Genomic DNA, 144,179 nt, shown 5'->3' with positions numbered 1-144,179 from the left:
TACTTAAACCTAACTAACCTAAGGACATCACACACACCCATGCCCGAGGCAGGATTCGAACCTGCGACCGTAGCAGTCCCGCGGTTCCGGACTGCAGCGCCAGAACCGCTAGACTGTGGCCTTTTATTCGCACGTGTCGACACCTTGCTGCTTGAAGCGTCATCGATGCCGAGAATTACTTCGCAGGGAGCCATGCTTCTGCATCACTACAGAGGAAGCTTGTGGTCAACTTTGAGCCAAATTTCAAACTCCCGCGTCGCAATAGATGACGGGTCTTTTGCATAGTGTATTTTAGGTGGTTGATGCTACTTTTCTCATTCGGAATATAACAGGATGCTTTCCTACAAGACGTCCAGAGAAATAGTAACCATGAGGCGCGGAATTGCCTCTAAATTGCAGGAGCTAGAATTAGAAAGCTGGAAAAGCCTGATAAAAATGCAACCCAAGTGTCATCTGTATCTGCAAATATGAAGCTCTGTTACGTTGGCTAAGCATAATACTGAGGAAAAAGGTACGTAATGTCGTTGCTGAGCCTCCACGAAAACGAGAGTTGTGTGCTGATTCCGCGGCACCATCCGGGAGGCCTCGCTGCCCGCTGGCCAGCTGGGATGTGGCGGCGGCACGTGTCCCTGTGTGGCGGCGCTCACTTGGGTGGCCGCCCGCTATCTGTGGCCAGCAGCCGCCTCGATCTGACGGGAACCGGTGCGGCGTGGCCCAGCCTGGTCCACTCATCCAGCCAGCGAACAAGCGGGACGCCACTCCTCCTACTAACCCCCCTCCCCCCCCCCCCCCCCCACCCACCAACCCATTCCTTCGCGTCGCATGATTTGTGCTGTTCATGCTGACTGACAACGGTCGAAGGCGTGCTCCAGGGTTCGTTCTCTACTCTAGAAGCACTAAAAATTATATAAGGAGATTTCTTGCTCTATTGTAACTTCAGATCTGTGTAGCCGTGATCACACGGGACGAGACAGCTAACATTGATGAGCACGCGAACGGGACACCCTACCTCAAGATCTGGTTAACGTGATTCTGCACTTCTAGCGCTCTCCAATGACAATTTTCGGCTTTTTTTTTTTGCGTCGCAAACCACACAGTTTGTTTTCAGAAACTGACGAGCGTAAAATTCCTACTTTATCTGTGCTAAATCGCACATTAATTCCCGTTTCCATGTTCTAGCCATGTTGTTCCGTCTCTAGTATATATCATACAAAGGAAAGCTTTAGTATCCACGAACATATAACATCAGCTTATAAAAGTTCATAAAATCGAACAGACTCATTCATGACAAAGAGTGCAAGAAATTTACATAACATCAAGGACTCCAGAAATTAATTCTGTTTATTTAAGTAGGAGGTCCCACAGCCTTTTACAAAACGGAAAAGAGAAACAAACGTAATTACAGTGGGTTGCAAACCCGCCAGTCTCTGTTTCATAATGTGGTGTCCCTACTAGCTACGCGACAACGAAGTTCTCCAGGAAACAATCTTATATTGTATGTTTGGTCTCCTACAGGCTGTAACCGACGAAATGTTGTTAACTAAGATTTAATTATAACATATCATACCAAGAATGCCATGTTTTTGATGAATCCTCAATGTGACATTGTCTTAAAAAAGCGTATTTTCACAGCATGGAAATAGCAACACACTAAAAAATGGTTCCAATGGCTCTGAGCACTATGGGACTTAACTTCTGAGGTCATCAGTCCCCTAGAACTTAGAACTACTTAAACCGAACTAACCTAAGCACATCACACACATCCATGCCCGAGGCAGGATTCGAACCTGCGACCGTAGCGGTCGCGCGGCTCCAGACTGAAGCGCCTAGAACCGCGCGGCCACTCCGGCCGGCCACACACTAAAGTTCTTTAAATACCGGTGCGTCGTTTCCTGTCATTTTATTACGGCAAACCGTACCAATAACGACGCATTCTTGAGAGATTCAATGTTCAGGTACTTATATATATCCATATGGTGTAAGTTACAACATAAAACCCACTAAATATTGGCATAAGCATGCCACGGGTACTACAATATGGCGTCGCGGAAGTTCTGCTTCTGACATTGAGAGCGTTGGTTAGAAACTTTCTATTGCCAATATCGCATAAATTCTTCTTTATTTACGACAACCGGTTTCGGGAGACTTTACTGTCAGGGACGCTAAGCAGGCGGCAGGTGTGAGCGATGGGGGGTGGGGGGCGAGGAGAGTGTAGGTCCAAATTACACTATCTACAGAATACTTACACACAATATAATTTTAGAAATAATAAAGCATTGAAGAAATGGGGTGAGCGGTGGGGGGTGGAGCGGGGGCTGGCGTAGGGATTAGCCTCATGTACCACGCAAACAGACAAACTGGAACCTGCAGTGCATAGATTCCATAGATGATATCAATCTACAAAGTATTTACACTGAAGCGCCAAAGAAACTGGTACAGGCATGCGTATTCAAATACCGACACATGTAAACAGGCAGAATACGACGCTGCGGTTGGCAACGCCTTTATAAATAAGATAACAAGTGTCTGGCGCAGTTGTCAGATCGATTACTGCTGCTACAATGGCAGTTTATCAATATTTAAGTGAGTTTGAACGTGGTGTTATAGTCGGCGCACCAGCATCTACGAGGTAGCAATGAAGTGGGGATTTTCCCGTACGACCGTTTCACAAGTGTACCGTGAATATCAGGAATCCGGTAAAACATCAAATCTCCGACATAGCTGCGGCAGGAAAAGGATCCTGCAGGAACGGGACAAACGACGACTGAAGAGAATCATTCAACGTGACGGAAGTGCAACCCTTCCGCAAATTGCTGCAGATTTCAATCCTGCTTCATCAACAAGTGTCAGCGTGCGAACCATTCAACGAAACATCATCGATATAGGCTTACGGAGCCGAAGGCCCACTCATGCACCCTTGATGCACGACACAAAGCTTTACGCCTTGCGTGGGCACGTCAACACCGATACTGGATTGTTGATGACTGGAAATATGTTGCCTGGGCGGACGATTCTCGTTTCGTACTGTGTCGAGCGGATGAAGGTGAACGGGTATGGAGATAACGTCATGAATCCATGGACTCTGCATGTCAGCAGGGGACTGTTCAACCTGGAGGAGGCTCTTTAAAGGTGTGGAGCGTGTGTAGTCGCAGTGATATGGGACCCCCAATACGTCTAGATACGACTCTGACAGATGACACGTACGTAAATATCCTGCCTGACCACATGCATCCACTCATGTCCATTATGCATTTTGACCGACTTGGCGAGTACCAGCAGGTCAATGCGACACCCTAGACGTCCAGAATTGCTACAGACTGGCTGCAGCAACACTGTTCTGAGTTTAAACACTTTCGCTGGCCACCAAACTGCCCATATATGAACATTACTGAGTATACCTGGGATGTTTTGCAACGTGATGTTCAGATGTTCAGAAGAGATCTTCACCCCCTCGTACTCTTACGAATTTATTGACAGCCCTGGTGTCAATTCCTTCCAGTACTACTTCAGACATTAGTCGAGTCCATGCCACGCCGTGTTGCGGCACTTCCAACCATTACAGAATATTACACCATTGAAGTGTAACTATTCACAACGGTAATGTATAATAACATAGAATGAATATATTATATCGTGACTCTGCTGAAACTGAAAGGCAGTGCTGTTCAACAGAAGAAGTATGCATTTACCCTTTCTTTGGATTGATTTTCTGGGCCTGTGCTTTACAGTTTCCAGTTGTCTGTGCCTCACAGACCAAACATCATCATCATCATCATCATCATCACGCTGTACACTTGTTATCTGCGCAACACTGCCATCCAGTTGTACCGTATACGACATCTGAGGTGGAGCTGTGAAGAATACATGTACACATACAGCCACATGCATAAGTTGCTTTTTTATTTACACGTTTTATTTCTGACGTTTTGTTTCTCACAAGCCTTTGCATAATGTGCCACATTTTATACACTAATATGACAACTTAACATGAGGTTCCCATACACAAATAACACGTTTTGTAACAAAAATTTCGGAAGATATGTAAATGTACATATACCTTTTCCATTTCTGGCAATGTCAAACAAAAAACTTTTTTCTCAAACATTATGTCATAAATCAAGGTAGAAGTGATTCCCATGTATAAGCACTATGTTACGAACCATAAGATGATGACAAAATCTGTCGAAACTAAAGAAGCATTAATGCGCTGTTGGTCACCAACACCAGGTGAAACAGATAGCTTCTTCTCATTTCTCAAGATGAGAAAATTCAATCGTAGAGAGGGTTCTTGCTTCTTATTGGTCCTACTATACATGGCACTTTACCGAAATATCACAGAATTTTATTTTGTTTCCCGTGACGAAATGACTCCTCGACGTAAAATAGTATGATGTGACGTCACAAAGCTGGTAGGTCGCTACGTCAGCGTTAGCTAACTCATCCCACGTGACAGTAGGTTTAGGGCGACAGAATCTACGAGGCTTCTGCGCTATTCGTAGCATTCGGAAATTCTTTTACAGCCTTCAAATGATTTACAAAGTACACCTAGCTCGGTCAGACCACATGCTAAGGACACTGGTATTTTGGCAACGTTTAAGATGTATCAAAATGGCAGAAACTTTTATGATAAAGCCAACGTAAACGATTAAGATACAGGTTCTCCCATCCCTCCACAATTGCATCTCAACTCTCACCTTTTCGTCTTGCACTGACGGTTTTAAGGTGGCACATAAACTTACGATTCCCATTTGGAAAATGTGGCGTTATCATCGTTGTATTACTGCAATGCAAGATGTGCTACGAAGGGACTTGAAAAAGTAAGTTATATAGTGTTGTGGAAGGCCAAGTAACTTTTATGGAATGCTATACTAGACCTCACAGTGGCATAGACACCTGATACTATTTTTCAGCATAGTCACCAAGCCTCTGTGAACAACTATCAGAACTATCTACCAATGGTTCCGTTCCTCGACGACAAAATTTCCTTCCTTGTGTGAACGTCCGTATCGATATAAAATTTGCGACTGCTACGAATCAGTCCCTCGATTGCCTGTATATGGTAGTGTGTGGTCGATGTCGGTGGCTCTCCTTCCTAATAAACATCACTCACGTCATATACCACCTTGACTCCATTTTACCGCGGTTGGACAAGACATTACATTTGGCCCATATGCGCAAGAATTTCATCGTGGATCTGCGTACAACATAGCGTTTTGCTCACAAGAATCTTACTGTCCCGCACACGTCAACTTCAGAGAACAATTCCAGATTCCGCGCCATTCCACTCTGTCTGCAGGAAACCCAGATATGATGATGTGGCACTCTCGTTGCACAGTTATGTTTGCATAGGACGACATTCGTAACTTACTTTTTGAAGTCCTCTCGTACCCCCAGTATCTTTCCTGTACCTACACCTAATGTAAATCGTCCTTCGTCTTCGTCTATCCATTACGGCCATACGACTATGGAACAAAACGTAGAATAGCCTATGTCTTATCCAAAACCAGTGCGCATTCAACGAGATATCTTCCCTGTCGCCACATAGCAGCTGCCTTCCTTCTATCCAATAACGAACCAGTACTTTTATCACAATATCAATGCTATGCACAATTTCGTCATACCTGTCTATTTCTGTTTTCTTTGTGCTATCTTATCGTACTGCTTCTTGCTCTTTCCGGAGCAGTCAACGACTTCGCCAAGTTTCGATACTGCCAATAAGCATTTCTCTCAGAGTGTCATTGCCCACATTTGACAGGAACGTAATGAAGAAATTACTCAACACAATGTTAATAAGTATGATACTTAACATCAGATTTTTCTAGATATGGTACCGCGTCATATAATAAATAACTATCGTTGGGAAACCAACATTTCGGCCATTGTTACAGTGGCCTTCTTGTGGGTCTACTGGTGTTTCTGTAGTCCCTGATCCCTTATATTTTTTCATGATTGTTCTACTGAGCATGACGTTACGTAACAACTCTAAAAAAAGTTGATATTGTTGGCCTTTTATGCCGGCAGGCAAGGGAAACTTCATTGTAATTGGTTTTCAGTGGCAGAAAGCAGGGTTTTGCTGTTGTCTACTGTCTACTGCCGCGTGAGTCATCATTGGTAGTCATCGGCGAATAGGGTGCGCCTCTTCTCTTCCTCATCCTGGACATAGGTCACGTGGCGGCAGTTACTCGCCGGTAACGCACCTGTCTCGAGTTTAGTGCGGCCTTTTAGGCTCTGGTATTTGGCAGCCAGCGTTGTACAAACATAAATTCATCCTTTTCATTCATATTGTTACGATATTTTAATTTTCAAGGACTTCTCTAATCTTACGTTTCACCATCCCTCGCTGTTTTTCTATGTTAAATGAAGCTGGCCACGGAAGCAAGTATCACATTACTAAAAATCATAAATGCATTGCCATATCTGATTATAATTATTGTTATAATTATATTACTAATAATCTTAACGCACCGAGGATATCTGTCAGTGAGAGCGTTCCTGAAGGCCCCAATTTTATCACGTGAAATACATGCACAAACATTCTTAAGACTGCATCACTTTCAGATAAGGAACTTTGTCTAGGAGAGGCAAAGAAAGAAATACATAAATTAATGATCTGATGAATATGAAAATATGCACACAATAATAGAAAATAACAACGAAAGGTGAAATCTCGCTTATATCCGAATTTCAGACATCGCTGTGTTGTGAACTCTATAAAAATGGTTCAAATGGCTCTGAGCACTATGGGACTTAACATCTAAGGTCATCAGTCCCCTAGAACTTAGAACTACTTAAACCTAAGGACATCACACACATCCATGCCCGAGGCAGGATTCGAACCTGCGACCGTAGCGGTCACGCGGCTCCAGACTGAAGCGCCTAGAACCGCACGGCCACATCTGAACTCTAAAAAAAACACGCTTATTTTCAGTACAGTCATAATCAACATTATCACGTGCATAGACAATGATTTCCTCAGTAGCTGTGTATTATTGTGAAAATCATATCTGTTTTTATGGATAGCTCTGCAGTTTAACAACATGCACCGTCAACCGTCAAGCCTGAATATATACCAAGTGGGCTTTTAGGGATGACTGCTTATTTTAAAGCGGCCCTTTCTGCCTCAAGGTGATTTCAGGTGTCGATTTCGAAAAGTACTATCAGACCTGTTTGAGCAGAAATACAGTACTCCTCAATGAAGCGTACGAAGTTTATCACGCACCTCCCGACGGAATGAACACCATAACGTCAACAAGAGAGTACAATGCTCTTTATTCATGAACGTCTTCACTATATATATTCCCTTGGAAACTTTTGCTGTTAATTACCTGTAAACAGAAAAGACACCTGCTTCTCATCTAAATGCTTCATACTGAGACATAAATATTGAGGAAAAAATTCGATTCGTTGCTTCGTTTAAGAGCTATTTAGCACTGAAGTTAGCCAATCAGATTGTCGCGCTCGCAAGTTCAAGTTTCGGCTAACGAAACACAGCAGTCGTTGGGCAACACCGCCGCCGGCAGGCCGCTTGAGTGTGTGCGCGCCACGACCCGATTGGCTAATCTCAATGCTAGGGAACGCGGAAAAGGCGCAATGTATCGAATTTTTTTCTTAACATTTACTTCTCAATACAACCCGCCCTGCAACATCCCTACAAGCGTTTCAGACATTTTCTGAGCATACTGTAAAACTAGCAAAGAAAACCGACGTTGCCCATGTATTTATTTACAGCTTTGAGTCCATGTGCGTACCACACGGCATCTGATCTTGTGCTTAATGTTTATGACGTCATTACCCCTGAACTATGTGTCATTCAATGAGGTTATTTTGTAGGTATATTCACCGGTATATGTGAATACTGTCTACAATATGTGTTGCGAATGGCATTAGTAGAAACGAAGTAATGAATTTAAAGGCCGTGCACGATGTGGCAGTTTTTCAAGCGTCTCACTGTTTATGACGTCATACCACCTGAACTATATGTTATACTCAAGGAAAAGTATCGTGGAACGGAAACTGATCTTGGTCGGCACATGTTACCGTATCAGTCAGGAGTTAACTCACCGTGAATAGAAATGATGCAGTCTCTACATCTGAATAAACTTGTTGTGTGTGTATTCACAGTAATAACAAGTTTTTTAAGGACATCATCTTTACACCAGTGACTGTTATAAGTTTTTATTACACTACTGTAATTTCGGCCTTAGGCCATTATCAAGTGCTGATATTATGGCTTCATGTTTGAATACGTGTGCTCACACTGTGTAACAATGTCACGAGTGTATTTAACACTATTGACAACGACACACAAACCGAAACCACCTCTGACTCCTCAAACTCCTCTATGGCCGGACATGGTGGTTGCAGCCCTCTGCCATCCTCCACACCTACAAATCCTTAATCCGACCCATCCTCTATTATGCCAGTCCCGGCTGAACATCCGCCCCCCCCCCTCCCCAAAAAAATTCTATAAGTCTGTCCAGATGCACTCCGCCTCGCTTTCCGTATTCCGTATACGCATCCCGTCAACCACATGGATCCTCTACGACCTCACTCCTTTTCCCCATCTGCTCCTATTCCTCGAACATATCCTTATACTCTACACCTCCTGCCACGTTGATTCCCCTCACCCCCTGGTTGCTCCTCTCCTATCCCCGCCCTCTGCCACAAATTCACTGTTGTGTCCCCCCTACCCTCCATCTCTACACCCTTCATCTCCTTTCCCAAGGTGGCTTCAGTCAACTCCCCCTCCCAGATGATGCCCTCTCTCCCTCCATTTACCCCTCCTATCAACTCTGATCCTCACCCCCCCTCCTTTCCGCTGTCCTTTCCCTGGGCTCCCTCTTCCCCCCCCCCCTTCCATCCTGTTTTTCTCCCCGTCTAACCACTCCCTGCCTCTCTTCCCCCCCCCCCCTGAATCCTTTTGTATTCCTCTCCTCTGCCTTTCCCCTGTCGCGTCTGCCCAGCACCCGCCCTCCCCTCCTCTTATGGGTCCTCGTCCTCCATCGGCTCCTTCCCCCCCCCCTCCTTCGTTTTTTTTCTTCCCCTTCCCTCTTTTCTTTCCTGTCATCTGTCCAGGTTCCCCCCATCTGCCCTCAGTTGTTGTATGCCATAATTGTGCCAACTTTTTAGTGCAGTGTTCAAGTGAATGATCAGTGTTGTTCGTCTTTCCAAAGTGTTGCGAACACAAATCATGTTGTCGCTGGTTGTGAATTTTATATCTCTTGCGAACAGAAACCAGACTGTCGCCGTGTGTTTTAATTGCCTGTCTATTATTTTACCTGTGTGCTTCATATGTATTTTATTAGCATCATCAACCCTTTGTTCTGTGTTTTAAGCTCCACGATTTTCCGCCATGTTACTATTTAAGTCTCCGATTTTATCAACTAATTTTATTAATTATTATCTTCATCTTTTTAAAACAAATTCTGTAGGCTGAAGAGCGGCATACAAGCTGCTGCCAGCCCACCCCCTTCGGGAGGAATCGAAACTGAATAAAGAAGAAAAAAAAGACATACAAATATGTCAGCTTACATTACGTTGACATAGCTTAAAGCCATAATATCAGCACCATAATATCAGCATAATATCAGCACAGCCTAAGGTCGAAATTGCAATAGTGTAATAAAAACTTATAACAGTCACTGGCGTAAAGATGATGTCCTTAAAAAAAAAAAAAAAAGTCTCTACATCTGTTTGAGATGCTCTCCACGAGCCTGTTCAGAGTATACAGATCTAATGTGTAGGTTCGTCTTCTTTGACATTAAAAAAAAAACTTCAGTCTTGCAGGGGATCCATGCTTACAAATTCCCGATTCTGAGCTGAAATTTGGGCTATTTTTCGCAAATATTTTTTTTCTGTCTCTTGACAGATGCTGGAGGAAGTTAATTGGTATTTCTGTCTTATTTTTCAGCGCACTGGACTCGTAATAAATAATAGAACCCAGGACCCAGTAAAGACATGTTACTGCACTTTCATCGTAAAAAAAAAAAAAAAAAACAAAAAAAAACGATGGTGAAAATTTCCATCACTGTGGCAGGGGCAATGGCCGTCTTCTCTGGGATGTCGATTCGAAACAGCTCCATTGCCGTTGGAAATGTAGTTTCAAGAGATATCTTTTCACCTGCTCTTGCTCTTGCTGATGGCGACTATGAAGGAGGCACTCCTGCGCAAACAATACTAGATACTAGTCTTATAGCTTTGAGAAGGCCAGCGAGAATACGTGGAGTGGTGACATTCACCAATAACTTCACCAAGAGGGCTTCCAGGGACGACTGCTTATTTGAATGGGTCCTTTCTGTCACACGGTTATTTCAGGTATCCTGTTCGGAAAGTACTATCAGACGGGTTTGAGCAGAAACAGTGTTCCCCAGTGAAGCATACGGAGTGTATCACACACTTCCCGACGTCATTAACACCATTACGTCAACAGTTAGAGAGCAAGTACAGTGCTATTTATTCGTGAACGGTTTCACTACATTTTGCTCCTCTAGAACCTAGCGAAATATCAGTTGCAACTGGCGCTAAAGCAATTTGAAAAGAAGTGGTTTTTTTGTTGTCAGTCAGAAGACTGAGTTGATATTGCCCGCCACAAATTCCTCTCCTGTGCCAACCTCTTCATCTCAGAGTGGCAAGAGTGGAACTTGCAACCTGCATCCTCAACTTTCTTTGCCTGTATTCCAATCCCTGTCTTCCTCTGTAGTTTTTACCCTCTACAGCTTCCAGTTATTCCATGATGTCTTAACACAGGTCCTACGAAGCTATCCCTTCTACATCTCAGCGTTTTACACACATGTCTTTCCTTGCCGATTCTCCGGAGAACCATTTCATTTCTTACTTTATCAGTCCACCTAATTTTCAACATTCGTCTGTAGCACCACATCTCAAATGCTTCGATTTTCTTCTGTTCTGGTTTTCCCACAGTCCATGATGAGTACCATACAATGTCCGCCTCTGGTAGCTGAGTGGTCAGCGCGATGGAATGTCATACCTAACAGCCCGGGTACGATTCCCTGCTGGGTCGGAGATTTTCTCCGCTCAGGAACTGGGCGTTGTGTTGTCTTTATCATCATCCTTTCATCCCCATCGACACGCAAGTCGCCGAAGTGGCGTCAACTCGAAAAACTTACACCAGGCGACCGGTCTACCCGACGGGAGGCCCTAGCTACCTGGCATTTCCATTCATCATACAATACTGTGCCCCAAACGTACGTTCTCAGAAATTTCTTCCTCAAATTAATAATTAATAATAGCTCATTAATTCCATATATTACTAGCGGACTGGTTCGCGATCCTTGCATGGAGAATTGGCTGGCTGGTGGTATCAGAAAAGATCGAGACAGGGCGCGAGTAGTACGTCGGCAAAGAGTGCGGCCGCGCTGCGGAAAGGACAGCCAGTTAGGATCTTGGAGTGGATGCTGCGGGCAGCGTATGCGGAGCCGAGGAGAGGGACCGAGCCCTGATCGGTATGGTTGCCACCTTCGTGGTGGCGTGTGTGGTGTTTGGACGCCGGTATCACCGTTGGGAGGAGCGACGACCTTCGGGTTTTGATTTCTACCCGGGACTGTTCGGCAAACCATATGGCCAATTCCTGTTTCTGAATCTGGTGTCACATTTCTTCAGATAAGTGCTGGTTTACAAGTAAAGGACAGTGTCCAGCCCTGCTTTGAAATTCTAGTGGAGCTCGTGAAAATAATTCTACCATTTATTGAGACATAATAAGCACCACTTACGGCAGCCAATGTTCTGAACCGTATAATACGCGATACTCAAAATGTTTTATAGTTGTGATTTTTAGTGAGATCACTGCGCCCTATAAGCCTAATAACCTACCTTGAGTTTGGTGGCCGTTACTGATGTTCCGGAAACAATGTTACATGCCTGACTTGTGGCTGAGTTCCCAGTTTCTAATAGCTTAAACTCAAAGCCGTTGCTAATGTGTGTAGACACTGTTTGTCATCCTTGTGTTTAACAATTTGTTGATTTAGAAATTTAGTCTGTTATAATTCAGTCCATCCGTGGGCCTGTGTCACGTCCCCAGTTAACGGGTGTCCACAAGTCTGGCGCGGTTGGCGTAGTGACTGAGAGACCAACCAACGTGCATTGTTTGAAAGCGCCGAGCCACCTCATATAAGTCTGTTGACGGTTCGAGGCTGGAGCTGTGAAACAGTGATAACTTATTGTATGTATCTTACGTTCTTTAAGACATCTGGCTTTATTCTGATGGCTGTTAACAAAGTTCGGAGCTTGCTTGGCGCTGACCTGTTGAAATGTAATTGTTGAGCTCCGTGGCGCGTTTTGATCTTAAATATCTTGTAACCTGAATTGCTACCAGTTAAAAACTCACTGAGAAAGGTGGCACAAGTTTCTTAATTACAACTGTTAACTGGGAGGCTATTAACAGAGATTGGTAAGTGCAGGCAATCATTTTTCTGAAATTGCAAATATTATTCAAATTGTTTTAAGTAAGCGCCAGGTGCACATTTTTCCTAAATCGTCTGACATTTCACGTTACTGCTCGTAGAACGTTATCCTTTCATTGCTTATTCAGTCTCTTTTCATGGTCGTATCCTCCTTGGCAGTCCTATCCCGCGGATCTGAGTGGGGACTACTCTGGATTCTTCTGCCAATGGAGAGATCATCATGACACTTTTTCAGTTACGGGCCAGATGTCCTGTGATTACGCATTGTGTGTCTTTAATTCATTGGTTTCCATTGCCTTCTGCATCCTCATTCCGTTGAACATTTCTGATTCTACCGTCTTTAGGGGCAGTTTTGCAGCCCAAGGGCACGAGAGAGCCCTAAATCTCTATCCGCTACTCCGCCCTCTTTGACGAGGCCGATGGCAGAATTAAAGTGGTGGCGGGGTTCGAACTCGGGACCGAGGACGTTTTGATTACTGATCAAAGACGCTACTCATAGGCAACAGATGGTACACACACGAAATTGTGAGACAGTGTTGTGTGCAGACTTCAATAATTAACACTCTCTCTCTCTCTCTCTGTGTGTGTGTGTGTGTGTGTGTGTGTGTGTGTGTGTGTGTGTGTGTGTGTTTCATCTCCGTTGTAATGACGGACACCTGACCAGGAGAGACCCGACGAAGTTTCTGACCCTCGATTTTGACAATAATACACTACTGGCCATTAAAATTGCTACACCACGAAGATGACGTGCTAAATTTAACTGACAGGAAGAAGATGCTGTGATATGCAAATGATTAGCTTTTCAGAGCATTCACACAAGGTTGGCACCGGTGGCGACACCTACAACGTGCTGACATGAAGTTTCCAACCGATTTCTCGTACACAAACAGCAGTTGACCGGCGTTGCCTGGTGAAACGTTGCTGTGATGCCTAGTGTAAGAAGGAGAAATGCTTACCATCACGTTTCCGACTTTCATGAAGGTCGGATTGTAGCCTATCGCGATTGCGCTTTAACATATCGCGACGCTGCTGCTCGCGTTGGTCGAGTGTTAAATGGTTCAAATGGCTCTGAGCACTATCGGACTTAACTTCTAAGGTCATCAGTCCCCTAGAACTTAGAACTACTTAAACCTAACTAACCTAAGGACATCACACACATCCATCCCCGAGGCAGGATTCGAACCTGCGACCGTAGCGGTCGCGCGGTTCCAGACTGTAGCGCCTAGAACCGCTCGGCCACCCTGGCCGGCGTCGAGTGTTAGCAGAATATGGAATCGGTGGGTTCAGGAGGGTAATGCCATGCTGGATCCCAATGGCCTCGTATCACTAGCAGTCGAGATGACAGGCATCTTATCCGCAAGGCTGTAACGGATCGTGCAGCCACGTCTCGATCCCTGAGTCAACAGATGGGGACGTTTGCAAGACAACAACCATCTGCACGAACAGTTCGATGACGTTTGCAGCAGCATGGACTATCAGCTCAGAGACCATGGGTGCGGTTAGCCTTGACGCTGCATCACAGACAGGAGTGCCTGCGATGGTGTACTCAACGACGGACGTGGGTGCACGAATGGCAAAACGTCATTTTTTCGGATGAATCCAGGTTCCGATTACAGCATCATGATGGTCGCATCTGTGTTTGGCGACATCGTGGTGAATGAACATTGGAAGCGTGTATTCGTCATCGCCATACTGGCGTATGACCCGGTGTGATGGTATTGGGTGCCATTGGTTACACATCTCGGTCACCTCTTGTTCGCATTGACGGCACTTTGAACTGTGGACCTTACATTTCAGATGTGTTTCTGACCCCTGGCTCTATCCTTCATTCGATCCCTGCGAAACCCTACATTTCAGCAGGATAATCCACGACCGCATGTTGCAGGTCCTGTACTGGCCTTTCTGAATACAGAAAATGTTCGACAGCTGCCCTGGCCAGCACATTCTTCAGATCTCTCACCAACTGAAAACGTCTGGTCAATGGTGGCCGAGCAACTGGCTCCTCACAATACGCCAGTCACTACTCTTGATGAACTGTGGTATCGTATTGAAGCTGCATGGGCAGCTGTACCTGTACACACCATCCAAGCTCTGTCTGAGTCAACGCCCAGGCGTATCAAGGCCGTTATTACGACCAGAGGTGGTTGTTCTGGGTACTGATTTCTCAGTATCTATGCACCCAAATTGCGTAAAAATGTAATGACGTGGCAGTTCTGGTATAATATATTTGTCCAATGAATACCCGTTTTATCATCTGCTTTTCTTCTTGGTGTAGCATTTTTAATGGCCAGTAGTGTTTTTTCTACCACTACGAAGATACAGAAACGAAGCAAAATCGGACACAAAAGATAACGGTTGGCGGATGTAGCTCGTTCCTTTAGTCTCTGTAGGAGTTATCTGTCCTTGGAGAGAAGTTGGCAGGGCCAGCTGGTCGCACACGAGGGCGCCGGTCAGCAGCTCAGCACGAGGTGGCAGTGGCCGCACCGTCCTTGGTCTTCGACGGGAGGTCGAGGACGCAGTCCGCTGCCGCCAGACGGCTGGGCGGCGTGGCGCTATGCGGCCTCCACGTCTGACCTCACACCGCGAGGCTAGTGGCTGGCCCTACCATCCCGAGACCTGCAGGTGCTCCCTTCTGAGGACTGTGACGGTCTTTTTCCCTTAAATAAACAAGTGGAGACTATGACCCCACTTGCAATGGTGCCCAGCTCACTGCTGCCTCTGCGAATCGGTCGCTTTCTGCCGAGAATTCACTACAGCGACAGTTCATTCATAATTTGAAGGGCATGTTGGTGGTTGGGTGGATACAATGAGGTGACGAAAGCCATAGGATGGCCAAATGTGCATCTCTACTTGCTCATCACCAATTGCCTCGTGAACAACACCGACCATTCCTGTCCTCTAGTGTTGTCGGCGACGAAAAATGGTGTCTTTGTGCTAACATAAGTAATAGAAAGGCTTTCATGAGCTCAAACAAAGCAGCAGCTCCCCGTAAAGAGACGTGCGTGCATCCACAAAAGAAAACGTTATGCACGGGTCGGAACAGCGACGGTGTGGTGTACTACGAATTGCTTCCCCGAGATGTAGCTACCATTGCTGACAGTTATCGTCAACAACTGAGACGTCCTGCAGACGCAGTCCAAGAGTAACGGCCAGGAAGACTTCATCAAGTGATGCTACTCCACGATAACGCCCGCCCGCATTCTGCTAGACTGACGAGAATCGCTGTAGGCCTGCAGCAGTTGGGTTGGGAAGTCATTCTGCACAAACCTTTTTCATCAGATTTTGCGCGCTCAGATTTTCGCCTTATGCGCTGTCAATCGAACAGCCTTCAATGAACTTTCTTTCCGGATGAAAATTTGCCCCGAACATGGCTCGACGAGTTCTGTGCCTCAGAGCCACGTGATTTCTACTGTCGCGAAATCGAAAAGTTCCTCCAGCATTGGCAGACTGCTGCAAACAGTGAAGGATAATATATACGCAAAATAATTTTTTTGCATCACCTAGATTCCAAGAGTTCCGGAAACTGTACAGAAAATTGGAACAGAGATCAACATAAACATCATTTCCGCCATTTTTATTGCTCATGAAAACCACCCATTGCACGTTGCACCACCCTACAGCGTGACCTGCAGAGGTGGTGGTCCAGATTGCTGTAGACACCGGTGCCTCTAATACCTAGTAGCACATACTCTTGCACTGACGCATGCCTGTATTCGTCATGGCATAGTATCCACAAGTTCATCAAAGCACAGTTGGTCCAGATTGTCCCACTCCTCAATGACGATTCGGCGTAGATCAAAATGGTTCAAATGGCTCTGAGCACTATGGGACTTAACATCTGAGGTCATCAAGCCCCTAGAACTTAGAACTACTTAAACCTAACTAACCTAAGGACATCACACACATCCATGCACGAGGCAGGATTCGAACCTGCGACCGTTGCGGTCGCGCGGTTCCAGACTGAAGCGCCTAGAACCGCTCAGCTACACCGGCCGGCCAGCCAGCCATAGGATAGTAAATGTACATACACAGATGGCGGTAGTATCTCGTGCACAAGGTAAAAAGGGCAGTGCATTGACGAAGCTGTCATTTGTACTCAGGTGATTCATGTGAAAAAGTTTCCGACGTGATTACGGCCGCACTACAGGGATAAGGTACTATTTACGTAGAATGTCAGTTGGAGCTAGACGTTTGGGACAATCCATTTCGGAAATTGTTAGGGAGTTCAATATTCCGAAATCCACAGAGTCAAGAGTGTACCGATAATACCACATTTCAGGCATTACCTCTCGCCATGGGCAACACAGCGGCCGACATACTTCCCTTAGAGAGCAGTGGCGTTTGCCTACCGTTGTCAGTGTTAACAAACAAGCAACGGTGCTTGAAATAACCGCAGAAATCAATGACGGACGGACGACGAACGTATCCGTCAGGACAGTGCGTCGAAATTTGGCGATAATGCGCTATGGCAGCAGACGACCGAAGTGAGAGCATTTCCTAATGGCATGGCATCATCTGCGCCCCACTTCTGGGCTTGTGGCCATATCGTTTGGCCCGCATACGAGTGGAAAACCGTGGTCTGGTCAGATGAGTCGCCATTTCATTTGGCAAGAGCTGATGGTAGGTTTCGAGTGTGGCATAGACCCCACGAAACCAAGTTGTCAAAAAAGGCACTGTGCAAGCTGGTGGTGGCTCCATAATACTGTGGACTGTGATCGGAGGCTTTCCCGGAGTATGTGTTGTTTTCAGGGCTCTCGGGTGTCCAGCAGGATTCGATCGTTGAAGTCCTACGATATTTCGGCGAATAACCTTTCCGCCATCATCAGGTGGTTCTGATGGAATAGTCTGTCTGCTCATTGTCAGTGTTATTTATGTCCGTCAGTCGGGCTTCGATTCCCGGTGCTGACGGCGATTGCGGCCGCAGAGGACACTCCACGAGATTTTGCATCTTCCAGCAGCCGGCGCGACTCCGGGGTGGGCGCAGACCTGGGTCGGCGGCCGCAATCGAAGCGTCGGCGCTCGCAAACGGAATGTCGGCGGCCGCAACCGGACCGTCGGCGCAGGTAATCGAAGCCCGACTGAACGGACATAAATAACACTGACAATGAGGAGACAGACTGTTCCATCAGAACCACCCGATCATGGCGAAAAGGTTATTCGCTGAAATATCTTGGGACTTCAACGATCGCATCCGGCTGGACAAATGGCTCTAAGCACTATGGGACTTAACATCTGAGGTCATCAGTCCCCTAGACTTAGAACAACTTAAACCTATCTAACCTAAGGACATCACACACATCCATGCCCGAGGCAGGATTCGAACCTGCGACCGTAGCAGCAGCGCGGTTCCGAACTGAAGCGCATAGAACCGCTCGGCCACCATGGCCGGCTCCGGCTGGACACCCGCGAGCCTTGGAAACTGTGGGCTGTGTTTACTTGGAATGGATGTATTCATCTGGTTGGAGATCATTTGCAGCCGTTCATGCACTTCATGATCCCAAAGAACGACGGAATTTTTATGGATGACAATGCGCCCTGTCATAGGACTACAATTGTTCGCGATTGGTTTGAAGAACATTCTGCACAGTTACAGCGATTGATTTGGGCGCCCAGATCGCCCGACATTAATACCTTCATTTATGAGACATAAACGAGGGGTTAGTTCGTGCAGAAAATCCTGCACCAGAAACACTTTCGCTATTTTGGAGGTCTATGGAGGCACCGTGGCTCAATATTTCTGCCGGGGACTTCCGACTTGTTGACTCCATGCCACGCCGAACTGCTGCACTATGCCGGGCGAAAGAAGATCCGACACGATAGTAGGTGTCGCCTCAGTGGATAAGGGGGGATCAAAAATTTCTGTTTGAGGGCGTTGCAACGTAGAGCGACTCCGGTACTGGTGTGTAACTAGCGACATGTAGGCAATGGATTACCGTGGCTTTCGTGTCTTTCCGACGTATGTACAGTAAATGTGCAAAAGTAAACTATGTCGACGTTATTACCAAAAGTGTCCAAACAGGACGAACGTGCTTTTATTCTACTCTTGGCTGCCGAAGGACAAACACCGATAGGCACCCACTGGAGAACGAAGAATGTAGATGTGGGATCGTTGTGGAATGGTACGCCAAGTTCGATGTTGGTCGCGGTTCGACACAGGACGTCAGTGCATCTTGGAGAGATCACAAGTTATGCCAACTCAAGCCCTCCCGGTTAGCCGTGCGCTCTAACGCACTGCATTTCGGGCGGGAACGCGAGCCGGTCCCCGGCACGAATCCGCCCGGCGGATTAGTGTCGAGGTCCGGAGTGCCGGCCAGTCTGTAGATGGCTTTTAAGGCTGTTTTCCATCTGCCTCGGCGAATGAGGGCTAGTTCCCCTTATTCCGCCTCAGTTACACTATGTCGGCGATTGCTGCGCAAACACTTTCTCCACGCACGCGTACACCATAATTACTCTACCACGTAAACAATGGAGTTACACTCGTCTGGTGTGATACGTTCCCGGTGGGATCCACTGAAATCTGACACACACAATGAAGTTAGGTTCGGTGTGGGACGGCGGTGGGATGAGTGGGCTGCTATAGCCTGTTGTGGGGCTGTGAACCACTTAGGGCTACGACGGGAACGAAGCCTCTCCGTCGTTTCTGGGTCCCCAGTTCTATACAACACAATACGCCAACTCAAGTGGGACACACTTTTGCACCTGCCAAATAGTCCTAATCTCTCCCCATGCGATTATCACGCCTTCAGTGGCTTATAAACGGCCCTGAAGAGTTGGCTACTCCTGGCGGACGAGGATGTACTGCAGGCAATTACAGACTTTTTCACGCAGCAGGACACGGCGTCTTACCAAACGGGTATCGTGAACCTAGTCAGTCGTTCGGATTATTACCTCAATGCTCATGGCGATTTTGAATGATTGACATACCGATTCTGGACTGTACGACCTTCGAACGGAAACCTTTTGATCGCCACTTATACCTTTGTTTCTGAGCATCGTCGATGTCACCTGGGCTAACGGCAGCGGCTTCATAATTATTGAAACATGAATCTTCCCTTTGATTCTAAGTCGTGTTCATTTAAATAATACATTAACAGTCTACGCGGATATAAAGATTAAATAAAAAATGAATGTCATCACAGAGGGAGGGGGGTGTGCGAAGCGAAGTCGTATGCCATAGGCGCCACTTATGCTCGTTACGTCAATACCAACAGCGTGGAGACGTTCCTGAGGGTGCGGTAGCTCACCGGTCGACGCCGCACAACAGTGACATAGCAAGTGACTGGCTGCACTGCAACTAAGCTGCTCACCTGCGACAGCCGAGTGTAACCTCTGTTAATAATTCGTCACTGCCCGCAGCAGTTGACTCTGGCGACTGTGGTTTTCCCCAAAACTATACACTGATGGGCCAAACCATTAAATGGTTCAAATGGCTCTAAGCACCATGGGACTTAACATCTGAGGTCATCAGTCCCCTAGACTCAGAACTACTTAAACCTAACGACATCACACACATCCATGCCCCATTCAGGATTCGAACCTGCGACCGTAGCAGCAACGCGGTTCCGGAATGAAGCACCTAGAACCGCTCGGCCACAGCGGCCGGCCAAACCACCATTTTAATATCGTGTTGGGCCACTTTTCGAACGTGATACAACAACGTTCCTTCGTGACAGGGACTTGACTAGACCATAGTGGATTTTCGGAGATGCGTAGTACCAAATGTTTACACACTACAAGTCATGCAATTCTCGTTAATTACGGGACAGTGTTCCAGATGTGTTCCATCGGGTTCGTGTCAGGTGAATTTGATGGCCAAAATATTAACATAAATTGACAATCATGTTTTTCAAATAATTGTAGCACGATTCTAGCTTTATGACATGGACAGTTATCTTGCTGGAAGGTTCCACCGCTGTTGGGGAAGACATCAAGCATAATGGATTGCAGGTAGTCTAGAGTGTTCATGTAGTCTACTTCTGTCATGGTGTCTTCGGTTACCACTGCATGTCCAACAGAAGCCCAGATGAATGTACCTCAATAGCAACATACCACAGGTATGTGGTGTGGTGCATGTTTCGAGCAGAAGTTCACCTGACCTGCTGTTACCAGAAACGTGATTCACCCTACACGTTTACCTGTGACTGAATGTCGCTTGGTCAGCATGCGATCACATAGTGATCGTCCGCAGTGGTACTCCTTGTTGAACAATATTGTGCACCGAAACACTTGTGTCTGCTTCAGCACTGTACTCTGTCGTTAGATTTGCCATATTTCGCCCACTACCTTGTTTTACTGAGCGGAAAACTCTCCCACCGCCACGTTCTGCAAAGGGATGGCGACGTCAGATATCGTCAGGCAATCTTGATTCCACAGTCATTCAACCACTTTCCGCAGACTCTCACGACAGCAGCTTGCCAAGATCCGACCAGCTTCGCCGTTGACGAAATGCTCGTTCCCAGGCGAGGACCATAACAATCTGCTCTTCGTCAAAGTCGCTTACATTAGTGGATTTCCCTAGGGTGACTCCCCATGCTTCTCTCCTCTATTCATATGCTTTCCTTACCGCGTCACATGTTCGCAATGCAATCATGCAGCATTCAGTCTCGTGGTGGTCAGTAGGTGTAATGTTTTGGTTCATCAGTGTGTTGTGAGAGGCTGGTGCGAGGAAAAGCCAGTTTCTGCACAGCCTCGTATGAAGACTGCCCTACGCGCTGGGCAACCGCGATGTGCTACACAATCAACTAGAGCTAGTGCAAGACCTAAGTGGGAAATTACACGGTGCATTAATGCGATCACTGCTTATTTTCGACGTCAGCGTCCGAAGCGACAGTCCAGATGAAGGGAGTATTTGTTGTCAGTAGAGAAGGAGTAACAGCAAAATGGGTCGATCAGGAGTGCTCTGTGACCTCGAATTTAGGCACCTGAGTAACAACTCCATCAGGGACATTTGAACAGTTCTAAAGCTACTGAAGTAGACTTTTTGTGATGTAATTGTGAAATGGAAACGTGAAGGAACAACGACGGCTAAACCAAGACAGGCAGACCTCGTGTACTGACGGAGAGAGAGCGTTGAGAATTGCTGGAGTGTGGCTGTAAAAAAATTGCATGAAATCTGCGGAAGAAATGACGCACGAGTTTGAAATTGCTACCACCAGGGCAGCTTGCGCAATGACCCTGCGTAGGGAGTTTGAAAGAACGGGGTGCAATGGCAGAGCAGCCTCTCACAACCCATTCAGTATTCAATGCTATGCGACGCTTGACTGTACAATAGATGTTTGAAGCGAGTAATTCGGAGTGATGACTCCTTTTATACCCTGTGGAAGACTGGGTTTGGCGAGTGCTTAGAGAAAGTTACGTGCCGTGATGTGTAGTGCCAATAGTGAGATATGGAGGAGGAAGAGGAGGGAGGAGAAGTATAGTGGAGGTGTAAGTGCAGGTTGATTTTTTTGGTTAGGGTGTGGTCTCATTATTGCGCTTCACAAAACGCTAAATATGGCAGGATAATAACACATTTACCAGCATTGTATGCTGCCTATAGTAAAAACAGCAGATGATGAGTGTATCAGTATAACATTGCACCCTGTCAAAGAGCAGTGCCCGTGAGACAATGGTTTGTCAACATTAACAATTCCGAAATGGACTGGCCTCCCCAGAGTCCCGACATAACCCCAATGTAACAACTTTTGATTGAGTTAGTAAATCGACTTCGCGCCAAACTCCACCGTCCAACATCACTATCTTCTCTTGTTTCGGCTTCTGAGGAAAAATTTTGTGTGATTGGATTGGAGAGTTCCTAGATAACAGAACGCGGCATATCATTCTCAATGGAGACAGGTCTTCCGAGGTAGGAGTGATTTCAGGTGTGCCGGAGTGGAGTGTCGTAGGACCGTTGCTGTTCACAATATACATAAATGACCTTGTGGATAACATCGGAAGTTCGCTGAGGCTTTTTGCGGATGATGCTGTAATATATCGAGCGGTTGTAACAATGGAAAATTGTACTGAAATGCAGGAGGATCTGCAACGAATTGACGCATGGTGCAGGGAATGGCAATTGAATCTCAATGTAGACAAGAGTAATGTGCTGCGAATACATAGAAAGATCCTTTATCATTTAGCTACAATATAGCAGGTCAGCAACTGGAAACAGTTAATTCCATAAATTATCTCGGAGTGGGCATTAGGAGTGATTTAAAATGGAATGACCATATAAAGTTGATCGTCGGTAAAGCAGATGCCAGACTGAGATTCATTGGAAGAATCCTAAGGAAATGCAATCCGAAAACAAAGGAAGTACGTTACAGCACGCTTGTTGGTCCACTGCTTGAATACTGCTCACCAGTGTGGGATCCGTGCCAGATAGGGTTGATAGAAGAGATAGAGAAGATCCAACGGAGAGCAGCGCGCTTCGTTAAAGGATCATTTAGTAATCGGGAACGCGTTATGGAGATGATAGATAAACTCCAGTGGAAGACTCTGCAGGAGAGACGCTCAGTAGCTCGGTACGGGCTTTTGTTGAAGTTTCGAGAACATACCTTCACCGAGGAGTCAAGCAGTATATTGCTCCCTGCTACGTATATCTCGCGAAGAGACCATGAGGATAAAATCAGAGAGATTAGAGCCCACACAGAGGCATACCGACAATCTTTCTTTCCACGAACAATACGAGACTGGAATAGAAGGGAGAACCGATAGAGGTACTCAAAGTACCCTCCGTCACACACCGTCAGGTGGCTTACAGAGTATGGATGTAGATAGCGGGCTGTCATTCCTTCACAGCCAGATACCTCACCGAAAATGACCCTAGAAGAGCTCAAGCCGTCATAAAGGCGAAAGGTGGACACACCCCACTTTAATGTTCACTGTATCAGTTCTATTAACAGCGTGTCACATGTCCTCATTCCATGGTAAACTGCTGAAGAGTTTAGAATTTAACCCAAGGAAACTGGCTCTAAATCTGGTGACTAGAAGCTGTGAGCCATCACCTCCCGTCGTTCTCCAACGATGAAAATTTCTTCCAGACCCGGCATTCGAATCGTCTACCTTTGTGTTGAGCCCCACCGCTCAAGTGCGCATTAGCGACATTGGATTCGGAGGCGGGTACAGTGCTGTTTTAAGCAACCAGCATGGCTGCAGCGTATAGTTTAATATACACCCCTGGCAAAACGCTGTTTGCTCTGTACGATATCTGTGTTTGTGTAGCGTCTGTCTCAGAGCGTGTCACTACTGAGAAAAATAATTTGTAACTGGTACGCTCCAGATGACGCCGGCTCGACGCAGGGCAACGCCACCAGCTGATCACGTGCACAGGGCGTGGAGCGTTTATCGAGAATGAGAATTTTTTTTTGTCCTTACTCCATAGTTTGGTATTTGAAAGCAGCACAGATGGAACGGTATAATGTTACGTAATGGTATCACTTGATTTAGAGATGTCTGAATTTTACAGAATGTACAAGACTGTTGGATCAGCGGTGTGCTAAGAAGATAGAACACAACCTGGGAACCCCAGCGCTGTCTCATCAGTCAATGAATACATCTCTTACGGGACAGAGGAAAGTAAGCTTTCTGAAATGCATTTGACTCTGCAGTTACTGCATTTACGAACTCCATAACCGAATTTTCAGCCTTTGCTCATTTGCATAAGGAATAATGTCGTACCTTAGCGCATTTCAGAACTCTTTATTATTCCGCTTTGAGAAGTACCGAAAACTGGATTTGTAAACTTTAATTTTCTCAGAAAATAATTTTAAGCTCTTTTAAAAAGGTTTACATGAATGTGAACTCACACAAAACAGATAATCAGGATTTAGTATTCTCGACTCAAGAATCAAAGCAGTTTCAATGTTCACCTTCAACCGAATTTTGCCATTAGTAAACAGACGCAGATCCAAGGATCCCATCTTCTTGAAAGTACGTTTTCTGTTCTGTCACTGAGCGTAAGGGCCGTCTATCGTTCCCAGGAGATTGGGCTTTACAGTTCGTTCTTTCGATGGGGACTTTATGTTTATCAGCCCAATTTTGCTACCGAGAAGAGCAGCAAATAATTTATTTGAGTAGGGTGTTTCACACTCTCTTTTCTCCAAACATCACCACCAGTGGAACAAAATTTCCCTTGCTTACGCTTGTCACTTGGACAATATAGTTACTCAGGATAGCGCATAAAATTACGGTAGTAAATGAAGGTAACCAATGAACGTGAAGTATGAAAACCTAATAAGCATTTCTACTCGGTGTTTCTGAGTAATCGCTGGCACAAGATTACAAAACTGAAAACGTGCTTGAAACAAATCGAGAATCGACCTGGTTGAAGGTATCTAGAAGCGAATTTTGCCCCCAGTAAAGAATCGCAAGGAACATTTAACTGCAGCTATGAAGCTACTGCAAACTTCTCTTCCCTGCACTGTTGTTTTCATAATCACAGGAGTTGTTAAAAAATGGGTCGTAAACGAGTAAATCGAAAACCAATAACCGCATCATCCGCCAGTTAATGTAAACTGTGTTAATCGTACGAAAATCTAAAAGAGACCAAGTCAGCTATCTACTGTTACTAGTCAGATCGGGTGGCCGTCGGGAAGAAGTATAGTTTCATCTTTTTATTATTGGGGTTATTGCATATTTAAACCAATACAACTTCTAGACAAATGTTCTACACATATTACCGTTACTGAGAAGTCAAATCTAAATTAATCTATGAGACTAGATAAAAACAAGAAGTTGTTAAATGTTGTTGCAAAATAGACTCATGTTTTGACCGATTTACTTAGAATTGTCACACGATGATGTAATAAACATTCGGACGGACATAGGCTATTTTTAATATACATGGTGGGGCAAATAAAAGTAGCTCGGAGAACAAGTCCAGGTAGAGTATCGATCGACGTGATGTGCCGATCTCTTGCGACGGGCGTCGGGTTGGTTTGGTAGGAGTCAGAAGCATTTTCTGGTGAACTGCAGACACATTTTCCGTTGTGCGGGCACGTTTCGGAATGTTTTTTGATTTGTTCAAAGCAGATCCTGTCTGAGGCCATTTTCGGAGTAAGCGTTGCGTCGCACTCTTTGCTGGCACTCTGACATTATTAAACTTCTCGGCAAAAAACTGATCACACCGCTTCCACGACTTCGTCGTCACGCAACTTTCCACAACGAACACCCGCCGCTCCACTGTGAGAACCATCAGCACTGCTCCACTCACACAGACACAGCCCGCACTGCTGTCTGAACCGATGTTGATCACGTGGCGGGTGTACAAGTGGTGTGCGCGTCAGTGGGGTAGTTATATGCATACATTGATATCCAGTCGCATGCACTCATCCAGGCCGCTTTTATTTGCCCCGTCCTGTATATAAAACAATGTATTGTTTTGTTTTCTCCCTCGAAGTCGGTTTTATAATAAAACGAAAAAATGGCTCTAATCACTATGGGACTTAACATGTGAGGTTATCAGTTCCCTAGACTTAGGACTACTTAAACCTAACTAACCTAAGGACGTCACACACATCCATGCCCGAGGCAGGATTCGAACCTGCGACCGTTGCAGCAGCGCGGTTCCGTACTGAAGCGCCTAGAACCGCTCGGCCGCAGCTAATGAAACGAGAAAGTTGTATCTATGGCTTATTGCGTAGTTATAAGAATGCTACTACGGAATCAGAATCGTCCGAAACGTTGTAATGCTACAGGTTCGCAAATCAAAACTATGCAAAATACTATCGCTGAAGCTACTATCCTCACAGATAAAGCAACTGAAGAGGTCTCTGTGTCATATCCTGTACCCAGTGACTCCAACGATTTATCCATTCATTTTAAGCGCCTACAAACAAGGTTTCCTTTGCGATGGCAAAGTCAGAGAGAGGGGGAAGAGAAGGTGGGAGTAGGGGAAGTGGGAACGGACATAGAGGAAACGAGGAGATGAAGAGGGGAGACACAGAGAGAGAAAGAGAAGGAGAGAGAGAGAGAGAGAGAGAGAGAGAGAGAGAGAGAGAGAGAGAGAGAGGAGGTAATGGAGGAGGAGATAGAGAGGCAGGAGAAGATTAGGGTGTACTTGCAATTCCCATACATTTTAGCAACTGCGAAGCATTGCCTTGTTCGTTGGTTTCTTGGAAACTACATAAAACAATAGGATTCCATTACTAACGCTGCACTTATGAAGACGTCCCTGGAAGCTCCTCATTACGTTCTCTGACTATTTTTGAGGAACAGCGTCTATTTCTTCCCATATTCCACCTTTCAACTAATCGCTATTGTTGAGGCGCAGTAAAGAAAAAGGCCTTTGTTCTTGAGAGCAGCTCCCAGAAAAAAATCAGAAGCTAGAAGATGAAGTTATCGCTGGCTGCCGTGGGATATCACTGAATCGTCGGAGTAGCCTGTATGGAATGTGGCATCCCAGTGTAGTCACTGAATTGCGGGCCATGTGGACTACAGTCTCGTCTTTCTGGAACCATATCGTGTTTACATGGCGATGTACCTGCAGCTGTGAAATTTGAAACTCCTTAATAAAATAATTGCTTAAGGTGCTGAGTGAAATTGAATGCAAGTGTCAGTTTGCTATTCTTTATCCTTACAAAACTGACCTACTGAATTTGCCCTGGCAAACAGAGCTCAAACTTTTCGTTTTCATTAATTACTCTCAATATACAACGGTAACGCGATCTGACTGCTACCAAATTAACTCAAAAGAATAGCTCTGATAAAAAGAAATCTTAAAAATAACCTATACATTTCATTAAGCACTTACCTCAAAAAAAATCTTCATTACGCGAACTACTGCAATACAGCCAGCGTCAATACTGCCAACTAAATAAAAGATTCTAACTACTAAAGCCACTAACTACTAATAGGCATTTGGTTAGCAGAGGAAACATTTTGTTGCAAACCAAATAATGTATTTTTTTTACCTTGATAATGTGACATCCACTTCAAACACGAATATAAATCGTCACTGACATCTAGCACATCATGAATAATATTCAGTTTTCAAGTGGAACATGTACAGATCGTTAGCCTACGCTAACACTTTAGACCTCTACCCTCCGAACATCCATCACTGCTGGCTGTTCATCTCCAATTGCCAAAGTGTACATCCATCACTGCTGGCGACTAACTACCAACTTCCCAACACTACTTGCGATTAACTTCCAATAACGAGTCCAACCAGCCACAGAGTCTCTTACAAAGAAAGCGCAGTCAGAGATCCAATGCAAAGCTCTACACAGCACTGCCAACACAGAAGTAGGCCACATACAAATTAATAAATTATTAACCACATATACCACTAGGAACTGACAGTAGTGACAGGCCTTCATCTTAAAAGAAAGTTGGGTTTGGCGGGGGAGGGGGGGGGGGCTGTTCAATAGCACACCAGACGACGATCTTCATGAGTTGTGGGTTTGTATCCGAGTAATACCGAAAGTTTTGTTTATTGACAGACCCACTCAGATGAAAGTTTTCCTGATCAGACATCACAAGATTTGTCAAAAATGGGTAATCCTGTCAATCCCGACCAGTAACCTTATGTCGAAGTCGCGCCTACTCATTTTATTTCCCGGCAGTAACTGTTGAGCCACTTGCGGATTATAAGGATGAAACTTTGAATCTTGTTCCCACAATACTCTGTAAAGACTTGTGAGGCACTTGTAACGTTCTGGAATGGTGACGGACAGACTGCTGTGGGCTTCATTGCAGAGTTGCAAGACCTCAATCGGATTTCTTACGGCGATCGAACTGCTTCACATTCGTTGCGAAAGCCGTCTCACGTCATTGTTTTATCCACCTGGATTTTCTCTTCCTGCTTGGAGTACAGAAATGGCGGTCTCTTCCACGAGGTATTGCGCATTGGGCAGCCGCAACGCTTTGCAAAGGACAGAACTATTGCACTGCCTCAGTAGATGCACCCATTGGTGTGTGTGTGTGTGTGTGTGTGTGTGTGTGTGTGTGTGTGTGTGTGTAAACTGGAGGGAGCATTGGTAGCAGTTCTATGCCATGTGCATAGCATCCTGTGGTCATGTTAGTCTACAGGTAATTATACTGGAAAGAACGTGTGTCCACCAACGTTCGTCCTTATTGTACAAAGTTGTCATTGGTAAATACAACAAACATTGCCAAAAATGGTTCAAATGGCTCTGAGCACTATGGGACTCAACTTCTGAGGTCATTAGTCCCCTAGAACTTAGAACTACTTAAACCTAACTAACTTAAGGACATCACAAACATCCATGCCCGAGGCAGGATTCGAACCTGCGACCGTAGCGGTCTTGCGGTTCCAGACTGCAGCGCCTTTAACCGCACGGCCACTTCGGCCGGCAACATTGCCAAACACGTAACATTATACCCGCGTAAAAACTTATTTATTGCAGTCAAAATTTTATTTACAATTTTTGTTCTTTGTGTTTTATGCAAATTAGTATGACTGAAAGACAATTTCCAATTAGCAGCTTCAGCTGTAAACAGCACTAGGAACTTTTGAGCAACACACAAAAAAACATTTTAATCAGAAATATGGAGTTACCTGTATTATAATAAACAGCATGCTAAGAATTAACATATTAAATCTTAAACAATGAAGACAGTATATCAATGGAAACCTGTGGTAGGTGGTTGTCAAATTAAAAAAATAAAGATATCTAGATACCTCTTACAGGTTAAAGCTGACCCGGATCACAACCATGTCAATGATTCGTAGTCCACACTTTTTGTGTGTCTGACGAATAAAATTGCTGATAGAGTGAACCCGTAACTAGCTTCAGGATAAATATTGTCTAAGCTTAAAAAAATATGTTAAAAGCTTTTAAGTACGTTGTAATAGGAACTTACGTCTACAGAAGATCTTGTTCTGCTATGTAAAACGTTTGGGACAAGTAACAAGGATGAATCCTGTGATATACTTAACGGTGACAGGCATCAAGTTCCCACCTACGTTTTCCATATGCATTTAGAACCCTGTATTTTCAGTATTTTATTACTCGGCAAGGCAGCAATTATAATATAAAAATAGAACTCTTCAAACCTTAAATGACAACGATCAGTTGCAGAGGAATATACTATTCAGGTACAAGAGTAATAAATACATCATACAGCTAAAATAAATTTGGTCCCACGGGTGTATACAAATGTGGGAACCGGTCCAACGCTGTTGACAATCCTACCCTAGCATTAGTACTACTATGAAATTACAGTAACTGTCGACTAGTGGGCGAAACTATCGTAGTCGCAGCACGTAGCGAAACCTTTAGTACGACTTTCACAACAACGTCCATTTCAAACACAGGAAACCCTGCATTGTAAATTTATCTGTTGAAAGTCAGGTGTCCCAACAGGAACATGACACCGTATTGTGCAACAGTGTGTCCTTCTCGTTTCCACAACACTAACACCCGTGTTGTTTGTCTTTGCAGGCAGGCCGCGAGAAGAAGGTTCTAGCACCAGCTGCTGGACGCTGTGTAGCCTCAGGGTTGCGGGGCGGTCGCCTCTGTGCTGGACTGCGAGGGTCCCTGCTTCTCCAGGGACAGGTCGAGGCCCTGGTTCTCGTAGCAGCCGACGTCCACGGCGTGCTCCTCGGCGCGCGAGTCCACCCCGCCTTTGGCGACGGCAGTCGCCCGCGCTTGATTGGTACCTGGAAGGTTCAAATGGTTCAAATGGCTCTCAGCATTATGGGACTTAACATCTGAGGTCATCAGTCCCCTAGAACTTAGAACTACTTAAACCTAACTAACCTAAGGACATCACACACGTCCATGCCCGAGGCAGGATTCGAACCTGCGACCGTAGGGGTCGCGCAGTTCCGGACTAAAGCGCCTAGAACCGCTCGACCACACTGGCCGGCGGTACCTGGAAGGAAGAAAAATAGTTCCTACAACTGGCTAACAGCACTTATAGATGTTCATCGAACTAAGTCCCACTATCTAGAGAGAGAGAGAGAGAGAGAGAGAGTGTGTGTGTGTGTGTGTGTGAGAGAGAGAGAGAGAGAGAGAGAGAGAGAGAGAGAGAGAGTGAGTGAGTGAGAGAGAGAGTGAGTGAGTGAGAGAGAGAGAGAGGGAGGGAGTGAGAGAGAGGGAGGGAGTGAGAGAGAGGGAGGGAGTGAGAGAGAGGGAGGGAGTGAGAGAGAGGGAGGGAGTGAGAGAGAGGGAGGGAGTGAGAGAGAGGGAGGGAGTGAGAGAGAGGGAGGGAGTGAGAGAGAGGGAGGGAGTGAGAGAGAGGGAGGGAGTGAGAGGGGAGTGAGGGAGTGAGCACATCGTCGTGATACGTAACGATTACACCACCTCCTACACATTACAGAAATAGAAATTGTGCCGAGGAATAAAAGCAGTTGTCCAGGAGAAACTTTTCCAGATTGTTTTCAGATTTTACTTTGCTGTCTGTCAGACATTTTACGTCACTGGGTAAGCAATCAAACATTTTACTTACAGCATTAGGCACCCCTTTTTGTGATAAAGGCAACCTTAATGTGGATTAATAAATGTCATTCTTCCTTCGGTATTGTATCCCGTACATAATTGTTCCATTTAACTGTAGTGAATAATTACAACAAAATTCATGAGGAACTAAATACACTATGAAGCTGTAGTCAGTGTGTCCAACCCCTAAAGGGGGGGTAGGACGTCAAACGGGCCGACTTGGAGCAGGAGAGGCACCACAGGACATTTTAATTTCCACTGTCTATATTTTTACAAATAAATTCATAAAACTTTGTCAGCATGACCAGGAAGGATTCATAAATCACATTCATAGCAGTGGAAGTTAGAAAACATAACAAAATAATTTTCACCAGTTTTTTCACTTACTAATGGCAGCATTTGTTGCTATAGGTACACTTTTCTTCTTAAGTAAGAAAGTAAGAGAGATGGTTCGATGAATTTTGCACAGCATACAAACGATACTTAAAGGTGTACAAAACTCTAGAATTTTCCAAATCTATTAAAAACTGTGGTAAAAATTGAGGTAATTAACTATAAAATTTGTGTTTTTTTCTAAACATGAAGTTCGAAATACAACAGATCGTTTTTTCATGAATTACATAAATTCTAGAATTTCATACACCTGTAAGTATGGCATGTATGCTGTGCAAAATTCATCGAAGAATCTCTCTAACTTATGAAGAAAAGTGTACCCATAGCAACCAATGCAGCCATTAGTAAGTGAAAAATGATGAAATTTCACACGTAAAAAAAAATTATTTTGTTATGTTTTCGAACTTCCACTGTAATGAGTGTGAATCCTGAATCCTTCCTGGAGATGCTGACAAAGTTTTATGAATTTATTTGTAAAAGTATAGACACTGGAAATTAAAATGCCCTGTGATGCCTCGCCTGCACCAAGTCGGCCCGTTTGACGTCCTACCCCCCTTAAAGAGACAATTGTGAGTGAACACCACGTATTATTCTTACAGCACGTATTTGAGCAATGAAGATTTTCTTTCTTTAAAATTAGTTACTCAGGAAAATTATTCCTTATGACATTACTGAAAATCTGCGAAGTATGTCAACTTACCGGATTGTCCCTCCCAAGATGTGCAGCGATTCTATGTGCAAATGTGTCTCAACTAAGTTGTTTTAGGAATTACAAAATGTGCATTTGCCTGTTTAAATTCTGAGCAATGTGGACAGCCAAGAATTTTGAAGTTTCCAACCTATCTATTACTTCCTCACCATGTGTTACACTTATCATTTGTGTAGTACCCCTCCATATGCAGAAATGAATATGTTTTGTCTTTTTAAAACTAAGGGCGAGATCATTTGCAGAAAACCAGCCAATGATACTTTTAAGAACATTGTTTACCATTTATTTGTATTTGTATGTATACTTGGATTGATTACAATACTAGTGTCATCCGCAAAATGAGTTAATTCTGCTGCTTGTATATTAGATGGAAGATTGTTTACATAAATGAGGAACAACACTGAACCTAAGATTGTGCCTTGATTTCTCCCCAGTCACAATTATTTCCCCGGACTGTATTAGTTGAATTACTAGGGACGAGTTTCCACATCTTTTGGTTAGATATGATATCATCCATTGTTTGGGTATACCAGCAATCCCATAAAGCTTCAGTATATCAAAAATCAAATGTTCAAATGTGTGTGAAATCTTGTGGGACTTAACTGCTAAGGTCATCAGTCCCTAAGCTTACACACTACTTAACTTAAATTATCTTAAGGACAAACACACACACCCATGCCCAAGGGAGGACTCGAACCTCCGCCGGGACCAGCCGCACAGTCCATGACTGCAGCGCCTCTGACCGCTCCGCTAATCCCGCGCGGCGCTTCAGTATATCAAAGACAATACCGTGAGTCACACAATCAAATGTCTTAGATAGGTCGCAGAAAGTAGTATCCGGCGCTATTTTATTATTTAATGCTTGTAAAATTTGGTACGTGACCATTAAATTGCGTTCTCAGCTTTCTCAGTATAGCAACTCTCCTCAAAGATTTTGGAAAATGAGAGAGAGAGAGAGAGAGAGAGAGAGAGAGAGAGAGAGAGAGAGAGAGAGCCGCCAGCCACTTGGCAAGTGGGTCAGCAAGGTCAATGTCGGAAATTAACCTCTCCTCGCAGCGTGCAGCGTTCGCTTTTTTTGTGCCTTCTCAATCTCCAGTTTAGTAGTTTAGTTTTTCGTGTCACATCGTAAGGATAGCGTGAGAACTGCATGTTTTTTTCTACTAGTGTTCTCCCACAAGGCAAACCAAATATGTGGAAGCACATAATAATCTACTATTTAGAACACCTGGACGAAGAAAAAGCTTTCACTGTGCACAAATAAGAACGTAAATAGATAAAGATTTCTTAATGAATCTCGTTTCAACAGTAGAACGTCGCATCTACTGAGCAGTTTTCCATGTCATTTCGCACTTAGAAAGCGAGATAAAAAAAGGATCAAATAAAAAAAGCGCTATTATAAATATTGTTTGAAGTGTTTGTATGCATCTATTTTACTGAGCAAACAAATGGTGTTTTTAAATGTTCGAGCAACACTGAACCTATTCTCTTACATCTAACCAGTGTGGAGAATTTACCACGCGACCTTTGTCAAGAATATTCACAATGAATCATTTTTATGTGGAATGATACGCACAACAATCGATAGAACATTGAGAAAAAGCTTTAGGAAAAATTAAGTTATACAAAGTAAAACATTGAAAGACTATTCAAAAGTGAGAAAACTAGAGGAAGAAATGAAATTTCTAAGAAGACTGAAGGGCTGCACAAGAAAAGCAGAGCTTCAGATGCAACGTATATATGAGAAGTACATGTCTAATCTACAAAGCTGGCTAGGACATCTACACAGAATGCCAACTTCAAGACCACCAAAGCAACCATTAAATTTCAGTCCTTTAGGTACAAGATCCGTTGGAAGACAAAGAAAAAGACGGCTGGATAGTTAAGAGACGGAACATGCCTATAGCGCAAACGATGACGAAAGAAAAACTTTGTTCATTAGTAACATCTGCTGTCACTGTTGCAGTCATGGATTGCGCGGCTGGTCCCGGTGGAGGTTCGAGTCCTCCCTCGGGCATGGGTGTGTGTGTTTGTCCTTAGGATAATTTAGGTTATTTAGTGTGTAAGCTTAGGGACTGATGACCTTAGCAGTTAAGTCCCATAAGATTTCACTCACATTTCATTTCATTTTACTGTCATTGTTAGGCCCTTAATTTTATGACAACGAGAGTGACAGGCGACACTGACTACAGGAATAGTACGCCATAGGCGCTGCTGCAGACACACTTGTCGACTGAGATAAGAACGTCACTAGTGTAAAAGAGATTTCAGGTGAATCGCACTGGCGTATTTCTGTGGTAAAACTAGGACGAAACCAACTGCCATGGAAGACCAGTTGCTTTCGACGCATTTACTGTGGGTAAAACAGGAAGGACAAACGGGAAGGATTTTGTGAAACCTGAATTTCTCCCAGTGTATACAATGTTTTCAAAAACTTATGGGAATGCAGCCGGGAGACGTCGTCGACCACCGCCGATATTTCGACAGGAGCACACCCTACCATTTTCAAGGCAAGACTGCAGTAAGTAAGCGTTGTGCAAGGAAATATTAATAGCTCGGTTTTCAGAGAAACTCTGGAAAGATAAAACAAACACACACACACACACACACACACACACACACACACACACACACACACACAATGTAATCACTAGTGCCGTCATAAACCAAAGATCGTTAGAAGTTATAGATAGTGAAGTTAATATTCAATGGATGGGGTAGCATAAACTTTGTCCCTCTGTTTTATGAGATGGGTGAGAGCAGGAGTCCATGCAGAGTTTAAAGAAGAACCACAATCTCTATTTATAAGGTTACTTCCTAACTTAATTTCAATATCTTCCTTAGTAACGCTATCCCAGTAGCTGGAAGAGCATGCCAGAATCTCCGTGTTGTTTTATTCCATAGGATGACCGGTGCCGAGAAAATTTTCTGCAATGACGGATTTGTTCGGCTGTTGGAAGCATGTGTGCCGCCTATGCTGAGTACACCGGTCCTCTATAATCCTGATACTCTCACCAATATCTGCCATGCCACAACTGCAAGGAGTATTGTAGACAACCGCCTTCCGCAAGCCACGATCATCCTTTACGGAACCTAAAAGGACGCTGATCTTAGATGGTGGCTGAAAAACACACTTCAGATCATTTTGCAGCAAAATACGACCAATCCTGTTCGAAATGCTCCCTGCGTAACGCAAAACGCCCATAGAATCTGCTGCCATCTCGTTATCATCCCTCGCCTGGTGCACGGTGCGTCGATAGCACAACGCACGTCTGATCTGTGTTTCACTTTAACCATTCTGACGAAAGGTGACTTCGAGATGGGCTAACTCAGCTGACACACTCTTAGGGTCCGAGATGACATGGACCCTGTGAACCAAGGAACGAAGTACCGCTTCACGTTGAGCGGGATGGTGAAAATTTCGCCCGCTGATAGAAGTCAATGCGAGCAGATTTCCTGTAAACGGCATGTCCCAACGTACCATTCACCTTCCTCTCGACTAACACACCAAGGAAGAGAAGACAACCATCCTTATCCATCTGCATTGTGAAACAAATATTCAGGTGGATTAAATTCAGGTGTCCTAAAAGGTCGTTCAATTTCTCACTGCCATGAACTCCAAACAGCAAAAGTATCGTTCTGCTACCGACAAATTGTGGGCCGGGTAATTGATGATGATATACCGAGGTGACACCAAAGCTTACGGACTTTTTGCCTTATGCAGGTAGAATTTCGAATAGAGTTGGCCATATTGCGGAAATATAATGTGAAGTGTGTTTTTCGACCGCCATCTAAGGTTAGCGTTCGTTTAGGTTTCGTAAAGGACAGTCTTGGTTGCTTAAATCGGATGCCAACTGTGTTCCTTGCAGTTGCGGCATGTCATATGTTGGTCAGACTATCAGGAGTGTGAAGGACCGGTGTACTAGGCATAAGCGGCACACACGCTTACAACAGCCTAACATATCCGCCACTGCAGAGCACTGTCTTGGCACCGGTCATTCAATGGAGTATAACATCACGGAGATTCTGGTATGCACATCCTGTTACTGGGATAGTGTTATTAAGGAAGCTATTGAAACTAAATTAGAGATTAACTTTATAAATGAATATTGTGGTTCTTGTTTAAACTCTGCATGGAGTCCTGCTCTCTCCCATCTCAAAAAACAGAGGGACAGAGTTCATGCTAACTCACCAGTCGATTATTAATTTTACTGTCTGTAACTTTTGACGTCGGTCGTCCTTGGTTTGTGATGGAGCTAGTGATGACAGTGTGTGTGTGGGGGGGGGGGGGGGGGGGTAGGGGGGCGGGGTAGGGGGGGGGGCGCACGCACGTTATCTTTCCGGAGTTCCTCTGAAAATCGAGGTATTAAATTTCCTTAGACATCGCTTACTTTCTCCCGTTTGGTCTTGAAAATGGCAGAGTGTGCTGCTGTCGAAATATCGGCCGTTGTCGACGACGTCAACCAGCTGCATTCCCGTAAGTTATTACGGTATTTGGGCGAGGCGTGACTCACCCGTCGGGGGAGGCGGGCGCAGGAACTCCTTGGACAGCGCGACGGTGGGCAGCTCCACAGTGAGGTGCAGCACCAGCGACACGCCCAGTGACGTCACCAGCACGCCGATGGCCGACTGGATCTGCGGGAAAGAACAGCCAAGATGGTTACTGCCGTCCGCACAGCCAGCTCAGTACTAGAGCCGAGCACAATCGCCGAAACATATGAATGGTAACAGAAAAGGCGAGCGACCACCCTGAGCACCAGAAGTTACCACACGAACTGGACCAGCGCTTAACACGCAAGTGACTGAATAATAAAGGAAAGTGTTCGATTGTACTCATAACCAAGATGTCGTGTTTTTAGTTTGACAGCGTATCGTCTTTTGTAATTCTTTTTTCTTTCTTTTGCTACAGCCTTTATATCGCATTATGCGCAGGGTCGGCAGGATTGAGTACGGATTTGGCATGGTTAATTTGAAGGGATGGCCGGATGCCCTTCTGCCGCCTTCCAATACCCCCCCCTCCCCCCCCCCCCCAGGACGGAATCAGTGTACCCCAGCTGTCTGCGTCTAGTGTAAATGGTGAAATAGTGTGAATGTGTTTCAAATGTCAGCGAGTCGTGTAAGTGAGGCGAGACGTGGGGACCAGTCCGGTATTCACCAAGGAGGATCTGGAAAACCGCCTAAAAACCACATCCGGGCTGGCCGGCACACCGTCCGTTGTCGGTAATCCGCAGGGCGGATTCGATCCGGGGCCGGCGCGCCTAAACGAGTCCAGGAAGCAGCGCGGTAGCGCTCTCCGTTATCCTGGTGGGTAGCGTATCGTCTTTTGTAATGTGATGGACAAAAGGTAAGAAGATTGATAAATAGCCCGCCCGGTTAACCGTGCGATCTAGCGCACTTCTTTCCGGGCGGGAACGCGTGCCGGTCCCCGGCACGAATCCACCCGGCGGAGTAGTGTCGAGGTCCGCTGTGTCATCAGGTCTGTGGATCGTTTTTAAGGATGTTTTCCATCTGCCTCGGCGAATGCGGGCTGGTTCCCCTTATTCCTCCTCAGTTACTCTATGTCGGCAAGTGCTGCACTAATACTTTCCCCACGCACGCGTACACCATAATTACTCTACCACGCAAACACTGGGGTTACACCCTTCTGGCGCGAGACGTTTCCGGTGGGGGCCGAACCGCACAATAACTCTGAGTGGACTGCTGTAGCCTGTTGTGGGGTTGTGTACCATTGAGGGCTACGGTGGGGCGAAGCCTCTCCGTCGTTCCTAGGTCCCCAGTTCCATACAATACAATACAAATATACAGATAGGTAACTATAAAAACGGGGAGGAATCATGCCAATATCGTGTAACAACGTCTCAAACGTGATTTCAGAGAGCAAGAGCGTCGTCAGGATCGGTAAAGTGTAATCTTTCCGGTAGGCCGTGGCCGATGTATAAAACTTTCTCGTAATGTTTCCTCCCCGACTGCGGGAGACGTTTTCAGAGGCAAAGAGGGGACCTGCAACCAAAACTCGAGGGAATATACAGGGTGTTACAAAAAGGCACGGCCAAACTTTCAGCACACATTCCTCACACACAAAGAAAAAAAATGTGTTATGTGGACATGTGTCCGGAAACGATTACTTTCCATGTTAGAGCTCATTTCATTACTTCTCTTCAAATCACATTAATCATGGAATGGAAACACACAGCAACAGAACGTACCAGCGTGACTTCAAACACTTTGTTACAGGAAATACTCAAAATGTCCTCCGTTAGCGAGGATACATGCATGCATCCACCCTCCGTCGCATGGAATCCCTGATGCGCTGATGCAGCCCTGGAGAATGGCGTATTGTTTCACAGCCGTCCACAATACGAGCACGAAGAGTCTCTACATTTGGTGCCGGGGTTGCGTAGACAAGAGCTTTCAAATGCCCCCATAAATGAAAGTCAAGAGGGTTGAGGTCAGGAGAGCGTGGAGGCCATGGAATTGGTCCGCCTCTACCAATCCATCGGTCACCGAATCTGTTGTTGAGAAGTGTACGAACACTTGGACTGAAATGTGCAGGAGCTCCATCGTGCATGAACCACATGTTGTGTCGTACTTGTAAAGGCACATGTTCTAGCAGCACAGGTAGAGTATCCCTTATGAAATCATGATAACGTGCTCCATTGAGCGTAGGTGGAAGAACATGGGGCCCAATCAAGACATCACCAACAATGCCTGCACAAACGTTCACAGAAAATCTGTGTTGATAACGTGATTGCACAATTGCGTGCGGATTCTCGTCAGCCCACACATGTTGATTGTGAAAATTTACAATTTGATCACGTTGGAATAAAGCCTCATCCGTAAAGAGAACATTTGCATTGAAATGAGGATTGACACATTGTTGATTGAACCATTCGCAGAAGTGTACCCGTGGAGGCCAATCAGCTGCTGATAGTGGCTGCACACGCTGTACATGGTACGGAAACAACTGGTTCTCCCGTAGCACTCTTCATACAGTGACATGGTCAACGTTACCTTGTACAGCAGCAACTTCTCTGACGCTGACATTAGGGTTATCGTCAACTGCTCCAAGAATTGCCTCGTCCATTGCAGGTGTCCTCGTCGTTATAAGTCTTCCCCAGTCGCGAGGCATAGGCTGGAATATTCCGTGCTCCCTAAGACGCCGATCAATTGCTTCGAACGTCTTCCTGTCGGGACACCTTCGTTCTGGAAATCTGTCTCGATACAAACGTTCCGCGCCACGGCTATTGCCCCGTGCTAATCCATACATCAAATGGGCATCTGCCAACTCCACATTTTTAAACATTGCACTGACTGCAAAACCACATTCGTGATGAACACTAACCTGTTGATGCTACGTACTGATGTGCTTGATGCTAGTACTGTAGAGCAATGAGTCGCATGTCAACACAAGAACCGAATTCAACATTACCTTCCTTCAATTGGGCCAACTGGCGGTGAATCGAGGAAGTACAGTACATACTGACGAAACTAAAATGAGCTCTAACATGGAAATTAAGCGTTTCCGGACACATGTCCACATAACATCTTTTCTTTATTTGTGTGTGAGGAATGTTTCCTGAAAGTTTGGCCGTACCTTTTTGTAACACCCTGTATATATGAAAAAAGCCTCTCTATACTTGCGTGCATGATAATGCGATGTTTCCGATATGTCTTTCGTCTCAGTGAAATACGGATAAATCGGCCGTAGCGGAACGTGTTAACCAAGAGGGTGACCATGAAATAAATGGTTCAAATGGCTCTGAGCACTATGGGACTTAACTTCTGAGGTCATCAGTCCCCTAGAACTTAGAACTACTTAAACCTAACTAACCTAAGGACATCACACACATCCATGCCCGAGGCAGGATTCGAACCTGCGACCGTAGCGGTCGCGCGGTTCCATGAAATAAAATTCACTGTGACGAGCATTATATCGAAAACATCGCATTATCGTGTGCGCATGTATAGGGAGGCTATTGAGATTTATAAACACTGTAATAATTTTAACGGAAAAGAGGAAGATGTTAAATTGGATAAAATTTGGTTGTCAAGAATGACGATCGATTACTTTAAATCTGAAATGTTGACATTATAAGAGGTAATCTAGCAGCCGACATCAACTGATGGACTGTGGTGCCCTCTACACAGAAAAGAAGATGTTAAATTAGATAAAATTTGGATGTAAACGTTCCAACGAAAAAATGACGATCAGTTATCTTCAGTTCAGAATTTTGGCATTATGAGAGGTAATCTTGTCGCCGACGCCACGTGACTGGCTATGGTGCACTCTACATTGCTAATATATCCGGCGGTCCCTTGAGTTCTGGTTGCAGTTCACCGTTTCACCTCTGAAGACGTCTCCCGCAGTTGGAGAGGAAACGTTGCGATAAGGTCTTATACAAAGACCATGACCTATTAGCCGGGAACTTTTAAGTGAGTGTCGTCAAGCTTTTTCAGGTACGGCATACCCATCAGAGCCCACCCATTGGTGATTAGATCCCACAGAGCTACCAATACGCGGAGAAACCCGTCGCTACGTTTCACCTGCTCCTCCAGACCTTATCACACATTTTTATGATGTTAAGCTCGGTAATTTAGCGGACCTAAACCATATATTGCTTTTCGTAAATTATCTTCTGTTTCCTGTATAATCATCTGGTCATCAGCATGTAACGGAATATTTAATGGTACTCCAGATCCTGTTTTAATTTCTAACTGTAGTTCACCTTTCCATTTCATAACTAGGCCGTCAATATGCAAATTAAATAAAGTGGGTGGTAGACTGCACCCTTGTCGAACACTTTGATTTATTAAAATATCTTCTGACGTTTTCGAACCTTAACTTATAGCTATTTTTGTGATTGCATATAATCTCTCTATGGTATTAATAAGGTGTTTAGGAAAACCTTTTATTTCCAGTATTTTCCACAAAAGGGGTCTTTTTTACCTTATCAAAGGCTTTATTGTAAACAGTAAATACTAAATGCATTACTAAGCCAAATTTCCGAGGTTTTTCAATAATTTGTATCATTGTTTATACGTTACGATTACTCTAATGTCCGTTTCTCAAGCCGGTTTGTTCTTCTGAGAATATTGCATCAGCGAAAGTTCGTAATCTTTGATTAACAAATTTTCCATAAATTTTATTCCCTGCATTTAGCAAACTTATTCCTGTATAATTTACTGTGTCTTTCAAGAACAGTAAATAGATTGAGCCAAATCGAGATATAATACAACTTGTCTTTGAGACAAAGATAATAGCTTTCAAAGGAAAGAATCCAGTCACATCGAAAATAATAATAATAATGATAATAATAAATGAGAAAATTTTAGAACAAGTGCCCAATTTCAATTATCTAGAACGTGATATTAATTTTTACTATAAGAAAGACATTGAGAAGAAGACTAATAAATTGCAAGCCATCTGTGGGATAGGTGGAAGAACTTTGGGAAGAAAAAACAAGAAAAGAAACACAAATTAAATTCTATAAAACTGTGGCTGTACCTACTCTTGTATATGGCTCCAAATCATGGACAGTAACAAAAACTCGTATACAGGCAGAAGAGATGAATTTCGTGAGACGTGTAAGAGGATTAATAATATGGAGGATATGGAGGAATAATAATATGGATAAAATAAGGAACGAAAAAATAACATCAGATTTAAAAATCTTTTCGGTTAATTGCAAGACAGAAGAGAATAGAATGAAAGGATCATGTGTAGAGAGTGATAGAAAACAAACTGCCAAAAAAGGTTATGAATTATCGGCTGATTGGAAACAGAACTAAGTGGACCTCGTAAGAGATTGATGAACGGACGTTAGATATAGGAGCAGGTGACTACAACACCTAATTCTTGGTAAGAGATGACGACGACTATGATGATGTTGATTTAGCGGGGCAGTTGAGGTGCGACAGGACTCTGGTTTTCGTCACCTGATGAACCTATGACCTATGTGTGCAGCTCTGAAAACGCCTGCAGTCATCCTGGGAATGTCAGCGGCATTCTCATCACGAACATATGTAAAAAAGGGCAATAAGCCTAGTTCATGTTCATGCTAATCTGACTGGGTGGAGGGGCGGGCCCGCGGTGGGAGGGGAGGGGGGCCGCAAGTTATGGTAAACAAAATCACAGAACCACCTCCAGCATGAACTAAACCTCCACTCCACATACCTTGCAGACCAAATGCCTCATTGGGTCACTAGTTCACACTAAGCCTTGAATCATCTGAAAAGACGCAAAATCGCCGCACTTCGGATTACACCACATGCTTCCAGGCAGCTACTCTCCAGTTGCTGTGTTTTTTGCTCCATGGTGACGTGAGTTCCATGTGCCACACTGAGCAATGACCCTTAAGCAACGTTTGCACCTGTGCGCCGTGCGGCTGTGGCTTGCCCCACGTGGAAGTAGAGGAACACTGGTGTGAATGTAATCATTTGTACGCACATGTTGAGGAAGAGGCATGCAACCTATACGTGTGACTGTACTTTGCGTGCGAGGCAGGCAGTCACAGTCACACGGGCAATTAGGCGCAAGGCGGACAGCTGTAATTGTACCTTTAGTGACTTACTCGACTGGGAATGGTCACTGTATACCATTCCTTCGCATCGTTCGCTCGGAAACTGGTTGAAACGGACATGCATTTACTGACAGCAGATATCCCAGCAGCGTTTAAAACCGGTTGGCATCGACAATGTGTGACAGTTGTCTCTTGCTCCTATCAGCTGCTATAATTTTACAAACATTGTTTTGAGCCGTGTTGCATGACTGCGAGTGGTACACCATTCCTTGTGGACGAGTTGGACAATTTGCGCTGATGCACACATGTGTAGGGAAACTGCATCAACGGTGTTGTTGAGGGCACTTCAAAACACGTTATCTCAGTCCTGCAGTTCTGCCACTCCCTGCTTCGACCCATTTTACTGCGATAACTCTATGCAACCGACTGGAAAATAAACGCGACGTCATTGTGTTGACTTACTTCGACGGTGTTGGGTTACGCAACCGTATGTCACCAGTTGTAATCTATCTACAGGGATCAGAAGTGAAACATCGTGCTCTTTCAAGGGGGAAACTAATATTTCTTCGGATAAGCTTACGATGTTGGAGTGCCTTCTTTCTAGGATAGAGGGGAGGTCTCGAACTAGGCTCTGAATCCTTCTACTGTACATAGCATCTGATCAAAACCATTCGCCACCTGTACGTATAAATTAATGTGGTGTGTGTGTACAACCTTCAACATTGGCAGGTGTAATGTTGGGGACATTTTTAAGGAGGTTCCTGAAAGTCTGTGGAGAAACGGGAGCCCATTCTACCTAAAGAGCTGAAACCAGAAAAGATAGAGACATTAGACGCTGAGGATTGGAGCGTAGTCAACGTCTTGAACCATCTCAAATGTGTACCACTGGGCCAGAGTCAGCACTCTGGGCAGGGCAGTCTATCTCAAGTATGTTATTTTCCACAAACCATCGGCTCAAAGATGCTGTGCTATGACCAATACTTTGTCATACAATTAGTCATCGCCTCCGAACTGTTTCCCAGTGCACAGTGCTGTAAAAGCTGTTCATATCCTTCCACATTTAGCGGTTTCCAAAGCACAATAAAGGACCATACACAAGTCACGAATGACGCTCTCATAGCGCAGAACCGCCTCCTCCATACTTCGTCCGCAGTTCACGGTCTAGTGGCTAGCATTGCTGCATCTCGATAACGGGGTCTCGTGTTCGATTCCTGGCTGCGTTGAGGATTCTCTCTGCCCAGGGAACGGGTGTTTGTGTTGACCTCCACCGCCACCTCATCATCTGTGACAGTAGCTAGATTGGATTGTGTAAAAGTTGGACTGTGTAAAAATTGAGACTTTGTACGGGCGCTGATTGCCGCGTAGTTGAGTGCCCCACGAACCAACTATCATTATCATCATCCTCCATACTTCGCTGTCGGCGCTACGCACGATACAGGTAATGTTCTCCAGTCATAACGTCCTTCATCACTGGCAATCAATGTTTTTCTAGTCATCCATTATCCACTGGCGTCGCTGTTGATATCACCTCACGCATCGCTTAGTATTGACTACTGGAATATTTTACAGGAAATGTATTCACAGTTGCGAATGTGGACAACCTTCAGCTATATAATGGAATGACGACAATGAAAATTTGTGGTGGACCGGGACTTGAAACCGGATTTCCCGGTCATTGCGAGCGACCGCCTTGCCATTAGGCTATCCGAGCACGACTCACGGCCAGACCAAAGTTTCGACCGTATGTATACAGCATGCACTTTTACATCCGTTCAGTATATTCCCGTACAGGGGTGCCATTTTAATTAAAAGTCCCTTCCTCGGCGTCGAGGGATAAATACGATATTGCAATGCTTGTTTTCTTCAGAAATGCGATGCAGTGTTCATTCGGGCATGCATGTCTGTCCGAAGGAACATTGGATCGTACTTGTGAACAACACAGGCACTGCAACATTGCACAGAAATCTCTGAGGAGCTGCTAGGGCATTGTTCCTGATTCTTTTAAACTCCCTACGCACAGTCTTTGTGCTAACTGGACTGCTGATAGCACAATGGGATTCACGACTGATTCCTTCCGCTAGTTTCATGTGACTTTTTTACACCCGCCGCCCCCGACGCTCGGCAATGCTCGGCGGTCCCTGTCTATCAGGACATGAGCTCTGCCTGGTCTTGGCTTAGTCGTACTCAATCATTCGCGCTTTCCCTTCCATATCACATCACCAACAGGCGACTTGGGCAACTTTGGAATGGTTGCAATGCTCGTGATGGATTTATTGCTCAGCTGAAATCCAATGAGCAGTCCACGTTAGAAGTGACTAAGCTCTCCTTTCGGACCCATTCTGCCGTTACGGTTTCTCTACTGGCAACACACTTCTACTCTTTTATACTGGAAGGTCCGTCTCTCGTGGCATCCAGTGGTCAAACTCATAGTAGTGTGTCCTTACAGGTTGGCCAGACCCTCGGTATAGTGCGTACACAGTATCTGCCCTTACCGTTCCGAAGTCTGACAGGAATCCGGCGGTGCGCACGCTGCCGTCGACGTAGATGAGGAGCGCGTAGTGCGTGAGGTAGACGCAATAGACGAGCGCGCTGAGCGGCCGGAACAGCGGCAGCCCGAGCAGCCACTGCAGGGGGCGCGCGCGGCCCTTGCAGCACGCGAGCAGCATCCAGGCGAGCGCGAGCGACCACAGCGGCCGCTGCAGGCCCGCGTACAGCGCCGACCACGGCTGCGGCACCGCCGGCCACCGCCCGTACAGCGGCAGCGCGCTCGGCACCGCCACCACCCACACCGCGCCGCTCGCCGCCCACAGCGCCACCTCCTGCCACTGTGCGGCAGACGACAAGTGCCAGCGTGAGCGACAGCCAGGTCTCGCAACCTACTGGTCGCGCTACTATAACAGCATCAACAGTAAAACACACACGCGTGCGCGCTTAAACCTTACTTGCAAAATAACAGTACAAAAATGCCTAACAAAATTTGCTTCGAGCATGTTTTCGACGGAAAATGGATGTCAAATAAAGGCGACCTGGCAACACTGTAATCACGCCTATGACAAGTATCTCCATTCGAGACTTTGTAACAGCCCGGAATTGAAGCGAGTACAGTACGTAGAATTTCGCATTATGCGAGTTAGATTCCGGCTCGAGGTGCATTTTCACTAATTTGAGATAGTGTGATGAATTACCTGGTTCTCTAATCGCTGTACAGCAATTATAGCACGTTTTATACACAAAAGCGCCAAAGATAATGGTATAGACAAGCGTATTGAAATACAGAGATGTGTAACCAGACAGCAACGCCTATGTAAGACAATAAGTACCTGGCGCTGCTAGAAGATTTAAGGGAGTTTGAACGTGGTGTTATAGTCGGCGAACGACCGATGGGGCACAGCATGTCAAGTCAGCGATGGAGTGGAAATTTTCCCGTGCGACGATTTCGCGAGTGTACCGTGAATATCAGGAATCCGGTAGAACATGAAATCTCCGACATAGCTGCGGCCGAAAAAGATCCTCCAAGGACGGGACCAAGGACTACTGAAGAGATTCGTTCAACCTGACAGAAGTGCAAACCTTCCGCAAATTGCTGCAGAGTTCAGTGCTGGGCTGTCAACAAGCGTCAGCGTGCGAACCATTCACCGAAACATCATCGATACGGCCTTTAGGAGCCAAAGGCCCACTCGTGTATCCTTTATGACTTCACGGACATTGGACTGTTGATGATAGGAAACATGTTGCCCGCTCGGATGAGTCTCGTTTCAAATTGTATCGAGCGGATGGACGTCTACGAGTACGGAGACAACCTCACGAAACCATAGACCCCGCATGTCAGCAGCGGACTGTTCAACCTGGTGGAGGCTCTTCAATGGTGTGGGTCGTGAGCAGTTGGAGTGATATGGGACCCCTGATACGTCTAGATACGACTCTGACAGGTGACACGTACGTAAGCATTGTGTCTGATCAACTGCTCCATTCATATCCATTGTACATTCCGACTGACTTTGGCAATACCACTAGGACAATGCGACACCCTACACGTCCAGAATTGCTACAGACTGGCTCCAGGACCACTGTTCAGAGTTTGAACACTTTCGCTGGCCACCAAACTGCCAACATATGAACATTACTGAACATATATGCGATGTCTTGCAACGTGATGTTCAGAAGAGATCTCCACCCCTCTTGTACTCTTACGGATTTATTGACAGTCCTGCAGGAATCATGGTGTCAGTTCCCTCCAGCACTACTTCAGACATTAGTCTAGTCCATACCACGTCGTGCTGCGGCACTTCTTCGTGCTCGCGGGGCCCCAACACTACATTAGGCAGGTGTACTAGTTTCTTTGGCTCTTCAGTGTATAAACATGTACAATTATTTAATGTTGTGCATTTTTAACTTCTCGCGGCGTAATGAACAATCCATCAAATTTCGAGCGTGCTGTCGCTCAAGTACTATTTCTTCAACTAATATTTCGGCCGCGTAACGTTCTGGAATCCTGACAGTTAGTCGCAGGACTGACAAGGTGCCAAGGGCAGCCTTATGTACTCCATAGCAGCAGTACTGGGGATACGGGTCACAGGTGCTGGACGACGGCAAAGAGCTACACTTACACACTCGCCACCTGTATATTTGGCGGCGGTAACACCTTGATCACTTCTCTAATTTAATTACATTAAGAGCCGGATTCCATGTATTACGTAAATTAAAACCATTATATATATATATATATATATATATATATATATATATATATATATATATATATATATATATATATATATAACTTTATATATATATATATATATAACTTTATATATATATATATATATATATATATATATAAAGTTATAGGTTAATTTTGTTTCTATGACTTCCTTGAAAACATAACCCGAAAACTCAGAGCTGGACATTAAAATCTTTGTGTGACTGCAGTTCATCGAAGGACGCGCATCTACACAAAGTTATGCCACAGCTGACTTATCTGGTTGTAGTAAGCATGTGTATCTGCTGTGTTCCCAGAACCTCTCGTGAATGGTGAGTGTTGTCTGACCTCTATATGACTTACCACAATTTCCTTTCATCTTATTTTCACTTTGATGTTGAATTTTACGACCAGTGGAGTTGCTGAGGGTAACTCCATCTCCTCTCTTTTAGCTAATTTATTTATGCAAGACTTCGAGGACAAGGCAATGGACTCGGAAAGTTTTAAATCAACAGTCTTCTGGAGGTACGCGGAAGACACACTTGTAGTATCCGTACATCCATCTTTCAGAGACGGTTACGGGACTCGGCTGCTCAGTACAGAATATCAAATCAAACACCTTTCAGCCGTCTAATTAGCGAACTGTCCATTTTATTTAGCTACCAGTTTCGGCGATGTACTACGCCATGTTCAGGCCCTCTCAACGAGTTTTGGGAAGATTCCGATCTCGGTTCCGGCCAAAATAGGGACCAACATTCAAATATTAGTATCTATAGATTTCTGCTTCATACAGCGATCACTGCAACCATCATCTGCCGGCAGAAGAGAAGTCGTAGGATTAGTATTGTCTCTCAAGGTCCTACACTTCTCCGCAACCGAAACTGACCCCCCACCAGGTAGACTTGTTTCAGTTTTTCCATTCTTCTGAAAAGAATTCGTGTTAATATTTCGCAACCATGACTTATTAAACTGATGCTTCGGTAATACTCTCACGTGTCAGCATCTGTTGTCTATGGGATTACGCTAAGCTCCCACCTCATTTTGTTTTCCGCGTGGTGCCATTCCGCTAGTGGCAGGGACTCGATGAAGTGAAGTGATCGTATGGCATTGGAAGTCTTTTTTAGTTGGCGCCACTTCGGCGACTTGCGTGTCAATGATAATGAAAATGATGAAGGGCACAGAACACCCAGTGCCCTGCCGGTAATCGAACCCGGGCGCAACCAGTGAATGACTTGCCTAAGGTGCTCTGAACAGCTTACACCACAAGGCTTACCACAGTGAGGCACAGCTGCTTGCCCTTGAGACGATGCAGTGTGTAGCCGAGTCCCAGACCAACGATGTAGGGCCCGGCGCGGGTGTGCGAGGGCGTGTACAGCAGGCTAAACACCTGCCACAGCATGGCGTCACTGAAACATACAACGCAGATACTTTATTTACTTTTCATCACAAGATTAGGCCACTCATTCCCTCTATTTAATATATTTATAGGTTCTATACATTTTATATTGTGTTCACGTAACGATACATTTGTTGTGCAAAGACTTACATTTTAAAAAACAGGAAACATAAAATCAAAGTTCCATAAGAACATCTATTTTATATTCTGTCGTGAATAAGTTTTCAGCTTTCCAGGCCTCCCTCAGACAACTTCACGCTGTACAAATTGTCCACAAAACATCAGTGAGAGCTTTTAGCTGTTCAAACATTTGTTTCCAAAATATCACATTTAAAGATCAGCGGCAAAAAGGCGAATATGTTCCTCTTTATTAAAAGACTGACTGAAAAGTGAGGTACCAGCTGCCTCGGTCTATCTTCCCCAGAACCCTTCTGATAACTTCTCTTTACTGCGTCATTTCAGAAAGTACGTTTCCGCCTCACACCGGATTTTATGTCCGTGTCCGTCTTTTACATGTACAAGTAGGGTAAATTTGAACCTCTGTATTTCCGAAACGGATAAAGATATCAGGAATATTTTCACAGTCGCTGTAAATATTGATCTAGGAACACATCATAAAAAATTTATCCATTTGCTGTGTATGTAAGTTTTGCAAACCGCGGTTTGGTTGTGCTTCGCAAAAACCCTATATTCGAATTTTTTCAGGAACTGCCCATGAAGTAAAAGGTGCCTCCAAAAACCCCTTCAGGTGCATCTAGACCACATCCAACGCAAAAAGAACCAACCGATTTGCTCCAATTGCCTGAGCTGGAACAAGCGTATATTATTCAAATTGTGACCCTGTACTGCAGGATCGTTACAGTAAGACGATCCTCTGTTAGGTATACAAATAGTCCCTAGTCTATCACCAATAGAACCCGAGGTATCAGGCACGGAAAAATCTCGTTTCTATACGCGGCAGTGCATACTGTCGCATGCGTACCGATTATGCATTTGTCCGAAGAACAGTACCATTGGAATGTTTAACATATCAGCACAAAAAAGAAATATTATGTATTGCATTCATGCCAAATTAAAGCAATGCGATTGTGTTTTCCGTTTAAAAGGTCAAATATTGCCTTTATAGTTTTACACTCAAAACTTGATCCAGTCTTGTGTTTTTCGTATAGATGTATACTCAATCTTCCACAACGTATCTCAATCCACTGCTAGATATAGACCTCCTCCATATGTTTCATCTTTGCTTTTGAGCCACACGGTACCATCGTGTTATAGCCACCAGCCTTTCTGGATCCTCCAACGCCTCTCTTATTGTACATTGCTCCCCTGCGAACAATTCTGAGGATCCACCTGCTGTGGTCTTGTCGAGCTACGTGTCCGACCCATTTCCAATTGAGTCTTAAAATTCTCTCGAGGTAGTCTGTTCCTTTGTTCTCCTTCTAATGTCCTCTGATCGAATCGCATGCCTGAGGCTGATGTCTAGAATCTGTCGCTCAATGGCTCCTTGTGTATTTGCCTCAGAGTCATGGTGTTCACAACGTAGGTTGTAGCCTTGGCCGTCGGGTCATTTGGAGCATCCCTGTTGGTCAGTACAAATCTCAGTTTCTGAATGCTACCCATCTCAGTCCTATTCTGCAAGGAATTTCTGGATTTGGTCGTTTTTTCCTAGTTTAATTTTGTGGCCAAGCTAGATGTATTCATCAACTGTTTTACAGACTGCCTTCCGACTGTAAGTGGTTGGTTTTGTGAGCTTACTATTTTTGTTTTATTGATGTTCATTTCGAAGTCAGTCTTTGCAGAGGCAGGTTTTGAGTCTTGGGTCATTTTAGTTCTTTCAGACCTTCACTTATGAGCACGACACCCTCAGCGAAGCGCAGATGGTTCAGATGTGAGCCACTCATTTCTGTCCCTCTGTTATTACAGTCCAGTGGTCTGAATACATTTTCTAATATAAGTGTGAACAGTTCTGGAGAGACGATGTCGACATGGTGAACTCCTTTTCCGGTTGGAATCTTACTGGTGACAAGGTCTTCATCCACTTTATAATTGTTGCCTGTTCATAGATGTATTTCAGAAGCTTTATGTACATTGAATTTATCCTGCCATTTTCAAGGGCCTCTATCATTGCCTAAATCTCCACGGACTTGAAAATTTTTCGATAATCTATAAAGGCCAGATGAATCCTGATGTTGTACAGGGTGATGTCTATGTGCAGTCTGAAGCGACGAATGAAAATTTCTATCGAGTCTACCATTCGATCACGGTTCTCCTGCTTACTAGGCAGATGCGCTGACCACTACACTACCCCAGCGCAGTGGCCATGCACAACTAACGAACTACTCTAGCACGCCTCCCTGCCAAAACTAAATTCTCATATACGCCTCAGCCCACTTGGTATTTCCCCTAAACCTGAACAGCATTTCAGAAGCTCTCCAACAGTGTAGGACTAGAACCTCAGTGTCGAACGGAACGGAGGTTTCTCCCGCAAACCAAGGCACGGGTGCTTTAATCAAATGAAATTATATAGATTCATAAACCTCAAATATCTATGATTTGTACACTTAGACTGAAGCAATGAATGGAAAATTTGTACCAAAGCCAGGATTCGGACCCGGGTCTTTTGCTCACTAGTCAATACGCTATCCACTACTCCACCCAGGCACGGTGGCTTTGCAGAAATGCACCGACTACCCCTGCACGTCTCCCTTCTCAACCACAATTCCCATTCACAAATATGTCAGCGGGCAGGAACCCGCGTTCGAATCCTGGGCTTGGCACAACTGAGTACCCCGTAACAGTTGTTTTCTCAAGACGACGACGTGTAGTCAGGACGTGACCCGCAGACAAAAAATCTTTCCAAAATCCCGCTTGCTCAACGGAGGTTGATTTATGCTCATTTCTCTTGTGAGGCGGTTTGTTACAATTTTAGTTGCGAGTTTCTAAAGATGTGATAAACTGACCACGTGGTAGTTATTCAAGTTTTTCTTATCGCCCTTTTTGGAGACCGGTACCACTTCAGCATTTTTCCATTTTTCTGGTATTATTCGAGAGTTGGTTGATTTGTGAATAGTATCCTCACATCTTCCAGCAGGTTGTTTCCCCCTAGTTACAGTATTTCAATTGTTACCATATCTTCCCCAGCAGTTTATTTTTTATTTTTAGTTTTTTAAGTGCATTTTATACTTCAATAGTGATTACTTCAAGTGCATCTCGAGAAGACAATTCGCCGTCTTTGGCTTTCATAGGAAGATAATCTGTTTTTGAGAGGTTGAATTATTTAACTCTTACATGCGTAACAAGTTAAAATTTCTAATAGAGATGAGTTTGTCCCGCGTTACATTCTCCGGCACGTGTGAGAAAATTGGCTAAGCGCTTCCCTTGAAAGTGATATACATACATCAAAAAAAGTTTTGCATCACTTAGGATCCGAGAGTTCCGGATCCTGTACAGAAAATTGGAATAGAGATCAACATAAACATCATTTCCGCCCTTTTTACTCCTCATGAAAACCACACGTTGCATGTTGTACCACCAAACAGCGAGACCTTCAGAGGTGGTGGTCCAGATTGCTGTACACACCACCTCTAATACCCAGTAGCACGTCCTCTTGCAATGATGCATGGCTGTATTCGTCATGGCATACTAACCACAACTTCATCAAGGCACTGTTTGTCCAGATTGTCCCACTCCTCAACGGGATTCGGCGTAGATCCGTAGAATGGTTGGTGGGTCACGTCGTCCATAAACAGCCCTTATCTATCTATCCCAGGCGTGTTCGATAGGGCTCATGTCCGGAGAACATGCTGGCCACTCTAGTCGAGCGATGTTGTTATCCTGAAGGAAGTCATTCACAATATGTGCACGATGAGGGCGTGAATTGTCGTCCATGAAGACAAATGCCTCACCAATGTGCTGCCGATATGGTTGCACAATCGGTCGGAGGATGGCATTCACGTATCGTATAGCTCTTATGGCGCCTTCCATGACCACCAGCGGCGTTCGTCGGCCCCATATAATACCACCCAAAACATCAGGGAATATCCATCTTGCTGAACTCGCTGGACGGTGTGTCCGAGGCGTTCAGCCTGACAGGGTTGCCCCCAAACACGTCTCCGACGATAGTCTGGTTGAAGGCCGATGGCTGCAAAGATGGACCTCGCCATGGGCGTCGGGAATGAAGTTTCTCATCATGCAGCCTATTGCGCACAGTTTTAGTCGTAACACGACGTCCTGTGGCTGCTCGAAAAGCATTATTCAATATGGTGGCGTTGCTGTCAGGGTTCCTCCGAGACATAATCCGTAGGCAGCGGTCATCCACTGCAGTAGTAGGCCTGGGGCGCCTGAGCGAGGCATGTCGTCGACAGTTCCTCTCTCTCTCTCTCTCTCTCTCTCTCTCTCTCTCTCTCTCTCTCTCTCTCTCTGTATCTCCTCCATGTCTGAACAACATCGCTTTGATTCAGTCCGAGACGCCTGGACGCTTCCTTTATTGAGAGCCCTTCCTGGCACAAAGTAACAATGCGGACGCGATCGAATTGCGTTATTGACCGTCTAGGCCTGGTTCAACTACAGATAACACGAGCTGAGTACTTCCTTCCTGGTGGAATGACTGGAACGGATCGGCTGTCGGACCCCCTCCGTCGAATAGGCGCTGCTCATGCATGGTTGTGTACATCTCTGGGGTGGGGGATTAATGACATCTTTGAACAGTCAAAAAAGGATTGTGTCTGTGGCACAATATCTACAGTCAACGTCTGTCTTCAGGAGTTCTGGGAACCCGGGTGATGCAAAACTTTTTTTGATGTGTGTATTAAGATAGCTAGTTTCTATGTCTCACCAGAATGGACAACAACAAAAGCAAGTTACAGTAGATACGATTTGAACGCGTGAAGATCGTCTTGAAGGATGAATGGAAAGATCGTTCAGTTCCACATTACCAACACTACTTACTTTTTCTATCTACAACCCTGGGCTTATTTTAGTACGATGAAGGTAGAAGTATATAAAGTGTCCCTGAGCAGAAGTGAAAACTCTGTGAGTTAATTTTTAGTGCACAATAGATCAGAAGACGTAGAAACTACTTCATGCGATATAACCCTTTAAAACAGACATTTGAAACGATTTTAACGGACCATCTAACAAGGGACCTCACGTACTCGTCATCAACGATTTTGTCAAAATTTATGGCATATGCAGGGCGTGACCAGAAATGAAAGTTACAGAAGTGCGAGCTCCTGACAGCCAAGCATGTAGGAAAAAAAATGCATTTTTGGCCCGGGTCTGGAGAGTCATGAGCCATTTATGTTAAGATGGCTTCCAGGCAACGGCTGGCTCAGCGGAAAAAGTGCAGAGCGATAATCCGACTGTCGTGGGTGTCGATCCACGATGCTGATACTTTCGTGCTTTCAGGATACTCTGCAAATTAACCGAAATAATGCTTCTACCGATGTTCCAGGCACGTCATTAACTTCACTTTTAGTATCACACATTTTCGGTTGATTTTTTTTTTTTTTCACAATATTCTCACTCTGTTCCCGCAATTTTCTTGAAAAATTCTAATTACTCACTAACGACCTCTGTAGCCTTAGTCCCTAATGATCGACAGGCCGACTTTACCAGCACCGGGAACCTATTGTTCGCGTGCAGCTGCCGAGGGCTCGAAGATCAAAATGAAACACTGAAGGCGAAGTCCTTTACGCTTTCATTGCAATCCCGCCTTGGAAAGTTATTTGCAGAGTCCTCGTGGCTGCTGTAAATGCAGTCCTTCCTTGTCTGTAAGAATATACTGAACTTCCCGCGTCACAAGAAGATATAAATTTGTATGTAGAAGGAGGGACTCTAACCGTTTGAATGCGTTGTTTATGAAGGACACTGATAATTAAGTGGACAGATAAGAAACGAGATTGTTCTCCACGGAAGCTGCGAAGAAAGGAATACGTGGAAAGCACTAATTAGAAAAAGGGATGGCTTCACAGGACATGGGGTTAATGCATGAAGTATAACAGGACATGGGGTTAAGGCAACAGTATTGGGTTGTTATAATTAAAGTGTAACTACTCACTGAGGTCCAATGCGGACTGTAATTATGGTATGGCAGCAAAACATAATGATGCTGATGTATTAAAGCGCAGCCGATTTACGCTGGAAAAGAATTAGTTCCAGTTTTGGTCACAAGGTGCAAATCTGGCGCTGCACTGCATCTCGCCGACATCTGCGGTCCTCATATTGGACAACTGGTGTAAGCGGCAGTTAATAATACAATCAACATTATGTCTTTCTCACTTGTTTCACATTTTCTGCCCAAGTCCCGTTCCTAATCCATTACATAGGGAAACATTTCTGTAGGTCTTTCTTGCATTCACAGCACCAAATTTGCACTTGGTGACCAACATTGGAACTAATTTTCTACGGTTCCACATTAACACATTAGAATAACTACCACGTTTCGCTGCCAGACGATAATTAGAGTCCACTCTGGACCTCCATGAGGAGCTGCACTTAAATTACAACCATCCAGTAGCGACTTCTAGAGTGCTTTAAGTAGCCGTAGAGGAGAAAAACCGCGCGGGAACTTATAGAGTGAAATACGTACGACAAACAGAGAGGAAACAGTGGCGAGCCGCCTCTTATCAACCACCAGACTAACGATTCCTTTTAACGATTAGTCCTTTTTCCAAACTCTTGCCTAGCTACTGTGTTGCTTACATGTTCGATAGAGAATTACCTCGATTACTATCCAATGGAAATGCTACGTATAATTATTTTGTTTACCTGTATGACTGCATATTTACCATTACAGAATATTAAGTAGCACAATGGTTTAAATACATTGAAAATTAATGAGTTATTAAATGAAGCACAAATGCACCAACACAGTAAACTTGTTTTTGTGGCGTGCTGCACAAGCTACCAACGTCTGAAACATTCCTCTGTGGAAGATGGATTGGTCTAGAAGAATTTATTTTAGATTTTCGTTGCTGAGTGTCATACTAACAGATTTTCTGAACCGCTGACAGTTTTAGTGCTAAGCAACGAAAGTCAGTTCAACAGCCACAAATAATAATCTTACTCTAGTGGTCAGGAAGTCTGAGTCTTAGGCGATGGTCTCTGTTTCGATTCTCTGTTCTGTCACAGATTTTCCTTGGTAGTAGTACTATCTTGGGGTGCACCCATCCTCGTGATGCCGAAAGAGTAGATAATTCAATGAGAAGTAGCGACTCCAAGACCTGAAAAGTTGACAATGCCCGGGGGAGTGGGGTGATGATCCTATGCCACTCCATACAGCCACATTGCGGAGGACGACACGGTGGCCGGTCGACACCGTATGGCGTTCAGGGGCTGATCACAGAGTTCTGTTTTTTGTAAGGTCTTAACTGACAATTTTATTTCTGAGCGCAGAGAACATCCAAGGTACACAGATTCACTTATTTGCACCTCAAATTATTCGGAAACCATTTAACAACCCATAATTCTGTCACCTCGTAGATGCATTAAAAGGAAGTTTCCTCTAAACGACGTTGTATATTAATTAAGGGATACTGGTGTCAATATCGCTTTTTCTACCGTAATACCACTGTAGTAATTTTTATCTGCTAGTATCGTATATCCCGAAGAGAGAAAGTGAACTACATTTCTCCCTCTGAAGAAATATTTTGAAGATTTGTATGATTTGGACACCAAGGAAATTTGTCTTACTTCTGAGGTGAACAGATTACAAGGGGAACCTCCATACTGTATATCACGGAATTTGATGCGCTTCAAATATGTTGTAGAGGCACTTGCCCTGAGCAACTGGCTATCCGGTTTTTTAGCGACGGGCCTTGGTCTCTGAGAAAATCGATTTTGAAGTTGATTGCGCGCTTTGTATACCCGTAACATTACACATACTCCGAGCAATTCAGCGTAGCGCAGCTGTAAAGGTACACGACTACTGCGCTAGAGGTACCGTGTTCGAATCCTACTCCCACATGTTTTTTATGTATGCAAGAAAATTTGGTCCCAACGTTCAAAAACGAGTAGGTGAATTAACTGAGAAATACAGAAATGTAGTCGTGTCCTGCACGAAATCCGGGAAGTTCATGAAACTGTTGTACGAAGAATTTTTGCGTTCTGTAATTCTTCCGTACGTGGGACAGAAAAAATGTTTCTACATTATCGATTCGTGGGGAGGGCAAACCGATTAAACTTTTTACCATCACCTATTCACTGATGAAAGGAAATCGAGCACCTGCACCCTAAAAGTGGTTCCACCAAAGTGCACTCCTTATTGACAGCCCTGCGATATTTATTTTTACCGTCAGGTGAAAATCTTCACGAAAATTATTCAGAATGCTCCCGACTTGATGAAAGACAATAGAGAGATCGCTTCTAGGTAAGATTCGATAAAATTACATTCGCTAATCCTACATCAATTCAGCGCACCTAATTTTGAAATCATGATTAGCTACGCATGGTTCTCATCGAAATTAGCGGATGAAAGAGAAATCTTTTTGAATGCAAAAGAATTGTGTTTCCCGGTATCGCTAATGAAGAAACCGTGCGCCTGCAAGACGGCCGCTTTCATAAAATGCACGTGGTGCTGCAAAAATTTGTGCTTCGGTTGTTTCTGTGGTAAGTATCACTCACAATATTGTTCTGTCACATCAAGCAATGTGTACAATGAAAAATAAGATTTTGTAATATATGACAGAAAAAGTTAATAACTGAATATATCTTTATAATTTCACACAACTTACACTGTTTGTGGATATTCTTTGAAATAAAATTGAAAAATTCGGTCGATTTTGAAAAAAAAGTTCGCGAGTAGAATTCGAACACGGTAGGTCCAGCACGGCAGCCGTGAACCTTTACCGCTGACTTGCTCGGAATACGTGTAATGTTACGGGTATACAAAGCACGCAATGACCTTCAAAATCGATTTTCTCTAAAAGCAAGGCCCGTCGCTAAAAAACCGGATAGCCAAGTACTCACGGTAAGTGCCTCTACAACATATTTGAAGCACATCAAAATCCGTGATTTACAGTATGGAGGGTCCCCTTGTATGCTGAACCAGCAGACAATGTCGTAGGCAGCTGTGAGTAATCTTATTGGGTATGCCAAAGAAGACTCAGTAGAAGCGTCTTAAGGGAAGAACACTAACAATAGACCCTCTTAGGTTCCAATTCCTCTGCGTCATTATTCTCGGGACTAACGACAAAGTGTGAACAAGCAGCATTGCATCAGCCGCGGTCTCTCTTACGGGCTACAATGAGCCTCTGGCTTGCTAAGTGGCGATGACACGTTCAACTGAAGCGATAGAGCTAGGGGATTTCTCGTTGTTCACAGAAACGATGACTTTACAGAAGCGGCCCGGTGGCCAGCTTGTGAAAGGAAGTCCACTAGATTGTAAGGGTAACGCACCACCAAACACCTTGAAGAAAGCGAGTAAGTAAGTAAGTCTGAACCATTCAAAAGTGCGAAGACAGGTTAAGCGATCAAACGACCCGATCAGAGTCAACGCTTGTACGGGGACAGATTATAGTGCTCTGATTTCATATGCAGAGATGGCGACAAATATGATCCTCGAATCTTTATTAAGTGTAAACGTCAATCTAGGAATCAGTCTCCTACAAACTTACAGAAATTAACAAATATACAACTTTAATTTGACGCACTGTGAAAAACCAACAACTGAAGGGCACAATGCTGCTGCAATCACGCTTTAATGAAGAAAATGAACCAAAGACAATTCCAGTAAATGAAACATAAAAGTAAAAATATCAGACAGAACGGAGTGATAGGAACCTACATTCACAGGATGGAACCTGACTTAATGAACAGCATTTGCCACTGTTACAAGAAGGCGTTATCTGACTTTTCCCAATGAGTACTTCCTGTTTGGAGTACAGCGGTGACTTGGCACGTGAAAGAAGCTGCGAACGCAGTCTGCAAGAATTCAGTTCTTACTGTCGTATCGGGTGAACGACCACGAAGATGGTGTAACGTGTTATTCCGTTTTTGTATGTTATCTCAGCTGAGGAGATGCGTATACGTCGCAACATCTGGCGACATATGTAGCAGTGAGTGAATTTACTCTTTCCAACGTGTTCCTTGAACTGTATAGCAATAGCACAATGTTGAAAATTATACTCCAGTTTTCACTGTCTGTTAATTCATCTGATATATTGCCAATTAAAGATACTTTAAATTTTGTCGGTCCATTACCCATGACGCTCGTCCAGTAACCAGTCACAGACTGCCCCAATAGCCGTTCTAAATGCCGCTCAATATATTCAGCGTTTATTTACAGATATGCCATCGCATATGCAATTTTCAGTTCGCTTGACCTCCTCACCAGATATCAATTTTGACGAATAATATTGTTATTGCTTTGCAGAATTCATCTTTCCTGCCGGCGGCGGTGGTCTAGCGGTTCTAGGCGCTCAGTCCGGAACCACGCGACTGCTACGGTCGCAGGTTCGAATCCTTCCCCGGGCATGGATGTGTGTGATGTCCTTAGGTTAGTTAGGTTTAAGTAGTTCTAAGTTCTAGGGGACTGATGACCACAGATGTTAAGTCCCATAGTGCTCAGAGCCATTTGAACCATTCGAATCATCTTTCCTTTGTAACATTGTAACAAACTTGTGCACTGAATTTTACTGATGATTATTCCTTCACCGTGGTTGGCTGCCACCAAGGCAGCAAATTAAGCGTGGAGAGAGAGCTATGTGTCGTATGGATGTTAACTGATTCCCACTTGCACTCCCCAAACCGGCTCACGTTGTAAGACAGAGGATCGTCCCGGCAGCACTATCGTTTCGCCGATTTTCAGTTCTGTTCGCGAAGATGAGGAGGATGACCATCCATCACACCACTTCAGATCTCCAGTTTCTCCGAAATTCTAATAATAGTCATTTCGCGTCACGTATGTTGGCTGGCTGTTTCCGGAGTGCGAATGTAAATACGCTTTTCCCAACGTGACGGGAGTGCTAACGAGCTCTCGGGCGCATAGTGTGCGGGAATTCCCTGGGCTGAATTATAGTGACTAGGTGAGGAGTGTTCCTTGCTGGTGGAGACTGTTCAGTAACACGTCATCAGAATAAGCTATAAGACGTATAATCATGTTCATGACATTAAAGGCAAATCTACATGAACTTGAATAACAACAACTATTTCGGGAAATATTTTTCAAGTGAATACACATGTATCGCTTTTAGTCGAAAACTGATATTTTGAGGCCGTAGCTGTGTACAAATACAGGTTGATTCCTGCGAGGAAGAAAACAGCAGCGGGTCACTACTGATAATGGTATTTATTTACGTAGATAACGCCGTTAACAGTGCAGATTCATCTTCAGGCGGCTGTTCACGTCTAGTTACAATCCGACAATGGTAGCATTGGTTTTCGGTTCTTTAGTCCCACTTGTGGTGAAAGTTCCTTGGGGTGGTGGTGGCCCACAGCAAAAAACGATGTTGGAAAAGACCTATTTAAACGTGACTATCCCCAATAACCATGGAACACAATATAAACAAATCTTTAAAGTTTAGCTGTGGTAGTTATAAATTACCTAAGTCCAAATTCCCGCGTCATTCTGTTATTTGCTTGCTTTCACGAAATACTGAAGAGTATTTATTTGTCGTGTCTACCAAACCACACAGACTCTCTCTCTCTCTCTCTCTCACACACACACACACACACACATACAGAGTTTTTCCTCATCGGAAAATATAACGGTGCCAAGCATTTCGCTCTCAGACATTTTACGGTATGTACATTGATATGAAAGTAGAAAATTTACAACGTACAAAGCTTCATTATCTACAATTTATATTCAATAAGCATTAACTACACATAAAGTAAACAAATAAAGAAGTCAGTTTGTTACAATATGTTATTTCGATAATATTACGTAAATGGTACGGAAACGGTGCTATTTATTAAATAAATAGCATTACCAATAGTGGTAGATTCCTGATTTCTTCCTTGCAAGAATCAACAATATTTCGTATGTTTTAGGGTCGCTGGAAACAACAGATACTACTAAGAGATTTCCAAGAAATGTTGAGTTCAAAATGTTTGTAGTTAAGTACCATAGTGTTTTGAATTGAGTCTAAAAATTTTGTGAACGGAAACTCATTGATTCGAATCTCGTTAATAGTTACTTTTTTTTAACTTTATTTCAATTCTGGTTGGTTGATTGGTTTGGGGAAAGAGACCAAACAGCGAGGTCATCGGTCTCATCGGATTAGGGAAGGACGGAGAAGGAAGTCGGCCATGCCCTTTCAAAGGAACCATCCCGGCATTTGCCTGGAGTGATTTAGGGAAATCACGGAAAACCTAAATCAGGATGGCCGGACGCGGGATTGAACCGTCGTCCTCCCGAATGCGAGTCCAGTGTGCTAGCCACTGCGCATTTCAATTCTGAGTTTGTTGTCAAATGGTAATGTTAAAAAACTGATTCATATCTATTAATTAGAATAACATCTTTTATTTTTAATTACTAGTCACATGAAAATAAATTAAAATTTGGCGCAGACATGCGAAAATCCTATTTTTGAAGGCAACAAGCTGTCCGTCGATACTGTTCAATCTGAGGAAATAAAGTGCTTTTTCCTGTATCAATGTTTGCAATTTCTGTAACCAACTTTTAATTCACTGTGTATACTCAATTTTCATACGATCAGTAATTTTAAAAAGACGTTGTTGTTACTTAAAACTTTATTATTTACTATTTTTTAAATAAAATTTCCATTTAATAACAAATACAGAATATTAAGAAAACAGTAGTTACTAGCAAGATTGGAACGAGCGACTTCACAATTACAGTACTTTTACACTGAGGTAAGCAGTCATGGGACAGCGATATCAACACGTATAGATGGCGGTGGAATCGCGTGCACAAGGTATAAAATGGCAGTGCATTGGCGCAGCTGTTATTTGTACTCAGCTGATTCACATGAAAGGGTTTCCGACGTGGCCGCACGACGGGAATTAACAGACTTTGTACTCAGAATGTTAGTTGGAGCTAGACGCATCAGACATCCCATTTCGGTAATCATTACGAAATTCAGTATTCCGAGAACCACATTGCGAAGGGTGTACCGAGAATGCCACATTTCAGGCATTACCTTTGAATCCACGCAGTGACCAACGGCCTTCACTTAACGAACGTGAGCTGCGGCTTTTGTGTAGAGATCTCTGTGCTAACAGGTAAGCGACACTGCATTAAATAACCACGGAAATCAACGTGGGCTTACGACGAACGTAGCCGTTACGACAGTGCGGCGAAATCTGCCGTTAAGGGGCTCCGGAAAGGCTCAAAATCATGAAAAGTTCAATTTTTACTTTTTTGCGTTTTCTGAATCTGCAGACTATTACCTTTTAATAGATATATAATTTATTCAATTCCGAAGACAACAACTATTTTTAAATTTTTTTTGAATTGTGTTCTACATGGGCGTGACCCACTGTGGCGCTGTTAAACTGCTGTCAAATGGTGTTATTATTAACGTCCGTGTTCATCAGGTACATTTTAGTGATGTGAGATAAAGTATGTGTTGTGGCTAACCTGTGATGGTTCAATATATATCGCTGGTGTGATTGTCGATTATTTCATGTTTATTTACTCTGTCGTTATCTCGAAAATATTCGTAATTAATTCTGTTTCTTGAGTCTCTGTTTTGCTGAAGTATAATAATGAGTAAAAGTAAAGTTATTAGAAATCCTCTGAAGGCTTTTAAGAAAAGGAGAAATGTTGGAAAGCCAAAGGTATGTGTTATTACTGTAAACAATAAAGACGATAACCATGTGAGTGAACCTAACCTCTCAAGTACACCTGCCCATAGCAGTCAAAGTGGGAAAGAAAATACTTGCTAACTGGTGAAGTGTACACTCATAAGCATAGTCTGCCTCATGCAATAATGGAGGTGATGAAACCTATTTTCAGAGACTTAGCAGCACCTGAACTGTTGAAAAAGTGTATTCACGGAAAAACTCAAAACCCCAATGAAAGTGTAAATAGTGTTATATGGTCGAGAATCCCCAAGACTGTATTTGTTGGAATAGAAACACTTCACTTTGGTGTGTATGATGCTGTTGCGACTTTCAATGATGGCAACATTGTAAGGTGCAAGGTATTTAGAAATATGGGAATGAAGATAGGTTCTAACATGGTACGAGCGATGCTTGCTTTAGACAAGGAACGCCTTCGGGCTGCAGACAGGGCTGTAAAGAGTCTAGAAATACAAGCAAGAGTAAACAGGAGGAGGAACAAGAGGAAGCTGGAGGAGGAGTTTGCAGAGGATGAAGATAATCCATCCTATGGACCTGGAATGCACTAAAAAGTTAATCCAATCTTTGTCGCTCGATTCCCAAAACTTTTATTTTCTCATACTAATTACATATTTTCTAAGGATCTTCCAAACATATTTGTTTCAAACTTTCAGTAAATGTTACACAGTATCTTCTGCATAATTTAACACAGCCTTTTTCCAAAAAACTGTATATTTTTGAATAAATAAATAAAAAATTGCAAAAAAGTGTTGTGAATTTTCATTACATTTAAAAAAAAATCATCTTTAATAACTGAACTAAAATTTTGTAAAACCCCTGTGTTGAGTTGTAGCCCATATTCCAATAAATAATCTGTAAAAAGTTCAACTTCCTACCTCAAATACTTTGTGAGGAAAGATGTAATTTATAAGCGTTATTTTAACATTGCAAGTATAGGGCGTTCCGGAGCCCCTTAATGGGCTACGGCAGCACTCGACCGACACGAGTGTCTTTGCTTACAGGACGACATCGCCTACAGTGTCTCTCCTAGGCTCGTGACCATACCGGTTGACTAGTCGACAGGAGATGGTCGTATGAGTCCGCATTTCAGTTCGTAAAAGCTGATGGTAGGATTCGAGTGTGATGCAAACCTCAAGAAGCAATGGGTGTAAGTTGTCGACAAGGCACTGTGCAAGCTAGTGGTGAGTGCGTGTTTTCATGGAATAGACTGGGTCCTGTGGTCTGTATGAAACGATCATTGACTGTATATGGTTATGTTCGGCTACTTAGAGACCATCTGCAGCTACTCACGGACTTCATGTTCAAAGACAACTCTGGAATTTTTATAAATGTCAGTGCGCCATGTCACCGGGCCACAATTGTTCGCGATTGGTTTGAAGAACATTCTGGACAAATCGAGCGAACGATTTGGCTATCTAGATCGCCCGTCATCAATCCACCCTGTCAGGGTAGCCGAGAGCGCTAACGCGCTGCTCCCTGGACTCGGGTAGGCGCGCCGGCCCCGGATCGAATCCGCCCGACGGATTAATGACGAGAGCCGATGTGCCGGCCAGCCTGGATGTGGTTTTTAGGCGGTTTTCCACATCCCGCTAGGTGAATACCGGGCTGGTCCGCCTCAGTTACACGGCTCGCAGACATCTGAACACATTCGCACTATTCCATGGATTACACTCGACGCAGACAGTTTGGGTACACTAATTGCGTCCCAGGGGGTACGGAGTGGCGGCAGGAAGGGCATCCGGCCACCCTTTCAACATTAACATGCCAAATCCGGTTAACGATGGCTGACCCTGCAGTAAATTTGGGACAAGGCTCAAGCGATAGATAGATAGATAGATAGATAGATAGATAGATAGAATCGCCCGTCATCAATCCCATCGAACATTTATATGACATAATCGAGAGGAAAAGTTCGGGTGCACAAAATCCTGCGCTTGCAATACTTTCGCAGTTACGGGCAGCTATAGAGGCAGCATGGCTCAGTATTTCTGCAGGGGACTTCCAACGATTTGTTGACTCCTCGCCACGTCGAGTTAGCGCATTACGCCGGGCAAAAAGAGGTCCAACACGATATTAGCAGGTATCCCACGACTTGTAACCTTGTCTAAGCTGCGCACGGAGACACTGGCGACATTTAATTAGCAATAAATATTTTTTTTTTAAAGAATTGCTTCATACTGCTTCAGGACATTGCTAAGCGGGCACTGACCTTGAAATACTATGAAAAAATGAAATGATCGTATGGCATTGTTGACCGGGAGGAAGTTAAGCTGCCGTATTGCAAGTCCTTTTTAGTTGACGCCACTTCGGCGACTTGCGAATCAATGATGATGATGAACACACAACACCCACTCATCATTAGGCAGACAAAATCCCGGGTCCCCGTGCGCGGGAAGCAAGAACGCTACCGCAAGACCACGAGCTGCGGACTGAAATCCTATAAATGTGAAGCTACTTCACAGGACGCAGTCGCAGTAAGATATTGAGATAGCAACATAGCTAATAAAAAGAGGATACTTCATTATTTGCACACTGGGTCAAGCATGGTGTTAAAATCAGGTCTACCAGTTCCGTGTTGTTGGGGTACTCACTCAGTGGCGTAGAGCATGGAGCCGGTGAGGTCGTAGGCGGCGGCGATGGCGAGCGGCGTCACGACGGCCACCACCAGCGCGGCCAGCAGGCCGAAGGGGGCGGCGCGGGGCCACAGCCACACGGCGGTCAGCAGCAGCAGACCCACCACGAAGAGCTGCATGTCCACCGCCAGGTACCACGTCTGGTTCATGCACTGCCACACACGCACACCGCGTCTTACCACCAGAGCGTACACGAAGCACCGTCATCTACGAGGGGCGCTCGACAAGTTGCGCAACACATTTCTTTTTCTCGGTCGAAAGAATGCGGTATTTGTTATGGTACGTCGTTGAATACACTCCTGGAAATGGAAAAAAGAACACATTGACACCGGTGTGTCAGACCCACCATACTTGCTCCGGACACTGCGAGAGGGCTGTACAAGCAATGATCACACGCACGGCACAGCGGACACACCAGGAACCGCGGTGTTGGCCGTCGAATGGCGCTAGCTGCGCAGCATTTGTGCACCGCCGCCGTCAGTGTCAGCCAGTTTGCCGTGGCATACGGAGCTCCATCGCAGTCTTTAACACTGGTAGCATGCCGCGACAGCGTGGACGTGAACCGTATGTGCAGTTGACGGACTTTGAGCGAGGGCGTATAGTGGGCATGCGGGAGGCCGGGTGGACGTACCGACGAATTGCTCAACACGTGGGGCGTGAGGTCTCCACAGTACATCGATGTTGTCGCCAGTGGTCGGCGGAAGGTGCACGTGCCCGTCGACCTGGGACCGGACCGCAGCGACGCACGGATGCACGCCAAGACCGTAGGATCCTACGCAGTGCCGTAGGGGACCGCACCGCCACTTCCCAGCAAATTAGGGACACTGTTGCTCCTGGGGTATCGGCGAGGACCATTCGCAACCGTCTCCATGAAGCTGGGCTACGGTCCCGCACACCGTTAGGCCGTCTTCCGCTCACGCCCCAACATCGTGCAGCCCGCCTCCAGTGGTGTCGCGACAGGCGTGAATGGAGGGACGAATGGAGACGTGTCGTCTTCAGCGATGAGAGTCGCTTCTGCCTTGGTGCCAATGATGGTCGTATGCGTGTTTGGCGCCGTGCAGGTGAGCGCCACAATCAGGACTGCATACGACCGAGGCACACAGGGCCAACACCCGGCATCATGGTGTGGGGAGCGATCTCCTACACTGGCCGTACACCACTGGTGATCGTCGAGGGGACACTGAATAGTGCACGGTACATCCAAACCGTCATCGAACCCATCGTTCTACCATTCCTAGACCGGCAAAGGAACTTGCTGTTCCAACAGGACAATGCACGTCCGCATGTATCCCGGGCCACCCAACGTGCTCTAGAAGGTGTAAGTCAACTACCCTGGCCAGCAAGATCTCCGGATCTGTCCCCCATTGAGCATGTTTGGGACTGGATGAAGCGTCGTCTCACGCGGTCTGCACGTCCAGCACGAACGCTGGTCCAACTGAGGCGCCAGGTGGAAATGGCATGGCAAGCCGTTCCACAGGACTACATCCAGCATCTCTACGATCGTCTCCATGGGAGAATAGCAGCCTCTGCGAAAGGTGGATATACACTGTACTAGTGCCGACATTGTGCATGCTCTGTTGCCTGTGTCTATGTGCCTGTGGTTCTGTCAATGTGATCATGTGATGTATCTGACCCCAGGAATGTGTCAATAAAGTTTCCCCTTCCTGGGACAATGAATTCACGGTGTTCTTATTTCAATTTCCAGGAGTGTATTAAGCTTCAACCTCTATAAATTAATGAAGTTGCCATAGATAGCGGCGCTACACGTAGCCTTCAAAAGGCGTCTGTAATGGGGCTGCGTTCAAGCAGAGATCTGTCACTAAATATCTTTTGGCGGAAAACCAGAGCATCGCAGAGATTCGTAGGTACTTGCAGAATGTCAATGGAGACCTGGCAGTGAAGGAAAGCACGATATGCCGGTGGGCGGGGCGTATGTCATTATCGCAATGAAGTCGCGCAAACCTGTCCGATCTCCTGCGTGCCGATCGTTCGCACACAGCTGTGATTCTTACAACGTTGGAAATGGAAATGAGCGTTCGGCGTCAGTGGCCGGGAGGCCCCTTACGGGGCAGATCTTATTACATTCGGATCCACATTGGGCGACCTGCGCGTCGGATGCGGATGAAATGATGATGAAGGCAACACAACACCCAGTCCCTGAACGGAGAAAATCCCCGACCCAGCCGGGAATCGAACCCGAGCCCATAGGACGGCAATCCGTCACGCTGACCACTCAGCTAGCGGGGCGGACTCTTACAACGTTGAAACATGTGGACAGTCTCATTCGAGGTGATAGACGGATTACAGTCAAACACGTCGTTGTACAATTGGACGTCTCTTTTGGTAGTACTGACACAATCGTTCATCAGTTGGGTGCTTCCCCGCTTAACACACCATAAAGCGCCGGCCATCTTTGCGGTCTGCTTGCGCGTTACGAGGCTTATCGAAGTAACTTCTGGTTGAACCGGAAACAGAACGGCAATCCATGGAATAGCACCACGCCACGTCTTCTCCGAGGAAAAAGTCATAGCGACGGTTTACTGGAACTCTGAAGGGGTTATTCTCTTTGGTATCATCCCGCATGGTGCAATGATCAACTCTGAGGTGTATTATGCTGCCCTTAGGAAACTGAGGACACGACTTCATCGTGTTCGTCGCCAGAAAAATGCAAGAATGTTTGCACACTAGACAGGAGGTCACAAAGCTTCATTGGACTGTTCCTTAGCCGACCGGTGTGACCGAGTGATTCTAGGCGCTTTAGTCCGGAACTGCGCGACCGCAGGTCCGAATCCTGCCTCGTGCATGGATGTGTGTCCTTAGGTTACTTAGGTTTAACTAGTTCTAAGTTGTAGGGGACTGATAACATCAGAAGTTAAGTCCCATAGTGCTCCGAGCCATTTGAACCATTTGACTGTTCCTTCCTCATCCACCCTACGACCCGGATCTATCACCTTCAGATTTCCATCTGTTTGCCCAAATGAAGGATGAGCTCCGCGGAAGGCGGTACGTGGATGATGGGGAGGTTTTGATGCAGCAAGACGTTGTCTCGGGCGTGGACCAGCAGAGTGGTACCATTCGGGCATAGAGGCCCTCCCAGTAATGTGACGTAAGGCTGTCGCACTGAACATTGAATTTTGTTTGAAAAATAGTTTTTTGTAGTCAAAAGTGTAGGGAATAATATGACGTATTTGATCCTGAATAAAACCTACCTGCTTTCAGAAGAAATGTGTTGCGCTACTTACTGAACGCTCCTCTTCAGTTAGACTTATCAAAAGCAATGAAACTGTCGCGCACCAACAGCACAATCATCTGCTGATTCGGACGTACAGTCTCCACTCGCCATTTTTCTAACTTCTGCCTTGACTGTGTGTGCTACGGTCGCAGGTTCGAATCCTGCCTCGGGCATGGATGTGTGTGATGTCCTTAGGTTAGTTAGGTTTAAGTAGTTCTAAGTTCTAGGGGACTGATGACCACAGCAGTTGAGTCCCATAGTGCTCAGAGCCATTTGAACCAACCTTGACTGTGTAGTGGGACGCGAAATTGAAGCGTCACCCATCCACCAGTGTCAGCCCAGTTTGCTGGTGAATATAAGTTTAATTTAGTGTTTTGTTTATGTATTTTGTAATATTTGTAATGTTTGTGAATTATCTAAAGTTTTGTATTTATTTTTATGTTTCATGTACGGAGAGGGCGGCGTAACGAACGGAGACAGCATCTTCACTGCCGGGACCAGAGAGAAAATTGCTGGCCACTGAACGTCGCGGGTCGACAGCCAAGGAGCAACAGAAGATCCTGAAACCGAGTTGTTGCGTCGTGCTTCTAAAAACTGAAAAAATAGGAATTTGTAATGTTTCTACAACAATGACGTTATAGAAAGTTTAATCATGTTGTAAATGTTCAGTCCTATCTTGTAGAGGCTCATGTTCACGTCTACAGGGTGTTACAAAAAGGTACGGCCAAACTTTCAGGAAACATTCCTCACACACAAAGAAAGACAATATGTTATGTGGACATGTGTCCGGAAACGCTTACTTTCCATGTTAGAGCTCATTTTATTAATTCTCTTCAAATCACATTAATCATGGAATGGAAACACACAGCAACAGAACGTACCAGCGTGACTTCAAACTCTTTGTTACAGGAAATATTCAAAATGTCCTCCATTAGCGAGGATACATGCGTCCACCCTCCGTCGCATGGAATCCCTGATGCGCTGATGCAGCCCTAGAGAACGGCGTATTGTATCACAGCCGTCCACAATACGAGCACGAAGAGTCTCTACATTTGGTACCGGGGTTGCGTAGACAAGAGCTTTCAAGTGCCCCCATAAATGAAAGTCAAGAGGGTTGAGGTCAGGAGAGCGTGGAGGCCATGGAATTGGTCCGCCTCTACCAATCCATCGGCCACCGAATCTGTTGTTGAGAAGCGTACGAACACTTGGACTGAAATGTGCAGGAGCTCCATCGTGCATGAACCACATGTTGTGTCGTACTTGTAAAGGCACATGTTCTAGCAGCACAGGTAGAGTATCCCGTATGAAATCATGATAACGTGCTCCATTGAGCGTAGGTGAAAGAACATGGGGCCCAATCAATACATCACCAACAATGACTGCCCAAACGTTCTCAGTAAATCTGTGTTGATGACGTGATTGCACAATTGCGAGCGGGTTCTCGTCAGCCCACACATGTTGATTGTGAAAATTTACAATTTGATCACGTTGGAATGAAGCCTCATCCGTAAAGAGAACATTTGCACTGAAATGAGGATTGACACATTGTTGGATGAACCATTCGCAGAAGTGTACCCGTGGAGGCCAATCAGCTGCTGATAGTGCCTGCACACGCTGTACATGGTACGGAATCGAAGAAGTAGAGTACATACTGACGAAACTAAAATGAGCTCTAACATGGAAATTAAGCGTTTCCGGACACATGTCCACATAACATCTTTTCTTTATTTGTGTGTGAGGAATGTTTCCTGATAGTTTGGCCGTACCTTTTTGTAACACCCTGTATATGTAGTATATATGAAGATAATAAACTAGTGTATACTACCAAAGTTTAAATACGTGTTCCGAGAATTTATTTATGAAGAATTATATTAAGGAAGAAGTATTACTGATTTATTTGAGAAGATTATTAATTTTTGACAACGTTCATCGCGAGTTTGAGTCTTAAAAGTTTATTCAATGTGGTTTTAATATTTATTAAAGCAGATAACTTGCATTAATATAATTTCTGAGAAGAAACAAACGACATCTAAATTGAAAAAAGTTTGCGCAAACCAATTGGACTGAGTGACGGAATTCTGCGCATACGACTCAAATGATGTTTTAATTACAGTTTCGTTCAAGAACCATTCAGAGACAACTTTAAAAAGAATTTACATAATTTTGAAGTGTTTTGTGACTGACGTAGGTGACAAAGTCTGCACATGGTCATTGTTGTCGTTGTTGTTGTGGTCTTCAGTCCTGAGACTGGTTTGATGCAGCTTTCCATGCTACCCTATCCTGTGCAAGCTTCTTCATCTCCCAGTACTTACTGCAACCCACATCCTTCTGAATCTGCTTAATGTATTCATCTCTTGGTCTCCCTTTACGATTTTTACCCTCCACGCTGCCCTCCAAAGCTAAATTTGTGATCCCTTGATGCCTCAGAACATGTCCTACTAACCGGTCCCTTCTTTTTGTCAAGTTGTGCCACATACTCCTCTTCTCCCCAATTCTATTCAATACTTCATCATTAGTTATGTGATCTACCCATCTAATCTTCAGCATTCTTCTGTAGCACCACATTTCGAAAGCTTCTATTCTCTTCTTGTCCAAACTATTTATCGTCCACGTTTCACTTCCATACATTGCTACACTCCATACAAATACTTTCAGAAACGACTTCCTGATACTTAAATCTATACTCGATGTTAACAAATTTCTCTTCTTCAGAAACGCTTTCCATACCATTGCCAGTCTACATTTTATATCTTCTCTACTTCGACCATCAGTTATTTTGCTCCCCAAATAGCAAAACTCCTTTACTACTTTAAGTGTCTCATCTCCTAATCTAATTCCCTCAGCATCACCTGACTTAATTCGACCACATTCCATTATCCTCGTTTTGCTTTTGTTGATGTTCATCTTATACCCTCCTTTCAAGACTATATCCATTCCATTCAACTGCTCTTCCAATTCCTTTGCTGTCTCTGACAGAATTACAATGTCATCGGCGAACCTCAAAGTTTTTATTTCTTCTCCATGGATTTTAATACCTACTCCGAATTTTTCTTTTGTTTCGTATACTGCTTGCTCAATATACAGATTGAATAACATCGGGGAGAGGCTACAACCCTGTCTCACTCCCTTCCCAACCACTGGTCATATGTCAAAAGAAAATCATTTATACAAAACTTACGTCGTTACACTACAACTGATAGGACGTGTCTAATTACGCCCTTTCTCTGGCACTAAAATCGATTCAAAAGCGATCAAGTAAGTTCTCTCGCTACAGAGGAAGCAAAATTGCAGAACCTCTCCACAAATATGATGAATACGTGAACTGTTTTAACTCCTTTCCCACATCAACAACCCGACCAGACAGCTAGGAATTAAGCTGTACCACTCACCGGCTGGTCGAGGTGCAGGTAGTTGTTGAGGTAGAGCATGTTGACCCACCAGGAGTGGCGGCAGAAGTTCACCTCCGGCCCCACCACGGAGTCCCAGAGGGGCCCGGTGCCGAGGCGCTGCAGGGCAGCCGCGTAGAAGAAGACGACGAGCGCGTAGGGCGGCGTCAGGCGCACGTAGCGCAGCGCCGCGGCGCGGCACAGCTCCGCCCCCAGGCGCCGCCCCCGCTCCTGTCTCCTCTCGCGCTCCCGCAGGAACCCCATCGCCAGCAGCGCCGCCCCCAGCACGAAGAACGAGTCCGTGGACACGGTGCCGTTCATCAGCGGCATGCGGTACCACATCTCGTGCCACTGCAACACGCATCATCAGTCTCAGAGTCAAGGTGTACATCACCTTTAGCGTGACGAGGTATCAACGCTTAAAAACCCCAAAAGAGACAAGTAATTTAAGACATGTTGCCTTAAATGTCGGGAAATACCTCAAATGCGAATGACAACTTTTACCGTGTGACGTCAGCAGGTGACGTATCTCGGTGCACTTGCAGCGGTTAAGCCAATAGGTTTTTCGCACCTGATCATCCCAAAACAAGTCAAGTATTCACCTCGCTGTGGTTCACGGCCTACGTGAGCGACTTTAGCGCGTGGGACTCAAGAGTTCTAGTCTTGCGTGTGGCAGGCAGTACCTTTTTGCTTTGCTTTACGTGATTATCTGTCTACATTTACGTAACTAGAATGAAATTTTCACTCTACAGCGGAGTGTCCGCTGATATGAAACTTCCTGGCAGATTAAAACTGTGTGTCGGACCGAGACTCGAACTCGGGACCTTTGCCTTTCGCGGGCAAGTGCTCTACCGTCTGAGCTACCCAAGCACGACTCACGCCCCGTCCTCCAGGTTCGCAGGAGAGCTTCTGTGAAGTTTGGAAGGTAGGAGACGAGGTACTAGCGGATTAAAAGCTGTGAGGATGGGGAGTGAGTCGTGCTTGGGTATCTCAGACGGTAGAGCACTTGCCCGCGAAAGGCAAAGTTCCCGAGTTCGAGTCTCGGTCCGGCACACAGTTTTAATCTGCCAGGAAGTTTCTTTTTACATTTACGCAAGATTTACTGTTCTGTATACCGGTCGCACTGTCTCCATTGCTTTATTGCGAAGTACAGTACAACAAAACTCTTGCATATTGCATCCCAAAAAAATGACTATAAGCTTCCGAATGCCTCCCTACCAGTAAATAACCTACGTTTCCTTTACTAAATAAACTCCGCAAACAAACAAAAAAAGTACGTTATTATAGTCCCTGCATGTATGCATGCATGTCTGAAGAAACTATGGGTCGTAATTCGGAATAATACAGGCACAATAATCTTGTATTCATCCGCCGACATCACTCATTTGCCAGCCATGCTTCTGTTTTCTCAGTTAATAATCTCTTCCATGCCATCGTTCAGTCACCTTCTCGAAGCCCTCTCAAGAGCAGGACCCGATTCTGAACCAACCTCCCACATTGAAGTGGAGAACTAAATAACATCTCCAGCTTTAAGACAGATAATCTCATATTTACTAAAGTAACAATAAGACTGCCATTGTCTCTGCATGCATTCGTTACCCTTGTACACCCTTCTTTCTAACCTGGTCTTCCTCATTTCCCAGTATCTTAGCCGAGGCAGTCTGTTTAAATTTCCTTTTCCCAGGACGCGCTAAATCAGAAAATATCGATTTCGTAGGTTTATAAATTCTTCTAGTATCTGCCACTATCATTATTAATATCACAATTATTGATGTTATTATTCAAGTGGTTCAAAAACGGTTCAAATGGCTCTGAGCACTATGGGACTTAACATCTATGGTCATCAGTCCCCTAGAACATAGAACTACTTAAACCTAACTAACCTAAGGACATCACACAACACCCAGCCATCACGAGGCAGAGAAAATCCCTGACCCCGCCGGGAATCGAACCCGGGAACCCGGGCATGGGAAGCGAGAACGCTACCGCACGAACACGAGATGCGGGCAAGTGGGTCAAATGGCTCTGAGCACTATGGGACCTAACATCTTAGGTCATCAGTCCCCAAGAACTTAGAACTATTTAAACCTAACTAACCTAAGGACATCACACACATCCATGCCCGAGGCAGGATTCGAACCTGCGACCGTAGCAATCCCGCGGTTCCGGACTGAAGCGCCTACAACCGCACGGCCACCGCGGCCGACGACGTTATTATTACTCTTGTTATTTTTACTAATAGTGACAGACGCTGCAGTAGTACAAGTAATGCCATTATTAACTTTATTAATCCATAATCAGTACACTTCACCCCGCCATTTCAGATACTCAAATCTATTGGTTGTCACATCAGAATTGTTAATTTCTTGGGTAACTGTAATGTAATAGATGATACTATAAGTGTGGAACCCTGATCCGATGGTAGAGAGAAGCTGATGACCCTTACCAGATCAGGTTAAATAAATGAATAAAAATGAAAGGGGTCCACTTGCTTGCAACAACGCGATTTTGTTTTATTCTCCAAACATTTAAGCATGGGAGCAGAGCTTCAATTCCGCCATGACAGTTTTCTCAGTTATACTGTGCAGTGCCGGTTTACCTCCTGTTAATTGCTTGATATTTAAATTCTACTTTATAATAAAGAGTGTAGCGAATCATTCTGTTAACAAAAATTTTGAATCATATGATGTCGATACTTTAGTAATAGCAACAGCTGACAAGCATTTCTTACAGTTCCTATTGAATTCACAGGGATTACGTGTAAAACGACAACTAGTGTCACATCACGATAGTCCGCTTTTCAATGAGAGGTTTAGACACTGTCTGCAGGAGCACACAATGGCATACTATCAGTAATAAACTTTCAATGACGCACCACCTATGGAAAATGTTGTTTCGATATGTTCTGCGCCCCATAAGATAATTTCAGTTAAATTTTCTGACCATCAGTCATGGTGTGGAAGCAGTTGGGTGGAGGGGGTGGGGGGAGGGGGTGTTCGGCACCAGCAGAGCCAGCATCCACCAAGCTACTGAAGAAAGGTTTCGTCAGAAACCAGTATAAGGGAACTTCCGCAACAGAGAACTGCCAATGGCAGCCACGCGAGAATTTCTGTAGCGGCACGCTTACTTCTTCGTGACAGGAGCGCTTTGACTCTGGCCGCTTCAGCCGCCTCGCACTAGCACGCAACTGTCCCAGTTACGGCAACCAGCACAGTTCGTGATAGGTGCCCACGGCGTGTGCACGCTTACATAGGTCTGAAGTCCGACGACTGAGGCTGCGCTGGAATTGAGACCCGGGACTCAAATCGTGGAGGAGCTGTGCTCAGATCCCTGACAGATTATCCTAAATTTAAGTTATCAATGCAAGTTAATGTCGAAATGCGTACGCGATCGTTTCTCTCTACTGGCATCCTTTTCTTTATGGCCACAAATCAGACATACTGATTTAAAATAAGCCAGAACTAAGGCAGATCTCTTCAGGACTGTCTATTGTGGTTTGTTCTTTACTGTTGATCTTCAAACAAAAAGATGAGAAAACAAACAAAAATTAAAATTTGATGCCTATTGACTTCATTAGAGACAAGAGTTGCAAGAGAAATGTCCCCAAGTTCCGGAAATCCTTGTACCAGCTATACCTTAGATGTGTATGCTCTGCATAGTGACAGAAGGATTTCTTTGTCTGATGGATATAATAGTGGTGCTTGTGGAAACGTTTTAAGATAAGAGACGAGTTGAATATCAGCTAAAGTAATACTGCAACTTTTCAGAAGCTTGGAATAGCTAAATTGCTTAATAGTGTGAAGGTAAGTCATAACGACGATTGGAAGAGGTAATCCCGATACTGTTGATATTCAGACATTCAAGGTGTGGAAATTAAATAACTTACCAAAGTGAGAAAGTTAATCTGTGATTGAAAGACCAGTGCAAGCGCCGTAGCAGTAAGTTAAAATAACGTAGTTGCTGCAAGAAACTTAGCTACCTGTTACTATCCGACTACCATATTGTTGCAATTGTCCTCCCGTAGCTGTTACTGGAAATACGCGGTGACGTCACAGTAAACAAGTGCGATGGTGACTGAAGAAAACACATCACACTGTGAATGATTTCAGTACATTTGTACGTGTACTCAACAAGGGACTTGACATGTCCTCGTGAAATACCACCATAAAAACTCACGATAAGCCAACCGAAGGGCCATCACTCCCAAGTGCAGTAATATTGTACTCGACTTGCACAAACGGTTTAATATGCCAAATCTAAATAGCATAATGAAACAACAAATAACAGAGATAGAAGTCAATCTCGCTTTGAGGAAAGCTCGTCTGGCATATGCACGTAACTGATAACCTGCATCGTTTACTTCACTCTCTCTTACAATTATGACTATAGGATCACTGGTAGTATGTGTGATTGAATATAGCGTCGATCTGATCGACTGAATCCAAAAACATTTTTTCTGCAAATCATGCGGCAAGAAAATTGTCGACCGTGTATGGTGTAGTTCACCCTACAGCTGACATCGGCGAACTATGCTTGACTCAAGTAGGGCGATGTCTGAGAGAAATAGAAGTGGCACGTTAGAATGTCGTAGATGGATTCAGCAGTAATGTGGCCCAGCACGTGAATTATCTTCTAAGGCTTCGAACAGTACCGTATGAGATGCAAATGGAAAGAAAGAAGTTATTGCTCAGGCTTAATACCTTGAAAGAAAGTTCACACATAACGCAGAACGTACAGCTGCTGACTGACTTCTGCAATGTAACATCAAAGTGGTTGTTACTCAGGAAAAAATTTTGGAGAGAGAAATCTCTGCATGATCAGTATTTAGAGAGCCTAGTGAACTTAAATGTTGTCAAAGATCAGACACATGTGGATTAAAAGAGGAAGAAATGGAGCAGAATCAGAAGCTCTAATAGTAGCAAGATCAGGTCTTGAGGACGAAGAACTATGAAAAATTTGTAATGAAAACCAAATGACAATGGATGTAGGCCTTTTTGAGTACGCCCTGAATGCACGAGCCACATAATACCAGGCTGTCCTATGTCGACAGAGAGTAAATATCTCAAGAGGCACAATTAGCTTATACTCTTACAATCAATGAATTTGCAAAGCTCTAGGACTAAGAGACCAGTTTAAAAAAAGCGAAGACCACACACCCAATGGAGCCACGATAGCTGGGTGTAACACTATCCTGTACGACCAACAAATACATTAACTGCGTTTGGAAAATCTCTTACTTCTTGTGAACGTCGAGGGAAGATAGTGGCCGGACGGAGGACGCGTAATCAGTAGAGGGGAGCAGCAATGAGCCAACAGCTTGAACACTACAAGTGCTGTGGCCGTGCGAAAAGCAGACGGAAGGAAACCTCTGTATATGCCAGTCTTCCATCCGTATTCGTTACTGACTGGCGGTTATTTTATTGAGTCAGGTCAGGGTAATAGATATGATACTTAATGAATTTCTTTGAAAGATCGTCAGATGTTACGAGGCGCAGTCAACGAATATTGCTCTGGAAGAAAATATATGGATATATTTGTGTTCTGCAATTCATTGTTTTTCTTTTACATGATAATAAGCTATGAAAGACCATGTGATGATTCATTTTAAGCAAAAACATTGCAGTGAAGTTTACTTTTCATTCCGTAATTGCTACGTGGAGTGAGAAAAGTTATTTACTCTTAGAATTAATTAATGCAAAGTAAACTTCGCACTATCACACTCCCGGAGCTGCGGAACTTAAATGTTGTAGGAGGTGGACCATTTAAACCCGTCTTAGTGCATATTTTACGACCCCAGTAATACAGCTGTTATTTTCGATCTACGAGGGTAATCCCAAAAGTAAGGTCTCAATTTTTTATAAGTACAGAACTCTGTTCGTGTGGCAGTTGGTCACACTGTTATGAAGAGTGCTTCACGCGCTGTGTGTAAACATGCGCACGCCGCGCTGGGGCGCTCAGTCTTGGCTTGGCAGCCGTTGAGAAAGGAGATCCCGTTGGATGTTACAACCAAGTGCGAATTGCGCGCAGTTATTCGGTTTTTGAACGTAAAGGGCACTGCGCCGATTAAACTCCATTTCCAGTTGACGGAAGTGTATGAAGTCAAAAATGTTCGTAAGTGGTGTAAAGAGTTTGCAGCTGGTCGGACCGAAATTCGCGACGAGCAAAGGAGCGGGAGACCGTCAATTTCTGAGGAGACAGTGTTGAAGGTTGAGCAAAGCATGCGTGAACATCGGCGGATCACCCTGGATAATCTCTGCACGTTGGTTCCTGAGGTTTCCCGAAGCACGGCTCACAGAATTTTAACGGAAACATTGAACTACCGGATGGTGTGCCCAAGATGGGTGCCACGCATGCTGACTGAGGACCACATGCGGAAACTAGATGATGCTTCCAGCGCATTTCTTCACTGCCTTGCAGCCGAACAGGACAACTTTCTGGACACAATTTTCACGGGGGACGAAACCTGGGCATACCACTTTACACCTGAGACCAAGCAACAATCACGCCAGTGACGGCATCCTTCTTCGCCAAAGCCGCGGGAATTCAGACAAAAACAGTCTGCCGGTAAAGTCATGGCAACCGTTTTTTGGGATCGGAAAGGGATATTGTTGGTCGACTTTATGCCCGCTGGGACCACAATTAACGCTGACAGGTACTGTGAGACTCTCAAAAAACTCAAACGGGCAATTCAGAACCTGGGTGTTAAAATTACGAACAACTTCAGTTGGAAAGACCACATAGATAATATTGTGGGGAAGGACACTTAGAAGATGCAACAAATCCACTAAAGAGACAGCTTACACTACACTCGTTCGTCCTCTGTTAGAATATTGCTGCGCGGTGTGGGATCCTTACCAGGTGGAATTGACGGAGGACATCGAAAGGGTGCAAAAAAAGGGCAGCTCGTTTTGTATTATCACGTAATAGGGGAGAGAGTGTGGCAGATATGATACGCGAGTTGGGATGGAAGTCATTAAAGCAAAGACGTTTTTCGTCGCGGCGAGATCTATTTACGAAATTTCAGTCACCAACTTTCTCTTCCGAATGAGAAAATATTTTGTTGAGCTCAACCTACATAGGTAGGAATGATCATCAAAATAAAATAAGAGAAATCAGAGCTCGAACAGAAAGGTTTAGGTGTTCGTTTCTCCCGCGCGCTGTTCGGGAGTGGAATGGTAGAGAGATAGTATGATTGTGGTTCGATGAACCCTCTGCCAAGCACTTAAATGTGAATTGCAGAGTAATCATGTAGAGGTAGAAGACGAATATTGTGCAAGGGCGTACACATTCTCCATGACAACACTCGCCCACATATCACCCGGCAAACCGTTGCTCTCCTGCAACACTTTCAGTGGAACATAATCACCCACCCACCCTATAGACCTGACTTGGCGCCCAGTGACTATCACCTGTTCCCTAGGTTAAAATAACATTTGGCCCGAAACCGATTCAGCTCCGACGACGAGGTGAAAGAAAAGGTTCATAACTTTCTGAACAGCATGGCGGCGAGCTGGTATGACATGGGTATACAAAAACTGCCACAGCGTCTACATAAATGCATCGACAGAAATGGTGATTATGTCGAAAAATAGCTAAATGTTCAAGCTGTAAAACGAAGTAAACCATTTTAGAAGTTAACAGGTCTATGTACTTATAATTAAATAAGAGACCTTACTTTTGGGATTACCCTCGTACATAAATGATCTGGCAGACAAGTTGAGGAGCAATCTGCGGCTGTTTGCCGATGTTGCTGTGGTGTACGGGAAGGTGTCTTCGTTGAGTGTCTGCCGGGGGATACTAGAAAACACAGCCAAAACTTTCTAGTTGGTAGGATGAATGACAGCTAGCAGTTCATACAGCATTAGTAGTGTGCTGTGACAGTCATATCGATTAAATATCTAGACGTAATGCTGCAAAGCGATGTAAAATGGTATGAGCATATAACAACTGTAGTAGGAAAGGCGAATGGTGGCTAACTAAGCGGAGAAGGCAAAGGAAGGAAGTTTCTGAGCAAGAGGAACTTTTTTCACAGAGATCACCCCGTATTTTTCTCGTCGTCGGATGCTATCATAGGTCGTGGTATTAAAGTACAGTTCTATCCACTAACTTTTTGTTAAAAATCATCAAATTCCATAGATTTCCGTTTTCGTTTACATCCGTTTCTTGGAGAATCAAAACCGATGCTCACATTTAGAGAGTCTGCCGACGTTCCTGCAGTGTTAGTATGGAATACAGTCGAATCGAAAAGACCACGAAGTCTTGCTGTCATTTTACGAAATTGCGCGAAATTTATGCTTTTCCTGGTTTTTTAACTGTTAGCCAGCTCACTAAAAAAATCATTAAATTCGATACGACAATTTTAGATTGTTTTCGAATGTGTCTTCGCCATCTAAGCAAGCCCGTTGCTTCTGCATTTCGCCGAATGCCAAACACACGTCAGTGCACATTTCCATGGAAGACAGAAACCGTACGTCAAGACAGAAACCGCACTGCCAACATCGTGGCAACAAAGCTCTGAGACGGGCGGATCACAGCGCCCAACATCTGTGGACTGCAAGCAGCTGGTGTGTAGCTTCGTAACGACCACTCTAGTAGTAGTACAGAGGACCCTTCCCCAGGCATCGTTTGTTGGCTCTCTGAGTATGTATGTTAGACTTTTGTACCGGATAGCTTAGGATTTTTGTGTTAGGCTCCAAATCGGCTGGTTCTCCTGAAAGAAAAAAGAAAAGAAGAAAAAGAAAAAAAATGCTTCTTAACTCTCTTACACTACGTTCGGGAACTGATGGCTGGATGTAATTAAACTGAATCATTCAGCTAAGGAGTAGAAATGCCGCATCGCTTATTATAAATCATGTACAGGCAAAAAATCTGCCCAGTAGAGGCCGCGGTGGCCCAGCGGTTCTAGGTGCTTCAGTCCGGAACTGCGCCACTGCTACGGTCGCAGGTTCGAATCTTGCCTCGGGCGTGGATGTGTGTGATGTCCTTAGTTTCAAATAGTTCTAAGTTCTAGGGGACCGATGACCTCAGCTGTTAAGTCCCATAGTGCTCAGAGCCATTTTGCTCTGTAGAAATCAACCAGGATTTTGCCTAACATGATCTTGTGAAACGCAACTCTTAAATGTTCATTCATGAGACTCTGAGTGCTGTAGAAAATAGATAATGCCACCCAGACGGTTGTCGCGTTCCTTGACCTTCGGAAGGAATTTTGTGCAGTTCCTTACTGAAGCCTTGCGGACAAACTACGCCTAGCGGACAAAATACGAACAGCTTTTTCATTGGTTGAAGTCATCCTAGACCAGAACTCAAAACATTGCTCGTAACAGCGAGAATTCGTCAGACGTACTTTCAGCTATACCATAGGGCAGTGTTATAGTACAGTTAAGAATTATACTGCGGATATCGTCGAAAACTCCGTGACTCAGTTCACGAGTAATAGTATTGTATAAATTACAATAAAGTCGTACATTTGTAGAGAAATGCAGAAACATTCGCACAGAATCGACAGTTGATGTGGAAATTGACAGTTGATGCCCAACATGACGATATAATGTCTACTCGGCTTAGAACTTCCGGTACACATTGACGATCAGGCAATGGGGAAAGGAACTAGCGTAAAGCATCTGGAAGTAAGCACAGTCGGAGCCACCTGAGTTTAACGAATACGTGAAACTAGTCTTAGGAAAATCTGATGCAACACATTTCATTGGAAGGATGCAAGGTACTTCACTGACAAGCATGCAAAGCCTTCGTTCGAACGATTCTGCAGAACTGGTCGTCAGTCAGGGATAGCATTAGTAGAGAAGATGGAGAGATCAACGGTGCATTTCGTTACAGGTTTGTTGAGCAAGCACGAGAGCGTCACGCTGTCGCTCATAAAAATCCCGTGGCGAGCGCTACAAGAGAAGCGTTTGCGTCACGGAGAGTTTTACTGTTAACATCAGAGAAAGCACGTTGTAAAGAACGGTGAAGCTGCTTAATAATTCCCCCTGCATACACCCCCAAAATGACCGTGACTGTAAAAATCAGAGATATTCGTGCACATCGGGACGACTCACGAAAGTCCCATGCATCTTATAGTCGTTCTCTAAGAAACCTCCAGTGAACAACATACAGGCATGGTCGCTTGAGGAATAGAGCTATAGACTCACGCGAATAGCCACAATTGCCAAAGGTTTTTTGGTTCTTTTTTCTTTTTTTTTAAGGCCAGTACGCGTCTTCAGAGATATTTCAGTTGCTGACATTATACACAAACAAAAGTTTGCAATGTAATAGAGTTTACTACAATGCTTTGTTATAGCGCACCCATTGAGGTTTGTACCATATCTTATTAACAAAATAAACATAATTCCTTTTGAAAGCAAGAACGACTTTGGTTAGTTGCAAAAAATCATTACAAAACAAAGCAGGCCCTTTCTTAGATGCACACATTGAAAACAAAAACGGTGAAAATCTTTATCTCATGATGATCATTATCAGTCTTTAGTAGTGGGTATGTTCTCCCCGCACACGGATGAGTTCTTCCTCTCTGCAAGGCTCGCTCTGGATGGGACCATCAAGTTTATCTTGGGGTATGGGCTCTCTCACTTTAACGGCAGCTTCAGTGATGTCCTGAAGGTGGATTTGGACGCTGTGCAATGGCCACCTTCAAAAGGTTCCATGCATGCTCAATTGCATTCGTGTCTGGAGACTGTGCTAGCCAATGCATTCGGTTGATATTGCATCTTTGAAGATAGCGAGACACTTGAGTACGGTGCGGCCTTGCATTGTCTTCAACTAGGTAGAAGTTGTCACTTTCAAACGTGTGTACCGCCTGAAAATCATTTGTAGGATCTCTTGAGGTATCTGAGACTAGTGAAATTGCCTTAGATGGGAATTAGAGGCGTCCGCCGTCCCATTATTAGTGCCGCTCAGAACATTACACTTACAACTGCAAACGGATGGACTTCTTGAACGTATCGGTGTTCCTGGTCTCGTCTAACGCTTCTCCAAACCCTAAACGCCTCTAGTGTCCGGTCGCAAACCAATCGTGGTCTCGTCAGCAAACATGACTTCATTCTGCAATGGTCTATTGTTCATGTGCAAGACCCCAGGTGCTTCGATTGCGTCGACTTCGTTTGTTCAGTAAAAGGCTTCTCATTGGTCTTCTTGAATGATCACCCTGATGCAATCTTCTAAGTACTGTTAGGTCTGAGATACGAATCCCTGTCGCCCGGGAGAAGTCATTTCCAATATTTCTGGCAGCTGATGTTGGGCGCCTGCGAGCCTACAGTTGGAGGAAACGATCCTGCATTGGTGTTGTACAAGGACGACCACTGCGAGGTCTATCTTTTACATTTCCCGTCTCTCTGTACTTTTGCCACACCTAATACACAACACTTTGAGTGACATGTAACCGACCGGCAACATCTTGCCGTTTATGACCTGCTGAAAGTAAAGCCGCTATCCTGACTACCAAAGTGTTGTATGCCACCAAGTGGCGTGTAACTGCTGTGCCGAACACAAACTGAATGCAGCTGCTGTTGATAGCGCACTGCTCGCCATGTGCCGCTGCGGCAGCGGTATGTTCACATGACTGGGAGACGGCCACAAAGTAAGCCGGTTGATAACACTGCCCAGTACATGGGCTGTAACGGAATAATGCACGAAGTGTCTAGTTCTATGTGACCTCTAGTATCGTGGACTATTCCAAACTTCTGTTGAGCAGTGTAAAACAATGTATTAGCATCGAATTTTATCGAAAATTGTTACAGGTGAGCTGACATGGTGTTAAGGGTATGACACCGAAACAAAGCATCAAGCCGGCCGTTGTGGCCGAGCGGTTCTAGGCGCTTCAGTCTTAAACTGTGCGACCGCTACGGTCGCAGGTTCGAATCCTACCTAGCGAATGGATGTGTGTGATCTCCTTAGGTTAGTCAGGTTTAAGTAGCTCTAAGTTCTAGGGGGACTGATGACCTCAGATGTTAAGTCCTATAGTGCTCAGAGCCATTTGAACCTTTTTTTTTTAAAGCATCAATTTTGCCAGTAACCTGCATCACCATGAACGAAAAAACAAACGAGAGCCAACGTGAAAACAAGGTTATGCAATTTTTTCTGCGCTTTTGCAGTTGTAAGGTCACCGATCTCTCAACCCGCGTTATACAGTACATCATGAATGCGTTCCTCCAGTAATCAGCATTGCTAAGAGCAAGTAGTGAAACTATTGCTTGAGGTCCTACACAAGTAGATCTTGCCCATTTTTTAGCACTCAAAGGCTTGGCTCCTTCCCCATGACAAAGCTCTGTACTTGGCAGCAATCGGTGTCAGGCAGAGTTCGAACAAAAAGAAAAATACACCGCTTTAGCGTCCATCTTAGTGTCCTTACCAGCAACTAGGAACATTTTTCCTTTTCCCTTGAAAGTTAAAGGACCTAAATGACAAGCGCTACCATGACGTATAAAATGATGAAAGGAAAATCGTGTAACATGATACAACGTGTACTAAAAAGGGAGTCTTTCCTGACGCTTCCATAGGGACAGCTTAACAGATTTTTAAAAGAAGTCGGAAAGCTACAGTTGAGGCATCTAACAATAAGCCCGTCTGTCCACAGAAGGAATTCTAGTTTCTTTCATTCACCTTTCGTACTGCTGTTCATGTCACTATAGATGAACAATTATCGGTGGATGCTAAAAAGTTTGAAACCATGAGGAATAGCGAAGTGAGTTGCTCATTTACTATGGGAAATAGGACAGAAGCTCTACTCAGAATTGCAACAAAGCCGCCACTAACTATCGCTGTACAGATTCAGATGAGCATATTACATGTAGATGAAGATGAGATCAATAAAATGCGAGGAAATCGGGAAATAGGTCAAACACGTGAAAGCAAATTATGATGGTGTTTACAAACGACTCATCAGCGTTGTTATTGGTCTCTTTACCCCACACTCGTGCCAACAGAAGCTTTAAGTAGATGAAGAAGACAACAATAAAATGAGGGAATTTGGGAATACGTCAAACACGTAAATGATGATGGTGAAGAGATTTACAAAGGAGACGATGGTCTCTCCACCTACACAATCAGCGTGCCAATAGAAAACTTCTGAGAGTGAAGGACTGTGACGGTGTCATGAAAAATGACTTATGGTGGATAGTGAAAAGAGAGCATTGATAAAAGAAGTTGTAGGACAGGCACAGGTGAAATCACGGCGGCTGGTATAGGTGCACTGCTAAAGGCTTCCCCAGATCAATAGGTAGGGCAGGAGCCGCTCCCGGCGATTCCTTCCCCCTTCCTCTTCTGCAGTGACAACAGGAACCAAAGAGGGTAGCATAAAGAAGAAAATCCATTCAGTGTGTTGTGGGTGATAAGGAATACTGTGACGTGCGTACTGTAAGACCTTCGGTACACACACCATCAGATTATTTGACTTGTCGCTCTAACGAAGTAGGCGAGTGTCAGCAATATGTCTCGTGGTCTTATCGTGGCGTGTTCATCTTCTGCCGTTAGGTCAGACGATAGAAATGCCACTTGCACGCTTAGAGTAGCAGATTGACGGTGACCAACTTTAAACAGAACTCGATTAATTTCACACACATTTATTAAAATAATAAAAATCATAAACCTTACTTAACTTGATTCGGGATGCTATTTACAATTGACAATCTGAAGTTCCTTTGGTCTTGGTACCTTAATCTTATTCTCACATATCTCTGATACTTGACAAAGTGTCTATACATTTCTCTTCATGGCTATGTACAGGAATATGGTAATCTTATTAGGCGCAGACTGAAACTTGACTATAGACTGGTACAGAAAAATGCAGACTGATGCAGAATGACTAATCGGAGGTCTGTACACGTTATAATACCTCGAGCGTTCAGGTATCACTGCGCGAGTGTGATCCGCGAGGAGAAAAGGTTCTACGTTAGCAGCAATCTCATTGGCTGAGACATATTAATACGCGGATCGGCGGAAGCAGAATTTGGTCCGTGTACGCGCTGACTACGCGGAACCATGTACACAACAAATACATATAGATAACAAGTACAGGAAGATAAAATTTGATGTTTATGTCCGCCCAGGCAGCTTGGGCAAAACAGTCGACTACTGAAATGAAGTCTTTGATTCAATTAACAGTGACGACTTTTCTGTAGGAAGATTACAACATAGGCTTCTTTAGTCTCATCGTCAGCTGGAACTGAGTTAGGCCAATTTGAGACTGGACATACCTCAATGGTGTGGCGATTGTCAGGATATCTCAGCAAATGCACTTGCCATGTTACGAAGCCATGTCTGATTATAACCAGTAGAAGTAGGGTATAGGACTACAGCTTCATTTGGAGAGGCGGACGCCGAGCGGTGTGGCCGCGCGGTTTAAGGCGCCACGTCACGGACTGCGCGGCCCCTCCCGCCGAAGGTTCGAGTCCTCCCTCTGGCATGGTTGTGTTTATTGTCCTTAGAATAAGTTAGTTTTAGTTTAAGTGGTGTTTAAGTCTAGGGACCGATGACCTCAGCAGTTTGGTCCCTTAGGAATTCAGACACACTTGAACATTTCTGAGAGGCGGACAGTACCGATCGGCATTTCTTACACGAACATTGTATCGTTCGGAGTTTTGTTAGAAAAAGTAGAAGTTACAGATTCAAAGGCATCGGAAGTATTTTTAAGTTACAGACTGAAAAGCCGGCCGCGGTGGTCTCGCGGTTCTAGGCGCGCAGTCCGGAACCGTGCGACTGCTACGGTCGCAGGTTCGAATCCTGCCTCGGGCATGGATGTGTGTGATGTCCTTAGGTTAGTTAGGTTTAAGTAGTTCTAAGTTCTAGGGGACTGATAACCGCAGCAGTTGAGTCCCATAGTGCTCAGAGCCATTTGAACCATTTGAACAGACTGAAAAAAAAATACTAGGTGTGAGGAAGGCACTACAGACTGAAGTACGTAATATATGAAGTCTGTTCGTGTGGGCACACTTACCTTGCTACCGGGAAAGAATAAAGAAATCAATGTGGAAGACATGATGATTTCAAAATTCATTTACGACTTGTGGGTGGCAACACTTTTAAAGACTGAAGCTCAGAGATGATCACCTTAAGGGAGAAAATCACATTAGGAAGTTCAAAAAATCCGATTTTTTATTGCAGAAATCGTTAGATTAACTATCCAAGAATAGGCTGTCAAAATTTCAAAGCGAAATTCGCATTCGTTTAGATTTTATGAGCATAGAACCGAGTGCACCCGATGTACAAAAGGAAATTTTTCCAATATATGAAGATTTATTAATTACCTCCTAAACACTTGCACTCCGGACAAAAAGTCGTTGAATAGGCATCGTATGTAGCAGTGGACTTATTCTGTGGTGTCACCGCCAGACACCACACATGCTAGGTGGTAGCTTAAATCGGCCGCGGTCCATTAGTACATGTCGGACTCGCGTGTCGCCACTGTCAGTGATCAGACCGAGCGCCACCACACGGCAGGTCTCGAGAGACTGACTAGCACTCGCCCCAGTTGTACGACGACGTTGCTAGCGACTACCCTGACGAAGCCTTTATCTCATTTGCTGAGAGACAGTTAGAATAGCCTTCAGCTAAGTCCATGTCTACGACCTAGCAAGGCGCCATTAGCCTTAGATAGCTTGTATCTAAAGAGCCTCACTTGTATCGCCACAATCTCCAGATGTCTCATCAAGAACGATGTATACAAAGGATGGATTAAAGTTAAGTATTCAAGAAGCTACGTACTTTTCTTTATAACATTCATTACGTATCCTGTTTCAGACCTCACTCCATCCTTCGTGAGTTAGCGCGTGCATCTTGGCCGCCTCTTTCAATTAGTGTGCGTAGTGTTGGCAAGTCTGCCGACACTACATATTCAATGAAGGAAATTCATCTCTTCTGATGTTCATGAACGAGGCAGGATTCGTAGTAGACACACAAAACTTCAATTATGTCGAACAAATGGAAAACCAGCGCGTGAGCCGGCAGAACCGACGTAATTCATTGGAATCGAAGGAAGGCCGGAAAGCACTGGTGCAATCGCAAAACGAAGCCTATGAGGAAGGAGGAGGCTTATTATATGGTGCTCAAATCGCAGATAAATCGGTAAACATTTTACATTTATAACTTCCTTGAATTTCTATTTTCTGAGAATTTATTTTTCAAACGCGGTTACCTCGAAATGACATTTTTCTCATTTGCGTACAGTCTAACTCAAAAAGCATAGAACTGATCATTATGAAAACTGATAGTACGATTCTTTATAAAATTACGAATTATATGAACCAACTTATGAGATGATATCATGATTTTAACGGTATTTTTCTTTGCATAATTAGAGAAAGAATCGTGAAAATCTAAGTAAATTATTCCAACGCCAGCAAAATTTTTAATTTTCTTTATTTTCGCCTGCATTGAGGTTCATTTTCTTAGACAATGAGTTATCAATGTAAAATCAAAACCATTTTGATTTCAGATGAAAACCTGAATGGTTACACTGCACGCAATTGGAGAACTATACTCACAAACTTCAGCGGACATCACAGCGTAACTTTGTTACTTTTGGTTGAAATTATTCAAAAAAAATTCACAAAAACTGCTCGAAATATGAATGACATGATGTCAAAATTTGATTAAATTCTAATTAATTCTTCCCACCCCAAAAAATCTGTGTCAAACAGCCTCCTAATGTGGTTTCCCGCCTTAATCTCTGCCTTGACTAACATCAGCCGGTTCATCATAGCTACTATAATCATTGACTTCTTTAAGAATCTGAACATTATTCATCGTTGAGCAAAGAATACAGGAAATATGCGTAATGTCATATGAGAGATGTGCCGCTATTGTTTTGAAAGCCCGCATCTCGTGGTCGTGCGGTAGCGTTCTCGCTTCCCACGCCCGGGTTCCCGGGTTCGATTCCCGGCGGGGTCAGGGATTTTCTCTGCCTCGTGATGGCTGGGTGTTGTGTGCTGTCCTTAGGTTAGTTAGGTTTAAGTAGTTCTAAGTTCTAGGGGACTCATGACCAAAGATGTTAGGTCCCATAGTGCTCAGAACCATTTTTTTGTTTTGAAAGCTAGAGTTGATGGACGTAGCAGATAATCAGTTCTATGTTTGATACTTCTGACCTAAGCATAATAATATCAATTGAATACATTGAGAATCTATAGTTCCTCGGCATGATAAGCTGAGTTTCAAGAAAGCAAAAAATGTTTGCAGTGAAGTCATTTTGAATTATAGTTCAGTAATTTAGAGCCATTGACAACACATTAGCCTCAGTCGGAAGGATTAAGATGCCAAAGAACTTGGCAACAATGAGTCGTTTTAGTATAGGTCGAAGTGTAACGTAATACATGACGTAGCCAATATAAACAAAAACGAAAAGTCAAGAGAAATAAGAAAATTGTAGTACGGGATGTTGTACAAAATTACCATTGTGATCTCTAAGCAAACCTCAGAAGCGAATGTGGACGTTGTAAATATTGTTTTCAGCAGTAATGAAACACAGCAGAATTAATTTACTAAGACTGTGCTCAGCAGAAAATACGAGTCCCATGGTTTAGCGTTGTAACTAACTGGTACGCTATGTGGTTGAAGCAGTGATACAGCAGTATCAATCAGAGTTCACAGACAACAAACTTTTGTTTATATTTACGAAAATACAGAAGAGAATTTAACTGAACTGAGAACATTGCGGAAGGAATAACAATAAAGAAAAGCACTTTGAACTTCTTGAAAAAGAAACATGTTAAAAATTTTGTACGACACGGTACTCCAACGAAGTATGCGCCACAATGAATCATTCTCGTCGTTTCCGTGCATCTGGTATAAGTCCCAATGGCATGGTAAGTTAACGGTTCTCTTCAAAAACCATTCCTCCATACGCCCCGTGGGAGAAGCTCTGATTGTACTATTCTGAGGTCGTAGGAGGAAACATCGGTGACGGCGAAAATTTTCATCAGGCGTTGAGGCACGCTGAGATAGCCTAGTGACTAAAAGAAATACATTTTTTAAAAAATGGCTATGGCGACTACTCACTAAAAGCAATAAATCCAGTTTGGAATACTGGTCCAGTACAAATTTTCGCTTTTCATGACACATTCACGGGACAAAATTTTATTTCAGATTTTAATAAGATTAGGATTGATCAAATGTGGTTTCAGTCAGCAGCTTTCTCATTCCAATACACTTCTTGATTCGAACATATCCGACGTTATTAGCCTATAAAGACAAAATACATGTCTATCCTTTTTCATTGAAGCAATCAGACGTACTTCATTCACTGATTTCTTAGCAGCTATGTAGTCTGACTGTGAACGTTATCAGTCAAAGCCTATACAAAATGTGTGCCTCCGTTCCGAACACGTAGCCTTCCTCGTGATAATCGGCGTCCTTGCCCGTATGAGGTCTAGACTCATTCATGCAGGCGTATCGAAGGCTTCTGCGCTTTCCGAGACGTGCGCGCCATCTAGCGACTGCAGCGTGAGCTACGTAACTTCACAATCCTCCGCCAGAGGTCACTCGGAACCAGGAGAGAAATTCATGTCTTACTCTATTACCGGGTTCGAACGCTTCATATCGAAAGCGAGGAGGAGGAGGAGGAGGAAGAGGGAAGGAGGCGTCCCGCCGACATCGAAGTCATTACCGACGAAGCACAAGCTCGGATTATGGAAGGAAGGAGAAGAAAAGCGGCCGTGCCCTTTCGAAGAAACCATCCCGGCGTTTGACTTATCCGATTTAGGAAAATCACGGAAAATATAGCAACAGCGGGATGCGGGTTTGAACAGTCGCCCTTTCGAATGCGATTTCAGTGTGCTAACCACTGCGCCAACTCTGTCGGTCATACAGAAAGCAAGCTTTACGCTTAAGGACGTGCCCAATCTCTGCAACGGACCGATTAACTAGACTAGGTTTATAGCACCAATGCACAGCTTGGTGCCATATGAACTGAGTCATATGCATTTTTCCTTTAATGTTTGGACACAAAATACGGTATTAAGAACTTCATTTTTTCTTAACTGCTCCCACACTCACTATTAAAATAAAATTAATGCTTGAAAATAAAATCGGTAGTCTAGGATGTCTGCTACAGGACGAAAATTAACAAATTGTGGATACTGACGATGCATTTGACCTCTTCGAACAGAAATTTGAGCCCAGAAATGGTGCGTACATAGCTGAGTTCGTTTAACAGACTGTTCATTACCATCTCTAATTTTTTACTATTTCAAGCCATCGCGGAGGACCTGAAAGTACAACGTCCACTGACGTCTACTTTATTAGTGACAAAGAAACGCCATAGGATTTAAAGGTTTCCAGAAATAACTGCAACTAGTCGCCTTTTCCGAATCTTCAGTTTTTATTTACTGTGACTGGTTCGTCTAGCGGTTCATCAGATGGTACACGTGTATTAACTGACTGGAGCGTTGTGGGGGTCATGTGGCTGCGACAAGATTTAAAAACGAAACAAGCAATGGATGTGGCGAGAATTATTTACCTCATGAGATCGACTTCAAGGCATTACTTGCAGTTGCAAACATTCATTCTTTTATTTCTGGTGCACACGTTACTGCGGAACACATAATGGAATCAGATACAACGCTATTGATGGAATTTGACTGGAAGTGATCTCTAGCGACCGTCATAACGCCCGATGGGTGATCCGTTGTGATCCATGCGCTACCTCGGTCGGTGTTGAGAACTGAAGCTGAACACGGGTTAGAGGCGTGGATAGAGTATGAGCATCACGCACGAACATCTACCGGATGACAGATTTGGAACACCTTCGTATAGTTGCGTGACAGACTGCGAGACAACTACATTGCTAGGGAACGAAAGTTTCGGTGCGACAGTGAGACGCACTCGCTTCTCAGAAAATGTGCACGTGTTGCGGTAACATCATGTAGCCACTGTACCCCTGCTTTACGCTGTTTATATGAAGGAACAGACTCATGATGAAATTACCCCCCACCCCTCTCTCTCTCTCTCTCTCTCTCTCTCTCTCTCTCTCTCTCTCTCTCTCTCACACACACACACACACACACACACACACACACACACCACTAACCCGCATTCACACGTAAGTGTCTGGTAGAGGGTTAATCGAGCCACTTTCGGATTATTTTTTTACCGTTCCGCTCTCTAACAGCACCTGGGAAAAAACGAACACTTAAGCTTTTCCTTGCGAGCACTGATTTATCTTAATTAAGACTTGTCATTTCTTCCTGTTTAGGTCAAAGTCAAACTATTTTCGCATTCGGAGGAGAAATGGTGATTGAAATTTCTTGAAAAGATCAGGCCGCAACGAGAAACGCCATTGTTTTAATGACTGCCACCCTAATTCGAATATCAACCCGTGAAACTATCTTCCCTGTTGTGAGATAATACAAAACCAGCTGCCCTTCACTGTCGATGTCCTCCGTCTATCCTATCGCATAAGGATCGCACACCGTGCAGCAATATTCCACAAGAGGAAGGAACATCGGGGTCTTAACCCATTTGAATAAGGTTAGTGGCGGATATAGGTCATAGCTTTTTTTGGAGGAACCACTCTGGGAAGGGAGAGAAAATTAATGACCGTTCTTGGACTGAGATATTGGCATTAAGTTCTTTTCGTATATTGAGCTACAGTCATAAAATTTAAAGCCGATTCCATTTTCCATCTTGACTTATTACGATCGCAGTAATTTAACTTCCCACAATCAATTACGGCACTTTCGAGGTATTACTCATAACACGTGTGTATTTAAACGACAGATGTAGTTGTTACGAGTAAGCTAAATGGCACAATGGCAAAAGCAGTTCATTGTCTGGAGAGTCTAACAACATATTGTTTCCTCACGTATAAGACACTCGAAATGACGAATCCGAGAAAATTCAAGAAATTAGAGCTAAAATAGAGGCTTCCCAACAATCATTCTTTCCACGTGCCATTCATGAATGGGACATGGGACAGTGAAAGGAAGAGGGGGGGGGGGGATGTACTAGAAGCACCCTTCGCAAATCCAGGTGGCTTGCGGAGTATAGGTGTGGAGTAGAAATGCTCATAATACAGCCAAGGTGGAAAGCTGAATTATCTTAGAGATATTAACCTGTCCTGTTCCTGCTAATGTATCCTGATTATGTTGAAGACACTGAAGAAAGAAACGAATTTATAGCATCTGTAGATTAAGGGAAAGCTTTCGACAATATTAGCCAACAGCCTTGCCGCCGTGGTAACACCAGTTCCCTTCAGATCACCGCAGTTAAGCGCTGTCGAGCTGTGCTAGCACTTGGATGGGTGACCATCCGGTCTGCCGAGCACTGTTGGCAAGCGGGGTGCACTCAGTCCTTGTGAGGCAAATTGAGGAGCTACTTGACTGAGAAGTAGCGGCTCCGGTCTCGGAAACTGACATTCGGCCGGGAGAGCGGTGTGCTGACCACATGCCCCTTCATATCCGCATCCAGTGACGCCTGTGGGCTGAGAATGACACGTCAGCTGGTCGGTAACGTTGGGTCTTCGTGGCCTGTTCGCGGGGAGTTTAGTTCTAGTTTTCGACAATATTAAGCTAAATAAACTACTTAAAATTCAGATGGTAGAACAGATGAAATACGGGTTTAAAAGGCTGTCTACAACTCGAATTGAAATCAGACTGGAGTTACAATAGACGAAGGACATGAATGGCAAGCAGCAGATAAGAGGGCGTTAAGACAGTATTGTAGCCATTTATACACTGTGCAAGCAGTAACGGAACTTGGGACAAATTTGAAAAGGGAATTAAAATTCAGGGACAGGAAATAAGAAAAAAAATTAACGCACAATATTAATTTCAGCGCCAGGTAGATATTTGTCTGAAGTTTGAGTACGAAAGTGAATCACGAACGTTAAACTATTCAAACAAAAAGGAATCAGAAGCTTCTGAAATGTGGTGCTCAGTAAACGGTTAGATTGATTATTAATGAGTAGGTACTAAATGGAATTGTAGAGGGATGAAATTTGTGTGATAACATGAGGAAAAGATCGGATCGGTTGATGGGGCAAAACCCGAGGGAATGAAGTTCAAAAATGGTTCAAATGGCTCTGAGCACTATGGGACTCAACTGCTGTGGTCATAAGTCCCCTAGAACTTAGAACTACTTAAACCTAACTAACCTAAGGACAGCACACAACACCCAGCCATCACGAGGCAGAGAAAATCCCTGACCCCGCCGGGAATCGAACCCGGGAACCCGGGCGTGGGAAGCGAGAACGCTACCGCACGACCACGAGATGCGGGCGAGGGAATGAAGTGTTGTGATTAACGCCGTTACAGGGGGAACAAGCAAGTTTAAATGAGTGTGTGTTGCAGTAGTTATGAAAAGATAAAGAGCCAAGTACGAAATAGACCAGCGAGCAGGTCTTCAAACCAACAACAATAACGTAGTTACATTATTGAAAATAGCTTCTTGGAAAATTCATTGCATAGTGAAACAGAGAAAATAGTAACCTTCTGTTAATTTACAATCACGTTCAATTTTTTTGAGTGTGTTTCAACAAGTACCTCCGATACCTCGCAGATTATCGCATATATATCAACCAGTAAACCTCGGATTTCGTAAAGAACCAAACTATCATGTATAAAACAGTTTCAGACTCCTGATAACTTTACAAATGAGTTAATGTGTTAAATATTTGACGTTAAGCATGTAAGCAAGAGAAAGTTTAGAAAATTAAGCTTATCGCGTTCAGTGCGCCATGTCCCATGCGACAGTGGACTCTTCGTTGTGGCGGTGTCAGCCCCTGGACCTGGCAGTGTAATTTTCGTAAATTTCTAGCTGCACTGCGACCGTCTGTTTTTGTGTTTGACTTTCATCATGCAAAACAATATCCACCCACTTTATGCTCCTTTCCTTCCTTTGTTTGCAGCTGGTGTTTGCCGCTTCTTGTATCCTTACTGACTGGAGTTCCTTCAAGTGAATACCGTGTGAACGCCTCTGCCAATTATTTCCGAAATACTATGATTGACATTTCCTAACCCGTCTCATCTTGGAATATATACAAAGCATTCAATACAGCGGTATTCAAAAAAATATTAAATTCTATCTTTCTTAATGGACTGCTATATGCACTCATCTGATCAGAAAGATTAACAGTAATTTTTCCCTTATTATATGTAGTAACAACTTTTGGTTTTCGATAAAACCCTCCTTTGGTGGTCACGTTTTTCGTTTCCGTTGGCGGAAACAAAACGTCTCTTTTGTCTTTCCATTTCAGAAGGTAATTTCTTGAGTATTCTCTTTTTCAGTCAATTCCCCGCGTTTTACTTTGGTGATTACAATTCTTTTGGGAATTAGCTTGCGATTTAGTCGACGAATAGTAACCAAATGTATGGTACTTTCTTTGTCATGTACTTCGCCAGTGTAAATCAGAAAACTGTAGCAATATTCATCATCGCAGCGCAATTGAAACATTTCGTTGCTATATCTCAGTCTCTTTTGTTTCAAATATTGCCTGAATGTGATCCGTTCTTGGTACGGTTTTGAAGACTGGTTGATACATAGTATTTCGGCAGGATCACAATGTTTCCTTAAATTTTTATTCAGTTCATCGATGATGAACTGAACTTTTGAGAGAAGATCCGAAGCATCAACTTCCGTATTTTCTGTGAAATGGAGCATTCTCAACAGAATTGCGAAACGATTTCTGCTCATTACCTTTAGCAGGAATGTTTCAATAAACGTTGGATCTTGGAGCCAATATAAATGTATGGATGGAAGTTTCACGAATTCCTTCCTCAAAATCAGTCCAAACAACGGCTTTATTTCATCCTTGTTTGTTGGCACCCATTATATATATTTGCTGAAATGTTCAAGTACATTATCTGTGACAAGAAGTCACTGACTTTGGCATCGTGGGCTCTCGTAAATTGGACATAATCGGCTGATTGCCCCGAGGTTCTTATCACGTGCTTTGATCCCTTACTGAAACATCAGACGGATCATCACTGTCGAATGATGGCAACTGCATTACACGACGACGTTCCCGTGGTACAAATAACACACTCTACTAATCACTGTCTTCTCCTCGCGACATTTTTGCTACGATGAGCATCTGAGCTTTTTGAAAATAATCGCTGTGAAAACTTGTCCCTGCTTACATAAGTGTGGCTTCTTATAACTGATAGTCTCTTGGAAGTTGTCTTGTTACCGGACAAGGCTTGTTTATAAGCAAAGTCAACAACCGTCAAGTGGTGTCCTCACATTTTCTTTGCTTTTTGGCAGCAGTTGCGATTTTCCACGGTAGCGCCTGTTTGTTAGGTGGCCAGCACGGCCCGCTCGTCAGGTGGGTTGCCGCCCTAGCAGGCGCATCAGTATGCGCCAGTTTATGCGATGACACACGCCAAGTGATCGCTGGCCGCGGGACTGCCGCCTCAACGGGAAGCCCGGTTTAATCGGCTTCGCGCTCAACGTGTCAAACTTTGTAGGAAGTTTCTAAGTGCTCTCGTTATCGGACACTGGATGAGTATATTCTGGGTAATTTGCTCTCCGCTCGAAACAAAAGCCATTTTTTAATGCATATCACTGTTTACGATGTCATACTTCTAAACCATATAATTTTGCAAGTGCATTCAATGTTATATTTGGATATTGTCTGCGAAATGTGTTGCGAATAGAGTTAGAGGTAAAGAAGTACTGAAGAAAAAAAGTCACATCTGATGCTGAAGTTTAACTGCATGAACAACAAAAATCTAGTAAACGACGAACTTTTCTCCTTCCACCTTTTGTGGTCGGTGGCAGCGAGGAAAAAATTGGGGTTCTAACTTGTGTGGTAAGTCTTTTGTAAGTCTCTAAGCGCTGTCTTATTCAAATACTCGATAAATGTACTCTGTGTTTTTGTTCGCGTTTAGTTGCGCCGCCTCAGAACATGCACAATTTGTAACTGTAATACGTGTCTTGATGTGTTTAATCTTTCGGAAAACGTTATACCTCTTAATGAGGTGATTAGGAGAGAATTTTAAATTTTTTATTTCTGGAAATAAACATACGAAATAATAAAAATCAAATTTTGTTGCCCCTAGAAGCCATTATACAGGCAACCTGAAAGTCGGTTCAGGCTCCGGGTTCCGCGATACTCGCTTAGTAGTATACCAGGTGGTCACAAAGTGCAGCTACTAACAGAGGCCCAGTAAGGGCTGTAATTATCGTTTGGCAGCGAAACTTGGTAGATATGCTAATGCTTAATGTCGAACCGATTTAGGCTGGAAAAAATTTAGTTCCAATTTTTAGCTACCAGGCACAAATCTGGCGCTGTACATTGTATGACGCTATGACATCCAAGCTGTCATTTGACAAGCTATAATGTGAATGAACACTACGGCTATCGAGAAGAGAGACCGTGCGCTGTTCGTGAAACTGTTTTATGTGAACGGCAACAATTTCAGTGCTGTAGTGAGAGACTATTACCGACTAAAAGGCCTGAGGAGAGACCCGATGTTATTTCATGGATTATAGTAGCTAATAAATACTGGTGAGCATGATGTGGCGCCTGGAAGAGGAAGGCGTCCTATCCCGGCGGAAGTTTAACGAGGTCGCTTGAAAGGTGGCTACACTGAGCCACAGCGCCAGAGATCGCTAGAGAGCATTGTTCCGCCGCCTCCACTGGCGGTGATTATTGAGATGTCGTAGTGGGAGTGCTTGTCGAGGACTCGTAGTAGTCAGTTCGTGTTCAGATGTGCTAGTAGGGAGTGCTTGCTGAGATGTGATACTGAAAAGTTCTTGTTGAGATGTGGTAATAGCGAGTCGGTGTGGAGATATATTGTAATGATTAGAGTGATTTTGGTCAATATATGAAGGTAACGAAACTTGATTTATTTTTCATTATTTCCATGTTTTAAATAATGCGTCATTACAGGTTCAGTCAACAGAGCATCTGGCTTGTGTTCTTGGATTAGAGTGTAATTCTGGTTCTCTTGAGTAATTATGGTATTTTTATTTTCTTTAATTAATTCAGTATAAATGATATTTAAAATTTCTTGTGTTGTTGAAGAAGAACCGTGCCAGATGCGTACGTTGAGTTATACTTCCACACGCAGAACAGTTACACTTGTGCTTTGGTTTCGTAGGTTTTATAGTTGCTGGGGACTTAATTAATTAATTGTGTTAATGAAAATTTCCATTTCATTCTTTGTTATTGTTCTATGCAGTCAGATAGCGTAATAATACTAGTCAGGGCCAACCGTTACGAGACTTCGTAATCGGACAAACAGCTACTAAAAACAAAAAATTAAAATTATTTTCATTATATATTAATTAAGCCCCCATGCACGTGGCGACCGCTGCTTCGGATCGTCCCTTGGAATTCTTCTGATTGTAAAAATAGTAGACAGTAGTATTGTTGTAGTAATTTGTAATTTAGTAATTGTAGTCTGTTTTGCATGTGTAGATTTGGTAATTGTCATTCTTCTAATGGTATTTTTTTTTCTCTGAATTTGATTGTTGTCTTGTATACGCGTTTGACGATTTAGTGCAATTATTTCAATTGTTCGTTAATCGTGTTTGAGGGAAACATTTCGAGTGAATGGTATTGTTGGAGATAAAGAGTCATTGTGTATAATTTCCGTACAGTGACGAGTTTTGTATGTTTTGTAAATGATTACGCGATCAATGAAAAAGGCGAAAATGATGGATAGTGAGAATGACGAAATTGTTAACATGGCGAACTCGCCAACAGAGGAAAACAGTATGATGGATAATGAAGTGGAAAACAATTTAATAAGTCGGGAAAATAGTCCGGAACCATTTCAAAATTTTTCTCAATCAGAAAATTCACAGAATCCGAGATTAACGACAGAAGATTCTGAAATAGTATCGAACACAGATAGCTTTACAGCTATGACGAAAGAAGTTGGTTTCGCGGGAAATGTTAGGGGCGAAAAGAATTTCGAGCCGGCTATTATGGATCAGTTGATGGGTGCAATATTAAATTTGGGATCACAAATAGGAACAATTAAAACTGAGCTGGGAACAATGGGATCACAGTTACGATCTGAATTTAAAACAGAGATGGGAACTTTGGCAACACGGTTAGACTCACAAGTGGAAACACGGATGGGAACAATGGAAACACGGTTTGGATCTGAATTAAAAACTGAGATGGGAACAATGGAAACACGGTTAGATTCACGAATAGGGACATGTTTCAAAAATATGAAAGATGAATTAAAGAAAGAAATCAGAGAAGAAGTACAACCGATTTTGAATGCTCACAATAATAGATTAATTGCAGTAGAGATTAGACAAAGGGAACAGGATAGAGAACAGGAGGAAAGAGATCGCGTGATAGTACAAAAATTTTCAGAGTTAAATTTACAACGTGCACACGATAAGGAAGAAATATTTGAGAGAATCGAGGAATCCGTACCAAATGACAGATTAAATAACCTAACACAACAATATGGACAGTTAACTACCAAATGTGTCAATACTGAAACCCGAGTCGCGACACTTACGGAAGACGTAAGTAAACAGAAAGAAAAAATAGGTGACTTATCGGAAAGAGTTGAGGAGATTTCAGATCAATTGACAAATCTTAGTTTAAATGGGGACAGAGATTCAGATGATATAGCTCCATTGCCATTTTCAGAAACCGAAGAGTACCAGAGCATAAATAAGCATGTTGAAAATCACGGAAAATTTAATGAACGCGTTAAATGGGAATTTGAAGCATTAGGAAAGCAAGTGAAACAAATTGAAGGCGAAATTGTAGGAAAAGACAGCAAAAGAAATTTAGAATCACAAATAGCAGAGGGGTTTGAAGAAAGTAATTTGTTTTATTTATGGGATGCAACAAGAGAGCGCCAAGCGCGCGAACTTGACAATAATCGACATTCGGACTGGGACAGACGCGGTAGGTCTTTGTCGCCACGAGGCGAAAACTTTGACTGTAAACACTTCTTGACTGTTCGGAAATTTAAGATCTTCCGCAATTCTAAGAATGACATACATCCATGTTCATGGTTCGATCAATTTACGTACGCACTTCCGCCAGATGTGCCACTAAGTCACAAACTGAAAATTATGTGCAGCTATTAAAGTCCTCAGGGGATTCACTATATTAAGTGAATATGTGCCGTAGCGTCCACAGGGCCCCGAGCTGTAGTGGTGCTTTTTCCCTTTTAGTTTTCTGCACCGCTGCCTACTCTTTCACTATTCTTTGCATCTATAAAAACAATTCTTCTACTATCCATCTATCTAGACAGCAGGTAAAGAATAACCGCATTTGACTGTTTTACCCAAAAGTGACTTTGGAAATTACCGTTTGGACTTACTATATTTTCAGCAGCATTCATTCGTAATTTAAATGAAATTTTACCTGTTTATCTTCGTGACAATATTACTTCATATGTTGACGATATTCTTATTGCTAAACGTTCTTGGAGTGAGCATAACAAAATTTTGGATTCATTATTACGTATTTTGCACGAGTTGGCATTACAGAGAACTTGGAAAAATCTGAATTTGGTCGTTCTCATGTGAAATTTCTCGGTCACATTATTTCTACAGAAGGTATTCTTCCTGATCCAGAGAAGCTAGACGCAATTCGTAATTATGCTGTTCTTTCCACAAAACGTGATGTTCGTAGTTTCCTTGGTGTCTGTAATTTTCTTAGACGCTTTGTTAGATTGGATGATTTGGCCACACCTCGTTTATACATTTCAGTTATGCACAGTTTGGTCCCAGAAAATGCTTTCATAAATTACGAGAAAATTGTTACTTCAGTAATATGGAAAAACGTATTCGATCTGTTCTTCCCAAATGCAAATTATGTCAACAGGAAACGTTAAAATTTTTGTGGAATGACATACTTTAGAGAAACTAACAGCTACATGTAAACATGCAGAGAATACAAGGATACCGCGCCGTGTTCCGGTGGCGGCACATACTCAAAGCAACAGTCAAGTCGGCGCGCCGCACAAGGCAGTCGTTGACCGCAAACAATCGCTTCCTACGTCACGCGCCTACAGCTGATCGAGCGCTCAGTGCGAATGCACTGACAGACGTAAACAAATACACAGTCTAATTTCTCCGACTAAATTCAGTATAAAGCTATAGTGACTTGATAAATTATGTTATTAACGTTCAGTATTTTTCAGGATACGGTTGTATAAAATATTTAAGACCTTCAGGTAAATTCTATGTGTGTCCGACGTTAAGAGGACTTGCTATGGAGAAAATTTCAGGAAGAATGTAATTTAAAAAAAAAAAAAAAAAAAAAAAGAGGAAGTAAAAAACCAAAAAGGTAACGATTAATTGAGTTTATTTTTCAGGTAACATATTTCCACTTAGGTACGTACTTTAGACGTAATTTGCTGCTCGCGATTACGTGATTCATACTTTGTGCTAAATTTCATGTTCTATGAATTTACTAGTGAAGCGACGTGCTTGCGCACATTAACTGATTTTGACAATGATTGACTAATGAACAGGGTTGTTATTTGTATATATTATGCATTGCTTGGCTGCACTGCTTTTTCACTGATGTCATATTTTTTTATTATGTGCCTGCTGTGCTTATTTATTTAAATTATAATTGTCACCCTATTAGTTGTGCTGTTATGTATGTAGGTTACACTTTGTGATTTATCTGCTTGCGCCTTCATGTTTACTTATTAAGATTACATACGAACATTTATTTGCTTATGCTGATATGATGCTAATGACTTTTTTATTACGTAAGATATATGTTTGCTGCTTTTTGTATGGATTGCATATTTACACATTTCTGTTTTGTTGTCATAACTACTCTCCAATTTAGAATATAGCAATGATGATGTACAGTGTACGAACATAGAGTTTAGGTTACACTGTGGTATTAATTATAGATTGTTCGCTTGGCAGAGCCTCGTTGTAAGAATTGTGCTGCATCCACTTGTTGACATTCTGTTCTCTACTGGTATATTTACTCGCTATTGCATGTTTTGCTTATGCTCAGTGCCTTATATTTTTAAGATAAGAAAATGAACTGCTATAATTCGACGAACGACATTAGTACAAGAAACTTCACAGAAGCCACATGAGCTGGAGGTTTTATGGAAGGTGTATAAATTTATGCTAATAGGAAGGAAGCTAACGACATGACATACCAACGCTAGGTTAGACCATTAACAGTTATTACACTGCATTCTTCGTGAGCAATTGAAATAGGAAGTGACACTTGACACAAGAAATACTCCATATGTTTGCTTCTGTTTGCCATAATTTTTGAAGTGGTGTACACACTGTGAAATATTATGATCATTCACACTCCGTAATCGTACTTAATTACTGAAAGTTATTCAAACTAAAGGCTGTTAGAGGTCATGTATGCATTTCTTTTATTTAATGATGGACAAGGAACCAAAATGTGTCTTATAATTTATAATGAGTAGAAAATTTGGGTCAGATGGATTACACAGAGGTTGTGTGTAGACACTGTGTCTTCGGATTGTATGGGATGATGAATTGAAGTTGCACTAGGATTTTGTCTGTACTTGTTCGAGGAGACTGACTAGAGGAAAGAGTTGTTATGGAAGTGAAATGATATTGGTGCTGAGGTTTATATATATCGATGTAGTGAAGAGATATTATTGAAGTATTAAGATTAAGTGATGATTATTGGAGTTTTCGTGGACAAGAGGTAAGGTAAATGATATTGATGATAAGGTTTATATGTATCGACGTATTGAAGAGGTATTAGTGAATTATTGAGATTATGCTGACGATTATTGGAGTTTTGGTGGATAAGAGGTAAAGTAAGTGAGGAGCATATTTTTTTTGTTGGTCCATATGGAACAAGGAGGATGAAGATGGCAGACTAGAACACTCAAGTAGAAGGAAGATTGTCTACACACACACTTCGTCAAATCACAAAGCAGTATATACTTTTTTTTGAGAGAGGAAGCATTTGCATATCTTCGTACACTGACAGTTGTTCAGCAACCGTACATTTTGATCTGGCTTGGCAAACATTGGTCTTGACATGATGACTATGACGTTGACTTAACTATTATTGACTGTTATACATTGCTGCCACTAGTACTTGGTACACATGATGAACATCAAATCTTGGACAGAGTTACATTTACACAGTTAACACTATTCAATTACACAGTAGTACTTAATGTGGATGAAAGATGAGTGAGTGTGTTTTGTGTGTTTTCCTTTCCTAATCCTACCCACCTATCTCCTAAATATTATTTTATTTGTTGGTAGTGGCTTGCACTGACACCCATAAATGTTATAGGTTTACTGGTATTTGTGTATTGTAATAGTTAATAGGACAATTATCTGATATCATTTGTGTGTTTGTTATGATTTGTATGTTTAGCGTAAAGGCATTGTATGTGTATTCAAACTATTGTTCATGCCTGAACTGTCTGATTAGTGATGGTGCTGCACTTTTCAACATGATGCGTGACATTTAGTCATGTTTAATTTCTGCTGATGAACTGTGTGATCAGTGATTGTACAAAATTATGGACTGTTACTTGTACCTTTTCTACATGATTGGTGCCGCTAGGACATGTTTAATTTCTGCTTATAAACTCTGATGAACAGTGTCATCAGTGCTAGTGAATTTTATGGAACTGCTTCTGCTGAGAAATGTGACTTGTTGATGTCTGCACCTGCTCAACATTGCTGGGTGCCACTGATGGACTGTTTCTACTGAAAAGATGTCACCTGTTGATATCTGTACCTGCTCAACATTGCTGGTGCCACTAATGGAACTGCTTCTACTGAAATGGTGTTACTTGTTGATGTCTGCACCTGCTCAACATTGCTGGGTACCACTGATGGACTGCTTCTACTGAAATGGTGTTACTTGTTGATGTCTGCACCTGCTCAACATTGCTGGGTGCCACTGATGGACTGCTTCTACTGAAATGATGTCACTTGTTGGTGTCTGCACCTGCTCAACATTGCTGGTGCCACTAATGGAATTGCTTATACTGAAATGGTGTTACTTGTTGGTGTCTGCACCTATTCAACATTACTGGGTGCCACTGATGGACTGCTTCTACTGAAATGATGTCACTTGTTGGTGTCTGCACCTGTTGACCATTGCTGGGTGCTACTGCTGGAACTGTCAACTGCTTATTCTTGGGCTATGGAAAGCGTTTATGTGAATATTTGTATAAACTGATTTTTTGTGTATTACTGTTTGTGAAAAGTTATGAGACTCTTACCTGCACATATTCGTCATTGCTGACGCTATTGATTGAATTGTTTAACCACATAATACTTGTGTAAACTATTATGTAAAGTCACATGTATGAAAGAATTTGTATTGCTTACTGTATTCTGTATAATAGGTTATTGAAAGGTCAGTGCAAAGCCAAAATTTTATCTAGTTATATGATATTTACGTATTAATATTATCTTTTATTTTTGTTTGTATTTTTTTTGACGAATTTGGTGGTATTTTCACCACCAATGCTGGCAAAAATACCATCAAATTCTAGCCGTGGAGGAAGGGCATATGAAAGGTGGCTACACTGAGCCACAGCGCCAGAGATCGCTAGAGAGCATTGTTCCGCCGCCTCCACTGGCGGTGATTATTGAGATGTCGTAGTGGGAGTGCTTGTCGAGGACTCGTAGTAGTCAGTTCGTGTTCAGATGTGCTAGTAGGGAGTGCTTGCTGAGATGTGATACTGAAAAGTTCTTGTTGAGATGTGGTAATAGCGAGTCGGTGTGGAGATATATTGTAATGATTAGAGTGATTTTGGTCAATATATGAAGGTAACGAAACTTGATATATTTTTCACTATTTCCATGTTTTAAATAATGCGTCATTACAGGTTCAGTCAACAAAGTATCTGGCTTGTGTTCTTGGATTAGAGTGTAATTCTGGTTCTCTTGAGTAATTATGGTATTTTTATTTTCTTTAATTAATTCAGTATAAATGATATTTAAAATTTCTTGTGTTGTTGAAGAAGAACCGTGCCAGATGCGTACGTTGAGTTATACTTCCACACGCAGAACAGTTACACTTGTGCTTTGGTTTCGTAGGTTTTATAGTTGCTGGGGACTTAATTAATTAATTGTGTTAATGAAAATTTCCATTTCATTCTTTGTTATTGTTCTATGCAGTCAGATAGCGTAATAATACTAGTCAGGGCCAACCGTTACGAGACTTCGTAATCGGACAAACAGCTACTAAAAACAAAAAATTAAAATTATTTTCATTATATTTTAATTAAGCCCCCATGCACGCTATTCCTGTAACTGACCATGCAAAGTTTACCCCGGGTAGCGCTAGTGCACCCCATACCATATCAACAGTACGGAAAACTTTGCTATTTGTTTTACATTGGTACCAGTACAAGATTCAGACGATGCAGCGACTGGAACATCATGATCCAGAGCACCGTTCTGAATTTACTCGTCGGTTTCTGGCACTGATCGATGTTGATGACATGTGGCCGTGCAATATTCTGTGCAGTGACAAGGCACGTATTACACTATAGCGCGCAGTGAATACACAGAACTGCGGTATTTGAGGTACTATAAAACAGCGTGTTGTGCACGAAGACCAATTGCATTCTCCCTATGTGGTTTCACAAGCATCTTTATTCTGGTTCCGTCTTTGAATACAATGCACCCACAGGACCTGTACTGCGATGTTTGGACGTTATCGAGACATTCTGGTACAGCACGTGGGTCCTTATTTTGGATGAGCACAGCTGTGTTGAAAACCTGTTTTCATGTAAAATGGTTAATAATAAAATCAATATTATGCCTTTCTCACTTGTTTGACCATTTCCACCCACGTCCCTTTCCTAACCCATCACATATGGAAACATTTCTTTGCGTCTTTTCTTGGATTCGCAGTGCCAGATTTGCACCTGGTGGCCAAAATTGGAACTAATTTTTTTTTCAGTGTTAGTGGATTTCGCGTTAACCCATTAACATGTCCACCAAGATTCGTTGCCATACGATAATTAAAGCCCGTAGAGGACGACCGTGAGTAGCAGCACTTCAGTTGTAACCATCTGGTAGATCTATTTTTATCCTTGTAGGACAGCCGATAGCATCCTGTGCTTCAGGCGGTAAGATAAAATCGTAATGTTCCAGCAGCCACTTGGCCAGTGATACTCACATCGACGATCTCTATGCTGTTGACGAGCGGCTGCACAGCGGTCATGTAGTAGGTGTGGCCCAGCACGATCCAGAGGATGGACAGCACCCGCACCCCGTCGAAGGACTCGAAGCGGCCGCCCCCAGATCCGCCCCCGGCGTTGAAGAGGGTGTTCCAGGACGCGCGCAGCGAGAAGGCGCACGCCGCCCGCCGCCAGCCTGTAACACACGCACCAAACACACGTCCTCACACGGAGAAGTCGACATGCAATTACACTCTGTGCAAAACTGCTTCAGGATCTGAAACGTTGCACTTACGGGAACCTAGGTGGCGTCTAGCGAAAACCTAATGTCGGCCACAGCCACACACATCTGGTGCTCGTGAGACAAATTATGCGACGTAATGCTCAACATGTTTAATTGGAAACGTTTGTTGGCGGACCAGGTTATCTCTTTGCCCTCCTCGAAATGTTGCCTTCAACCAAAAGTATGGTTTGGTGATTTTTGATGCAATACATAAATGAAGTACATGGTAGAATTGCCAACAGCATGATTAGGGAACAGAGTTGTAAAGCTACCGTAGGCTTTTGGAAAAAACGACATTTTGTCCATGGAGTGAGTGATTGATTATTTTGTAAAATTTTTTTTTTTTTATTTATAGATGCAGTCACATTCTTATGACACAGTCATAACCGGTTTCGGCCATACAATGACCATCTTCAGATTCTAAAAGCGGCATACACTGAACACAGGTTCATGCGTTGACAACGCATCAACGTGTGTTCAGTGTATGCCGCTTTTAGAGTCTGAAGATGGTCATTGTATGGCCGAAACCGGTAATGACTGTGTCATAAGAATGTGACTGCGTCTATAAATAAACAAAAAAATTTTACTACCGTAGGCTACCGTAGACTATCGTAACGAAGCATAATCTACGGTAGTTTTCATAGTTTGGTCAGTAAGTTCGCAGTCGCATTACCTGTAGATTAGGCGTGTTGCATATGTGTCAGGCGTTACCCCATTTCAATCGCTTTGTTTTCGGATGCGATCAGTACCTTACTAGCTAGGTTCCCTCAGAAAGTGCAACCGGTCAACCGTCTGGAAACTGGATGTGGATATACCTGTACAAAGGGCCACGTAACCTGTGGAATATTTTTGTTCTACATTGTTATCCTCCTGTCTGTTACTTACAAATAAACATTATCAAAGAAAAATTTAATTGTCAATTCAGGTTGTATTCCAAAACTTTTTATTTGTAACGTGAAAGAGAGGGACGTTGCGGTAAAAGTAAAAACAAATACAGCTTTATCCAATAGCACCAGAAAACGCAATTTCCTGAAAAACTACAAAACAGAATATATCAAACGTCACTTGAATACTTCGTCGAGCTTATATAAAACATTTTCTGTTTCTGCTAAGCAACTGCCGCACTTATCAATTACAACAGGAAATTCTTATCTTTGAAAATGATGAAAATTCTATTAGTACAAAATTACATTAATAATTATATAGACTTTTTGTGTTTATGCATGTAAAGTGTAGGCGTATCAAAAGTCACTGTTTTGGTTAAAGAAAGGTGCAGTAATAATTTTTTTTTTACTCATGGAGGAAAATTTATATTTTATCATATAAAGCACATTACGGACTAACACTGAACGATGTGCGGTTCTAATAGTGTGCAAGACAAACAAACAAACAAACAAGTCGTCCGCTTCCAGTTCCTCTCTCTCACACGAACTTTTGTGCCTTTTCTTACCAATGCTACTAGTATTACGAGTAATTCTACCATTTACTATATCACTTATGTACTGTACAAAAACCACTGAACAGTAATTTTGGTAGAGCGCAACTCTAGTATGGAAAGAAACATAAATGAATGTGTGAGAGAAGAAACTGGGAGCCAACGATTCCACGTAATTAGAAACGCACGTTGTTCAGTGTTACGAAACACTGCTGGAGGAAACACCGCTGCAGCCTGGTACCGACCTCGCGTTCGTTAGTATGCATTTTGTACGCCAAGGGTAGGAAGCTTCTACCGCATTTCCCCCTTTTCTTCCTTTTCTTTTGTTTTAGATAAGCGATATTATCGTCCTACATTCGCAACAGCACTGTGTCGTTCCCTCCAAACAGAGTTTTTGAAACTAGAGAATGCGGAGTTCGATGAAATTTGGACCATACATAGGAAGAACTGTTGCCGTATAGTACAGAAGGTAATCGAAAAGTAAACGCAATTAGACGAGCAGAAATGACACTTCTATTCAAAGATAGCAATTATACCTAAGTAGCTGCAATTCATGAAGGTTCCGTCGACTTTACAAAACGTGGGCCAAGGTTGTTAACTGAGTGTGTGATCACCACAAAAGTCAGTGCATGCTATACGACGTGCTCCCATGCTAGCTAGCTACGAGGTTGGTTACGAGATCTTGTGGTGGGGCCTTCCGTTCCTCAACCAGCGCGGTTAACTACAGCTGGATGGTCACTGGCCCATGTGGACGAGCTGCAACATGCCTTTAAAGCACATTCACTCCTATGCTGTATAGGATCTAAGTCGTGGAAACGGGTAGACCAGTCATTCCACTGAAGATCCTCTCATTACAAGAGCTTCTCCACCGTTGTTCGATGCGGTCGCGCATTGTCATCCATGAAACATGATATTTTCTGGTGGTTCAGATGCTATGGTGTGGGGTGGAATAATGTTGCATTGGGGTACTGACCTCCGTATATTTGTACACTGTATCCCCGCCGGTCAAAGTTAATGTGACACTGTAGTAGTTCCCAATGTGCGTCTTTTCAGCAGTGCGTTCGACCAGGATTTCATGTTTTTGGATGTCAATGCACTGCCGCATCGAACTGCGTAGATGGAGGAACTCTTGTAACGAGAGGGTATTCGGCAAATGGACCGGCCTGGTCGTTCCCCCGACTCAAATTCTATCGGGCACGTATGGGATGCGTTGGGAAGACATATTGTTGCACGTCCACAGTCACCATCTAGCACCTGTCAACCGTGGTGATGGACAAACGTGACGTCCTAGGTCAAGAACTCCTTAGCAACCTTGTGGCTAACATGGGAATATGTTTCAGAGCAAGTATTGCCGACCGTAGCGATCTCACATCTTATGGAGAACCACGTCCCTCTTTCTGTAGCGTCCATGGTCCATCATGAATCGCTGTGACCTCAATGTAATTATTTGAATAAAAGTGTCACTTCTCTTCGTTTCATTGTTATGTCCTTCAACTAATTTCTATGCTGAACTGTAACAGCTATTTCTGTGCATAGTCAAAGTTCCATCGAGCTATGTTACTTGGCAGTAACATATTAAACGAAAGTTACTTTCATCCCTAGTTATGTGCACCACAGTGTTAACTCAGAATGCAAGCTATTGATAGGGCGGAGAAGGAGTCTAAGGGAGAGACTCGCAAATATTCTGGTCCACATATCACAATAAGCAACAGTGATGGTTTCGCTTTCAGGGTCGTCAGTGCTTTACTAAAGTTTCTGAACATGTGGGAAGACGCAGAAAATAGATAATATCTGGAGTGATCAATGTCTGCTCAGTACTGCCGAATAAAAGTATCAGAGGGTGGGTGTGACTTTAGAGTCAGAAATCAACGGCATTTTGAATTCGTAAAGAGAGAATGAAAGTAGGTACCTCAAGCGTAATTGTGAGAGAATTTGTTGAAGAAGCTAACTAATTCACATCAATGGCGATATGAAATAAACTTGAATTAACGGGACCTTTTCGCGATGAGTTGCGCTTCACATATGAATTATTCAAAATAACGGAAAACTATTGGACTACATTTTAGTGTCAACCCTTCCCGATTGTATTACATTTTATACTGCCAATATTTTTATCTTAAGTATGGTACTAAAGGAACTAACTTTAAGTGCGATATTATGCCTTCAAAAGTAACTCTGGGAATACTGTAAAGTTCTCTCTGAAAACTATGAAACAGGTTATAACGATAACTAAGTTTCTGCCACATAATCAGCAAAACAGACTACTCACGTGGAGGTTGCATCTCCCTTGCGGCAAAAACATCCAGTGCAGTTCCAATGACGACCACAGCCGCTAGTAGCGCCACCAGACACCTGTAAAGCACCAAAAAACGCCGCCTGTTACTCATCTCGCTACAGTAAAATTTAAGCATCAGCATACACTTCTGTAGCTTTTGAAGCTGCTTAATCTATCGTTTCTTGATTGCATACTGCAGCTCCCATTTCCAGAATGGTGATACACAGTTGTGTGGATCGCGCACAATGTGCCAATTTAGCCCATGAGCCATACACAGTGCCTAATAACCATATGTATATGCCTGAAAGAACCAGCTCTTTTTCCAGTTGCACCGCCTTCCCAGGAACAATTTTGATTGATTTGTGCTAACAGGTACAGTCCAGTATTATAAGAACAACATGAAGCTCCTCCTATGAAAAATACGTCTGTTGGACGTGGCGTACCATACTGTTCCATACGTAGCCACTATGCTGACCAAACCCCGAGAAGCTACTGTGCAACATTTCACTGCATGCTGTACCGGGAGACGTATTGTTTCAAAAGTATTATGGACTGAAAAAAAAAAATCATCATCTTCAAAAACGCAGTGAGCAAATAAAGGGGTTTATTTGAAAGATAAAAGAGCTAATTGGCGGCCGAAGACTTCCGGCATAAGAACTCACCCTCATTCGGCCTTTTCAAAGAAGGCGGAGGAGCGGACAGCCGTTCAGAGCACTCTGTTGTCCTAGAGGTGCGAAACTGCCCCTAAAGGCGGAAGAATCAGCAATGATCAACGACATGAGGATGCAGAAGGCAATGGAAACGACTGCATTCAAGACACGTAACGTGTATCCACAGGACATGAGGCGTGTATTAAAAAAAGTGTCATTATGATCTCTCCATTGGCAAAAGATTCCGGGACTGCCAAGGGGGAGGTGACCATGAGAAAAAGATTGAATAATTAACGAAAGGATAACGTTCTACGAGTCGGGGTGTGGAATGTGAGAAGCTTGAGCGTGGTAGGAAAGCTACAAAATCTGAAAAGGGAAATGCAAAGGCTCAATCTAGAAAAATTGGGGGTCAGTGAAGTGAAATTGAAAGAAGACAAGGATTTCTGGTCAGATGAGTATAGGGTAATATCAACAGCAGAAAAAATGGTATAATGGGACTACGATTCGTTATGAATAGTAAGATAGGGCAGAAAGTGAGTTACTGTGAACATTTCAGTGATACAATTGTTCTTATCAGAATCGACAACAAGTCGACAAGGACAACGACAGTTCAGGTACACATGCTGACGTCGCAGGCTGAAGATGAAGATAGGGAGAGAAAGTATATGAGGATATTGAAAGAATAATACAGCACGTAAAGGGAGATGAAAATCTAATAGTTATGGGGGACTGGAACGCAGTTCTATGTGAAAGAGTGGAAGAAAAGTTTACAGGAGAATATGGGCAAGGGAAAAGAAATGAGAGAGGAGAAAGACTGAGTTCTGTAACAAGTTTCAGCTAGTAATAGCGAATACTCTGTTCAAGAATCACAAGAAAGGAGGTATACTTGGAAAAGGACAGATGGTACGGGAAGATTTCAGCTAGATTACACCATATTCAGACGGAGATTCCGAAATCAGGTACTGGATTGCAAGGTTTACCCTGGAGCAGATATAGGCTCAGATCATAATGTAGTAGTGATGAAGAGTAGGCTGAAGTTCAAGAGTATACTCAGGAAGAAACGATTCGCAAAGAAATGGGATACGGAAGTACTAAGGAATGACGAGATACGCTTGAAGTGGTCTAAGGCTATAGATACAGCAATAAGAAATAGCTCAGTGGGCAGTACAGTTGAAAATGAATGAAGATCTCTAAAAAGGGCAATCACGGAAGTTGCTAACAAAAACATAGGTACAAAGGAAGTAACTGAGAAGAACCCATGGATAACAGAAGAAATACTTCAGCTGATCCAGGAATGGAGGAAGTACAAAAATGTTCAGGGAAATTCAGGAATACCGAAATACAAGTCGCTGAGAAATGAAATAAACAGGAAGTTCAGGGAAGCTAAGACGAAATGGCTGCATTAAAATGTGAAGACATCGAAAAAGAAATGATTATCAGAAGGACTGTCTCAGCATACGGTAAGTCGAAACAACCTTCGGCGAAATTGAAAGCAAGGGTGGTAACATTAAGAGCGCAACGGGAAATCCACTGTTAAATACAGAGGAGAGGGTGGATAGGTGGAAAGAGTATATTGAAAGCCTCTATGAGGAGGAATACTCGTCTGGTACAAGAGAACAAGAAATAGGAGTCTATTTACATTAGGTAGGGGATCCAATATTAGAATCAGAATTTACAAGGGCTTTGGAGAACTTAAGACCAAATAAGGCAGAAGGGTTGGCTAAAATTTCCATCAGAATTTCTAAAATCATTGTAGGGAGTGGCAACAAAACGACTATTCACCTTGGTGTGTAGAATGCATGAGTCTGGTGACATACCCTCTGACTTCCGAAAAAATATCATCGACACAAATCCGAAGACTGCAAGAGCTGACGAGTGCGAGAATAATCGCACAATCAACTTGAGAGCTCATGCATCCACGCTGTTGACAAAGAAAACTGAGTATGTACTAGATGACAATCATTTTGACTTTAGAAAAGGTAAAGGCACCAGACGAGCAATTCTGACGTTCTAGTTGATAATGGAAGCAAGACTAAAGGAAAATCAAGACCCATTCATAGGATTTGTCGACCTTGAAAAAGCGTTCGAGAATGTAAAATGGTGCAAGATGTTCGAAATTCTGAGAAAAATAGGGGTAATCTATAGGGAGAGACGGGTAATATACAATATGTACAAAAGCCAAGACTAAGAGTGGACGACCAAGAACGAAGGAGTGGAATTTGATTCGTTTCGCTGATGACGTTGTTATTCTAAGTAAAGTGAAGAAGAATTACATGACCTGATGAATAAAATGAACAATCTAATGAGTACAGGATATAGATCGACAGTAAATCGAAGAAAGAAGAAAGTAATGAGAAGTAGATGGATGAGAACAGCAAGAAACTTAACATCAGGATTGATGGTCACGAAGTAGATGGAATTAAGGAATTCTGCTACCTAGGCAGAAAATTAACCCATGACGGCCGTAGCAAAGAGGAAATCAAAAACAGACCACCATTGGCAAAAAGGCCATTTCTGGCCAAGAGAAGTCGACTGGTATCTAACATAGGCCTAAATTGGAAGAAGAAATTTCTGAGAATGTACGTCTGGAGTACAGCATTGTATGGCAGTGAAACATGGATTGTGGGGAAACCGGAACAGACAGTCGAAGCATTTCAGATGTAGTATTACAGACGAATGTTGAAATTTAGGTGGACTGATAATGTAAGAAATGAGGAGGTTCTGCGCAGAATCGGAGAGGAAATAAATATGTAAAAACCACTGACAAGGAGAAGGGACAGGATGATAGGACTGTTAAGACATCAGGAAATAACTTCCATGATACTAGAGAGAGCTGTAGAAGGCAAAAACCGTAGAGGAAGACAGAGATTGGAATACAGCCAGCCAATAACTGAGGACGCAGTTTGCAAGTGGTACTCTGAGATGATGAGGTTGGCACAGGAGAGGAATTCGTTGGCGGCCGCATCAAACCAGTGAGAAGACTGATTACCCCCACAAAAAAAAAAAAAAGAAAAATTGAGCTTAGTGCCAAGAAAATTTTCCCAAGGCAGCGAAAGAACTGTAGGCGTTACAATTTAAACAAGTACTTTAATCATTTGTTGATTATTGAGAATAATGGACATTTTGAGGAACTGCAAAAATTTTGAGATAATCAGATAAAATGGACCTTTTTTTCTTTTCTTTTCAGTTTCTGAAAGTCAGAAAAGATCTACAGCCTTAATGAGTTTTCCAGAGTGATCGAAGCCTAGTGTTGAAGTTGTCGACACTTCGAATTCTGTTATAACGTTTTTTGGTTTCTTCACTAAGCAATTGAAGTTCAGAACGAATGTCCTCTTTCTTCGTGTCACTCAATGTTGCTACAGAAGGCAAGCACAAAAATTCTGCTGTTCTTGCGTAATGGACAGTGACTCCTCGTTTCAGAATACACCACTACTACCACTGCAAGTGGTCACTATAGATTTTCTTGCAATTTATGACTTCCAGAGCGTTTGTTATCCCAAGTCATGAAGCCTGGAGCGTCGAGGTGTGTACGTATTTTCTTGAGACACTGTCAAAAACGAAGGAACTATGTCCTATAAAGCCTAAGACCTTATACAGCCAAGATGGCCTAGCAGGATTTATTACATTTTTAAGGTCTTCCACATTTGAAAATTTATAACGTTTCTGCTCTTTCTCGATTAGAGAAAAACCATCATCTGAGTCAGAGAAATTGCGTCCAGACATACGAAGCCTGTGTTATGTGGTGTTAAAAAGGGACCATTAGCTACAAGATACTCAGGACGTCCCAGTAGGAACGGCCAAGATTCTTGGATATGACAGGCACGATCATTCTAAGCAAAAAAGCAGTAAACATGGGCTCTAAAATGCATACCTTAGAAGCTTGTTCAGTAGGAGATGTGTTTCACAGTAGCGAAGATGGACAAGTGCTCATAGCTCTTACGGTATTCACTTTACAGCCCATATTTACTAGACTTTTTTGCTTCGAATGTTCGTTCCTGTCATATCTCTAAATGTTGGTCATTGCTCCTGGCATACCCTTTACAAAAGAGCATCTCATTTTTCCGCTAATCTGCACAGGCATCACTTGATATACCTCGATTACGTTTGTAATTGGAGTTGAGTCCTATATTCGGTGCTCCGAAAGTAGGGGAAGCCGTTTGGTTTTTCCGCTTTCTTATTGTTGGTTTTTAAGTAACGTAGGACTTACCGCCAATTCTTAACTTCTGTTCCAGCTTCCCACTTCCCGATGGACCGAAAATTTGGACGTGAATTTCACAGAACACACGTCTAAGTAGGATAATACGGTGGGGTGACAGATGTCATGGGATACCTCCTAATATCGTGTGGAACCTCCTTTTGTCCAGGGTAGTGCAGCAGCTCGACAAGTCGTTGGAAGTCCCCTGAAGAAATATTGAGCTAAGTTGCTTCTATAGCAGCGGTGGTATGTATTACCGGTTCAGGATTTTGTGCACGAACTGAATTTCGATTATGTCCCATAAATGTTCCATGGAATTCGTGTCGGGCGAACTGGGTGGCCAAGTCATTCGCTCGAACTGTCCGGAATGTTCTGCAAACCAATCGCGAACAGCTACGACCCGGCGACGTGTTTGGGAACGTTAAGTCCTAAAGTCCATGAAAATGGCCTCCACGTAGTCTAACATAACCATTTCCAATCAATTATCGTTTCACTTGGACCAGAGGACCCAGTTCGTTCCACGTAAACACAGCCCACACCGTTATGGAGTCACAACCAGCTTGCACAGTGCCTTGTTGATAACGTGGGTTTAGACTTCATGGGGTTAGTGCCACACACTAACCGCACCATCGGCTCTTACCGTCTGAAACCGGGACTCGTCTGTCGAGCGAGGCCTCGGTTTTCCAGACATCTAGTGCCCAATCGATATCGTCAGGAGCTCAGGAGAGCGGCTGCAGGCGATGCTGTACTGTTAGCAATGGCACTCGCGACGGTCGTCTGCTGCCATAGTCTATTAACGCCAAATTTTGCCCTACAGTCCTAACGGATACATTCATCATACGACCCATATTTATTTCTGTGGTTATTTCACGAAGTGTTTCTTGTTTGGCAGCACTGACAACTCTACGCAAACGCCGCTGCTCTGAGCTTCCATTTCTAATTATATCTTGTAGGTCGATCGTTGAACAGAACACATTAGGGTTTCTTTTGGCGTCTAGTCCCCTCTAAAGTCACTTTAGACACTATCATGTATATATAATGTAGTGTATATATAGGATGTACCCGTGGTCTAGTGGTAGCGTCTTTGATCTTTGATTCATAGTCAAAACGTCTTCGGTCCCGGGTTCGATCCCCGCCACTGCCTAAATTTTGATAAATAATCAGCATTGGCGGCCGAAGACTTCCAGCATAAGAAGTCAGCCTCATTCTGCCAACGGCCTTGTCAAAGAGGACGGAGGAGCGGATAGAGGTTCAGGGCACTCTCTTGTCCTAGGGGTGGGAAATTACCCCTAAAGGCGGAAGAATCAGCAATGATCAACGACATGAGGATGCAGAAGGCAATGGAAACCACTGCATTAAAGACACGTAACGTGTACCCACAGGATATGTGGCCTGTAATTGAAGAAGTGTCATGATGATCTCTCCATTGGCAAAAGATTCCGGAATAGTCCCCCATTCGGATCTCCGGGAGGGGACTGCCAAGGGGGAGGTTACCATGAGAAAAAGATTGAATAATCAACGAAAGGATAACGTTCTACGAGTCGGGGCGTGGAATGTCAGAAACTTGAACGTGGTAGGGAAACTAGAAAATCTGAAAAGGGAAATGCAAAGGCTCAATCTAGATATAGTGGGGGTCAGTGTAGTGGAAGGAAGACAAGGATTTCTGGTCAGATGAGTTTCGGGTAATATCAACAGCAGCAGAAAATGGTATAACAGGTGTAGGATTCGTTATGAATAGGAAGGTAGGGCAGAGGGTGTGTTACTGTGAACAGTTCAGTGACCGGGCTGTTCTAATCAGAATCGACAGCAGACCAATACCGACAACGATAATTCAGGTATACATGCCGACGTCGCAAGCTGAAGATGAACAGATAGAGAAAGTGTATGAGGATACTGAAAGGGTAATGTAGTATGTAAAGGGGGACGAAAATCTAATAGTCATGGGCGACTGGAATGCAGTTGTAGGGGAAGGAGTAGAAGAAAAGGTTACAGGAGAATATGGGCTTGGGACGAGGAATGAGAGAGGAGAAAGACTAATTTAGTTCTGTAACAAGTTTCAGCTAGTAATAGCGAATACCCTGTTCAAGAATCACAAGAGGAGGAGGTATACTTGGAAAAGGCCGGGAGATAAGGGAAGATTTCAATTAGATTACATCATGGTCAGACAGAGATTCCGAAATCAGATACTGGACTGTAAGGCGTACCCAGGAGCAGATATAGACTCAGATCACAATATAGTAGTGATGAAGAGTAGGCTGAAGTTCAAGACATTAGTCAGGAAGAATCAATACGCAAAGAAGTGGGATACGGAAGTATTAAGGAATGACGAGATACGTTTGAAGTTCTCTAACGATATGGATACAGCAATAAGGAATAGCGCAGTAGGCAGTACAGTTGAAGAGGAATGGACATCTCTAAAAAGGGCCATCACAGAAGTTGAGAAGGAAAACATAGGTACAAAGAAGGTAGATGCGAAGAAACCATGGGTAACAGAAGAAATACTTCAGTTGATTGATGAAAGGAGGAAGTACAAACATGCTCCGGGAAAATCAGGAATACAGAAATACAAGTCGCTGAGGAATGAAATAAATAGGAAGTGCAGGGAAGCTAAGACGAAACGGTTGCAGGAAAAATGTGAAGACATCGAAAAAGATATGATTGTCGGAAGGACAGACTCAGCATACAGGAAAGTCAAAACAACATTTGGTGACATTAAAAGCAACGGTGGTAACATTATGAGTGCAACGGGAATTCCACTGTTAAATGCAGAGGAGAGAGCAGATAGGTGGAAAGAATACATTGAAAGCCTCTATGAGAGTGAAGATTTGTCTGATGTGATAGAAGAAGGAACAGGAGTCTATTTAGAAGAGATAGGGGATCCAGTATTAGAATCGGAATTTAAAAGAGCTTTGGAGGGCTTACGCTCAAATAAGGCAGAAGGGATAGATAACATTCCATCAGAATTTCTAAAATCATTGGGGGAAGTGGCAACAAAACGACTATTCACGTTGGTGTGTGGAATATATGAGTCTGGCGACATACCATCTGACTTTCGGAAAAGCATCATCCACACAATTCCGAAGACGGCAAGAGCTGACAAGTGCGAGAATTATCGCACAATCAGCTTAACAGCTCATGCATCGAAGCTGCTTACAAGAATAATATACAGAAGAATGGAAAAGAAAATTGAGAATGCGCTAGATGACGATCAGTTTGGCTTTACGAAAAGTAAAGGGACGAGAGAGGCAATTCTAACGTTACGGCTAATAATGGAAGCAAGGCTAAAGAAAAATTAAGACACTTTCATAGGATTTGTCGACCTGGAAAAAGCGTTCGACAATATAAAATGGTGCAAGCTGTTCGAGATTCTGAAAAAAGTAGGGGTAAGCTATAGAGAGAGACGGGTCATATACAATATGTACAACAACCAAGAGGGAATAATAAGAGTGGACGATCAAGAACGAAGTGCTCGTATTAAGAAGGGTGTAAAACAAGGCTGTAGCCTTTCGTCCCTACTCTTCAATCTGTACATCGAGGAAGCAATGATGGAAATAAAAGAAAGGTTCAGGACTGGAATTAAAATACAAGGTGAAAGGATATCAATGATACGATTCGCTGATGACATTGCTACCCTGAGTGAAAGTGAAGAAGAATTAAATGATCCGCTGAACGGAATGAACAGTCTAATGAGTACACAGTATGGTTTGAGAGTAAATCGGAGAAAGACGAAGGTAATAAGTAGTAGAAATGAGAACAGCGAGAAACTTAACATCAGGATTGATGGGGACGAAGTCAATGAAGTTAAGGAATTCTGCTACCTAGGCAGTAAAATAACCAATGACGGACGGAGCAAGGAGGACATCAAAAGCAGACTCGCTATGGCAAAAAAGGCATTTCTGGCCAAGAGAAGTCTACTAATATCAAATACCGGCCTTAATTTGAGGAAGAAATTTCTGAGGATGTACGTCTGGAGTACAGCATTGTATGGTAGTGAAACATGGACTGTGGGAAAACCGGAACAGAAGAGAATCGAAGCATTTGAGATGTTGTGTTATAGACGAATGTTTAAAATTAGGTGGACTGATAAGGTAAGGAGGAGGTTCTATGCAGAATCGGAGAGGAAAGAAATATGTGGAAAACACTGATAATGAGAAGGGACAGGATGATAGGACATCTGCTAAGACATGAGGGAATGATTTGCATGGTACTAGAGGGAGCTGTAGAGGGCAAAAACTGTAGAGGAAGACAGAGATTGGAATACGTCAAGCAAATAATTGAGAACGTAGGTTGCAAGTGCTACTCTGAGATGAAGAGGTTGGCACAGGAAAGGAATTGTGGCGGGCCGCATCAAACCAGTCAGTAGACTGATGACCAGAAAAAAAAAGTGTTTATATAACCATCGCTTGTTAGGGTTCCGTACCTCAACCAACAAAGACAGAACCCTTACAGGATCACTTCGTTGTCCATCTGTCTGCCTGTCTGTCTGTCCGGCTGTCAAAATCCTGTTTCTCAGGAAGAGGTAGACGTATCAAGTTGAAACATTCGTCACACTACCGATGTGATATATGCAATCAAAAGATAACTCGGTTTATCACACACTTTGATACTCGCAAACTCACTCATCAAAATCTACAGCACACTTCCCATTGACTTACATTTACAGAGGTTCCCAGCCTTTCTTAGACCATTACCCTGAGTGCAATCAGACGTTAGCTAGTACTCCGCTCCCCCCCCCCCCCCCCTGACATTTGATACCCCGACCCTCCCCACATTATCACCAACTTTAGGACCTAACTAAATTGTAGGATGAAAGACTTTTCTTGGAACACTTTTGTTTTTAAACTGATGAAAGACGTGTGCGTGTTTGTTAGAATGAATGGCGAAGGAATTTGTGATGCATCGCAAGTGCTACCCACAACTCCTCAGAAAAGAAAGACTATTCACAGTCAGTGTACACACTTGTTACAAAACAGGCTTTCCTGCGTTACTCCTCTCCACTGTAGCAGTAGCTTTGCCAGTACACTGCAATCCCATTTAAAATCAAACGAGTTCAGATGTGTGCACTAATCTTCGTAAATTATATCATTGCTGCCCTCCTTACTTCTGAACTGCCAAAAATTGGACGACCTCAGGCTGTTAATGGTTTGTGTCTAACCACTCTAGTAATAATAGTAATAATAATAAAACTGTATACAGCACTACAGTAGCCCTTATGTAATTATTGCTGTGTCGTGCTGCCTATTAATTAATTTACTTGTTTCGGAGCGAGTAATGAATCAATTTATGGACTATTTCAGGTACTCATTTTCTTGAGTATGTAGCATTTGTTACGCGTATGTCTCACTTTTATCATCGCCGATGTACGGAATGAAGCATAAAATATGTGTGTAGTGGGTGGACTGTGATAATTGTAATGATCTTTTGAAAATAATTTAGTTTCTTGACTGAAATAGAATCGAATAATTTAGATTTTATCCCTCAGAAAATTGCATTCCACCCCTCAGGGGGGTAATTACCCACAGGTTGGGAACCACCGACCTAGCATCACGAAATTTGACAAGAAACAAGGTTTCACACTACAACCAAAGGAAAAATTCCGCAAATTGTAAATGTGTAATTATATCGTACAAAGAATAAAATTTTTCTCGGTTTTTTATCCGACTTTGAACTTAAAATTAAAACTGTCTCTTTGTCTTGGAATCTCTAGGACCGACATTTACCAGTATCAATATCGATAACAGGCAAAAATCACCAAGATCCTGGATTCAAATGTTCAAATGTGTGTGAATTCCTAAGGGACGAAACTGCTGAGGTCGTCAGTCCCTAGACTTACATACTACTTAAACTAGCTTATGCTAAGAACAGCACACACACCCATGCCCGAGGGAGGACTCTAACCTCAGGCAGGAGGGGCCCCGCAATCCGTGACATGGAGCCTCTAACCGCGTGGCCACTCTGCGCGGCGATTCTGAATTCCCCAAATGGCTGAACTGCCTACACACACAATTCCGTGAGGAACCAAAGTGCGCGAGACCTTCTCGGAAATGATCAATTTTTAGAGTACAAAAAAAGTGACTAGCGCGAGCGCAACGCCTTAGTTCTGATGAATAATGTTAAAGCAACCAAAAAAAAAAAAAAAAAAAAAGGTGAGAAGGAGATAAGCTAAGAAGTGGCCTATGTGAATTGAGCGATTACAATAAACAGATGAACTGTGTTTAATCGGTTGAAATGAGGTTTTCACTCAGAGTTTGACTTACCTGCTGTGTAGGCAACTTTCCAGACTTGACCGTAATGCACATTGCATATACGCTAGGCGGCCGATTTTACGTCAGAAACTCCGCAGTGTTATTTCCTCTGGGTCTTAGCCACTCATGCCATATGACTTGACTTTTACTTTTGTGATGCACTGAATAACCGTAACAAATGGAAAGAAAGTAAGTACTTTCTCAGGAAGGTTTCGTTATTCGAAGACATTTGTTGTCACGTTACCATTGACAGTACTGTGTAAATTAAGAGTGGACGAAGGTAAAGGCATTCTTCGCCTACTTGACATACTTCCCTGCGAAACAGCTGTGTAAAGATGGTTACAGTCTACACAGGACTGACTGACTTTTTAAATCGTAATTTACGGACTATAAGACACGTTTTTCTTCGAAAAATTGCCTCCAAAATTCAGGTGCGTCTTGTACTCGAAATAAATATAAAAATGTCCAGTGTTTGATGTAAAATTCTTATCAGTCGTAAAAGTGGCCATATATTCGATGCCGCGGGAAACCTACGTCTATCTGGAAACACTGGATTCAACTGGCAGTAGCACTGCACCTATGAAACGAATTTGAGTTCCATGGATTCACAAGATTGCTAACAATGTCTCCCTCCCGTCCCGCCCTCGCACAAAAAGTTCAAATGTTTGTGAAATCTTATGAGACTTAACTGCTATGGTCATCAGTCCCTAAGCTTACGCACTACTTAACCTAAATTATTTTCTCTGCCTCGTGATGACTGGGTGTTGTGTGATGTCCTTAGGTTAGTTAGGTTTAAGTAGTTCTAAGTTCTAGGGGACTGATGACCATAGATGTTAAGTCCCATAGTGCTCAGAGCCATTTTTGACCTAAATTATCCTAAGGACAAACACACACACTCATGCCCCAGGGAGGCGTCGAACCTCCGCCGGGACCAACAGCACAGTCCATGAGTGCAACGGCCCTCGCACACCCAGAACACTGTCTAGCCTATGTTGTCTCGTTGCAGTCTACGGTGCCGGCGAACTTGAACTGACAGTGATTTGTGTTATCGGAAACAGTTGCTAATTTCATAACGGAAAAAGGTAAAAGATATTCATATGATGTGGACTATAAATTAAAACTACCGTGTATATGAAGGGGACAACAATGACGACGAAGAGGAATAAGAAGAGAAGAAGAGAAGAAAGTTTAGATGTCAATTTTCAGGGATGTTAGACAGCAGCCACGTAACACGGCCTAAGAAGAAAGACAGTAAAATGATCCTAACCGACAGGGAATGCAGACGAGGGCCACGCCTTGTCGATGACCTTCGGTATTAACTCCAACAGTATTTGCTGCTGTGAGGGAGTACATCTCAACCAGTTTCCAAGCGAAGGGCACTGTATGCAACGGATATCTGGAGACGGCTACCAGGCAAAAGGTTATTGCACACACCGGCTCTTCAATGAGCCAAACAGACAACAAATGCAAGACATCGAGTGCGCCGACATCCAAATGAAGTGATTAAACCGCAGTGTGTCGAGGGCGCAGTTGAGGCCGGAAGTAGTGCTGCACGTTTGTACGCTTTGTGGATGTTTTGCTTATCGTGGCTTGGACCCACCCATTCAGGTTACCGAGAACATCAATAAATGGATCAGGATGTCTATTTCAACACTGTCTGACTCAAGATGCTTTCAGTTATTTAGAGAGCGGTGTGCTGACCACACGCCCCTCCTATCCGCATTCTCAACTGAGGATGCCACGGCGGTCGGATGGTCCCGGTGGGCCACATGTGGCCTGATGACGGAGTGCTTTTTTTTCAGGTATTTAGGTAATTATCAAGGTGGCGAAAAAATTATTTCAAAAGCTTCGTCGTCATGTACATGTCATGGCACATCCGAAACGACCGTTGCCCATAGTCTGCTTTGGAAGTAGTATGAAGCTCCTCTAACGAAATTTTTGGAAATTTGTTGTAAGTTCCTATAGGACCAAACTGCTGAGGTCATCGGTCCCTAGGCCTTGCCGCGCGAACCGTGGCAAGGCGCCCAAGACTGCTCGGCTATCCCGCGCGGCAAGACTGACAAATACGCCTCCGCTGGCTTACGGTGTGTGTGTGTGTGTGTGTGTGTGTGTGTGTGTGTGTGTGTGTGTGTGTGTGTGTGCGCGCGCACGCGCGCGCGCTCTTACCAACTCAGAAAGCAGACTTATTTCTACCGTCCTTCTAGAACATCTCTTACGACTCAGCAGTTCTGTTGGCATAGGGGCTCAGTGCACATGACTCCTTACGTGACTACTTCGAAAGAGAGAGAGTCTGATACGGTTCTCGTGGATTCTCTTTAGCGTCTTGGGGTACAGACCGTCTAGAACCTATCTACGTTTTGTGGGTGTGAGTTCATCACTGAAGACTCAGAATCTTTCGTTGAATAAGAAGCTAACACAGTACTGGCCCCTAGATCTTGGTGAACCGAAGTAGGAGGAGTAGCTAGAAATGATCGCCTGCATTATAATATTAAATGTGATATTATCACAATCGTATCCGATTTAACACACAAGAACTCCGCCTGCCACTGATCCAGAGAGTGCATAATACGCGCCACATCCGAAGTCCTACCGTCTTCATGAGGTAATACTGCCGTCGGTTACCAGCTTTCTTCTACCCTCGCAATTCTTCCTGCGTAATCTAAACAACAATAGTTGCCTTTTTTGTTTCTGAAAATTGTTTCAATTGTTCTGCGTATCCACCAAATGTAAGCCCGGTTCAATAATCATTATCATTCTCATTCTCCTTCACCTTCTCCTTCGGCGTTTCCCCGTAGGAGTTAGCCGTTTACGACCTCCGCAGGCCTCATTCGTTCTAGACATCCGGTCCTAGATTTCGTCTTTCATTGTTTCCTGTATGTATCTTTCCCATCTTAGCGCTGCCCTCCCTCTCCTTCTTCCGGACAGCTCCCAGATTAACTTCTTGACTAGTAATTTTACTTCAAAAACATTTATGTACCGCTATTTTAGTTAATTTATGAGTCAGAAGTAACAATGTGAAAAGAATATTTGTCCCCGTTTCGTTGTCCAAGGAACTGGGGGTGGGGGTAGCACACAGGATTATTCGAAAGTACCTCCAGGGTTCAGAAGACTGCGCAAAACCTACAATATATACTGAAAACAAACATCAGTGGAAAGAGCACCTCTCCAAGTGTATAAATCACACTAAAGGTGCACAATATGGACTTCATTTGTGATGTGTCAAACGTCCATTCGTGGTGCAAGTCGTTGACGCGATGTGCCGGGGAAGCCGCGAAAGCAACCTACTTTGCGAATCTTTTAACTCGGTTGCTTATCTGCAAGAGCAAACTAATTGGATGAGACAATACGCTGACGAGGGGTAGCAATGAAACTTCAGTACGTGCAATCTACAGATGCAATCTGTAATCATAAGATTTCGGCTAACCATTAGTAGGCTTACGTTATCAGTTGGACACTGATACATAGCAATAACATGCAACAAATTCCAATCGGTTCTCTGATAACGTATCGTGGGACACGTATGTCCAGTTGGTAGTCAAATGGTTAAAATCTTCCACGGCTCCCTGTGGTTAGACATTCTCTGTAGGTGCCCATACTACTGAAGCGCTGAATTGTCCAAAGTTTGTTGTATGGAGCGCTTTATTTCTATTTGCGTCCATTCCATCTCATTTCGTATCCTATCCTGCCTCGTTAACTGTAGACATCTTGTAGTTCATTTTCACTGTTCTTTTTCCATACTTTTCATTCTTTGAGGTCACATCAGCTCCAGACAGAAGTTTTCCACCACGCTGAAATATTCTATTCTTGGTGTCCTTCTGAATATTATTATTCAATTCTACGAGTACCACACGAAACTTAAGTACCTTTCTTCGCCATTGCTATTCTGGAACTAATGTCCTTGTCATATGCATCGGAGCTAACTGTTATTGTTCCTTAATATTTGTACGCTATTCGGAACTTAATTTCTCCTCTCCCAGTACCAAGTTTCACCAAATTCTGTTCCGTATACATACATTCTGTCTTTTCCAGATTTATTCCCAAACCCCATTTACTTTCTCAGCATGTATACGATATTATCTTCAACTTGAGCGAATATTACCTGGTCCTCCAAGAATAAAAGCGAGTGAAGAGTACTGTCATCAATCTTTATTCCCATCCCAAAGCATTCCCTGTACCAGCCGTTCAGTGCCGTTCCTAACCAATGTTAAACAGAAAAGCTGACATATCATAACCTTGTTTTAGACCTTTGCCAACGAAAATATTTCGGGTAACCTGGTTTCCCACTTTAATCACTACTTTTGTATTCTTGTCTAGCATTTTAACAAGGTTAAGCAATCCTTCTCTCACATTAACCTTTTCTCATTGATTCCGATTATTCTATTCTAGGAATATTTTCATACACTTTCTGCAGGTCCACAGGTGGCATATATACGCTTTAACTTTTATTCCTGCATTTTCTTGTAACTGATGTAGTGAATGTTATCAAGACAAAGTCATCACTTCCTAAAATCATATTGCTCTTCACTTAAAGCCGACACACCTTTTTCTCATTCTTACTCATAATAATGGAGAATAGCTTGATGTTTCTGGGATAACACTTCTTCCTCTAAAATTTTTTGCACATCCTCTCGTCACATTTTTCATATATTGAGGAGATAAATGCCAAATTCCATTCCATAAGTGGATCTTCTCCCTCCTCTACTTTCCAAAACAGTTCTGTAGGTATCCTATCACTACACTTCCTCAATACTCCAGTAGTTCCATATGTATATCTCCTGATCCTGAGGCTTTATTTACGATGCTTCTGATTTAGACAGCACTGCTTTCACATGCTCCATTATTTCTGTATCGATTTCTTCCAACTTCTTAACTTCTCAATTGTTGTCCAGCCTATTTTCCTACAATGGTGTTGAATATCGTCCTATCCATTTTGTGCGGAAGTTTTTTTAACGATGTTCTTCTATTCATTGTTATTTCTTTTTTTAAATAACCTTCATCAGATTTATTATATCCTGTTGTCCCATACGTGTTTCTGCACAGTCTGTGCCAGTGTTCATTCCTCTCCACCCTGACTTTCGTTTTAACCTATTATCTGATCTTGGTCCATATGACTCCTGACTCTGACTTGCCACTTAACAGTTTCATATATAGTTTTTGTCTTTGCCTGAATCATGTCTTCCAAGTCCCTGGAAAAGGGTTGTAAATGTGTTTTCTTTTCATCCTCTCTTAGGGCTCCTCTTGCTGCTTGCATAGTTGTGCGGTATTCTATCCTTTCTATTTTAAATTTATTCTAGGGCCCATTTTGGTATAGCACTTTGACGCGAAAGTAGTCAAGAAAGACTCCTAAACATCACTCTTATATTCTGTAATTTCAGTCTTCATACTCGTAATAGTTGGTCTTACCTATATTTTCCCTACTATCATATGGTTACTGGCTCACTCTGGTTGCGTATATAGCCTTATGTCTGCCAGTAACGTCTTCCCTTTTCTTCCTTCAGCGATATCAAATCTGCTCTCGATTTAAGATTCCTAGTATACTGTTCCCCAGTGTATTTATGCATATCTTTACGCTGGAAAAATGTGTTCGCTACAATACACTCCTGTTCCTTAGAAAGACCGGTTAATCTATTTCCGTTGTCGTTTACTATTTTTTCTCCAGCAGAACCAATTCCTTCTTCAGATGTTCCAACCCTACTGCTTACGTCACCAAAAACTACCATTGCCTCTCGATCATGTACTGCTTCTACTACATCTCCAAAATTATCAAAAAAAAAGTTTCCTTTATCTTCATTAAATGATTTTTATTTATAACATACACTCCAATTACAGTTGTATTTTGATTATGTCCATTAAATTCCACTTTCATAATTTTTTCACTTACTCTATGTTAATTATCTCATTCACGTATTGTGTACTGGTATCGACACTCCTGCTATCGCATGTTGGAATTTTGGTACACTACTTCATATATTATGTACTAGTTGCTCGCACAACATATTCCGGATCCCTTCTCAATTTCGGTTAGAATTGTGACATCCAGTTCTCACGCACTTATTTCAGCTAAGACTTCCGTCTGTTTTGATCTCAGACGTTGAATATTCCAAATACCAATAGATATTGTCTAGTGCAGCCAAGTAAGCGTCTGTCAATTCTTCCTAATTGAGTCTTGTGTTCAGGACAGAATGCAACCATGTCTTTTTCAGAGAATAGGGCGCAAGCCTACCATCACTCCAACCCCCTTCCAGAAGGACCTTTTTTCTTTTCTTCCCTTAGATTGCTTGTCTCTCACTAGGCTTTTGGGTTCAGTCTACCCCTCGATTGCTAGTTTTGAACGCCCCCAAGTACTGTATCTCCTCGACACCACGAATATCTGGGAGGCACTAAAAACCCGTCCTCCCCCCCCCCTCCCCCCACGTATAATTCGTAAGTTTCGTTATTTCCTTTCTTTTCCATGAATCCATATGTATTGTCTCTTCTGCAGACGAAAATAATTTATTAGCTGTCAGCGTCACTGTCCCCTGCAAATTCGGCTATCAGTTCTACAATGTCACTGAATGAATTTTTGCTTGATGGCGAGAATAATCTGATATCTCCTCTCTTTCTGGTTCTAAGACCAATTCAGAGTGCCCCAAGATAGTTTTCTCAGTGATCCAAGCTTCAAAGACTGAAGCAGTGGACGAGGAATATGACGGGCTTAACGACTCCGAAGGTTTCACCATTAATGACAACGGCCACGAAAGCCTGCAGAGTTATTTTCTGTGAGTGGTTTGGGGTAGACCTGCGACAACGATGTATATGTGGTAGAACGACAAGTATATATTGATCGTAGCAACTTAGTAAGAGGTGTAGATGAGACAGGTGGGATTACTCACAGGAAAGCTATGAGTTCTGGCGACAAAGGCTCCGCGGTGTCGGCGGCGGAGAGGCAAGCAGAGGTCGGCACCGAGAGGCTGATGTTGGCCGTCGGGTCTTCAGACAGAGGCGACAGCTTGGCTGCGAGCTCCGCCTCCACGTCGGTTGCCGAGCACGTGGACGGCACGCAGAAGGACCACTTGTACGTCACCGTGCCCGTCAGCGTCTGCACGTCCATGTCCTGTAGGCAGCCAGCACGACGTCTGAAAGGTGGGCGTATACAGGGGGGACTGGACATTTATCTGTGGAGAAATTTCATGTTACGAGAGCGAAGCAGTCGCGTGTGACATCTGTGGAATAGTCGACTTACGGCAGTGACAGTAGTAACTCTGAACTTGTGTATCTTTGGCTCAGCTGTAGAGCGGAGATTAGTGTTGGACATGGATTAAGCTGACAGAACTGTTAGCATAGCACACATTGGAGGAGGATTTTGATGAAGAAAGTTGTTATGAATCATTAATGTGCTGGAAGGATTTTCAGACGCAGCAGTTATGGGACAGAGAGAGCGGATTTGATTTATGGATGTGTTTTTAAGGTAATGATTTTTGCTGGCATGTACTGATAATGTGAGCGATTCTTGAAACAGAACAGTCCACCTGCCCAACTTATTTTAGATCATTTCAGTTAATTCATTTCAATTTGCATAATCGTAAAATCATTGTCTTGTAAGGCTTTTGTAAAGAAAACGAAGTTTTCAGTTTTCTGTAAGTTTTATGTTCTTGTGAAATAAGAGTTTAAAATACAGCATTGTCGTTATAATGAACAGATTAGTATTTTGATTTCAAGTAAGAGGTTTTTTTTTTAATGTGAGAAAATCATCCCTATCTTAATCCCAGTAGTTTAGTTTACTGTAGCATATCTTAGCTGGCGCGATTTCTTCGTACTGCTGATTGCACCGTAATTTTTCAGGTGAGATTCTTCTCATATTTTGTTGGTTTTTTCGTTTCTCATGTTTTCACTGCGAAAATTCTAAGCATTTTCTTTGTAATAAATATTTTTAATGAACTAGTGAACAGTGGTGTTTCATAGTGTTGCTACGTAATTTCCGTGTTTCAACTTTTTGGGCAGTGCAGTTTGATGTTGGTAGTGGTTTTTGTTCAAATTTTCAAATGTGTGAAATCTGATGGGATTTAACTGCTAAGGTCATCAGTCCCTAAGCTTACACACTACTTAACCTAAATTATCCTAAGGACAAACACACACATCCATGCCCGAGGGAGGACTCGAACCTCCGCCGGGACCAATGGTTTTTGAATAACAGTTTTGATTTAATTTCCTACACAGGGAGTGCCAGTCTGTTTTGTCTTCATGAAAATTTGTGCACCGAGACATGCTATTCGCAATAGTAATTTCAGTCCATCCTTTCTATAACAGAGGACAGTACATTCAGTTTTCAGTAAGAAGCAGGCAAACATTTTAAAGCTCATGAACAAACGAACGATCGAGTCAGAGCAAACAACTTTCACGTTACTTTTAAAATAGCTTCAAATGGAGAGCCAAACACAAAGTCATACATTTATGAGCAGCTGCGTTAAATACAGCCAAAGAGTTTTCTGAACTGCTGGCTGACGAAGTAGCATTTACTACGTCCCCCCATGCTCCGCTAAATTTTGCTCAAACTGGGAACTTGCTCGATATCTTCATGTCTTGATTTTGATACCAAGCGTGAGATTACATTTCCTACTACAAGGGTGCGCACGTGAGAAGGTGGGTGGTGAGGCGATGTGCAACAGCTAGCAGCTGTGCTCCAGGGCTCATGAGAGACAGAGGCACCACAAAAAACTTGTGACGTCACACTAGTCGCCTTTCCCAGCATATCTCGCGAACGCCCGGCCCCGTGTTTTGCCCACGGGAATTCCTTATGTCAGTGAAAAGGTGACCACTATAGGTATTAACTTTGTTATGTGTGTGGAATCGTCCAAAGATCGCGGTACCACACCAAAGTCGGCGACGCGCTTCGATACCACAGGCATCAGCTATGCATCGCTGCAGTCCGCAACGCCGAATGGGAGACACTCCTGAAGACGCGGGATCGCTCTCAGCACCACAGCGCCATCACAGTGAAGTCGATATAAAGTCAATTCTCTCTGCCTCAGTTCGTGACCTCCAATGAAGCAGTCAGTATCCTCTAATTAGGTTACCAGTGCTAATCAAACCGCAGAAGGAACTGTGCTTTTGTCAATGTTGAACTTACACACCAGAAGAAGAAGAAGAAGAAGAAGAAGATGATGATGATGGTGATGTTTGGTTTGTGGGGCGCTCAACTGCGCGGTTATCAGCGCGCGTACAAATTCCCAACCTTTGCTCAGCCCAGTCTCGCCACTTTCATGAATGATGATGCAATGATGAAGACAACACAAACACCCAGTCATCTCGAGGCAGGTGAAAACCCCTGACCCGCCGGGAATCGAACCCGAGACCCCTTGCTCGGGAAGCGAGAACGCGACCGCGAGACCATGAGCTGCGGACCATCAGAAGAAGAGTTTCTAACGTTGTGCATCAAGTGATGCCTTATTGTTCAAAGACAGTTGCAAATATTTGGTTCATTCCTGTGACAATGAACTGTACAAAGTTAAGTAAATGTTTTTTGTCATTCATGTAATAAAGTTTTAGTTCCGATCAACTATCTACCAGAACGAAGAACCCACAGTTATGATTGGACGATTGTAGTTCCGTCAGGTCATAACGGGGTGTTACGCAGAAATTGCATTTATTTAAACGTGCAGATAAGAATTACGAAACGTCTAAAGCAGTAACTCTCTCCGAGGCAGAGACAGCCGCTGCGACTCTAGTGTCACGTGCTGTGATGGTCTGTATAACTCGTTGGTCTGGTTGTGTACCACGTGATGCCACATGTAACCGTAGCGCGCATAGATCATGGTTCAAATGGCTCTAAGCACTATGAGACTTAACATCTGAGGTCTTTAGTCCCCTAGACTTAGAACTACTTAAGCCAAACTAACCTAAGGACGTCACACACATCCATGCCCGAGGCAGGATTCGAACCTGCGACCTTAGCTGCAGCGCGGTCCCGGACTGAAGCACCTAGAACCACTTGGCCACAGCGGCCGGCACCCATAGGTCATTTAGAGTTTATTTTTACCCCGGTTTATGTACTTATGTCATCCATATTGAACACTATAGAGTGGCTAAAGGAAACACGACAAGTATTGCGTTAAGTGGCCACAGTGGTACCTTCCTATGTAAATTTATCTAGTCAGAGTCAGAAATAGAAACAGTGGCCATTTGTGGTGCGTACTCCAAGTGTTGGCACTTACCGAGGTAGCCAATGGCTGAAGAGTGAGGTATGTGAAAAAGACAGAGCACACATTGTCGCACATCCGGGTTCTTACTTCCACACCACTAAAGCAGGGGGGAGTTAAGCCCAGCCTTTCTGCTCAGTTGCAACTGACAGTGCAATTGAACACAGAATTAGAGGTCACTTCCCCAGCATCTCACCACTCCTCAGACGAGAGTCGTACTTATATTCGTACAAAACGTATACAGTGTGAGGTGTCGGTCTAGTCAGGAACTTCAATTTTAATTCCAAACTGATATAAAACAAACTGGAGTTTATGCGACTTTGCTTAATTTTTAGTTCCAATTTTCTCTTTCTGTTAATAACCGAGTAGCTACGAGGTTCAGGTGTCATGGTTCCTTAATCATTTCTTTTCAAAATTTTATCTTAGAGTGAAAGGATATCAATGATACGATTCGCTGATGAAATTGCTATCCTTTGTGAAAATGAAGAAGAATTACAGGAATTGCTGAATGGAATGAACAGAGTACAGAATACGGATTGAGATTAAATCGAAGAAAGACGAAAATAATGAGAAGTAGCAGAAAAGAGAACAGCGAGAAACTTAACATAAGGACTGACAGTTACGAAGTAGGTAAAGTTATGGATTTCTGCTACCTAGGCAGCAGAATAAACAATGACGGACGGACATCAATAGCAGACTTGCACTGGCAAAAATGCGTTACTTGTCTAGAGAAGTCGTTAGTATCAAACATAGGCCTTAATTTAAGAAAAAAAATTCTGATAATGTATTTTTGGAGCACAGCCTTGTATGGTAGTGAATCATGGACTGAGGGAAAACCGGAAAACAAGAGAATCTAAGCATTTGAAATGTGGTGTTACAGACGAATGTTGAAAATTAGATGGACTGATAAGGTAAGGAATGAGGAAGATCTGCACAGAATGGGAGAGGAAAGGAATGTGTGGTAAACAATGACAAGAAGAAGAGACAATATGAAAGGATATCTGTAAATACATCAGAGAATAACTGCTGTGGTACTAGATGGAGCTGTAGAGGGTAAAAACCGTAGAGGAAGACAGAGATTGAAATACACCCAGCAAATGATTGAGGACGTAGGTTGCAAGTGCTACCCCGAGAGGGACTCATGGCAGAAGATTGATGACTCCATAATACGAATAAATATAAATAAAAAAAATCTCACAGTTAGGATTTAAATAGTAGATGTGATGTTCTGAGGAGTAGCTTTCTGTCAGAAGGTAGGTTCACTCGCCTGTGTTGTGCGAGACGAACGGCGAGGAGGAGGGGGGGGGGGGGGGGGAGAGAGAGAGAGAGAGAGAGAGAGAGAGAACTCAACAGGTATGCACCTTAGCGCTGTGCTGGTGGTTACAGGAATTGCTTGGGTGTCAGAGAGTATTTTTCGAAGACAGGTCGATACGTTACTCCACAGAGGTTCTGAGTACGAACACTGACCTTTAAACAGTTTTTGATGTTCCTGAGCAACAGTCATACAATAATTTTTAAATAAACACACCGCCATTTGACTGTATTGTTGTTATGTAATTCCAGTTTTCGGCCTTTTATACCATTTTCAAGTTACTGGGTTTATGTCATTAACGTATAATGCAGGACATGACGCTCCGAAAAATGAATTAAGAAAAACTTTCGCTCCCCACGAAATGCCAGATGTGAAATCAACAACTTGTGAAAAGATCAATAAATAAGAGTGGGAGAACCTAATATGACGTTAATCAGTAATCCGCAAGGTTAACTTTTCGAGTAATGGATTAACTCTTAAGTTAATTCTGAGAAACGTTAATGGACACTAACTTTCGTTAACTTTCTTTCTGGCCGTTAATCTTCAGTTACATACCTACTATTTATGACAAAAATGACGCCGCGTTGCCTGCGGACATCAAGTTCTAATAAGTTCTGTTCACGCATCTGTGTGGCTGCACTGGAGTGCGCGACTGATGTAAACAATTGAGTGAGAGAGAGAATAACTAGGTTTGGTTGTTGCTTGTTAACTGAGTTCGCGCTAACTACTACTTTTTGTTAGTGGACTGACTAGAAAATATATCTTGGAATCGGGTTCTAGCTCTTGAAATGATGAACATCCGTGGTACAACACTCTAATGAAAGTAGTGACAAAACGAATGGAAAATACTGTTGAAGAGCCTTTGGGGCACGAAGCCGCCGATAGTTCAAAGGAGATAGATACTTCAAGCGGTGGTGGCGGAAGCAGCAACAACAAAGAGTAAGAGGAAGATTTTTTTTACTTCTCTCACTCAATGTAAAGAGAAGTTTAGTTGGTTGGTTGATTTGGGAGAGGTCACCAAGCACCGAGGTCATCGGTCCCATCGGATTAGGGAAGGATGGGGAAGGAAGTCGGCCGTGCGCTTTCAATGGAACCATCCCGGCATTTGCCTGAAACGATTTAGGGAAATCACGAAAACCTAAATCAGGATGGTTGGACGCGGGTTTGAAACATCGTCCGCCCGAATGCGATTCTAGTGTGCTACCTCTCTCGGTGTAAAGAGAACTGTAGTGTTAGCAACACGTCTGTAAAAAGGTAAGCCCAGAGACTGCCAAAACGTGACTAGACGTGAAATTGAAAGACTCATTCAATGATGCGGTATTTCGTGGGGACAGGTTTCAGTAAATTTATTTATTAAATACTCTAGTTCTGCAGTCAAACGACTTTTTTCTGTGGACAAGAAGATTTTGTCTCCTAAACGAGTATTGCTCTCATGTGTAAACTTTAACATGTTGCTATTTATGAAGGGAAATACGCACCTTACGTCAGATCCTATCTGATTCTCCTGTGATTTAAAATTTGATAACTAAATAATTATAAAACAAAATTATTAAACTTATCATCAGTGTCCTACCTAAACTTTTACAACCTAAACGTTTTTATTTCAGCAACGATAATACGTTTGATGCATTTGCCATTTCACTGCAACGACGAAAAAGTTTACAATTACAAATTAACGATTAACTTTAACTTCCGATAAATCTCCTGGTAATGAAGTTAACTCAAAAGTAACAGATTAACGTTTAGCGAAGTTAACTTTTTGATTAACGTTGTCCATCTATGGTTAACAATGGCTTATTACCATAAAAAGTGTGATTATAATGGTTCACTACAGCCAGTAACAAAAAGGGGAGCAACCACTGTGATGTATGACCACGATTTACTGTGCAATTAACTCGGCTATCTACAAAGAAGTTAGAAAACTCTCACTGTTATGCTACTGATCAAGACGTCTCAGTAGCTAGGACACTGGACTCGCATTCGGGAGGACGGCGGTTCGAACCCGTGTCCGGCCATCCTGATTTAGGTTTTCCGTGATTTTCCTAAATCACTTCAGGCAAATGCCGGGATTGTTCCTTTGAAAGGGCACGACCAACTTCCTTCCCCCTCCTTCCCCAACCCATTGGAACCGATGACCTCGCTGTTTGGTCCATTCCCCCCCAAATCAACCAACCAACCTAATACGCTTTCTACATTGCATCGTCCCGAGTCTTGCAAACTCTGGGGCATCTCTTGGAAATCCTCCTCCGTAAAATACGCACCGATGCTGCAGCGACGGCGAGGATGAGCTCCCGCAGAGACCCCTGTGAGGGCGGCGGCGCCGCAGTCAGGGGCAGCAGGGCGGCGCTGAGCGAGGCCGTGCAGTGGCGGCCGGCGAAGGGCGGAGGCGCGGGGGTGGAGGCGGGGCCGCGCACCGCCAGGCACTCCTCCAGCTGGCCCAGCTGCGATACGGCGCCCGTCAGCACGCCCCCGGACAGCTTCGCGCTCGCGTCGTACACTGTGCCAACACACAGTCCTACTTAGCAGTCACATCCACCCTCTCGCTCTACGGAAGATCCGTACAGAAAGACTGGAAAGTTACACAGGCCACACAAATATTCAAGAAAGACAGTAAGACTACACTAAATTACAGGCTCAAATGGCTCAGAACACTATGGGACTTACCTTCTGAGATCATCAGTCCCCTAGATCTTAGAACTACTTAAACCTAACTAACCTAAGGACATCAAAGACATCCATGGCCGAGGCAGGATTCGAACCTGCGACCGTAGCGGTCGCGCGGTTCCAGACTGTAGCGCCTAAATTACAGGTCTATATCATTAACGCCCATACGTAGCAGGATTTTTGGAACATACACTACTGGCCAGTAAAATTGCTACTCCACGAAGATGACGTGCTACAGACGTGAAATTTAACCGACAAGAAGAAGATGCTGTGATATGCAAATGATTAGCTTTTCAGAGCATTCACTCAAGGTTGGCGCCGGTGGCGACACCTACAACGTGCTGACATGACGAAAGTTTCCAACCGATTTCTCATACACAAACAGCAGTTGGCCGACGTTGCCTGGTGAAACGTTGTGATATCTCGTGTAAGGAGGAGAAATGCATACCATCACGTTTCCGACTTTGATGCAGGAAGAACTGCATCGGATAGGCACTTCTTGCAGGGAGTGGCAACTGACCTTTAACATAGACAAATGTAATGTATTGCGAATACATAGAAAGAAGGATCCTTTATTGTATGATTATACACTCCTGGAAATGGAAAAAAGAACACATTGACACCGGTGTGTCAGACCCACCATACTTGCTCCGGACACTGCGAGAGGGCTGTACAAGCAATGATCACACGCACGGCACAGCGGACACACCAGGAACCGCGGTGTTGGCCGTCGAATGGCGCTAGCTGCGCAGCATTTGTGCACCGCCGCCGTCAGTGTCAGCCAGTTTGCCGTGGCATACGGAGCTCCATCGCAGTCTTTAACACTGGTAGCATGCCGCGACAGCGTGGACGTGAACCGTATGTGCAGTTGACGGACTTTGGGCGAGGGCGTATAGTGGGCATGCGGGAGGCCGGGTGGACGTACCGCCGAATTGCTCAACACGTGGGGCGTGAGGTCTCCACAGTACATCGATGTTGTCGCCAGTGGTCGGCGGAAGGTGCACGTGCCCGTCGACCTGCGACCGGACCGCAGCGACACACGGATGCACGCCAAGACCGTAGGATCCTACGCAGTGCCATAGGGGACCGCACCGCCACTTCCCAGCAAATTAGGGACACTATTGCTCCTGGGGTATCGGCGAGGACCATTCGCAACCGTCTCCATGAAGCTGGGCTACGGTCCCGCACACCGTTAGGCCGTCTTCCGCTCACGCCCCAACATCGTGCAGCCCGCCTCCAGTGGTGTCGCGACAGGCGTGAATGGAGGGACGAATGGAGACGTGTCGTCTTCAGCGATGAGAGTCGCTTCTGCCTTGGTGCCAATGATGGTCGTATGCGTGTTTGGCGCCGTGCAGGTGAGCGCCACAATCAGGACTGCATACGACCGAGGCACACAGGGCCAACACCCGGCATCATGGTGTGGGGAGCGATCTCTTACACTGGCCGTACACCACTGGTGATCGTCGAGGGGACACTGAATAGTGCACGGTACATCCAAACCGTCATCGAACCCATCGTTCTACCATTCCTAGACCGGCAAAGGAACTTGCTGTTCCAACAGGACAATGCACGTCCGCATGTATCCCGGGCCACCCAACGTGCTCTAGAAGGTGTAAGTCAACTACCCTGGCCAGCAAGATCTCCGGATCTGTCCCCCATTGAGCATGTTTGGGACTGGATGAAGCGTCGTCTCACGCGGTCTGCACGTCCAGCACGAACGCTGGTCCAACTGAGGCGCCAGGTGGAAATGGCATGGCAAGCCGTTCCACAGGACTACATCCAGCATCTCTACGATCGTCTCCATGGGAGAATAGCAGCCTGCATTGCTGCGAAAGGTGGATATACACTGTACTAGTGCCGACATTGTGCATGCTCTGTTGCCTGTGTCTATGTGCCTGTGGTTCTGTCAGTGTGATCATGTGATGTATCTGACCCCAGGAATGTGTCAATAAAGTTTCCCCTTCCTGGGACAATGAATTCACGGTGTTCTTATTTCAATTTCCAGGAGTGTATGATAGCGGAACAAACACTGGTAGCAGTTACTTCCGTAAAATATCTGGGAGTGTCCGTGCGGAACGATTTGAAGTGGAATGATCAAATAAAATTAATTGTTGTTAAGGCGTGTACCAGGTTGAAATGGTTCAAATGGCTCTGAGCACTATGGGACTTAACATCTGAGGTCAGTAGTCCCCTAGAACTTAGAACTACTTAAACCTAACTAACCTAAGGACATCACACACATCCATGCCCGAGGCAGGATTCGAACCTATGACCGTAGCAGTCTCGCGGTTTCGGACTGAAGCGCTTAGAACCGCACGGCCACCGCGGCCAGCTAGCATTGCTCATCAGTGTGGGATCCGTGCCAGGTCGGGTTGACAGAGGAGATACAGAAGATCCAAAGAAGAGTGGCGCGTTTCGTCACAGGGTTATTTGGTAAGCGTGACAGTGTTACGGAGATGTTTAGCAAATTCAAGTGGCAGATTCTGCAAGAGAGGCGCTCTGCATCGCAGTGTAGCTTGTTGTCCAGCTTTCGAGAGGGTGCGTTTCTGGATGAGGTATCGAATATATTGCTTCCCCCTACTTATACCTACTGAGGAGATCACGAATATAAAATTAGAGAGATTCGAGCGCGTACGGAGGCTTTCCGGCAGTCGTTCTTCCCGCGAACCATACGCGACTGGAACAGGAAAGGGAGGTAATGACAGTGGCAGGTAAAGTGCCCTCCGCCACACACGATTGGGTGGCTTGCGGAGTATAAATGTAGATGTAGATGTCAGCACACCAACCATCAACTTCCCTGGTTTTGCGCGCAACTCACACTTCTAAACACAAAGTTGGTACTGGGCCGTCTTTGTGATTGGTCAAAAGTATGCCCCAAGAACGCTGCCCAGAGCGACGCAGTTCTATTGGCTGAACCAAGTTTTAAAGCGAATTCAACCGACTCTCGCACTCTGAATGGATGGTGCTGCGGCCTCTGGCTCTTTAAATACATTCTTGCCTTTCTGCGCGCACGGGGGGGGGGGGGGGGGGGGGGGGCGCAGTTATGAGTGATCACAGGGGCGCAGATGCCTGTCCAGTATTATATAGTCGCGGAGGGGTTACTTGTCGACGTTTGCGAAACTTCCCTTATCCCAAAAGGAGGCCCGCTTGACCTGATGAGATTCACAGACTGTCTTCTGCCGACAAAGGAGACGACAGAACGTTTTTCCGGCGGCGCACCATCCCAGCCTGGAGAGCCTTCCCAAACACACCACTACAGTATCTTCACTGATATGCGACAGTAACGTAACATTGTGACAGTAGCGTCACAATGTTTGTCTGAAACGACTCCGGTATCTTATAACCGGATATGTCTCAGCTGATAGATGCCAAGCAGAATGTTTCATCTTCCGCTGAGCTGTCCTCCCTGGTCAGTCTATTACAGCTTTGCATGTTATTCTATGCTGAACACATAGTACTGACTGTGATTATACTAATCACAATCAATTAAGTCTAACGAATTCCAACGTGTACCTCTCAATGTTTTATTAGACGAATGTATATTTTAAATTATGATACTGACACGTTGTACTATTTGCGAAGACCTATGGTGAATAGTCACTGTCACAATTACATACCATATATTGCGTGAAATCTCTTTATGAACGGAGGGTCACCTAAGGATGTCCTTATAGTATACAATCAATCGTGGCTTTCATGAATTACAGCCGCTACTTTTCCTTTTAATAGCTAAGTGCACGTTGACCTACTTCAGTGCCCGGTAAAATTATTGGCAGTACATAAATTAGAACCTGGATCTGCCAGATGGCAGGCAGATAAGGTAAACACTAAGCTGCGGAGGTGTACAACATTTCACTGATTGATATGGTAAATAGTGGGGGGAGGAAATTAGTCGTGGTCAGTTCAGGGAACCACGGCAGATTTTATCTGAACGACGACGAAGAAAAACAAGAAGAAGAAAATGTTCCTCAGACCCGAGTAATGTCAATCATCTTTGTTGAGGTATTGCCAATACAGCAATGCCACAATGTTAGAAAAGTTTGCAGCTAATTGATATGGCTTTAGAACAGCTTTAACCCTGCAGAAATGCCTTTGCTGTGGAATAAATGGGAAACAAAGTTATAAATATGGTCTGATTATGCGAAGTTCGTGGCTATCAGAATCTTGATCATAAAAATGAACTTTCGTCTTTCCACCGAATGTCAGGTTTTTAAGTATTGCAATAGTTTCTTTATCTAGGCAACACGACAGAAGTAGCATTGTATTAACTGCTTCTGATAAGACGTTTAACGATGCAGATTAGATATCGTTTCTCTTCACTCGTTGTGATAACCGTGGCAAGCTTTTTCAACTTTGATACCAGTTATTTGTAGGCCAGTAATATCAGGAGAGCTGCGTATCTTCACAACTGCAAGTACTTTAACACGTTAACTGCCGAGTGACCGCCGGCAGCCACAACAGAGCCGAACGCGTAACGCCGTGGGCCTGTCATGTCGGTCAAACATCCAGCACCAAAAAGCGTGCGTCAGTCAACGTGTTATGGAAGAACGGTATTAACTTTTGGTGTCATACGCGCCTCTTCACTCTGTGACGTTCATAACGGAGTAAACATCTGAAATCACTGACGATGACCTACAAACGCTTAGAAGTACCGAAGCACTTGATCCTACAGCTAAGATGTATTCTGTGTCGGCACTTTTACTCCATTAATACCAAAGAGGGGAACATATGAAATAATGTCGTCTGAATCCTTCCTGATTTTTCAGCACTCAATGTACGAACAGGCTACGACCTACGTAATAACTAACACGAAAGGCGTTCATAAAAAAAAAAAAAAAAAAAAAAAAAAAAAAAAAAAAAAAAATACGACTGTGTTGCTCGTAACGTAAAACTGTCAAACAGACTAAGTAGTCAATACCTTTACATCATCAAAAATAAATATTTGAAACAACTAAGAATTATTTGTTGTAATACTAGATCTACTAGTTTTTTTATTCAAAAAGTGACTGTTTACTGCCACGTATTCTATACGAGAAAGCCTTTACAATCGTAATCAAAATGTCCTCTTTATTTGCATTTGGTCGTCATGTAGAAAAGGAACATGATTCTATATAAAACTGATTTATCCCTTTCGCAAAAAAATTACCAGAACTGGAAACATTTGCCGATCAAAATAAATCTCTTATCCTGCAGACTACAGTACACTCTTTCTGCTCTCTCTGCTGAAGAGGGACTTCAAACTGACACTTCGAAATTCGTGGGTGGTTACTAAATGTTTCGAGGATCCTAGACGGGGCTAAACTGAAATTGAAATTCATTGGGTTCGTTTGCCGGTGGAATGTGGGTGGAGTGGGGGGTAGAGATATCCCAGTACGCCAGTCGAGATTAACAAAAGATGGCTCTGAGTACTATGGGACTTAACATCTGAGGTCATCACTCCCTAGAACACTGAAATACTTAAACCTAACTAGCCTAAGGACATCACACACATCCATGCCCGAGGTAGGATTCGAACCGCCGACCGTAGCGGTCGCGCGTTTCCAGACTGAAGCGCCTAGAACCGCTCAGTCACACCGGCCGGCGAGATTTACATTTTCCATGGTTTTGCTTAAACTTTAAAGGCAAATTCCGACATAGTTTCTTTGGAAAACATAATCGATTTTCTTCCCCATCCTTCGCCTATCTGAGATCGCACTCTGTCTCTAATGACCTCGTCGCTGAACATCGTCGCTGACGTCATGACGACTCCTATTTCTTTTCCAACAAATTATCAGTCCAGCAATACCTCTCTTTAATTCCTCGGAACTTCGAAAAGCGCACTGTCACATCTTTTTGGGCAAGGACGCATAGGAATACATTTGTGTTGTTTATTTAAATATTCATTTTTTACTGGCGTTTGGTGTGCATTTCACGGAGGAAGTACATTAGTACACAGGATGGTCAGAAACAGTGTGAAAAGCTTCTAAGGGTATTGCACGGTAGGTTGTACTGAGGAATAACATCTAACAAAAAATCAATACATTGTGCCGTTTCCGAAGTAATTAACACTGAAGTTAACGTATCATGCCGCTGCGAGCGAAAATTCAAACTGCCAGAGACTGTGTCACCAAAGGTGAGCTTCGTTTGGTTTCCAAAAATGAAACTGGAGAACGCTACATAAAGTGGACATGGAACGGTAGTAAGGATCGAACCCGAGCCTCAGGCTGAGCAGTCTCGTGAGCTGTGATCTACGCTGTGAGAACAACTGACACCAACTGTATGAATTTGCGCGTGCAGAGCCTGATTGACTCACTTCACTGCTAGTTAACTACAAAACGGTGCAACGTATCGAATTTTATTCTTGACAATTATTTCTCAGTTCGACCTAGTCTACAACGCCCTTTTAAGCTTTTCATGCTTTTTCCGACCACACTGTATACGTGGTATAACTGACTACCTGATTCAGAGTACATTATAGCTTACAACAGTTCTTGAGAATGCCTGATGCTATTTGGTAACAAATACAATTTTGTTACTTTACCAAATGCTTGATGCGCAAATGCTGACATTATCTTTATATTATTTCGACCGGTTACGGCCATAAACTATGTTCATGGTCCTGTACAAAATACAAAACAAAAATCATGTCAAAATGCAAAAAGGGAACGACCTACAAGGTCACAGGATTATTTCGAATGTAACAACAGAATAATTACTTTCGCCGACAAATTAATCTGCAGCCAACATTACATATCAAAACAAGAAGTATCTTTCATTTAGACCATTGCAAGTATGATATCTGTGTGAAGGGCAACTGACTGAAGAGAACCAGTACGATACATACACTGGTATTACAGGGCAGAACTCATAGTAAAGAATTCAGAGATCAAGTACTATGCCACTTTCGCAGCCAGGATGATGACAACACTAATGATACGTCTCGAAATAACATTGTATTCCCACCAAACATTTGCAAGAAGACAAAGTAATAAACATTTAAAATTACATTTCATAAGGGGCTTTTTTGCATACTTAATTACTCTAACACATCACCCTCTGTTGTCGCAAAGTCTATTCTTTACAATAAAAAGAGCAAAGTTGTCAGAATGAGGCAAAACCATGTAGCAAATATCCAGTTTATGCTAACATACATAGCTGAATGGTATTAACACAGTTCACAGAATTTTTTTAGGAAAAAAGTACCGTCGAGTAACATAATAACTACTAATCCCAACATCTGAAAAATCTTCGTCAAAGGCAATCAGAAAGCATCATAGTCATAATTATGTGAAACGATAAGAACTGCTATGACACGTTACCCGTTAGGGGGATATCCCATGGCATAATCAAGATCACAATCCTCCAATCCTTCAGAAGCGACATACAAATAGCATATCATATTAGCAAAGAGTATACATTCACACAACCATAGATAAGAACTTTGAAAATGTCATAATGTTCACTTCAAGAGTGCCTTATGCCAATGCCAAAATACAATTTGATAAGTTAAAATATAAAAATGTAGTACATGAGCACAGAGCAGTCATCAATGCATGCTGACATACGAAGCCATAAAGCAGAAGACCTACTCATAGAACAAAAATTTCGGTAACCTGAATCACCCTACTTGTTACCTAATCAAAAAGCTAACATGTCTTCATCTAAGACAATCATACATTATCACATTCGTTAATCGTATGGGAATCAGTAATAATGTATGACATCTAGGAGGTTAACCAAGTGAGAACCACCATCATAAGCATGTTAGCTGTGATATAACTCACAACATATTATCAAACAAAATATACACATACAACCATAAGCATAAAGCACTTGGAATGATAAGAACTTTATGTAATTTGTATGTCACAGACACCTCTAACATAATGTCATCTGTCACCAAGTGGGTGGAAGAACAACCAGGCCAAAGTCTTGGCATAATCAGGATCGCAGTCCTTCAGTAGTGATATACTATTAACATATCAAATTAACAAAAGTAGATATTCACATAATGATTCACAAAAACTTTGAAGTATACAATCAATTGCCATAATGTTTATGTCAGGACCGCCTCTCCAAACATGTCACTTATCAATAACAAAAGTTCAAGAACAAAGCAAAGCTTAGAGCAGTCCATAGTGTAATAAATTCATGTTACTCTTTAACCTTCACGGCAACAGTGGTTGTTATAGTAAAGTAATCAATCGTCTAAAAAAAGCACCTTATGCAATGTTTATTACTTTGTCTTCTTGAAAAGGTTTGGTTGGAATACAAAGTTGTTACGAGAAGAAGTACGATTAGCATAGTTTTCATCCTGGCTATGAATGTAATATCTTCGTAATCCTTGAACCATGAATTGTTTACTATGAGTTCTGGCCCTGTAATGCTAGTGTATGTCTTCATTCAGTAGCTCTTCACACCGATGTCATACTTGTAATGTTCGAAATGAACGATGCTTTTAGTCTTGATGTGTAGTATTAGCTTCAGAGTAGTTTTTCGATGTAAGTAATTTTTCTATAGTTACTTTCGAAATAATCTTGTGACCTTGTAGGTCATTTCGTTTCTGTTTTGTATTTCGTACAAGATCGTTAAAACTGTTTATGACCGAAACCGGTCGGAATAGAATACAAACAAGGTCAGCATTTGTGTGTCATGTGCTTTATAAAGTATTTACAAGCTGATAACTGCCTCAAGAAGATGTGTACAGTTCTGTTAGGTTATCTAGGAGGAACAGTAAAGAGGAGTAAAAATGCACTAGTTACTGGAATGTTAGTAGATGCGTCGGCGAAATGAAGCGTAGAATCGATCGCGTAAGTGGGCTTTAAAGCATTACTTTTGTTATATCGCAATAAGGAAACACACACATATATAGGGTGTTTCAGTAAGATTTATCCGACTCCACAGGCCTACTTCTACATGAAATTTGCGTCAAATTTTAACTTTCCCCACTAGACCACTTTTTTCCACCTCAAACGAACCATTTTATTTTCCAACGGTATGTTTTTCATGGATTCACTTCCAACCATAGGTTATCTGTTACAATTACGTTTAGTCAAACTTGTCCTATATCGAACTTATGTGGAGCTACTGCATTCACCGCTGCTGCTGTACTTTGCCGCAGTTCACCCAAAGTTGTTGGGAGGGGAAGCAAATGTACGTAGTCTTTCATTAAGTGCTCCCTCCCCCACCCAACCTTCACAAAAAAATATCGAGAAATCAGGTGACCTTCGAGGACAGTGGTGCAATGGGGATAGGTACGCCCTCTACGTTGTGAGATGAAGTGCTGTACTCTCGACAAAAATCACGTCACATGGTTCCAACTGAGCAGAGCCTGCTGAAACGAAGAATGCAGTACGCCTATGTTACTGAGT

At 43.5% G+C, this 144,179-nt stretch overlaps 1 protein-coding gene across 1 annotated transcript; it reads right to left on the bottom strand.

Annotated features, from left to right (window-relative positions):
• Nucleotides 1-28,827: 28,827 nt before the first annotated feature.
• On the bottom strand, nt 28,828-134,538 carry LOC126198825 (nose resistant to fluoxetine protein 6-like). Its single transcript, XM_049935397.1, has 10 exons — nt 134,427-134,538; nt 127,551-127,771; nt 109,583-109,665; nt 105,595-105,791; nt 71,541-71,888; nt 64,878-65,071; nt 48,397-48,529; nt 44,917-45,249; nt 36,419-36,539; nt 28,828-30,024 (listed from the first exon to the last, which is right to left on the bottom strand). Exons 2-10 carry the CDS (start codon nt 127,766-127,768, stop codon nt 29,858-29,860), a joined length of 1,794 nt encoding a protein of 597 aa, XP_049791354.1. The 5' UTR covers nt 127,769-127,771; nt 134,427-134,538; the 3' UTR covers nt 28,828-29,857.
• Between the last annotated feature and the right edge of the window lie 9,641 nt (nt 134,539-144,179).

Source organism: Schistocerca nitens, chromosome 8 (genome assembly GCF_023898315.1).
Source record: "Schistocerca nitens isolate TAMUIC-IGC-003100 chromosome 8, iqSchNite1.1, whole genome shotgun sequence".
Classification (NCBI taxonomy): domain Eukaryota; kingdom Metazoa; phylum Arthropoda; class Insecta; order Orthoptera; family Acrididae; genus Schistocerca; species Schistocerca nitens.
Note: the sequence above shows the minus strand (reverse complement) of the source record. Positions and strands in the feature narration are given on the sequence as shown.

Coding starts and splice junctions, on each gene's coding strand:
- LOC126198825 (XM_049935397.1), bottom strand. CDS start 127,768: ATGGACGTGCAGACGCTGACGGGCACGGTGACGTACAAGTGGTCCTTC. Junction 45,250..48,396: donor AGCAGCTGTGCCTCACTGTG/GTAAGCCTTGTG, acceptor TCTGCCGCACAG/TGGCAGGAGGTGGCGCTGTG. Junction 36,540..44,916: donor TCCTGTCAGACTTCGGAACG/GTAAGGGCAGAT, acceptor TCTTTCCCGCAG/ATCCAGTCGGCCATCGGCGT.